This window comes from Balaenoptera ricei, chromosome 14 (genome assembly GCF_028023285.1).
Source record: "Balaenoptera ricei isolate mBalRic1 chromosome 14, mBalRic1.hap2, whole genome shotgun sequence".
NCBI classification, from domain to species: domain Eukaryota; kingdom Metazoa; phylum Chordata; class Mammalia; order Artiodactyla; family Balaenopteridae; genus Balaenoptera; species Balaenoptera ricei.
Window position 1 is genome coordinate 40466162 of NC_082652.1, and position 143711 is coordinate 40609872.

The window sequence follows — 143711 nt, forward strand, 5'->3', positions numbered from 1 at the left end:
ACTAAGCTCCCTCAGAGGCAGGCTCAAGAAGCCCTCCCAAGAGAAAGAATGAGCTTTCCCTAGACCCGGGGGCAGCCTTGCCCCACGCGAGCACGCGGCCCTGAGCAAGCCTCCCGGAACGGAGTGGTAGCCAGGCCCGGAACGTGTCAGCGAAGGTGCAGCTGGAATCCAGGGCGCCGACACCCTCCCTCGGCACCCGACAGGCTTCCGGGTCACGCCTCCGCCCTCCGCCCTCCGCCCGGTGGGCCGCACTGGGACCCCGCCCTCCCGGAAAGGGGAGGAATCGCGGAGAGCAGGCCGTGGTCTCGGCCGGTGGGGGGGGGGGGCGGTGGGGGCCCCGCCCGGGGCCCCGCCCCCACCCCGCGGCTAGGGGGCCGGCGCCGCGAGTCACGTGCCGGAGGGCTGGGGGCGTGGCACCAGGAAGCGGCCTCAGCGCCCGCGAGATCGCCGCCGCCGCCGCCGCCGCCGCCGCCGCCGCACGGCCGGACTCCCAGCGCCGGGCGCCGCTCGCTCAGCTCCACGCTGGCGGCCGCCCCCGGGCCCACCGCCGCCGCTGCGGCGCCCGCCATGGGCGAGGAGGACTACTACCTGGAGCTGTGCGAGCGGCCGGTGCACTTCGAGAAGGCGAACCCGGTCAACTGCGTCTTCTTCGATGAGGCCAACAAGCAGGTGCGGGCAGGCCCGCGCCCTCCTCCCCCGCGCGGCCCGGCGCGCCCTGCCCGCCGCCCCCGGTGGCCCCGGGTGTCCCGCGCGCTGGGGCCGGGAGCCCGGGGACCAGGCCTGGGGCCTCTCCTGCCGTGCGGGCGCGGGATCCGCGCCAGTCCCTTCCTGTGGGACCAGGCTCCGCTGCGGCCGGGGCTTTCACCCCCGAAGTGACAGCGGGGCGGACCCCAGCCCCCGCGCCGACGCCGCGCCCCTCGGCCAGTGTGGTCAGCTGGTAGCACTCCGGTGTTTCCTCGGCTCCTTTTGTTGTCTGTATTTGTCATTAGTTTCCTTTGCATTCAAAGATTTAGACGTTGAGATTTTCATTATTCTCGGAATTTTGTAAAGGGGCGGGGTGCGGGGGGCAGCGGGGCGGAGGAGCAGGGTGTGCGCAAGTGCCGCGGCGGCGCCTTTGCCGAAACGGATTAAAACTTGTAGCCTCGCTCGGCGGGCTGCTCTCGGAATGCGAGACTTTTTTGGTCTCTACTCTCTTGTTTCTGAAGATTCGTGTGGACGCCAAGGCTCTGCAGTTTGCTATGCGTCACGTTAGTTTAGTTGAACCAAGGGTAGGGTGTAGCAGAAATCATCGTTGCAGGTTGGTATGTGTCTAAAGCCTTTCAAAGTTCGGGCCGTTAAAACGTTGCTGCTTTTCCCTCTCAGGTTTTTGCTGTTCGATCCGGTGGAGCTACTGGAGTGGTAGTTAAAGGCCCAGATGACAGGAATCCCATCTCATTTAGGTAATGATTGTATTGACGTTTTCAGAATATTTCAGCATGTAAACAAAATGGTGTTTTTCTGTTTTCATTCAGAAGATTTTAAATTTTGTCCTTGTCTCCCCTAAGAGGGCTGAAGTGTGGGGCATATCCTAGTCTGTAGGAAAAGGGAAGCAGACACCTGCTGTGCAGTCTTGGTGGCACATCTTAGTACCTCCTGCAGAGTGAATGTGTGGAGGCCTTCCCTGTTATTTTGGGATCCAGATACTCCAGCTCAGGGCACCTACTTCCTGGCACTTGAAATTAGCCGGTCAGTGCGTTGATGTGCCTATTTCCGGCTTCTTGAGAGGAGGGCCTTCATTTCCTCTTTCGGCCCAGGGTCTTTGCAGAGCGTTTGGGAGGTGGAGGAGATTCCTAGGTCAGTGTTTCCCATCTAATAAAGTGCATTAAAATCTCAGCTTCCACTATACTTAAGGGGAATGAATAACAGCCTCTTTTACTTTAAGAGATATCTCAGTTTGGATGATAAAGTATCTGGTCACCTTAACTCTTTTGATTACAGAAGGTGAAAGTACAGTGTAGGCCCTCATTTTACATTTTACAATTGGCTTGTGTAAATAGGAAACAGTTTTTGAAGCAGAAAATGAATCCGCCTCTTTTTCTTTGATCATCATTTGTTTGGAAAACACTGATTGCAGCCCCTGTGCTGGGCACCAGGTGTGGGAAGGCTTTGAGTTAGCTTGGCTCCCTTCTGGAAAAGTCATACATTTAGTGTGGGAGGCAGGTGAGTGGACTCATACTGTTTACTGTGGTAGGTGCTGTAGTAGTGCTCTGTTCAGAATGTGGCCACAGAGAAGAGATGGACATTTGTCTTGGTATCGCCTGGGGAAGACCACTGCCCAGGCGGGGGAAGGCCTCAGAGTGGAGCGAGGCTTGAAAGAGAAGATTCTAGGTAGAGAAGAGAAGAGGCTTCCGGATGGAGAGAACAAGAAGGCATGCAGGCACCGTGTTGGGGGGGACTCCGAGTCTGTGTGACTGAAAATGAGGTTTCATGCAGGGAAGGGGTGGGTGGTGGTGGTGTGACCTCTGGCAGCAGTCAGCTATATTCTGCTGTGGATTTCGGGCTTTATCTTGTTCCTGAAGGTAAAGGTGGGGCGTGGCGTGATGAGATCGATGTTTGGAAAGGGCGCACTGTTGCAGCCTTGAAGCTTGATTATTGGGAGCCTGTCAGTCAGGGATCCCATTAAGAGACAATTGCTATAATCGGAGCAGGGCGGGGAAGACCAGCCTGAAGGCACTGTAGACCAGCAAACAATAGGCACTCAAAGGTTGCTTAAGAAGGTCTGGGGTAAAACTTGGCAGGTCTCTTGGGTGTGGAAAGTGAGGGTGAGGCCATGATCCAGATTAAGGGGCTCAGGAAGGCTTGATGGGGGGAGATACTGAACTTAACCCTCTTTTTAAAAAACATCTTATTTACTTTTAATAGCTTTATTGTGGTCTAATTATCATTAATTGTATATATTTGACATATGCCATTGATGAGTTTCGACACGTGTATCCATGAAACCATCACCAGTCAGGACAGTGAACATCCCCTTTCCTCTGAGAGTTTCCCCTGTGGTCCATTTCTTGACTTCCCATGTAACGTCCGATTGAGGCAGTTGTGAGACCCGAGGTGGAGCCCACCTGGCGGTGCAGCCCATTAGGTACTGGGTGGCAAAGAGTAGACTCCTTTCAAAAGCACTGCTGTACTTCAGTCAAAAATAAGTAAGTAAATAAATATTTCACAGCTGCCAGCATCTCAAAGAAAAAAGAAAGTGCTGCTGTGAGGGAGATGGAGAGGGAAGGCGGCTGTGTGGAGAAGGTTACTGCATGGGTCTAGACTTAGTTACGCCTAAAGGGAGGCTCAGGTGAAAGTGCAGTGTTCTCAACACCTCAGTCGCTTGTTACCTGCAATTCTGTCGATTTCTCCCGCCACACGTTGCCAGTTGGACTTTGTTGTTTGAAAAGCGGTCCTACTGATAGCGTCAGAAACATAGTTTTAATTTTAAACTAAGATTTGCTGCTTCATGAATTTTTTTTGTGTGTGTGTGGCTGCGTTGGGTCTTCGTTGCTACACGCGGGCTTTCTCTAGTTGCGGTGAGCGGGGGCTACTCTTCGTTGCGGTGCATGAGCTTCTCACTGCGGTGGCTTCTCTTGTTGTGGAGCACGGGCTCTAGGCGCATGGGCTTCAGTAGTTGTGGCTCGTGGGCTGTAGAGCACAGGCTTGGTAGCTGTGGCGCACGGGCTTAGTTGCTCCGCGGCACGTGGGATCTTCCTGGACCAGGGCTCGAACCCGTGTCCCCTGCATTGGCAGGCGGATTCTAAACCACTGCGCCACCAGGGAAGTCCCTTCCTGAATATTTAACTTGTCTTTTTTCTTTTCACAAAATGATAGATGCTAGAATGCAGTTTTGAAGTGTAACTCATAACCTGCTCTTTCTTCTTTTAAAGAATGGAGGACAAAGGAGAAGTGAAGTGCATTAAGTTTTCCTTAGAAAATAAGATCTTGGCTGTTCAGAGGACCTCAAAGACCGTGGTAAGACATATCTTTAAATACAGTATGAAGAAAAGGACATTAGAAGTACATTTGGAAGAGAATGAATTGCAAAGTTCCAGTGTGACAGGAACCATTTATTATTTTAATGTCATGGAAGCTGTAGTTATGCTGCATTGTATTTGAGCTTTCGGATTCTTGAAGGTGAGAAAGACATTTAAATGGGTAAATACTTATGGGTTAGTTTGTCATTTTTTACTTAATTTTTTTTTTTAAAGTAAGTTGGAACTTCAGGTATCTTTTGTATTGATTGACAGCCAGCACCATAGGTTATACGAAGCATATCTTTGGCGACTTTGTGAGTTAAGCTTACCCAAGTAACTCCATTTATTCACTTCTCTCATCTTTGAATGCTCAACCTAATAGGAGCAGATATTCAAAGCTGGAGCAGCCTGTCGGCATTTTAGTCTTCATAAATCTTCACCATCGCCATTCATGGAGTAGAGGAAAAGCCGTCGGGAAGGAGGCAGAATCCTGTTTCCTTCTGTCAGTATTAATTACTAAAATTTTTGGAAAGCCCCTAGTAAAATACAGCAATCCATTTCTCTGAAATCAACCATTTGAGGAGTGAATTTTCAAAATCGGTTTCTAAACCCTAACAGTATTTGGATTAACTCATTTAAAAAAATTGAATTGTCGACCTGCTGCTATTAAGGGGCCAGATTGTCCAAATCAGTCTTTTTATTTTAACCCTGTCTTTGGGTTTTGTCAGGTATTTTTTCTGATCACTTTTTAAATTTATTTGTCTTTTTCTCTTGTCTCATTGTATACCAAAGTAGGTCGGCAGTATGCTGCCCAATCCACATTTCTCCTCGTGTGTGTTTTTGTTTTCCAGGATTTTTCTAATTTTACCCCGGATAGTCCTCAGCTGGAGTACACTCAGGAGTGCAAGGTATGGGCCTGATCCTTTCCCAGCTGGTGAGCGTTAACTCCGGGGGTAGAGGCGCAGGGTAGCGTGGTAATTTAGAGCACGAACTTGGAAGCAGGTTGTGCTTGAATGCTGGGATCTGCCTCATGTTGGCTCTGACTTTGGACACTTCTTAAAGTTTTTAAAGCCTGTTTCTTCGTCTGTAAGATGGAGCTGGAAGAATTAAATGGATGCAGGATGCTGAACACCGAGCCACGTCAGCACTTGGTGGCTGTTGTCTTCCTGTTGCCCCTGCCCTTCTCTGCTGGGCGGCGATAGCAGCCTCTTTGGAGGTTTTTGGAAAAGGAGTTCTTTTTCCCTTTTTCCTGACGATGTTTTCTTTTCTCGACTTGTGCTCTTCGTGTCCTTCCTCTTCCCTCCGCCCTCCCTTCCTCCCCTCGGTGGAGATTCTAATCCGTTTTAACTAGATTTGCTGGCTATGCTGAACTAGGCTGGTGGGGGCTCAGCTCAGCGGGCATCGCGGCACCCGGGAAACCCGCAGAAGTGCAGGTGGATAGGGTATAGCTTTTTCATTTTTGTGACGGTTTTGCTGACTGGGGATCCAGGTGGGTCCCTCAGCAAGGAGGGGCCCGTCTGCAAACGCCTGAGCCCCTGGCAGCGCTCCAGGTCCTCTGTGTGCAGCAGAGCCCTGGCCCTGGCCCAGCTGCCCTTCGGCTCCCGGGCTGCTCATCACCACGTGACCTGGGACGGGGCTCAAGGCCTCCAGCCCCATTTGGGGCAAGAGCCACGGAGAATCTTTAGGCCTTTATACTTTTATAACGCCAGCCTTTATGATGTGTTTGACTCAGAGTGTCAGCTGGCCTTTGATTCCCAAAGTAGAGGTTGGTATCTGTGAGTGCTTGGCAGTTGCCTTTCCCTCTGTCGCGTTACGAGAAGGACTTCAGATTCAAGTGCTTCAGTGAGGCGTTACAGGTGAAAATCTGGGAACGGTGTATTTAAAAGAAAGTTTGATTTGTTCATAAGTAATCAAATCTCGGTAACTTTTATTAAAGAGCAATACAAACAACAAGGTATTTTAAGCTTTTGAACAGAATTATACATACATTTTTTTTTCTTTTAGTTAAAAAAAATCTTTTACGATTCTTTTCAGACCAAGAATGCCAACATACTAGGATTCTGCTGGACCAGTTCTACTGAAATTGTCTTCATCACAGATCAAGGAATCGAATTTTACCAGGTACTATATCACTTACGTGTGCTAGAGAAAGGTCTGTGATCATGTTTGGCCGCCTTTTGAATTCAGCACTAGGTAGATATTTTGAGATTCCAGAGCTTTAGTCTTTCGTTTGGGTTTTTATTCTTTTTTTCTAATTACAAGTAATACATGCTTTTTGTAAAACATTCAAACGTTACCAAGATATATGGAAGGTAAAAGTCCCCCACAGTCCCTAGAAGTAACCATTATGAACCATGTGATGCATGTTCCTCCATTTCATTCCTACACAGGTAGCAACATTTGTTTATTTTACAGAAATGGTTATATTGTATATAAACTTGTGGCTGGCTTTATTTATTTATTTATTTATTTATTTGCATAGCTGTCCCTTAGACATCTTTCCATATTTGTTCTGGCTGGTATTCTGTTGTGTGGACCTGCTACAGTTTAACCAATTCCTGTTGAACTTCATGCTTGTTTTCATTTTTTAGTGATTACAAACAATTCTACAGTGATTTCAAGCAGTGAAATGGTTTGTAACCATTGTTTTATATTCTTAGGTGAGGCAATTGTTGGAAGGGAAATAGCCTAGGTACAAACATCTAGAAAGCTGAACAGATATCACTATATTTCTTCTAGAAGTTGCACTCTCACTAGCAACGTAGGAATCTCCATTTTCCAAACCTTTAGCGGAACTGAATGTTATAAGTCTGTAGACATTTGCCAGTCTGAGAGGTGGAAAGCCATTTTAATTTGTATGTTTCATTACGAGTTAGGTAAGCATCTTTTGTGTATTGTACATTTGTGTTTCCTCTTGAACTGCCTCTTCCTCTTAAAAAGAATTTTTTTTAATTGTGATAAGAAGCACATAACATGAAATTTACCGTCGTAAGTGTACAGTTCATTAGCATTAAATATATTCACATTGTAGTGAAACAGATCTCTAGAAGTTTCATCTTGTAAAACTGAAACTCTGTACCTATTAAACAACAACTCCCCCATTTCCCCTTTCCCAGTCCGTGGTAACCACTGTTTTCCCCGTTTCTATGAATTTGTCTGCTTTAAGGACCTCTACCTCGTATAAGTGGAATCATACAATGTTTGTCTTTTTCTTGCTGTCTTATCTCACTTAGCATAATGTCCTCGAGGTTTATCCATGTTATAGCATGTGTCAGAATTTTCTTCCTTTTTAAGGCTGAATAATATTCCATTGTTATACATACACCACATTTTGTTTATCCATTCTTCCACTGATGGACACTTGGATTGCTTCCATTTTTTTTGGCTATTGTGAATAATGCTGCTATAAACACGAGTGTGTAAGTATCTCTTTGAAACCCTGCTTTCAGTTCTTTTGAGTATATACCCCTAAAATGGGATTGTTGGATCACATGGTAATTCTATTTTTAATTTTTGAGGGGTTACCATACTGTTTCCATACTGTTTCCAATGGCAGTTATGCCATTTTACATCCCCACCAACAGAGCACAGGGTTCCAGTTTCTACACACCACCAACACTAGTTGTTTTCTGTTTTACTGATAGCAGTCATCCTGCTGGTTCTGAGATGGTATCTCATTGTGGTTTTGATTTGCATTTCCCTGATTAGTGATGTTGAACAGCTTTTCATGACTTGTTGGCCATTTGCATGTGCTCTGGACAATGTCTATTCAAGTGCTTTGTTATTTGGATTATTTCTTTTTGTTGTTGAGTTGTAGGAGTTCTTCATATATTCTGGATATTAACCCTTTATCAGATAGATGATTTGCAAATGTTTTCTCCTGTTCCGTAGGTTGCCTTTTCACTCTACTGATAGTTTACTTTGCACCTTCCTCTTTATCTTTTAATATGTTCTGGCTGCCTGACCTATTGGGAAAGCTTCTGAGATCTCTAAGTGGAGCCAATGTGGAGAGTGTTAGTATTCTTTCAGGTGTTAACTTTGTTGCCCTAACGAAAGCAGTGTAATTTAGAATGTACGAATGGAGGAGATACACCTGTGTAACAGTGTGCAAAGTGAATGTTGTGGTGCTTTGCTGTAGGGCTGTAATCAGAACCTATTTTAAATGTGCCTTGATTATAAAATACTAGGTTTGCATGCGGAGTCTCAGGAACACGTCTGTTAGAAGAAGGGAGCCCCTCCCAGCCGCAAATTGAGCCTGCAGGCTGGGTGGTGCCTGACTTGGTACACGTGGCTCCAGGGGCGTGGGTTTGTTTTGACCGTTTCCATGACGAGTGAGGATGCTGCTCCTCCCTGCCCTTTGGTGGGTGGTGCCTGGGAATGAGGGGGCTCGGCCCTGGCCTGCAGTGAAGTGGGCTGCCTAGGCCGTCACTGGTGAGGCAGGTCCCCTCGCCTCTCCGAGCCTTATTTTCTCCCCTCAAATTGGCCTAATGATGCCCAGCTCTCAGCGTTGTGGAGAGAGTAAATGAGCTAAGATTTGGAAGCGCTAAGCACAGGGCTGGATAAGTGGTAGCTGTGATAAATAAAAATGATTATTTTTTTCTGTTTAACCTACTGGGTTTTTTCTTCTGCTTTTTATTATTTTCTTCATTTACTGTGTCAGTCTTCAGACTTTTTTTTTTTTTTTTTTAATTTATGGCTGCGTTGGGTCTTCATTGCTGCGCGTGGGCTTTCTCCAGTTGCGGCGAGCGGGGGCCACTCTTCATTGCTGTGTGCTGGTTTCTCATTGCAGTGGCCTCTCCTGCTGCAGAGCACAGCCTCTAGGCACACAAGCTTCAGTAGTTGTGGCACGCAGGCTCAGTAGTTGTGGCTCGTGGGCTCTAGAGCGCAGGCTCGGTAGTTGTAGCGCATGGGCTTAGTTGCTCCGTGGCATGTGGGATCTTCCCAGACCAGGGCTCGAACCTGTGTCCCCTGCATTGGCAGGCGGATTCCCAACCACTGTGCCACCAGGGAAGTCCCAGTCTTCAGATGTTTTACTGTTGTGTTTGTTTGTTTTGGCCAAGCCACGTGGCATGCAGGATCTTAGTTCCCCAACCAGGGATTGAACCCGTGTCCCCTGCAGTGGAGGCGTGGAATCCTAACCACTGAACGACCAGGGAATTCCCCATTTGCTGTATTTAAATGAAGGCTCTGTTTCTTGAACTTTGCATCAGGTGTTACCAGAGAAACGGAATCTGAAACTCCTGAAGAGCCAGAACATCAACGTGAACTGGTACATGTACTGTCCCGAGAGTGCTGTGATTCTGCTGTCCACCACGGTGCTTGGAAATGTGCTGCAGCCCTTCTATTTCCGGGTAAGAGTCAGCTTCCCTTTAAAAAAATTTCCCCTCCTACCTTGTTCCTCTAACATCCTAACTGATCCAGTAACTTCAAAGGGGCACATTCCTCCAACAAGAGCCTTGCCACTTCCGACCACTAGAGGGCACCCCGTACCATCCCATCACCGCCGAGAATGAGTCCTTCTGGGGACAGGCCCCTGGGACCCTGGAAAGAATGGAAAGACATAGTGCGTGTATATCCTCAATGATTTGATGTGGGGAGTGCTAAAACATCAGAGGGGGTTTAATAAGCTTTTCTTAAAACTTTTTTCTTCCCCAAACAGGCTGGCACTATGTCAAAGCTGCCCAAGTTTGAGATCGAATTACCAGCTGCACCTAAGTCAACTAAACTGAGCCTCTCAGAGAGAGACATTGCCATGGCGACGATGTATGTCTGTTCTTTGAGAGAATTCCTTCTCGTAATTGCTTTCAGGGATATCATGATAGAAGACGCATGTTGTAAGAACTCCAGGGCTGCCCGTGCTCCGGTAGCCTTGGAACACATGATAAGGACTCCGCCTTCTCTGCTTTGTACCCAGATCTTATGAACGTAGAAAGCCCGTCATCTTCTTGACATTCTTTTTTGATTTTATTGACTTTGTGATCTTAGGGAATTTTTCACCATTCTAGTCTGATAAAATGTGAACACTGAACCGATTTATTTCTTAGGTTTCTTAGTTTTAGAAATTTCTTTTCAGTCTGTGAGTCAAAGCTTATCACAGATTATTTTTTAGCTAAAATATACTTGTTCTAAAGAAAAACATAGTTTACATTTTTGATCTAACAAATATAGACCTGAATTACTTATGTAGGAAAGTATATTTTCATTTGGAAATGCAGATATCTCAAATTTTAAAACTTTATTATGAAAGTATCAAACACACAAAAATAGAAACTGATACAAAGAATCTCCTATATACCCATATTCAACAAATATAAACAGTTTGCTCCTAAATTACTTGTGATTCTTCTATGGCCTAAGACAGTGGTTTCCAAACAGTAAAATTTTTTAGCATTTAGAATGCTTTTTTTTTTTTTTAAGAAATCTGCGGCATCCTGGTTTAGAAAAAGATAAAATGAGAACAGTCCTTGCAAAGGCGGAGACCCTTCCCCCAGTCTCCTCCTTGTCCCTGAGGCAGCCCCAGCAAAGTGTGAACTCCTGGAATAAAAATGTACATGCAGGAACTGGTCACGGCAACATTTATCAGATGAGGCTTAAAAATCAAGAGTGATAATATTTTCCTGTGATTAAGGAATGTACTCATTATATAAAACTGGGAAATTACAGAAAGTTAAAAAGAAAATGGACTTAGCATATTACTCAAGGGCAGCTATTGACAACATGTATTTCGTTCCAGTAGTTTTGGACATTCTTCATAAGTCATTCTGCAGAAGTTTGTGTTTTTCTTTTGAAATATTGTGATCAAGCTATACTTAGTTTAGTTTTTTTTTAAATTTTTTTTATTTTTGGCTGCGTTGGGTTTTCGTTGCTGCACGTGGGCTTTCCCTAGTTGTGGTGAGCGGGCTTCTCATTGCGGTGGCTTCTCTTGTTGCGGAGCACGGGCTCTAGGTGCACAGGCTTCAGTAGTTGTGGCTCATGGGCTGTAGAGCACAGGCTCAGTAGTTGTGGCGCACAGGCTTAGTTGCTCCACGGCATGTGGGATCTTCCTGGACCAGGGCTCAAACCCGTGTTCCCTGAACTGGCAGGCAGATTCTTAACCACTGCACCACCAGGGAAGCCCAAGCTATATTTAGTTTTGCATCCCACCTTTTCACTTAACTTTATAATAGGCTTTTTTTTTTTTAAACTAACTGCACTGTCTTTGTAAATATTTCTGTTGGCTGCAAAATACCCCATTAAGTGAATATCTCTTAATTTACTTAACTATGGCCTTATCACTCTGCAGTTAGAATGGAGGGACGTCAAACAGCCAGCATGACTTACGTACGTCTCTTTGTTCTGTGATTAGATACGGACAGCTATATGTTCTCTTCCTGAGGCATCATTCTCGGACCTCCAATAGTACTGGAGCGGAGGTAGTCCTATATCACCTACCACGGTATATTTAATGCTTTCTTCCCTCTTCTCCGATTGTAAAATATGAATTAGAACTTGTCGATCTATGTTTTGACCTTTCTGTTGTCCTACAGAGAAGGCGCCTGTAAAAAGATGCACATATTGAAGTTAAACCGGACAGGGAAGTTCGCCCTGAACGTGGTGGACAACCTGGTGGTGGTTCATCATCAGGACACGGAGGTATGAGTTGGTGGCGGGGTGGGGGTGGGGGTCCTGCTTGAAGGAGCTGTGAAAATGGATACAATATTCTGAAAGAGACGAGAAAGTGCTTTTTATGCTCAAAGTTTTGATCTTCCAGGTGGAAATGGGTTTGGATTTCTAGATGGTTTAGGAAAACCCTACCAGTTGATTATCATAATTAAACACTGTTTCACAAAGTAACACATGTGAGGAGATTGGACTTTGGAACAATTGTTCGGTCGAATCATCTAAGCTGGGGATTCCCTGCCGAGCCCGCGTGTTGTGGGAGCACATGAGCCCTGTACTTCCTGTGTGAGTGTAGATGACGGTTTTGAGGCTCTGTGGCCACAGAGAGAGAGCTAGAATGATCCTGCTGCTTCCACCCCATCAGCTGGGTGTCTGGTGGGAGACAAGCCACTTCCCTCCTTGCCTCCTGGAGGCTGGTGACACCCGTATCGATAACTAATAAAGATGTTGCAAGTTAAAGTGAAAAAGATCTGTTCAAGTCACTGGAGCTCTTCAGAGGCAGCATGTCATAGATTCCAGGAATACTTCTGAGAGCCGTAGACATGTACAAGAGAGCTGGGATGTTCCAGCAGGTTCCTCCTCAAATAAGAGCCAGCGTGCAGGGGTGGAACGCAGGCACGGGACTCCTTCAGCTGATCCGAAACAGCAGATGTGAGGTCACGAGAGGGACGGGTGGAACGGTGGTTTGTCTGGGCTGGTATCACAGTCTTGCCTTTCTCCCCCGCAGACATCAGTGATATTTGATGTCAAGCTGAGGGGGGAGTTCGATGGCACCGCTACCCTCCATCACCCGGTGCTTCCAGCTCGATCCATTCAGCCCTGTCAGATCCCTGTGGCAGGTAAAAGGGAGTCTCCGTGTGTGCATGGAAGGGGGAGCAGATAAAGGGCTTCCCAGATCTGTTTGCTTTTGCAGGGGGTGATTTTGGGTTTTGTTTTGTTTTTTAAATGATACTTCTGCTGATTCTTTAAGCTAAAATTGTGTTCTTATGAAAGTGTTTTTTAATTTTTTGGTCCTGTGGGATCTTAGTTCTCTGACCAGGGATCAAACCTACGCCCCCTGCAGTGGAGACGCAGAGTCTTAACCGCTGGACCGCCAGGGAAGTCCCGTGAAAAGTGTTTTATAAGAGAGAAGAATCTTCCTTTGAAGAAAATAGAATGATTCTCTTCTTTGAGCTTTAAAATGGAGAGTTGTGATTACACATTGAAGCCCAAAGATTTTTTTAATGTTGAATAAGACCTTGACATTTCTGTTGGTCTGTGCTCTGTAGCCCTGAGGTTAAATTTGGCTGCTTATGGCTGTTATTTTAACCTGGGATCACTTTTTCTTATCTTTTTCACATTCTGCATCATAATTATAATAAATACTGCGTTTTCCCTTGACTGATGGTCACAGTAAGTACTTAGGCTGTGGTTCTGAGGTTATTCTGAACCACTCCTCCAACCTGAAGAGGTGGCAGTAGGAAGTCAGAGAAGAGACAGGGTCAGGATTTCAGAAAAAGGGAAAGAAACCATTTGGTTCCTTTTGCTTTTTCCCAATGTAATCGATTTTAAGGTAGAACTCAAATCATATTCTCTGCTTTTCAAGGAGACTGGAGTCTAGAGTAAGCTAGTTGAAGTTTCAGTGTGTAAACCGTAGAAGGATGGTACACATTTGGAACTCTGGGAGGAGTGTTTTCTTTTTTTTTTTTTATTTTTAAAATTTATTATTTATTTATTATTTTTATTTTTTTTTGGCTGTGTTGGGTCTTCGTTTCTGTGCGAGGGCTTTCTCCAGTTGCGGCGAACGGGGGCCACTCTTCATCGCGGTGCGCGGGCCTCTCACTATCGCGGCCTCTCTTGTTGCGGAGCACAGGCTCCAGACGCGCAGGCTCAGTAGTTGTGGCTCACGGGCCTAGTTGCTCCGCGGCATGTGGGATCTTCCCAGACCAGGGCTCGAACCCGTGTCCCCTGCATCGGCAGGCAGATTCTCAACCACTGCGCCACCAGGGAAGCCCCGAGGAGTGTTTTCTTAAAAGGAATCCCCATCAGATAGCTTTGGTGTGTCGGCCTCGCCTGCTGGCAGGATGTCCTTGTACCTGTCACAGGGAAGAATCAGATCAGGCTCTGGGTGATAGTTTAGCAAGAGCACTGCCTCCTGCCTGCCTGCCCAGTCTTGCCAGATCAGCCAGAAGCTGAGCAGAGTTTGAGAATAAGCTACAGTGGAACCTTGAACAGTGGAGTTAATCCACATATAATTTATGGTCAGCACTCCATAGACGAGGTTCTGCATACAAGGATTCAACCAACCACAGTGGTTTTTACTGTTGAAAAATATTCCTGGGCTTCCCAGGTGGCGCAGTGGTTGAGAATCCGCCTGCCAATGCAGGGGACACGGGTTCGAGCCCTGGTCCGGGAAGATCCCACATGCTGCGGGGCAACTAAGCCCGTGCACCACAACTACTGAGCCTGCGCTCTAGAGCCCGTGAGCCACAACTACTGGAGCCCACGTGCCATAACTGCTGAAGCCCGCGTGCCTAGAGCCCGTGCTCCAAAACAAGAGAAGCCACTGCAATGAGAAGCCTGCGCACTGCAACGAAGACCCAACACAGCCAAGAAAAAAAAAAAAAAATCCCTGTATAAGTGGATACATGCAGTTCTAACCCGCCTTGTTCGAGGGTCAGCTGTAGTTTGCACATTTGATTAGGTCTTTTGGCCCTCTCTGTTCTTTCCAGCTTCTTCCTTTTCCCAGGGTAGTGATGTTTAAAAGAGTAGATTGTGTCAAGTGATTGGCTTGTATCTGCTGCTCACTCAGCATGAAGGTAACTGCTGGCAAATTGGGGAAAAAACAACTCTAAACATTCCAGCCCTTCAGCTCTGTTCCAGTTGTTTAGGACCAGTAAGAAGGTAGTCAGGTTCTGATTGGCTGTTTATATAAAGCAAAGGCCAGGTGTGGCTAAAACAAGAGCCCAGAGATTAATAAGAATTCAAGAGTCCATGAATCTCTGGGCTTCTAGAGTGGGTTGGCAAAGCGTTTTTTGTGGTTAATGACTTTTTGTTTTTCCTGCTAGACTCCAAGCCCCTCACAGGTTTGTAGCATCTTTGTATCTTGCCCCCCTGAGCTGTCGCAGGTGTGCTGTCGCAGGTCAGGAAGAGCTTGTTGGACTATTTTGAAAGACGAGACCAGCAACTTGGGGAAGAGCCAGCCTCCCTTGTTTCCCCTTCTGGTTTTGGTCTGTTCGACCAGTGGCTCTCGAGCTGGCTACACATTAGGATCACCTGGGGGGCTTTCAAAACCAAAGCCACCTGGCTCTCACCTGAGTGCATTAAGTCAACGTGATGGGTAGCCAATCAAGGCCCACGTGTAGGACCCTCACTCGTAGGTTCCAAATGCAAGTGTTCTTTGCCTCAGCTTGTCTGGTCTGGCCCTGTCCTCTACTGGGGGGTCTGTGGAAAATTACCACCTTTTCCAACCTGCCGATTGAAACCTATTTTCCGATTGTACCTGAGTAGTTGGAACAGAACTAGGATAGTCATGTTCAGTTTGTAGGCTGCATTTCTCAAGGTCACAGCGGGCTTCCCCCACAGACATACACACTCGAGCAATGTCACTGGTAGTTGTGAGTCCCTGTCACGTGAGGGTTTTATGGGTGGGGGGGGGTCTGCTTCCCAGGTGAGATCTCTGCCTGGACCTACTCTGTGCAGTGGAGAATTGAGCTCATTATTTAGATAATTAAGCCACAAAACACTTTATTTGAAATAGTCTCAGTGAATTATCTGAGTATTTGATTCTGAATCACCCAGGTGAATTTCTCAGTTCTTTAATGTGCATGTGTGTAAAAAAGAAAACGCTGTGAATTGAACCTTGACCTGCTTTCTCCTTGGCGAGACATCTTCATGGATGGTTCTCGACTTCCCCCTTCCTCCTTATAGGTGTTATCAGTGGGACACGACAGTTCCCTTCTTCGTTATTTAACTACAGTCGAATGAATGTTTACTGAAGGAAGTATTAAGTGTTACCTTTACGTCCCAGTATCGGCAGCACCTTCTGGCTGCGTCACCAGCCCTCACACACACGCATCTTCTCTCTTTGTAGGTCCTGCTCCCGTGACCAGCCAGTCCCCCATCCCGTGTAAACTCTGTATCCTTTCCAAAGGCCTTGGCTGGGCACAACAGGGGAGCTGTCACCTCTCCTTACACTGGGGTCTAAGGGTGGTCCGAGCCCCCGGTCAGGCGTGAGTAATGTCGTGGGAAGCGCCTGTGGGGTTTCCTTCCCGTCGAGGGCCGGGCACCTGGGGCGGCCTCAGCAAGCAGGGTGGAAGGATGCTAATCGGGGCTGGGTTTGCCTTTTGTCTTCATCTCTTCCTGGTTTAGAATTTCCTATAACGTGTAGATTCTTCATCCTGGATTGTCTTTCAACCTGACATCATCATCAGTGCGAGCCAAGGTGGGTCGGGGTGGGGGTCACCCTGTTAGAAAGCTGTGCTTGCTGACGGTCTCCCGTCCGTCTTGAGGGGTGCCAGCCCTCGGAGGGTTGGGAAAGGGGTGACTCAGATCATTTCCAGTGAAGCCTTTGGTTCTTCTCTTCTGGAACCCCAGTTGAGAAGGGCTCTGCCCGCCTGCCCGGCAGTGTGGGTGTCAGGAGGTTCAGGGCTGGTGGATGGCTGAGTTACGGAGCTCCTTTGGGAGCCTCAGGAATTGCCTTTTGACTAATGAGCCAGAGCAGGAGAAACCGGAGCCCAGGACCGAAGTCCGTGCCCTGCAGACACCCGTTCTCCCTTCAAGGTCAAAGGGGATTGGCCAGGGGCGGGGAGGGGTCGCCCGTCTGTATGCAGTAGACACTCCGCGGGTACACGTGGAGTCACTCTGTGAGGAGTCAGCCGACACGCAGAGGTGCTTTGGCTGCCACTCCCACTGTTGTCAGACGTGTCCTGAACATCGCAGCCTGTGCTTTGGTGTGAGAAGCAGCCACTGGCTGTGCTTTGCACCACTTCCCCCCATGAATGTTGAGGGGAACCAGCTTTGGGGCTTTTGTTTTGGTTTGCGTCCCACTATTAAATTTGCTGCCTCTCAATCCAGGTTACCTCTGGAACCTCCAAGTGAAACTTCAGCCCATAGTAAACCTCTTGCCAGATAAAGGAAGGCTCATGGACTTCCTCCTCCAGAGAAGGGAATGCAAGACCGTCGTCCTGTCGGTGTGCTCGCAGAGTAAGTGGGGTCCTCACCCTGCGGTCTGATTCCTGACACTGCCTGTGCCGCCCACCGGAAGATGGGCCACATTTTTATCTTGTCTGCAGCCGGTAGGCTCAGTGACAAGTGGATTATTTAACCCCCTGGAAAGGCTGCTCAGTATGAAAATGACTTGTCTCTACATTCCCTGGGTAAAGACTAAATAAAGCAGACCTGAACATGGGCACACATGAGGGTAGAGGCTGCCCTCCCCAGCTTGAAAACAAACCTTTTTCAGAATCCAAGTCACTCACGACATTTATACCTACTTTGAGAATCTTCTGACGCCCTCCGTAGCTACGTTAGTAACCGGCAAGGGCTGGCGAGTGCCCTTGGGCCCCGGTCTCTACAGCGTTTCTCTGAATGCCCTGGTGACCCCCGGAAATGAGTCATTTCTCTCACAGTGTGTTTAAGTTCTAAAGTTGATGCAAGGTTGGCCGACATGTGTGAACCTTGACTCCTTCCAGTGTTGACAGAGTCAGACAGAGCAACGCTGCCTGTGATAGCCACTGTTTTTGATAAACTCAACCAGGAGTATAAGAAGTACCTGGACGCCGAGCAGAGTTACACGCTGGTAAGTTGTATGTACGTCATGAGGGCCTCCTCCCCACCCCACCCCGGGTATCTTGTCTGTGTAATTATAACGCAAGATTCTGACAGAGTGACACCACTGAGGTTTGCTGTGTGCCAGAGGGCAAGGTGGCCGGCCGTAGGGGAACGTAAATCCAGAGTCCCTGTGTCCCATGAGCTAGAGGCTGAACATCACTTAATGTCTTCACCTTCTTTTGTTGTTTTTTTATATATATATTTTTTTAATAGTAATCTTTTATTTATTTTTTAATTTTTATATTTATTTTTGGTTGTGTTGGGTCTTCGTTTCTGTGCGAGGGCTTTCTCTAGTTGTGGCAAGCGGGGGCCACTCTTCATCGCGGTGCGCGGGCCTCTCACTATCGCGGCCTCATTTGTTGCGGAGCACAGGCTCCAGACGCGCAGGCTCAGTAGTTGTGGCGCACGGGCTTAGTTGCTCCGCGGCATGTGGGATCTTCCCAGACCAGGGTCCGAACCCGTGTCCCCTGCGTTAGCAGGCAGATTCTCAACCTCTGTGCCACCAGGGAAGCCCCTTTTGTTGTTTTTTAAAAATATTATTTTTTTCTTTTGGCTGTGTTGGGTCTTCGTTGTTGCACATGGGCTTCCTCTAGTTGCAGCGAGCGGGGGTTACTCTTCATTGCGGTGCGCGGGCTTCTCATTGCGGTGGCTTCTCTTGTTGCAGAGCACGGGCTCTAGAGCGCAGGCTCAGTAGTTGCGGCCCAGAGCATGGGCTTAGCTGCTCCGCGGCATGTGGGATCTTCCCGGGCTAGGGATCGAACCTGTGTCCCCTGCATTGGCAGGCGGATTCTTAACCAGTGCACCACCAGGGAAGCCCTCTTTTGTTGTTTTTAATCAGTGTTTGATCTTACACGTAGATAGCTCCTTGGTCTGCCTTTATTTTATGGATAAGAAAATCAGTCTCAGTTTGGTTATTTTATATGTCTTTCTGCCAATCCAGAGCCTAGACTCAGTAAATCAGAAATATAATCATTTTGCCACTTGTTCTTCCTTCCCTTTGAGGATGTAATAGCTATAAAAAATAAGGCGTGTCCTGGCATTCAGTCAAGATCCCCTTAGGACTGTGATGACTGAGTATTAGCACTGTGCTTTTCCTATAGTAGGCTCAAGTGTTTGTTGTGAAGGGCTGGAAGAAATTAACATGCCTTATCAGGGTCTGCTGTACTGTTTCTTATTGTATCTTCTGAAGCTAGAAAGAAGTTCAGGACAAGTGGAATGAATGATTCCACTTCAAGAATCTGATTAGTCTGAAGGCTAAAAATGGAAGTGGTTTTAAACAATAACAAAAACCCCAGAACGCCCGTCCCCTTTAGCTACTCAGGGATAACCCAAATGCTAGATGGTCTGTGATTAATAAAATTAGGGAGTTATTTTAAGAGGTTAAAAAAGTGTCTCCCTGGCAGTCCAGTGGTTAAGACTCTGAGCTTCCACTGCAGGGGGCGCAGGTTCAATCCCTGGTCGGGGAACTAAGGTCCTTGCATGAGGCGCGGTGCAGCCAAAAATTAAAAAAAAAAAAAGTCTCGATAAAACTATGACTTAGGCTTTTTAGTTCATCCGTGAACACTGGTGTATCTCCTGACCTCCTAAACTCCTCCCCGGCCAGCACAGGAAAGAGTTTTGTCCAAGTAATGAAATAAGTGTCATCCTCTGCTCACGTCTTAGGCTCACAGCATCTAGGGGTTCAGTCTTTTTGGATTAACTGCGAACACGCCATTTCCCGGAAGACGACTGAGGTCCCGTTTGTGATGTATTGTGCAGGCACTGGAAGCGGGGCAGAGCCGGAGCGGCCCGCTCCTCAGGAGGCCGGCGCGCACCCAGGCCGTGGTCGACCAGTCTGACATGTACACCCACGTCCTGTCGGCGTTTACGGAGAAGAAGGTAGGGGAGGCTCGCCACCCCTTCTGGACTGAAGATTCCCAAAACAAAGATCTCATTTGAAGGGGATTGAGGAAAATGAGTAGAACTCAGAATGTGATTAGAGTAACCGGGTTATCTTGGGTGAGGACTGAATGCTCATGGTTTGGCTTCTAATGCTCAGGCCTAAAGATGATCCCCGACCCGGGAGGTTCTGGAGGGGTTTGTGCAAAAGCAGCCAAGTAGAACCCTGGAAGCAAGGGGGCAGATAAACAAGGAGCTGTTACACGGAGCCTCCTCTGCCACTCTGGTTCTAAACACTTTTCCCCTCTGTAGGAGATGCCTCAGAAATTCGTGGTAGCCGTGCTCATGGAATATATCCGCTCTCTGAACCAGTTTCAGATCACAGTACAGGTACCTTCAAGCCAGCGTCTGTGGTCCCATGTTAGAGGGGCAGGGGATTATTAAAGTAAAAGCACTGTCAGTACCTTAACTGAGATGACTCTCCGTACGCCACAAGAGTCTGCACACCTGCCTCAGACTCTGTGACCCTCCTCACGTGACCCCATGTTCTCAGGTGGAATGGTCAGTTTCAGGCCGGGTCGGGTTCTTTCGCCCGTTACTTAGAGCAGCCGTGGTCCTCGGCATACTGAGCCTCTAGTCTGTCGTAGTTGAGCGACGTGGACACCGTCTCTCCTTCTGTCTCTGTCTCAGCATTATTTGCACGAGCTTGTCATCAAGACGCTCGTCCAGCACAACCTCTTCTACACGCTGCACCAGTTCCTGCAGTACCATGTCCTCAGCGACTCGAAGCCTTTGGTAAGTACCACCCAATTTTTACTTTTGTGACTTAAAATTTGACCTTTCAACATACGGCAAGTCTAATCTGAAAATGTGTCTTCCAGGCTTGTCTGCTGCTCTCCCTGGAAAGTTTCTATCCTCCTGCTCATCAGCTGTCTCTGGATATGTTGAAGGTAACTCTGATACAGCAGAGTTTTAAACCCCACAGAAGGGTGTTCCTATTGCTTGCACTGACCTGGATTCTCTTTACCTTACTTCTAGCGACTTTCCACAGCAAATGATGAAATAGTAGAAGTTCTCCTTTCCAAACACCAAGTGTTAGCTGCCTTAAGGTTTATCCGGGGCATTGGTGGCCATGACAACATCTCTGCACGAAAATTTTTAGATGCTGCAAAGCAGACTGAAGACCGCATGCTTTTCTACACTATATTCCGGTTTTTTGAACAGCGAAACCAGCGTTTGCGAGGGAACCCTAGTTTCACACCAGGTGAGAACATAGCTGCAGGGAAAAGACCTGGGGCGACCACAGACTCGGACAGTAGCAGGAGAGCACTGGCAGCTGGGGGGGCGAGAAGCCTTTTGGTTTGGAGAACTCTCGGGTTAGTTCTTAAAAAACAAAATTTTGTACCAACCCGCGTAATCCTTAGCCTGTTGTAGTAAGAGTGGATTCAAGGTGCTGATGGAACTGGAGTTCTGCTCTGGAACTGCAGTGGGGTGTCGGGGTGGAAGGCAGGGTAGTCTGGGCCCAGCTCTGTCTGACATCTGGGCTTGGAATGGCCCTCGCTGAAGAATCAGGAACAAGACAGGAAATGGCTGCGGAGGGTTGTAAATGGCCTGGGGCTTGTTGATGTTTTAGTTTTAGGCAGAAAGCATTGGCTAATCACTCTTATCTCCAAAGTTTTGAAATCTAAAGCACCCTCTTCCTTAGGATGGGGAGGAACCTGTAACTCTTTCAGGGCTCCCAGCATTTACTGATCACCCTGCTTCTCCCCTGTCTCTCAGGGTAGAGGGCAGTTTGCTGGGGGCTGTAAAGGTTCTGTAATGGCACGAGCTGGGTAAATGGAAAGGACAACAACTCAAGAGCTTAGGAAAACAAAGTATTTTATGAAAGAAAAATAAGTTAAAACCCAGTATCCACATCTAGGAGCTGCAAAGTGTTCATTCTCGTTTTCCTCCTTTCGTGCCTTGTCTAACGGATTAAATCTGTATTTTCCTTTATAGGAGAACACTGTGAAGAACACGTTGCTTTTTTCAAACAGGTTTTTGGAGACCAAGCTCTAATGAGGCCTACGACGTTCTGAGGTCACTTGCTAGTTTTTTTTTATATATATATAAAATGTGTACAAAGTTAATTTATTGCGTTAATAAAGCTCTTTAAACTACAAGATGTTATAATAAAGTATATCTACGACATCCTCAAATGTTACTAAAAATATGGTATAGAACTTGTGTGATGGCTTACTCCTACAAAAGGAGAAACATTGCATTGATTGGCCTTTAGAAAGTGTCAGTGAGCAGATAGCAGCCTTCCCAGCGTCCCCTTCTGCCTGCCCGAGAACCAGGCTTCGTTCCTGGAGAACCGGAGGGCGCTCCAGCGTCTTGGGGCTGCCTCCAAGCTCAGTAATACTCCTTCAAGGCAGAGTCTGCATTCCTGAGTTTAAAAGCGCTATGGCCGAAGCTGCTGCTGTTAAATAGCCTGACATCTGCTCGCACTCAGGGTTCAACTGAGCCTTGACAATGCAGCTGCTGTCCAGTGGTGAACCGACCAACTGACCTGCAGAGTCTCCGAAGCCCGTGAGAGAGCTAGAAATTGAGAAGCTGCTCTCGCTCTGTACCTCTGTATCGCTCCTGAGCGGCCAGACTTCTGGCTTTACTTATCGATGGTCCTGTGAGGGATAAAAAGAATTAACTTTTGGATCATTTCTTTAGGAGAAAAGGAGATAGTTTCTACTGTAACACAACTTCCTGTCCCCCAGAGATTAAGGGGGGGAAAAAACCCCTCATTTTCTTAATCACAAAGCTATAAATCAAGCAAATTAGTACTGTTCTTTCAGCCACAGGTCATTTATAGAAGCTGAAGTGACCACAGAGGTAAAAAGATCCTAAGGAGAACTCCAAATTAGAGATGAACAGCAGAGGCAGTGTTCTGCTAGAACAGCTAATGGAAATGAAAGCTGTTCCAGGGCACCGCTGGGCTGTGGCTGGACTCGTGTCCTTCACCTCAGCAGGGAGGAGCCCTGGGCTGCTGACGCACAAACTCACTTCCAATCTGACGACGCGAGGCCTCCAGTTTTCTAATGAAGTAGTATGGACGAACATGAAACCCCAGGATTGGAGTTCTTCTCTTAGAAGTTTTTTTACTCAGTGTTATTTATCAAATGACCATCAGTATAAGTACATTCAAATACTTCAAAAGAATGTTTCAAGATATCCTTTTCCTTTAGTATCATGCTTCCTCCATCCCACTAGGTTAAAAATAAAAACTCTTACCTATGTAACTGAGCAAGACAGGGAGGAATATTAATCCATGAGTGGCTCCCAGTAAGACCATAGCTAAATACATCCTGAAGTAAAATATCTGGAAAATTTGAGATTTGGCAAAGGCCAAAACCATAATGCCTCCAAATTTTGTTAGTGTGATTCCACTGAATACCTAAGAGAAGAGAGATGGGGTTAGAAACAACTTTTATCAACCTGCCATAATTGAACACTTCCTCATAGAGGGATTTCTTAAAAGCCGAGGTCCAAAGTAATGGGGGACCGAACCCTAGCTTTCAGATTTACTGATAAGTAGCATTAGGCTCTGCCTAAATTGTTTTATTTGCTACTTATGAATCTGAAGGGGAAAAAAAAGGTGTAATAAGGGTAAAAGCTGTGTATCCTGCGTAGACCCCATGGTAGCCCTGCAAGTCAATCAATGCCATTTTTCCAACAGCATTATTGTTCAATTAAGGTATGTACTATTTTTTTAGACAATGCTATTTATCACACACTTTCTGTTGTTAACTCTGTAACAGTGTTGTGCGGTGGTAAAGTAACTGGTTGATAGTTCAGCCCTGTATCCTGGTTTAGCCTGAGAAGATTCTCCAAATGTGAACCACAAACTGCACACCGGGCTCCAAGCATGGCAGCTCCCCTGCTTTTCAACACACATGGCTGGCCTGGGTTTTAAACGGCTCTCAAATCAAACTTCTCTATTTTCCTGCTTCAGCCATACTGTCGTCTGCAAAGGAGTCTCCAGCAGTAACAGTTCTAAAGAATTTCAGGGTGGAGCTCTATGCAAGATACAGCTATTTCATGAATTGCCTGAAAACTTGTAATCCTTAGGAGCTGCTGCTAAGTAAAAGATACAAATTGGGCTTTCCCTACTTAATCTTAAAGTTCCTTCTCCTGAGAAACACTCAGTCACCAAGCTGGGTACTTCACGGTGAGGTATCTGCCCGAGTCATCTGCTCGGGCTGTACTTACAGAGCTGCCCATGTGGGAGAGCGCCTCTTCTGCCCGTTCCACGCGGCTTCCCTTCGTGCTCACCGTGAACGCTCTCGTGATATGGCTGCAGAACTCCACAGAGATGCCACAGCTCTGAAATAAAGTGCTTCCTTTACACCTGCCCTTCTCCAGTTAAAAACAGTAAAAGCAACCACCCCTTTCCCAGGATCTGTGGTTATCAGGGCACCTGGGAGATAAAGGAGCCTGGAGCACCCCCTCTAACTTACAAGACAAAGCTCCCATCACACCAACTTAAACTGTCCCAGGAAGCTTGTGGAACCCTCCAGGCACAGTTTCCTCCAGCAGATTTGCCTCTGTTAGGGGGAAGCAGCTGAAACCTCTCAAGGTCCCCCCAACCCCCAGCCAACCAGCACACTGTCATTTCTTTAGCTGGGCCTCACTACTGCTCCCCCTGAAGCCACGTTCCGTTCGTATCTGAAGAGCAGATGCACTGTGTCTGTTTTCTGTGAATACTTTCTCAAATGTGCACGTATTCAAGACTATTAAAAAGCACCTGGCAACCACATGGAAGGCAAAAGGTCTTGGTCAGAAAATTCCACTGAGAAGGGGCAGTTTTTCTAACTGAAAACTGAACGTCGTGCTGTCATCAGGCTACATACTTAGGCAAAACACCCTTCAGAATAATAATTTAAAGGCAGAATGCCTAAGCCAGACCGTGAGCTCACATTTCCGTTGCTATACGTACCACCCACGTCCAACTCCACCTGCCCCTGACCCCACCTGACCATGTGCGCCAAGAGCAGGAGCTGGCCTTGACCTCTCACCCCAAGAAACAATTCACAGCAGTGACATAAGGAGTGAGGGACAGACTGAGTGGACCAGGACTCACCATAACCAAGTTGACCAAAGAAACCGCATTCAAACTGATGCCCCAGAGCCACATGACACCGAACATGTTGACCAAGATCATAGCGATGGTGATGCACATGATCACCGCCGACCACAGCTCACAGCCCAGGAGAACCACCGTCACCAAAAAGATGGCGCCCAGGGACACGCCGAGGTTAAAGATACTGTCGTCAATCATGGTCAGGTACTGTTCGTAGAAGACGTAGAACACACTGGAGAGGGGGAGAAGGTTCTATTACAGCTTGTTTTTGCTTCTGGAATCTTTACTCCTCATCCAGCCACAACTGCAAAACGGAAACTACCTTGAGAGACATCCTCACATAAAACCTCCCTGTTTGTGCAAGACTCACCTCCAGCAGTTAAGCTGGACCTCCGACCACTGACACCCAAAGAAGGGCCTCCGAGATGTGTATTTTATATAAGGTTTTTGTTCATGTGCCCAATCCATTCTGCTTTATAGGCATTTATCTACAAAGAATATTCTGTGGTATTCTGGGAAAACAAGCCCTGGTCTATCCTGAGGGCTACCCCCAGCCAAACGGAGTCTTATGCAGGGCCTGAGAAGAAAATGTTTTTTCGGCAAAGTTAACCAGCTCCTCTAAGGAGTCGGGACACCCACTCCAAGAACTCCTTCCACAGGAAAACAGGCTGTCCTCCTGCCAGGAACAGGTCCAGACTCCCTTCAATGAGATTACAGGGGTTGGGGGGAAAATCACTTGTTTCTCTTACTTTTCTATATTTTCCAAATTCAGTATTTCATAAAATATTTTCTTTATGAGGAAAAAAAAGAAAAACAATAAATGAAAAAAGAGAAACCTCCATGACGGCACTGTCCCCAGCGATCAGTTGCCGGGCCCTCTCTGTGAAGCTGCTCCCCGGGCGCCGCGCCCCCTGCCCCCCGCCTGTTTTGCAGGGTGTGAGCTCCAGCCCTGAGACCTCAGTAGGTGCTGCAGATTCTGGCCCAGGTGCCGTTTCCTGAGACAGGCTTCACCTGTGCTCAGGACGGAGCCGGGTTCAGAAGGAAAGCCGAGTGTCGGCCCCCCAGCAAGGGAACCCCAGGGTGTGGGCGCTTCCCCAGGACACCCTCATTTACAAAATCCACACGTTACCTGTATGGGAACACACGGTGATCACTTCCTTCCAGGCCCATGGTTCTGGTGATTCTGCTGGCGATGAGGCGGGCCTTTTCCATGGCGTCGATGAAGTCAGCGGAGGTCTTGAGTACCGTGTGGTAGGTCATGAAGTACGTGGCTCCGACGCCCGTGCCGTTGCCGAGGATGTTAACTGCTGCGCTGTAAGCGGCGTGTCCCCTGGAAGAAGACAGTGGTATCAAAGGCCACACCTCGTGCCGTACCTGCAGAATCTGAGCATCAGGGCTGAGTGGTGTCACCTGACCCTGGGCTCAGGGATCAGACCAGCTGTCAATTTCAGGGACAGGGACGCCCCTGAAAAGGAATGATGAAGGTTTAGCTTTTCTTTCCCACTCTGGCTTTTCTTTGCGGCTTTGGTTTCTCTGACGCGAAGCTGCTACCGTTTCTGCAGCTGGCTCTGCTCACAGGCCAGTGTGCTTTTCTACAGAGTTTGCTCAGCAATGCTGTGTAACAGGAGGCGGGAACGGACAAGGGCCCTGGAGTCAGGCCGCCATGAGGTCGGCCTCGGCCCTGGAACCCTGGACAGAATTACTGAATTTGGGCTGCAGTGTCATCTGCACAGGGTGTACCACCACCTACTCATGGGGCTGTGTGGTGAGTCAGCGAAACAGTGTTGGTGAGGTGCCTGGCACGATCCTGGCACACAGGAGGCTCCCTGTCTGTTGCCCTACGAGTTGAATTCATTCTGACTTCTTTTATGCAGCCGAGCATTCAGTCTGCCGGGAGACCAAGCTACAGGGTTCATTTCTTCTTTATTTTTAGGGACAGTCCTCCCATGGTACCTAGTCTAGGTCTTAAAACACAGACATGAGATGTATGACTGACGGGACTCTGGTCACATTATGTATTCTTATGAAGAACAGGGATGTCCAGCGTTTACCTAATGTACACCTGGACACTCACCTTCCTACCAAAACATCCAAATCCCCCCAACTCCAGACTTCAGTCATCTTTGCTATTTCTGGGCCAGAGATCCTGTTTCCACGGTAGCTGGCTGCCTGGCTAGGTGGGGGAGTGAGACAGCCCATAACCTCATGTACAGACAGGCTGGCAGGAAGCACAGTGGGGCTAAAAGAATCTAAACCTTCGGGGACTTCCCTGGTGGCGCAGTGGTTAAGAATCTGCCTGCCAATGCGGGGGACACGGGTTCGAGCCCTGGTCCGGGAAGATCCCACATGCCGTGGAGTAACTAAGCCCGTGAGCCACAACTACTGAAGCCTGCGTGCCTAAAGCCCATGCACCGCAACAAGAGAAACCACCGCAATGAGAGGCCCAAGCACCACAACGAAGAGTAGCCCCCCCTTGCCGCAACTAGAGAAAGCCCGCACCCAGCAACAAAGACCCAATGCAGCCAAAAAAAAAAAAAAAAAAAAAAAAAGAATCTAAACCTTCATCCTGGGTGACGTCACCAGAGCAGAGCTGCAGTGCCCCATATGCCCCAGACACAACTGGACAGATGCTTTCACATCCTGAATCGCCCTCATCCCTCCCCACAATCTGCCCTGCCAGTGGTCTGCACAGGACTGTGTCCTTCATGCCGCCAGGAGGGGAGCATGAAACAAAATGCTCAGGCCAGGAGGGAATCGGGTCAGAATGAGGAGGAGTTTTGTTTGTGTTTTTTTTAAACATCTTTACTGGAGTATAATTGCTTTACAATTATAAAGTTAGTTTCTGCTGTATAACAAAGTGAATCAGCTATACGTTTACATATATCCCCATATCCCCTCCCTCTTGCGTCTCCCTCCCACCCTCCCTATCCCACCCCTCTAGTGGGACATAAAGCACCAAGCTGATCTCCCTGTGCTATGCGGCTGCTTCCCACTAGCTAGCTATTTTCCATTTGGTAGTGTATATATGTCAATGGCACTCTCTCACTTCGTCCCAGCTTACCCTTCCCCCTCCCCGGGTCCTCAAGTCCATTCTCTACGTCTACGTCTTTATTCCTATCCTGCCCCTAAGTTCTCCAGAACCATTTTTTTTTAAGATGAGTAGGAGTTTTCTTTAAAGGCGTTTTGGTTTCTCTGAGGGACAGGGTGGGGAGTGGCAGAGAAGAGGACCTTCCCGCCCACCATTCCCACCCCAGCCCTCCCCAGCTTCCCAGTGCAAGTTAAAGGGGAAGCGGGCACACAGCTGAATGGTTCAGTGTCACTTACCCTTTGCCACACTTGGGGTTCGGGTTATCGGAGAGGAACATGGGCAGGAACCTCATGAAGTCTGCGCCCTGAGGCCTCTGCTTGCCCTCTGGAGTCAGAGGCCGGCAGTGGACGCAGGCAGGGTCAACCACTGTGCAAACAGGTTGGGGGAGCCAAGGTGAGAAGGATGGGTCTCCAGATTAAAACATTTAAAAATAATGATAAAGAAGTGACAGGAATTCTTTTCCTGAATCCTTCTGTTTATCCAAAAGCTTCAAACACATGGTTTTCACAGTCTAATAAACTTGAGGTCCCATATGTATCTAACACAGGCTGTACAAATTTTCTTCCCCAAAGCAGGCTTCCTGCTCTAAGGACAACCTCAGTATGTTATTACTAGAGCCCAGGACGTCCATGTTTTTATCAAGAAAATCCTAGGACAGACTCAACACTTTTACAAAACCATACGGCAACAGTGATAAACAAAGAAAAGCACTCCCATGAGAAGCTATGGCCAGATACCAATCAAGAGAGACCATCAGCATTGTTGGGAAAAGATGACAAACCTGAAAACCAAAGTCCCCTGACCTGGGCCTTGTTCAGCCTGCAGCCCCGTGGGGGGCTGGAAAGGGGACAACAAGGTATCTCCAGAGTGAACAACGGAGGAAGGAGATGATGACAAGGGGAATGAGATGCAGCAATGGCAGACAAACAGATGGACATAGAGGTGAAATGCAAATGATTTTTAAATTATAATGTTAAAGTTCTTCAGAAAAAAGGGAAAGATCTGGAAAAGGATCAAGTACCCGACGCGTTGCAGAACCGATCCGTGCTGTTGTAGACTCTACAGCAAGACGACTGTGGCTTGACCCAGTCAAAATAATCGTCAATCCAGGACGAGGGAGCAAAGCCTATCCGGGTACTAGAGAAAGGAGAGAAAGGGTTACTGATGCCCCCACAAGGAGGAAGTCTTCAGTTTCGGTCCTTTTCTTGAAATCCAAAACGTCCTTTTCTAGACCTTTTAATGCCACCCAGTCAGAAGACAAACCACATCAGTGCTTAATGGGAAAAGCTTCAGAATATGAGGTGGTAAATTTGCCCTTTAAAAGGTTTTGCTCAGGTAAAGCTAGATTCAACCCACATTTTGCAAGATAGATTTTCCAGGAAAAGCTATCTTTAGAGAGAGGTTTCAGGCCGAGGTCCCGGGCCAGGAGCCCGTCCGCGGCTGGGGTACTGACTAGTTGTCCAGCTGGGCGGCGGTGAAGATCTGCTGCACCAGCGAGTCGTTGTTGCAGCCCAGGCCCCCACACACCATGTTCTGCCCTTTCAGAGAAGCGTAGTCGTGCCCTCCCTCCACGACAAAGTACACGGGCGGGCCCGCGTGCAGGAAGCGATTGAGGGACTGGAAATAATCCGTCACGTAGGAGTCCTGAGAGAGAGAGCGGACAACAGGACACAGTGTGAATGTCCTGTGCAAGCGAGAGGGGGGCTCCCGGCCGAGACGCCTCGAGCCCAGGTTCCTGACTCCCTCCACAGCCAGTGCCCCCTCCCCACCCTGGGCCCAGGGGCTTTTCCAGTTGGTCCCACCATCAGGAGGACACCTCACGAGGTCAAGACCAGCTGCTCGCATTCTGCAGCCATGCCCAAGGCCTGTGAGCTCAGAAGGCCCAGGCCTCACGGGCAGAGCTCTGGCGAGGTTCCTGCAATGCGGGAGAGCCTACCAGCATCCGCGTTTAGAAGCGGACATCGGCTGAAACACCCGCGTGAGTATTTTGAAAAATGTATTCACCATGGGCTAAATGAGTTAGGATAAAAAAAGAAAGCGTCTTACATCTGGCATTGACAGAGACTGATCCAAGCCGATTTCTACTTTGTTCAGGACTGCGATACTGAATGACAGAACACCCACAAATACCGCTACCTGGAATGAGGAGTTACAGGGTTAGAGTTATCATGATTAAGAACGTAAATCATTTATTTATATTTATTTATGGCTGCCCTGGGTCTTAGCTGTGACATGCGGACTTCTTAGTTGCGGCATGCATGCAGGATTTAGCTCCCCGACCAGGGATTGAACCTAGGCCCCCTGCACTGAGTCCTACCCACTGGACCACCAGGGAACTCCCTAAATCAAATCTTAAACACACAAAACAGGACTTTTCTAAACGAAAAGCAAGTTTAAATGACACGCTAAGAAAACAAGGAGTCTGGGGCAGTAGCCGAGGTCACGGTCTCAAGAGTCAAGCCACCTGGGTTCAAATCCTGGCTCTGCCACTTATAAGCTGAGTGACCCTGGTGAAGTCACTTAACCTCTCTTAGCTTCTATTTCCTCCTCAATAAAACAGGAAAAATAAGACTTGTAACATCAGATAATTTGTGGATTAAATGAGAAAATTCTAGGGATAATCCAGAATTTAGCGTAGTACCCGGTTCTGAGCACAATACCAGATATTAAGTGTTCAATAAATGTTAGGTGTTACCATTACTTTTACTGGAATGAATTTACATTCTTTTAGTGGAGATGTGATAAGTTATAGCTGTTGGCTATATCCAGTGTGTAAACTGTACTACAGAACGCTCTTGCATGGTTGCTGGGGATGAGGGACAGTGCGGGGGAGGGAGGTGGGTGACACTGAAGGTGCAGGACGAGGGTGATGGAACAGATCTGTATCTTGGTGCTTACACGAATCTGCACATGTGATAAACTGACACAGAACTGGACACATACACTGTGCCAATGTCGAACTCTTGGTTTTGTTATTGAACTATGTAAGTATGTAAGACCTTGGGAGGAAACTGGCAAAGGGCAGCTGGGTCCTTCTCTGCGCTACCTCTGTGACTTTCTATGAATCTGTAATTATTTAAAAACAAACCAACCAACTTAAAACAGAAACTCTTGCTTATACTGCCTGCTAAAAATATTTTATATATTTGTACATATTTGCTTTTGCATTCTTGTGTGTGTGTGTGTGTGTGTGTGTATATATATATATATATATATATATATATATATATATATATATATATATATATATATATATATATATATATACATACACACACACACTTAACAGCTGTCAGAATCCTTCCCAAGCACTCTGATTTCTTAGAAGGCATGTGACAACTTTGGGGAGAAAAACCACAGACAGGCTCCTACCACAATGGGCCGCATCCAGTCCTTAAGCAGAAGTGGAGCATAGGCGTTTCTGAAGAAGTGAAATAAGCAGCTCTCCGAGGCCTGGATGCCTGCTCTGTCTGCCGCGTCCCCGACACAGCAGAGGATGTCCAGCCGGTTCTTCTGAGGGGAGGAAGAGGAACAGAGGTCACCCTCCAGCCACCTCATCTAGATTCTAGACTCAAATGAAACAGGCTGCACGCCCGATGACAACTTACCTCTTGCCGCTTAATGTCTAATCCCAAGAGACTCACAAAACAGGTAATCTGGAGGAGGAAGTCGATGAGGACCGCCATCCCCGCAAAGAGGGAGAAGGTGTGCACAGCTGGCATCACGGACAGGCCTCCTGCGGGGAGAAGGGGGCAGCCACGTCCTTCCCAGCTGAGGGCTCAGCAGGCCTCACCGGCACGTGCACGTGTGAACACGCGGCACCAGAGCAGGCCAATCCCACAAGAATCCCCCCAATCCTCCCACCCAAAGGCACTCTGCGCAGTCTGCGGGTGTCACACCAGAACCACCTGGGGAGGTTAAAATGCACGTTCCAGGGACCGGGCCCCATCCTACTTTATCAAGACGATGGGAATTCAACCCCAATTCTACTGTTCAGAATTCTATGATCCCAACTCTATAATTTAACAAGATCTCCAAGCAAATGCATGCACTTTCACATTTGAGATCCATTAACACAGGCCATTTCTTACAGTACCTGCTACGCTTCAGTCCACAAGAGGGATGGTATTTCCCATCTGCTATTATATCATCCAATCAGTCTCTCGGTTAAGTTACAAATGAGGATGCTCCAAGTGTCCTCCAGGCTAAGACTCAGAAGCTGAAAACTGGCTGCCCATGGGCCAGATATATATAAACCCACTTTAGAATTTAAAAACAGTTTTTAAAAAATAAGTAGCCAATATTTAACAATGAGATTCACAGTGTCGCTTGAGGGAAAAAAAATTTAGATTCACAGCGTCGCTTGAGAAAAAAATTGGACCTGGCAGCACTGGGCCGGCAACACGTAACTGCCTCTTGCAGGTGGGACCCCAGAATCTGGTGCCACGGTCCCCGCTGCTCCTCCTGTCCCCCCAAAGTCACCCCAACCTTAAGGCCCAGGGTCAGCTGCTATCACCAACACACTTGCACTGGTTTTTATTATAACAGAAAAAGGGGAAGTAACTGTTTTGCATCTGTATCCATCAAAAGAAACCACAAGGGCTGCAAGTTTGTTCCACAGTGCACTGCTTCGTGGAAATGGGGGATGATATATGCTAATGACGTGTCTGTGTCCAAAGACCACACCTACGATGTCCCTCCCATGGCCCCTTGTAAGAGGACCTGGTGGCCCCTGCAGGCATTTCCATTGGGACCCACAGATTGTGTGTCTTCCCTGGACTTACTGGGCGATTCTAATCAGCGTCCTCTGCAGAGGATGTGATCAGTTTTCTCTTACTACATGCCAGACATGGGGGTGGGGAGTGCCCTGCTAGTTAAGACTACCGATTTCTCCACATGAAAGAATACACAAGTGCTGGGTTTTGTGCCAGCTTATTCTGGCTCCTTGTATGGAGGGAAGATTAAAGAACTTCTGCTCATTGACGAGGCTGCTTCCCAGTGAACTGTGTGTGCAGAGGTGGGGAGACTGCCTTTCGGAACAGTGGCAAACACCTTGCGAGCTAACGCCTGTGATTTTGGAGTTGCTGCCGAGAGTGCTGTGTCGGGAAGGACTCTGTGGCCGTCCTTCAAGAGCGCTATTTTCAAACCCCAGCACTCGCCATGGGTGCCCTAAAGGGGGAGGGGCAGGAGTCCTAGGTATCTGATCCCCAACATCAACACCGTCCTGAAACAATGTGAGAAGGAAGGCACTTGCTGGAAATTCCCTGGTGGTCCAGTGGTTAGGACGCCGTGTTTCCACTGCGGGGGGCACAGGTCGGGGCGGGGGGCCGATCCCTGGTGGGGGAACTAGGATCCTGCATGCCGCGTGGTGTGGCCAAAATTTTAAGAAATTAAAAATTAAAAATAAATAAATAATGTAGTTAAAAAAAAGACACTTGCTAATGACACCCGAGATACCGCCACCAATTTTTCTCGTGGTCCACTCTGATACTTTCCAATCACAGAATAAAACTTAAAAAAGAATGCAAAGGGTCATATACTGATACACCCAGGCTCAGCAAACCTCAGGGTTGGCAGATTCAAAGAGTAATTACCTAAGAAAAATGCTACCGTCTCTGAAAAGGACGACAGGAAAATACTTGGAGCCACTTCTCCCAGCACCCGGCCCACCTGCTGGTCCAGCGTCTCCCCTTGGAGACGTTCATCTCTCTTAAAAATAAAAAAAAAAGTTAAACATGCGACATTAAAGTTTCTCAATTACAATGCCACCTCTTTGCTTCTTTGGTGCCTTGTGTTAAGCTGATGGTAAAAAATAATGATTAGTAGCATCTACTTGTTGTTTGTAAACTTTATACAATAAAGTGGTGAGGACCCCAAACTTCTCATGTTGATTCATTCGGGATATTTCTGAAGCCCGGAGCCAGGTAACAGGTGAGAATCTAAAGGAAGGATTGAATCAAATTATCAGGAAAATACATGCAATGCAGGCTGCAGGTGGCTGGACTTTTAAATAACACTCCTGCATGCCACTGGGTCTCTGCCCAGGTAAGCGCTACAGGACAAGGGACCCTGGGAGAACCAACGGATTGACGTCATTTTTTACATCAGTGGGTCCTGTGTCGACCTTTTGCCTTTTAGTGGCACCTCTGACAAATCCCTCATTCTTCTACACTATATTGAGAATCATTTTCTAAATTTATTTATTTATTTATGGCTGTGTTGGGTTTTCGTTTCTGTGCGTGGGCTTTCTCTAGTTGCGGCGAGCGGGGGCTACTCTTCATCGTGGTGCGCGGGCTTCTCATTGTCCTGGCTTCTCTTGTTGCGGAGCACAGGCTCTAGACACACAGGCTCAGTAGTTGTGCCTCACGGGCTTAGTTGCTCCATGGCATGTGGGATCTTCCCAGACCAGGGCTTGAACCCATGTCCCCTGCATTGGCAGGCAGATTCTTAACCACTGCGCCACCAGAGAAGCCTGAGAATCATTTTAATAGCTGTTGTGCCCAAAATATTTTCCACAAGCGTGGAAAATAGCCCTTTTTTGCACACATGTTGCACATATTTTAAAACCAAATTCTCACTTTATATCTATGCCACCAACCAAAGAGAATGTTGGTCTCAATCTTCTTGGTCTCAAAATGTCCAGAACAAGTCACAGGCACCAATAAGCAACACAGAGGAACGGAAACGAAGTCTCCACGTGTCACACTCAAATACTCCGCATGGCGCTGAACAGCCGTATGTGGAGCCTGGTACTCGGTCAGACTCTGTGAGACTCTGAAACGCACCTGGTAGGTCTGGACCAGAATGAAGATGTTGTCCACTCCCACAGCCAGCACCAGGAACGGGATGACTTCTATCACAATGAGGGTGAAGGGGATCCCAATGTAGCTGAAGATGCCCAAGGAGCACGCCACTGAGCTCAGCACGATCAGGATGCCCGCGATGCCCAGGGAGATTTTCGAATCCACCTGGAGACGCCACAGAGACATAAATCCTCATTTAGGGTGCTTTTTGTCCTGTTCCTAAAAGGTCTTCATTTTCACCTCTTTACCTGGATATTGCCCATCTAGATTTAAAAGTACAGTTCCTGGTTTGAGAGAAGATATGAAAAGGTGTCTAGGTCTTCCCTAGCAACATATATATACATATTTTTTCAAATGTCTCCTGCCAACATACAATGCATTTATTTATTTATTTTTTTATATATATGCTAGGTATTTTTTTTTTAATTTTTTAATTTATTTATGGCTGTGTTGGGTCTTCGTTTCTGCGCGAGGGCCCCCTCCAGTTGCGGCAAGCGGGGGCCACTCCTCATCGCGGTGCGCGGGCCTCTCACTATCGCGGCCTCTCCCGCCGCGGAGCACAGGCTCCAGACGCGTAGGCTCAGTAATTGTGGCTCACGGGCCCATCTGCTCCGCAGCATGTGGGATCCTCCCAGACCAGGGCTCGAACCCGTGTCCCCTGCATTGGCAGGCAGATTCTCAACCACTGCGCCACCAGGGAAGCCCCCTAGCAACATATTTTATCAGCCTACATTCTTAGGTGATGGCAAGTTAGAAAAAAAACTGGATTATGTGAAATAAACTTTAAGTTGAAGATAAGAAATTGGAACTGAAGAAAACAGATGCAGGAAGCAGAAAATGTGACAAACAAGTAAAACACAGGACAATTTAAGGCAGTTTTGAATATAATGAATTAGGATTAAGCGGAGGCAAAAACATGCCATCACGCTGTGTACTGCCATTTCCCTCTAACACACACACACACACACACACACACACACATACACACACACATGCACACACACACCTACACACCCCACTTACCAGAAACCTGCTACAGCTTTTGATATGCCCCAAGGCTATGGAAATATATAAAAACATGATGCCATAGCTGATTAGAATAGTGAAGATATCACTGTTACTTTCACGATCTAGTTCATCTTCAATACTTCGTTCAGCCTTAAAAGAAATGGTCAGATTTGGATTCTTGTAGTTTTTCACAAAATTAATAAACCTAAAAGGGTAAGCAAAATTTTGTATTTTTAGTTAAAACTTAGTGACAACTAAGTAAGGAACTTCTTCGTAACTTCTACGACACAAAAGCCACACTTAACCCTTATACCTCATTAGGACCTTCTACACTGTCAAGTAGAAGGTAGGACACTTCCAGATTATGAAGTTCCAGACATGCTGAGTTTTCCAGTATTTAAAACAGGTTTAGAACAAGTTTAAAAACTGCTTCATGGTCTCACTTCTTTTTTTACTAAAAAAGATTTCTAAATGAAGTATATTATACTACAGACATATGCTCATGGAACAAAAATTTTAAAAGTTGATCTACAGATTCAATGCAATCCCTATCAGAATCCCAGCTGCCTTCTTTGTAGAAAGACAAGCTGTTCTAAAATTCACATGGAATTGCAAGGGGCCCAGAATAGCCCAAATCTTCTTTTTCAAGAAGAACAAAGTAGGAAGATTCACACTTCCCAATTTCAAACTTACTACAAACCAAGAGTAATCAAGACAGTGTGGTTACCAGCACAAGGCAAGGACAGGCATACAGATCAAAGGATCAGAACTAAGAGTCCAGAAATATGCCATGTATCTGTCTTCACCTAATTTTCAATAAAGGTGGCAAGACTATTAATGGGGGAAAGAATATCTTTTCAACAAATGGTCTGGGGCAACTGGATAGCCATATACAAATAAATGCAGTTGGACCCTTACCTCACACCATGTATAAAGATTAACTCAATGGATAAAAGACCTTTCAAATGTAAGAGCTAAAACTATAAAACTCTCAGAAGAACACAAAGGGGTAAATTTCCAGGTCCTTGGGTTAGGCAATGGTTTCTTGGCTATGACACCAGAAGTATGAATAACAAAAGAGAAGATAGATAAATTGGACTTTACCAAAATTAAAAACTTCTGTGTTTCAGAGGATACCATCAAGAAAGGCAAAAACACAGACTGGAGAATGGGAGAAAATATTTGGAAATCATACATCTGATAAGGGACTTGTAGAATGAATATATAGCAATTCTTATAGTTCGATAATAAAAATACAAATAACCCAGTCGAAAAATGGGCAAAGGATACGAATAAACATTTTTCCAAAAAAGTTATACAGATCGGTGCATGAAAAGATGCTCAAATTCATTAGTCATCTCGGAAATGCAAATCAAAACTGCAATGAGGGAATTCCCTAGTGGTCCAGTGCTTAGGACGTGGTGCTTTCACTGCCGTGGCCCAGTTCAAGCCCTGGTTGGGGAACTAAGATCCCGCAAGCTGTGCAGTGTGGCCGAAAAAACAAAACAAAAAAACTGCAATGAGATACCACTTCATACCCACTAGGATAGCTGGAATCAAAAAGTCAAATAATAACAAGTGTTGGCGAGGTGTGGAGAATCTGAAACCTCCATACACTGCTGGTGGGAATGTAAAATGGTGCAGTCACTTTTTTTTTTTGGCTGTGCCACACAGCATGTGGGATCTTAGTTCCCCAACCTGTGGAAGCAAAGCCTTAACCACTGGACCACCAGGGAAGTCCCATCGGTGCAGTCGCTTTGGAAAAAAGTCTGCCAGTTCCTCAGAGTTGCCGTATGACCCAGCAATTCTACTCCTAGATATATACCAACCAAGAGAAATGAAAACACGTTCACACAAAAACTTGTATACGAATGTTTGTAGTATTATTCCTTACAGCCGAAAGGTAGAAACAGCTCAAATGTTCATCAACTGATGAATGGATAAACAAAATGTGGTATATCCATAGGATGGGATATTCTTCAGCCATAAAAAGGAATCAAGTACTGACACATGCTACAACTCGGATGAACCTTGAAAACATTATTCTAACTGAAAGAAGCCAGACCCAAAAGTCCACGTACATGATTCCATTCATATAAAAGTCTGGAATAGGAGAATCTAGAGACAGAGAGTAGATTGGTGGCTGTGTAGGGCTGGGTGTTAGGAGGGTGACCACTAAAGGAGATGGGATTTCTTTCTGTGGTAAAGAAAATGTTCTAAAATTGACCATGGTGATGTTTGCACACAACTGTGAATATACTAAAAGCTACTGAACTGTATGTACACTTTAAATGGGTGAACTGTATGGTATATGAATTATATCCCAACAAAGCTGTTCAGAGTCCGTCCTCCTCGGTCCCCTCTTCCCATTCTCTAGAGGTTACACCACAGCTAACCGGTTCCCAGGTCATTTGTTTGATATCTTTTCTAGGCATGGATGGCATGCATAGCATATATTTGTCCAAACACGCTGACTGCAGTTTTTATTTACTATCTTGAACCATTTATTTATCTCACCATCTTTAATGACGAAATAATATTCTACTGTACTTCTCCCTACTAATATACACTCAGCTTGCTCCCAGGTTTTGCTGTTAGAATATAATGCAAGGAACATTTCTGCATAGATACTTTTGCATTCTTGTTGCAGGGATATGTATTAAAAGAATGTTTATAGGTAAATTTATTTATAGATTTTTTTTTTCATAGCACCACCAGTACCAAGTGAAAAAAATGGCATAACTTAGATCTACTGTTGGTTAATTTAGTTGAACTAAGTGTAAATGCTTTCTGCTATGGTCCACCTTCCCACAGAAAGAACAGCTTGTTTAGATCCCGTGAGCAACTCACTCTTTTTCCCAGGCCTGGGCCCTCTGGAGCTTCTCTGTATCGTTACAGTAATTATTGACAGGAAAGGTAATCACCAGGGCTGTGGCGTTATTGTAGTTTTGATCTAGAAAGGAAAAAGGTGACATCAAAAAGCAGATTACAAGCGTGCAGAAAACTAGGTCAATACGAGGGGATAATCACAAGCCAGTTAGGTGCCTGGTTTCTCATGGGGCTGAAGCCTATACACACCTGAGCTCGAGGAACACAACAGGAGATCTGGTGCCTGTGTAGTTCAGCTAGTGAAGAAAAAGGACCGTCGTGTGGAAGTAGGCACAGCTGTCATTCGTATCATCATTACTACACGGCACGTGCATGGTGACAATTTCAAACAGAGCGGAAAGGTGTTCAGGGAAAAGCCTCTCTCCTCCCTCAGTCCCCGCCTGTGTCTCAGCTCTCCTCCCCACACCATGGCGCTGTGACTCCTTCCAGCCACGGTCCACGTGCATAAGCACAGTCTCCCCTTCCCTCCTTGTTTACACAAGCAGTGACACACTCTTCTGCAAATGCTGCTTTTAAAGTCATATCCTGAGAATGCTCTGTTTTAGTACACAGAGAGCGTCCTTATTCTTTTTTCTGCTGTATGATATTTCATAGTATAATTTAACCAATCTCCAGTTGATGGCTATCTTTGCAAATTTTTCAGGTATTACATACAGAATTACTACAAAGAATAACCTGATATTTCCAAGATGTAAAATGTAATTCGTAGAATCAATTCTTATAAGTACAATCACAGAATCGAAAAATATGTGCATTTCTAATTTTGATAGATTCCCCCCAACTGCCCTCCAAAGAGGCCATCCTGTTTTTCATTTCTTTCTTCAACAAAATATTTACTGAGACCTACTTTGTGCCAGACATTATCTTAGAGACTATGGATACATCAGTGAGCAAAGGAGATAAAAATCTCGGTCTTCCTGGAGCTTATATTCTAGTAACCATTTATACTTCCACCAACAATGTGGTTTCCCCACATTCATCCACAAAAGATTTTATCAAACACTTAGATCTTTGCTAATCTCATATGTAAAATATTGAAGTGAGAGGCATTTCACTAATTTGGAGTGAGGTTCAGCATTTTCCCCATATAACTGAAAGCCACTTGTATTTCTTCTTTTGTTAACACTCATATGGCTCTGCCCACTTTTCTTTTGGGTGGCTGACCTCTTCTCTTTTCCCCAAGAGCTCTCCACATATTAAGGAAATGCTGTCTGTTATGTATACTAACTTCTTTTTTTCTCCAGTTTGCTGTTTGTTTGTTTTTTAAACTTTATGTTTGTTCTCTACACAGGAATTTTAAATTCTCATGCAGTCAAATTCATCAGTGTTTCCTTCTGTGGCTTCTGCATTGTGTGTCCTGCTTAGAAATGCCTTCTCCATTTAAAAATTATTTTAAAAAATTCATCCTGCATTCTCTTCTAGTACTTTAGTAGTTTCACTTCTTATATTGTAATCTTTGTTCCATCGGAATTTACTCTGGTGGAAGGAATAAGGTAGAGAACAAATTTAATTTCGATGGCTGTGGCGACCCAGCTGGTGACACCATCTTTTCCCCACTGACTGGAAACCACATTGTGTTACATAAGGCAGAGTAAAATTTAAATACAGCTCACAACTTCTCCCTTCCCACTAGATGAGGAGAAGAACATCTGGCTTCTTCATTAGGCCGGAGAAAAACCTGTTAGGCTGCCTGTAATTAGGCTTCAGATGCCAAAGCTGTCACATGATTCATTACCCCATCATACCTAATATAATCTGCTCCAAGGTGCTGCAGGAACCAGCAGAGCAAACCAACTGCCTCTCCCACTATAAAAGTGTTTGAATTCTTAGCCAACTGGTTTAGAAGGAAAAAAATCTATCCACTTTGTTTCTTTTCCCCCATCTCACATATTATCTCTCCCCCATTACAGATGTTCTTAACCAGAGGGCTACAGACTCCGCAGGGGCTCTCTCAGCGAGTTTCAAGGGTTCCATGAACTCCCTGAAACTGAGCAATGTATTACGTGGATGTACACAATGGCATTACTCTGGGAAAACGTCCTTGGCTGTCGACAGCTTTCCCAAGAGTAACCTAAAAATGGCTAACACCACTTCCTTCAGATGCACAATAAAACCCAAAGCCAAAGGAGATATTATATTTGGGACCCAATATACTGGGTAAATAATAAGAGTGCTCGATTGATGAAATCTTCGTAATTACCACTTGACTGTTAATGACAGAACCAAGACTACTTTATCTAGCAGGAAAAGTAAAAGCTTCTCTCACCATCATAGCCTCCTAACACAAGCCACGGGAACACTGGTCCACCAAAGGTCCCCAGGCAAGGATCGTGCAGCAAACTGGTGTCATTCAGGGAGGCGGGAGCCCTGCCAAGAATTCAGAAAACACCCAATTAGAACAACCTTAAGACGTCACTGAGACCTAAACGTTTACACAGCAGTCATGAGGCGGATTAAGAATGTGGGCCTGAGGTTGGTTCCTTGGATGAATAATAACAGTTCAGTAGTTGCTTTTGGGGCTAGAAAGGAAGAGGGAAGCAGTGGAAAAAAGGGGTAGGCGCCATGCTAATAAGCAGTTTGGATTTTTATCCTGTAGGCACTGGGGAACAATCAGATTTGGGGAAAAGGGAGGTCATGAGCTGTTTGACAAAGATAACTCGGGTGGCAAAGCGGAAGGAGGTCTGGAAGTAGGAAAGAAAGAAGCAGGGAGACCAGGCCGGGGACGCCAGCAGTGCAGGACAGACAGACAGACAACCGGTGACAGGGAACCAGCATTTTAGCACAGACGTCAGGCGGACTCTGGGCACACGTGAAGGTCCTTGTATATAATGTGAACCACCGCCCTTCAGCGCCGAGGGACAAGGGACGGGCTCAGGTCCTGGAGGTCAGGTCACTGCTGGGGGCGAACAGCAGGGCCGCGGGGCTGCACAGAAGCTGCGTCCTGTCAGCCCACACACGTGGGGCTCTGCCGCCACACTGCGGGCTTGAGGGCTCACGCTGGGGTTAAAACCCACAAGAGTTACGTGAGGAAGAGTCCGGGCATCCCGTAAGCGGTAGGCGTTGATGCCATCATGTGATGCGGGGGAAGCAGGAGGTCTGTGCGTGGTTCTGGGCCAGCCGGGCTCCTGCAGGGCCTGCGTGCCCCCAGGGGGAATAGCCCAGGGAAAGGTGGAGGGCGAGGAGGGAGCTGAGAGCTGGGGACGCACAAGCGGAACCACAGACAACACACACCCCTGCCGCGCAGGAGAGGAGCTGCTCACGGTGGTGTTTCCACACCTGTGTGAACCACGCTCCCCTCGGGCAAAACAGAGAGAAAATAACATTTTTCTTTAAATATTAAAGTTAAATAATACTGAACCTTTTTTTCCAATTGCCCGTGGCTGCCCTGTACCACCTGTCCTTCGGAGAACACGGCTTTGGGTACATGGGCTACACTTATTGTTTCACGGGCTTGTGTTTATAGATGTGACATCCTGAAGAGAGTAAACACAGCCCAGCCACCTAGAGTCAGTCATATTCCAGTAACAAAAACAGATGGAACCTAAGGTCACCAAACCAGGCCAGAAGCCAGAGCAGTTGGCTGTCAAGATGTGGTTAATTGAGCAGCACGTTCCAAGGTGACAAGGAATAATTTCTCTGCTTCCATAATGAAGAAACAGCCACAGTGGTGGGCCGATTGGCTGAACAACTGTCTCTGGGCCAGATCAGGCCAAGGTACATGGCATCAGGGACGGCAGACGCAAGCCGCAAGCCGCTCCTCCTGCCGCGGGACAGGCCTAAAGATCACCTCACAGGTCACCAAGCACGGTTTCTCTGTGTCTAATTCAAACCATACACGCACCCTGCCCAGCCAGTCGAGCCTCCGAGGGGAAGCAGCTTCAGTGCCCTCCGATCTAACTGCACTCTAATCCAGCCCCCGCTCCTCGAGGGGATGCTGCACGTTTTAAAAACTCAGTATCATGAAATAAATTTATATTTGAAAGACAAGAAAAAGCACTCCAGGCTTCTATTTTTGCACTATTTAACCAGCTCAGGAATGCCTGGGGCGGTGTGGTAGATGCAACTATGTGTTATCAATCCAGGCGGGAGTCAGGGGCTGAGCGGAACCTGCCGTTCCTCAATGACACACCACGAACGCCCCGCCCCAGGGCCTTTGAACCTGCTGCCCGTCTACGTGGAACACTTCCCCCACCCCCCAACCCCAACTCTCCCAGGCCTCCGTCTTCCCTTCTGCTGAGCAGGTCTCCGCTGCACCGAGAGCGGCATACCCCCTGCACTCCCCGCCCTCACCCAGCTTCCTTTCCCCACGGCATCGCCTCGACCTGGCACCATCTCAACCCGGCGTCAGGGCCAGCGGCTACTGTTCACCCTCTGCCTCCCTTCATTAGAACGAAGGCTTCGCCGGGAGGATCCAGCCGTTTATCCCTGCTGGGGCTCCAGTACCTACAACGGCATGTGGTCACAGCAGGGGCTCCAATGTTGGAGGAATGAAGGAAGGACTGTCCCCGCCACGTACCTAACGCAGTACAGGAAGTGTGTGTGGTAATCCGCGTACACAAAGAAGTAGTCTCCTACTTTGTGGTCCAGCACGGAATGGCTGTTCTGGAAGTAATTTAACACGCTCATGATGGTGCAGTGCTTGTTATATGGTGAGAGGGGGGCCAAGCAGATGTCCTGGAGTGTCACAGTCTCGTTGTTGTAAGATGCAGTGATGTTCTCGATGGCTGTTTGTAAGTCAAGAACCTGAAGGATGATTTTTAAAATAAACAAACCCAGAAATGTTATCAGTTTTCCCTCAGAGGTTGACTAACCATTATCACCTGGAGGGGTCAGAAGGTTAAAGAGTATTTGGGGAAAATCCTTCCTAAGACAGGGAAGGCTGAGACACACGATGGTAAAAAAAAAAAGAAAAAAAAATTTTTTTTTTTTAAACGTATTTTTGGTGACTTCCCTGGCGGTCCAGTGGGTAAGACTTCACTTTCCAATGCAGGGGGTGAGGGTTCAATCCCTGGTTGGGGAGCTAAGATCCCACATGCCTCACAGCCAAAAAACCAAAACAAAACAGAAGCAATACTGTAACAAATTCAATAAAGACTTTAAAAATGGTCCCCGTCAAAAAAAAAAACAATTAAAAAAAACAAACAAACAAACATATTTTTGCTGAGGAACAGCAAACTGGGATGGAGACCCCACCTAGAGGCACCCAGAGAGAGGAGGGGGCACCATGACAGGTCAGATCCCAGCGCAGGACACACGAACATCTGCCCTCCCACCCTTCTCCACAGGGACCCACGAGGCCACAGAGGGGAGCCTGGGGTCATCTGCCTGATCTTCCTGACACTCCCTGCCCTCACCAACAAATACCACCCTGCTCCATACTACGGTTATTTATGTATATTCTCGTACTTTCTAATAGACAATATATTCCAGGAGGTAAATGACAACATTTGCACCTTTTGCAACAAGCTGGGAAAAAGCAACAGACAGTCATTGGGTGGAAAAAAGATCCTACTAAAGTCTTGAGACTATTTTGATGTTTTTTCAAGCTATCAAGACTTTCTGTAGGGCAAGAGCAATGTTTAAAGGAAAAACCATGCAACTGTGCAACTGTTCATTAAAAAATAAGTGGATGCAGTTTATTTACAGATAAGCGTGATAAGGGAGAACGGGCAGGTTTAAAAGCCTTTGTAAGAGCACGGGATGGATCTCATTCCAAATGCACCTCCCATCAAATGCAGGCAGGGAGCCCACATTCAGGCAACACTAAGTTCATTCCTGCAGGTGGGACCAGCAGTGATCCAGCAGCTCCTTCCTAGGTCCCCAGGACAGCATAAGAGGCTTTTTATCCCTTTGGGTCCTGGTGTATTACTTTTTAATTATCACGGGAAAAAAAAATCCATAAGTTCCTAAGGTGAATTATAAATATATTCTGTTTCAAAAGAGAAGCGCTCATCTCAATTTCAAGCAAGACCTACTGTATGAAATAAATACCAAAGCGGTCTACAGTAAATTTGTCATTAAATTCAACAGCTATCACTTTTTTGAAAAGTAGGTGAAAAGCGCCTTTACTTTTATCATTAAGGTTTACAAGATAAACCACCACACTCAGCCCCAAACCCACATCAAGTAAACTGCTCAAAAACTGACAAAGTGCCATGTCCCCCGGAATTGATTTCTGCAAAGAGCAGATTACCTGGTGCAAAATGTCTAGGGCAAGTGGAGGCCCAAAGGGCACATCGGCTCCAGCGGGGACGGGACTGTACGTGTGCGGCTGTGTGAGGGGGGCTTGGATGATAAGCTGCTCGGTGCGGAAGAAAGGTCCGAAGTGTGTGTCGAAGTACTCCTTCTCCTGGCGCGCCTGGCTGCCGGGCGCAGACCACAGGTCCACCGGGTCTGTCGTGACCTGCACAAACACCAGGCCCGAAGAACAGGCGGCGATGAAGGCCACGGAGAAGAACACGATGCAGCCGGGGTGTCGGACGCAGAACGAGCCCCACTGTGAGAAGAGCCGCTGTAGACGGGCCTCGAAGGTGGCACCCAGAGAGTCACAGCAGGACGGCCCCCCTGGGAGAGCGGGAGAGGAAGAGAGGGTGGAGGTTAAGAGCCAAGCCATTCCTGAAAGTCGGAACGGGGAGCGCATCAGCTACAACTGCCCATAGTGGGACTCGCGCCCACACAGGACACACCAGGACGTGCACAGGACGATCCCCACCGCCCCCCCCCCACCCCAGCTACTTGTCTGCTCTGGAAGCAGCCCTGCTCACCTGCCCACACCTATCCCCACCCCTAGAGGAATGGTGCTCACACACAAGCCTCGGAAAAGCAAAGTGCTCTCAGCACTCTGTCCAGAGCAGTTCCCTCCAACCTTTCCTGCTACCCCGGCTCTCAGCCCGCCACGCTGGTGCCTCCACAGCTCTCATCCCAGGCCAGGATCATTCTACTGCTATTATTAACTGCGTGGCTCTGATCTGCCACCCTGACCAGGTTGTTAGTGCCACAAAGGCAAGGACCCTGTCTCCATCACAGCCGTGTCCTTGGCACGAGCCCAGGGCCTCTCCTGGAACAGGCATATCAACGTTTGTTAAGGAAATGAACACTCTTGTGCCAACATGGTCCCAACCCTTTTAGTTAAGTACCAACGTGCCTACCTTTGTCACTGGCATTTACAGAGAAAGCAATATTGCCATCAATGGGGGTGTACTCGGAGACAAAATACCGTTTTCTGGAAAATAAAAGCATGCAAGTTGTGTTCGTGGACCTCGGCACAGTGAGGCTGTTCTTCTGATATTCCCACACGAGCTTCCCCGTTGAAAGCTCACTTCCTCATCCTGTTTGCTTCCTCCCTAATTGGTGCCTGCCTTCCCTTAAGTTCTCTTGCTCTGGGTCTCTCCGCTCGTCAGTCTCAGGGGAAAATTTATGAGAGTATTAAAAAAACAAATTAATAAAGGATAATGTCACCTTGTAGCCCTCATTTACATTTAAAAGTTTTAGCTTCTTTAAAAACACAGTAAACACTATATTGCAGGAGCAATGAGCGCATCTAGTGCCTAGATCTTGGTTTCTAAACACCATTCTCCAATGAAAGGAACCAGGACTCCTTGCAGAAGAGGATGCTTCTAGGGCTGGAGCAGGGAAAATAAGAGAACATCTTGTGATTCCAGAAAATAAGAACAAGCTTGAGAATTGGAGGGGGTGGGGGGTGGGGGGGGCATGCTTAAAAAAACATAGGAGCCACCAGAAGATGCTCCCAGTGGTCAAAACTGGGAAAATTTGAGCAATAAGATAAATGATGATACTGAACAGAGACCACAGAATTTTTTTTAAAAGTCCATGATGTAAACATAACTGAATAAATAAATAAGTAGAGGAGAAGGGGTAACTCTGTACAGAGCAAGCCCAGTTAGTAAGTGGAGAAGGAACGAGGCAAATACAAAGTCACCAGCAGGCAAACACCACAGGAAATAAGTGTTGAAGACAAGATCCACGGATGGATGCTAAAATCAGTGGGCCACAGTTTGAGGAGAAACAAGGTAGTAACATAAGTCTCAACATACCTCCTCTAAGATATTTATCAACTCCAAAGGGAGAAACAGTAACTTCACTATTACCCTAGTGGAGAAACCCAGCAGACACCTTCTTAACCAAGCGATCGAGGCTAACCTCACCAGTGATGAGACATATTGACATCATAAGCCCTTGATATGATACATTGAGAAAGACAAGTCACTTCTGTGATATTGTCAAAAACACCTAACCTCAACCTAATCACAAGAAAATATCAGATAAAGCCAAACTGGGGCACATTTTACAAAATAACTGACCAACACTCATCAAAAGTGTCAAGGCCATAAGAGAAAAGGAAAGATGAAAAACTGTCACAGATTGGAGGAGGTGAATAAAACAAAAAGTGAACGTGACATGGGATCCTGAAACAGAAAAAGGGTGTTAAGAGAAAAAACTGGTGAAACTTGAAAAAAGACTGTGGTTTAGCCAACAACAGTATACCAATGTTATTTTCATGGTTTTGATTAAATTATATCCCATGGGTGATGTGCGTTGTAACACTAGAGGAAGCCGGTAGAGGATATAAATAAACTCTATTATTTTTGTACCCTTTTGGTGAGTCTAAAATTATTTCAAAATAAAAAGTTTTAAAAAAATGTGTTGTCCTAAGTCAAGACGCAGATATCTAAAAGGACTACAGTATTGCATTTGAAAGGATCTGAATCAGATTTGGCTCATGAGACTTTCTGTTAAAGAATGGCTGCTTTAAATCACACGCCATTTTGAATAAATCAATGAAACTGACTTCAAATGTTTCAACGGCTAAATAGGCTTTTGACTATTGACTAGTTGCAGGACATAAGCAATTCATGGAATGGTATTCATGCAGATATTTGTTTCCTATTCTAATGAACCAAAGTCTACCGAGCAAAAGCTAGAAGTGCCACTTGGGTAATTTTGCTCTTCTTGTCCTGGAGGGAAAACAAAACGGATTACCTGTAGCACCACACGGCAAAGAATGCACCAAAAAACACGAGCAGGAATGCCATGTAGGTGCTCCACATGATGACGTACATGGCGTCCAGACCCAGGATTCTCCAGGGAACAGGAAGGGCTGGGGGCTGGGGCTTGGGCCCACAGACGATCAAGCAGTCCTGGCAGCTGCAGGGCCCCATGACCTCATCCACGGACTCGTCACAGCCCTTGGTGGCATTGTTCATGGGCTCCATCCCATGGGCTGGAAGATCTGTGGGAAGGATTGTGTTGAGTGAGAATCTCTGTTAAAAAAAAGCAAACACTACAAGGCTTGTATTAAATTATATTTAAACCCAATGATAAGCACACTGAAAGAAGTAACACAAATGGAAGAATAAAAAGGACTGGAGGTTTCTGGGTGATCAAGTTATGTTTTGCTGCTTAGTCCTGTAAAATTTTAAGTTAACCTCAATAACTCTGGGCATAGGGTTTGTCACCGAGATCCAAGTCTACCACATTCCATGGTAAACCTTCAATCAAGCTTTACCTCCACTGAGGAGCTAGTCTAATGCTATGGCAGAGCTTTTGAAAAAACTTTTTTTAAAAAACAGCTTATTCCTTCAATTCTGTAGCAACACCTGAAGGCAATTCTTCTATCTCCACTCCCATGCCCAGCCCCTAACCAACCAGGGGCAGGATAAATGCTCTAGTTACCTCTCACGCTGGAGGAAACTCTAGGACCTAGTGATCTGAATTTATCTTCCTACTGCAGGTTAAGGTTCCTGGGCTTTAAAAAAAATCCTAAGTACAATACACTAAACGTGGAGGTCTTCATCCCCACCTGAAAAGATGGGCGTGATGGTGAAAGGCGCCTGGCCGTTGTCCTTGTTGAACATGTACTCGATCCAGTTGGTGGCGTTGCAGGCTTCGGCCTCCTTCCCGCACAGCAGCCCCAGGGCTTTCTCGTTACTCGAGGGGGCCTCCACGTCCTTGCAGGCATTGTACATGGCTGGCAGGGGAGTAAGGGAAAAGACTGAAGCCGCGCTGCTGTAATTCACCAGATGAGATCTTACCGGAGGCCTCTCACGTGTGACCCTGGAAATCCAGACACACTGCAAGCGGGAGCCGCGGGCTGGGACTCGGGACAGTAAACACTAAGGGCGGGAACGGAGGTCACCTCTGAAACCGGCTTGTCACCCTACAAGTAACATCAGGCCAGATTCCAAGCAACTTAAAAGTTAAAGACAGGAAAGGCTTACGTCATCCCAGTATCACCCCCAGTGCATGCGACAGCATCCTGAAGGCCGAGCAAGGAGAAGCTAAGGACCTCAGTGCCTGTTCAGCCAGCAAAGCTGGTTCCAGGAAACTACAGCTGGAGAATGATGGCACTTCCAGGGTAAAAATTGGTTTCAGGACAGACTTCACATGTGAATGACCCTAATACCACTCTTTTTGGGTTTTATTTTAGTATGCATAAAGACAACACACAAAATAAGAATGTCAATGACATTTTGCACATAAGGAAGCAGTGGTAATGGGTCCTATCTTAATATTCAATTACCAGTCCCTGCTTGTTAGAAACTTACCAGGACCTTCTTCCCCTAAACTTTAAGGAGATACTTATAAATTCATTGTGTTTTACCCTCACTCCTGAAAGACAATTTAGCTAGAGCGACAGTAGCTTCTTTAGAACTATGATAATTCCATTGCCTTCGGGCCTCTATCATTGCTGGTTAGAAAATCTCCAACTGTCATTCTTTTGAAGTGATTTCTATCTTTTCTCTACTTGCTTTGAAGTGATTTCTATCTTTTCTCTACTTGATATTTGTCTTTGGAATTTTATAGTTTTTATAAGCTATATTTAGGTATGGATTCCTTTTTTAAATAGCTTTATTGAGATAATTCACATACCATACAATTCACCAATCTAAAGTTAAAATCTAATGGCTTTCAGCATATTCATAGATATGTGCAATCACCACCACAGTCAATTTTAAAACACTTTCATCACCTTAAAAAAAGAAACCTGGTGGGGCTTCCCTGGTGGCGCAGTGGTTGGGAGTCTGCCTGCCAGTGCAGGGGACACGGGTTCGAGCCCTGGTCTGGGAAGATCCCACATGCCGCGGAGCAACTGGGCCCGTGAGCCACAACTACTGAGCCTGTGCTCTGCAACAAGAGAGGCCGCGATAGTGAGAGGCCCGCGCACCGCGATGAAGAGTGGCCCCCGCTTGCCACAGCTAGAGAAAGCCCTCGCACAGAAACGAAGACCCAACACAGCCATAAATAAAGAAATAAATAAAGAACTGATTGAAGGACTTTAAAAAAGAAAAAAAAAAAAGAAACCTGGTATCTTTAACTAATGCTCCCTTATCTCCCTATCCCCTCAAGCCCTAAGCAACCATTCATCTACTTTTGTCTCTATAGATTTGCCTATTTTGGACATTTCATATAAATGTAATCATATAATATATAGTCATTTGACTGGCTTCTACCACTTAGCATGATGTTTTCAAGGTCCATCCATGTTGCAGCATGGATCCATATTTCATTCCGTTTTACGGTCAAATAATATTGCATCGTATGGATGTACCACATTTTGTTTATCTATGCATCAGTTGATGGATATCTTCGTTGTTTCCACCTATTATGAACATATGTTTTCATTTCTCTTGTGAGTGGAACTGCTGGCTCATACGGTAACTCTATGTTTAATTGTTTCAGGAACTGCCAGACTGTTTCCCAAAGTGACTGCACCATTTTACATCCCCACTAGCAGTGTATAAAGGTTCTAATTTCTCTACATCCCCGCCAACATTTGTTATCTTTCTGATTCTAGTCACCCTAGTAGGTGTAAAGCGGTACCTCACTGTGGTTTTGATTTGCATTTCCTTGATGACTAATGATCTCAAGAACCTTTTCATGAGCTTACTGACCATTTGTATAACATCTTGGAGAAATGTTTACTCAGATCGTTTGCCCATTTTTAAATTGGGTTATCTACTTATTGAGTTGTTAGAAGTCTTTGTATATTCTAGATACAAATCCTTTATTAAATACATGATTTGCAAATATTGTTTTCACCTCTTTTTGATGGTGTTCTTCGAAGCACAAGTTTTTTATTTTGATCAAGTCCAAGATATCTATTTCTTCCTTTTGTTTGCTCATGTTTTTGCTGTCTTATCTAAGAATTCATTGCCAAATCTGAGGTCATGAAGATTTATCCCGATTTTTTTTTTTTTTAAACTTTTAATCCTGATGTTTTCTTCTAAGAGTTTTGTAATTTTAGCTCTTACATTTAGGTCTTTGATCCATTTTAAGTTTTTAAATGCAATTTTTAAAGGTTACACTCCATTTACAGTTATTGCAAACTATTGGCTATATTCCTCATGTTGTACAGTACATCTTTGAGTCTATCTTATACCCAATATTTTGTACCTCCCACTCCCCCCAGGTTTACATGCCACCCCTCCACCCCTCGCCACTGGTAACCACTAGTTTGTTCTCTATATCTGAGTCTCCTTTTTTGTTATATTCACTAGTTTGTTGTATTTTTTAGATCCCACACATATGTGAGATCATACAGTATTTAATTTTGTCTGTCTGACTTATTTCACTTAGCATAATGCATCCATCCATGTTGCTGCAAACATTTTAAGTTAATTTTTGTATATGGTGTGAGGTAAGGGTACAACTTTGTTCTTTTGCATGTGGCTATCCAGTTGTCCAAGACCACTTGTTGCAGACTATTCTTTCCCCCATTGAATGGTCTTGACACCCTTGTCAAAAATCAGATGACCAAAGATGTATGGGATTATTGTCAATTCTGCCTCATTTCTTTGTATGTCTATCCTTATACCAGTACCATACCATCTTGTTTTCCACTGGTTGGTAGTAAATTTTGAAACTGGGAAGTGTGATTCCTTCTATTTTGTTCTTCTTTTTTAGGATTGTTTTGGCTATTCTGGGTCCCCTGTAATTTCATGTGAATTTAAAAATCAGCCTGTCCATTTCTACAAAGAAGTCAGTTGGGATTCTGATAGGGATTGCACTGGCTCTGTAGATCAATTTGGGGTGTACTGCCATCTTATAACAATATTAAGTCTTTGATCCATGAACACAAGATGCCTTTCCATTTATAAAGATCCTCTTTAATTTCTTTTAATAATGTTCTTTAGCTTTTAGAGTATGTTTCACACTTTTTTTGTTAAATTTATTCCTAAGTATTTTATTCTTTTTGATACTATTGTAAATGGAATTTTTTTTTTAAATTTTCACTTTCAGAATGTCCATTTCAAGTGTATAGAAATACAACTGATTTATATATATATTCTCTTTTTTTTTTTTTTTTTTTGGCCACGCCATGCAGTATGCGGGATCTTAGTTCTGCGACCAGGGATGAAACCCACGCCCCCTGCAGTAGAAACAAGGAGTCTTAACCACTGGACTGCCAGGTAAGCCCCTATTCTACTTCTTCTTAATTTATCTGGTTTAAGGATTCATTTTCTTTTCCTAAGTCTGAAGATTCATCTCTCATCCATTCTGGAAAATCCCCAGCCATTATCCTTTTGCTTACTGTCTCTCCCCAGCTCTCTTACCCCCATATGTCACTTTTAATGATTTCCAGAACTTTATATCTCGATGCTGTTTTCTGAGTAATTCCCTCATATCTTCCAGCTAACCATTTGGTTTTCAGGTTTTAATTTTATCAAATATTTCAAGGATACGGAAAATATGGAGAATATGATTCTCATGTACTTGCCACCCACCTCTACCGATCTTACTATTTTACAACATTTGCCTCAACATTAACAAAAACGCATTATAGATATAGCTGAAGCTCCCTCACTATCCCTTCCTATGGGCATCCCTCCTTCCCCAAGGTAATCACAATCCTGAGTTTGATGTTTATTTTTCCCATGCACGTTTGTGTACTTTTATGACATATTGTATCCATAAATATGTAGTACTGTTTAATATAAACATACTACATATGTTCTGTTACTTACTTTCAGTCAGTATTTTTAAGTGTCATTCACGTGACTGACACAATCCTAATTCATCCATTTTAACATAACAGACTATGACTATGCTCCAGTACACTGATCTGTTCTCCTCTTAATTAGCATTTAGTGTCTCCAATGTTTTTTTAAAATGGTCTTTATTTTTTAGAGCAGTTTTAGGTTCACAGTAAAATTGAGCAGAGAGCACAGAGGGTTCCCATATAACCACTGCCTCTACACAAGCACAACCTCCCCACTATCAGCAGCACCAGAGTTGTGCATCTGTTACAAATGATGAATCTACATTGACATCATATTCGCCCAAAGTCCACAGTTTATGTTACGGTTGACTCTAGGTACTGTACATTCTTTAGAGTTTTGGCAAACATATAATGACACACATCCACCATTATAGTATCAACTATTAGTTTTACTGCCCTAATAATCCCTGTGCTCCACCTATTCGTCTCTCTCTGCCCCCAACCCCTGGCAACCACTGATCTTTTTACGGTCTCCATAGTTTTGCCTTTTCCAAAGTGTCACAGAGTTGGAATCACACAGTATGTAGTCTTTTCAGGTTGGCTTCTTTCACTTAGTAACATGCATTTAAGGTTCCTCCATGTCTCTCCATGGCTTGATAGCTTGTTTCTTTTCAGTGCTGAATAATATTCTGTTGTCTGGAGGTACCACGGTTTCTCCATTCACCTACTGCAAGACATTATTGGTTGCTTCCAAGTTTGGCAGTTACGCATAAAGCTGCTACCAACATCCACGTATGGGTTTTCATGTGGATATGCATTTTCAACTCTCTTGAGTGAAAACCAAGGAGCATGATTACTAGAATGTGTGGTAAGAATGTTTTTCAGTATACATATAACTGATTCACTTTGTTATACAGCAGAAACTAACACAACACTGTAAAGCAATTATACTCCAATAAAGATGTTAAAAAAAGAATATTTTTCATTTTCTAAGAAGTTGCCAAATTCTGTTCCAAAGTGGCTGTACCATTTTGCATTCCCAGCAGCAATGAATGAGAGTTCCCATGGCTCCACATCCTCGCTAGCATTTGGGGGTGTCAGGGTTTTGGATTTTGGCCATTCTAATAGGTGTGTAGTGGTATCTCGTTGTTTTTTGTTTTTTTTTGTGGCTGCATTGGGTCTTCGTTGCTGTGTGCAGGCTTTCTCTAGTTGCGGCGAACGGGGGCTACTCTTCGTTGCGGTGCGCAGGCTTTCTTGTTGCAGAGCACAGGCTCTAGGTGTGCCAGCTTCAGTAGTTGCAGCACATGGCTCAGCAGCTGCAGCACACGGGCCCTAGAGCATGTGGGTTTTAGCAGTTGTGGCACGCAGGCTCTAGAGCACAGGCTCGGTAATTGCGGCACATGGGCTTAGTTGCCCCAAGGCATGTGGGATCTTCCCGGACCAGGGATTGAACCCCTGTCTCCCGCATTGGCAGGCGGATTCTTAACCACTGTGCCACCAGGGAAGTCCCTCCTTGTTGTTTTAATTTAGAATTCCCTAATGACATATGATGTTGAACATCTTTTCATATGCTTATCTGCTATTCATGTATCCTCTTAGGTAAGGTGTCTGTTCGGGTCTTTTGTCCACTTTTCAATCAGGTTGGTTGTTCACTTCCTTAGCGTTGAGTTTTAAGAAGTCTTCCTATATTTTGGGTAACAGTCCTTCATGAGATTATGTCTTTTGCAAATATTTCCTCCCCGTCTGTGCTTGTCTTATTCTCTTGATGTCTCCAATTTTTCATGATCACAGAAATGCTACAATGAACGTTTTTATATGGTTCTCCCTCCTTACATGCATTAAGAGTTTCTCTAAGGTAGGCACCTCTAAGTGGAATTTCTGCAGTGATGGTATATTTATCTTCAAGTTTACCAGGTATTGCAAAACTATTTTTCAAATGGTTTTCAAACACTCACACCAAGTTACAGTTACCAGTGGAGTAGTATATTAGCATTCCTCTGCCTCTACATCCTCACCAATATTTCTAATTGACCAATTTTTAAATCTGTGCCAATCTGATATGTGAAATGGTAGCTCACTGTTTTAATCTGCATTTCACTGATTGCTACAGATGCTAATTATCTGTATTGATAAATCCTTTCACTTCTGGTTTCTGCTTCTCCTCTCTTGTCTAGAATCCTTTCTTACCTTAAAGTCATAAAGACATTCTATATTTACTTCTAAAAATTTCCAAGACTAGGATTTTCACTTTGTTAATCAAAAATAAAAATTAGATGAATAATTAATTTCTCACTCCATTTATCAACTAGCCCACTCTTTCCCTTAATGATTTGTAACAACACACCTGTTATATATCCACTGTCCACATGGATGGTTCTGTTTCTACACAGAATGATCTCTCTTCATCCTGTCAGGCTGTCTTTTACGTCACATCTTTTGGTACATTTGTTCCTAGGTATCCTACTTTTTGTTGCTGTTGTGAATGGGATCTTTTTTCTAGTAAGTTTTTTTGTTACGTTTTTAACTGATCATTATAATTAAATTTATATGTTGCTCTTATAGTCAACAACTTTGATGAATTATTTTCTTATTTTATTTATTGTTTTTGGGCACATTCTTTATTCAGCTGCATCTAATCTTTTATCTTTTAATCCACTTAAATGACTATTTCTTTTTTTTTTTTTTTAATTTTTGGCTGCATTGGATCATCATTGCAGAACGCGGGCTTTTCTCTAGTTGTGGCGAGCGGGGGCTACTCTTCGTTGCAGTGCATGGGCTTCTCATTGCAGTGGCTTCTCTTGTTGCGGAGCACAGGCTCTAGGCACGCAGGCTTCAGTAATTGTGGCACACAGGCTCAGCAGTTGTGGCGCGCAGCTCTAGAGCGCAGGCCCAGTAGTTGTGGTGCACGGGCTGAGTTGCTCTGTGGCATAAGGGATCTTCCCGGACCAGGGCTCGAACCCGTGTCCCCTGCATTGGCAGGCAGATTCTTAACCACTGCCTGCCTGTTATATATCTTAACCACTGCGCCACCAGGGAAGCCCTATAGTTCTATTTCTAATCTGTTCATTCTTTTCCCTTAGTGTCCTATTCTTTTAGAATTCTTTCATTTCAGTCATTTTCAACAAACATGACATGGTCTTTTTCAGATTGTTCTATGATTTCTAGTTGCTGGGTTACCCTTTCTCCTACGTGTTACACCTGCTTACTTTCCCTTCTCGTGATCTGTTTCTTCATAGTCAAAAATCTCTCCTCTGCCAACTAGTTCTACCTTCCACCCCATCTCCTCAGTCTTGCAGTAATTCATGAAGTTATGCCTTTCATGTCCACTAGAACCAAAGTTCCAATGGTTTCTAAAATGTATAGAAATAAGCTTGCACATACTAAAAATTTCCATGTGGGAACTTATACTTAGGAAGGAGTTAAAGCAAATACTTTAAGGAGATTGTATAAAAGGTTGTAGCTCAAGTCCCAGGATACAAGCAAAGCAACAACTCACATTTCAAGGCCAATGGAACTAAAAACTGTCATTTTCACAGAGCTGACAGGACAACAAAAAGGGACAATTTGATCCACTGTCCTGATACCAAATATAAAAGAGGAATAACTTGAAAGTTTACTTACCATTGGCAAAACTCTCTCCAACATAGTATTGTAATTCTTTTACGTTTGTTTTTGTCTGGTTTGTAACAGGATCAACATAATCTTCCGTTGCTGTAACGTTCAGAAACTGACTTTGTCGAGGGCTACATGTCAGCTCACAAAACAGGTTCACTAGGTTATAAAAACAGGATGGACATCTAAAAGGAAAAGTAAAACTACTTTGTATGATTTCACGGATAATAGGGCCAGCAAAAAGATGATTTAAAATAGACAAAGAATGTTTAAAATTTATTGTAAAACGGCAAATGGATTACCATGAGGACATATTAAACCCAGCAATTCCAAACCTAAAACCTCATGTTAAAATAAAGACACCTCTTTAGAAACTGCCCTAATTACTACATTTGTGCTGCCCAGATGTAATTTCAAAAAGAGACAAACGCTCTCTGAATTCTGCACTTTATAGTATCAGACATGTTTTCTCTGTCTTGAAGTTAGAAGGACTTAGAAGCATCATGGTGACAATTCTGATTGAGAAGAAAAAAGGGAAAAAATGAGATTTACACATTAGAGTTTTCATCTTATAACCTACGGAAGGGCTCTCTTCTGATCCCCAGATAACCCTAGGCTCTCTCTAAACACAAGAGGATTTCCCCGTGACATGAGAAGATAAAAAGAACAGCAGTGGTGTCCTCTGGCTGCATGCATTTCAGAAGCACCCGGGTTTTCATAAGAACCACAACTGTCTGCTGTCTTCCAGGTTCAAAGTTTAAGCTTCTAATGTTGACCAGTTATGTGGCAGAAGACCTCTCTCTCCTCTTTGGTTCACCGTTATCTGCAAAAGCTATTGCTTCATCAGACTTGCACTCTTGCAACAAAACCAATCAAGATTGCTCTCTATTCTGAACCCATCCAGACGACCACATGCGACACAGAACAAGGAAGGTGTGGTCCCAGCCTTCAAAGCCTCTGGTCTAGTGAAGGAGCAGACACCCACGCTGACTTGCTTTCAGGAGTTCCATGCTTTACTGTGACAAACAGGAACGACAATTACACCATTCAAACAGAATTCGCTCTTGGGGTGCACAGTTTTCTACTACTTTCCATAAATTACAAACCTCTTTCCATGTTACTCCATTTAATCTCTGCAATCATCAGTTGGGACAGCTGCATAGTATTCCATATTACCATCTCACTGTTTGCTATCATAAATAAAGCTTTGTTACCTCTGACAACACGGGGGAAACTTGGTTATCTTTTGATGTTTACGCCCATAATACCTCACGTAGAGCAGGTGCTAGATAAATGTATTTTGGCTAAATGACAGCTCCAGTCTGGCTACAGCAACATCCACTAGGCTTCCTTCCACAAGATAAGCGGGCCTGATTAGAGTCTCAACTTTCTGATCTATTATATTGTTTGCTGTCCTCAGAGAACAATTTACAGATGGTTTTCCACTCTATATTGCCGACTGAAAATCTGAGAAGCAAGGTTTCCTAGTGGACCTGTGCCCTGTCACCTGCAGTGACACCTGCACAGAGAAGCACATGTCCTTCCCATCCGCCTTTATCAGGGTGCTCAATGTGCTGTTCTAAAGACCACCACCAGTTCGTTCTTCTGCACATTCGAGAACTGCTGGGTAAGCTTAGAGAACATGTATTACGAAGCCCTTTTCACTGCCCCGGTCACACAGAACACACTGGATGGCAAACTAATTTTGACAAAGCCAGCCGACTCTGCCAAAACAAGCTTTGAGCAGTTACCAAAGGCTCTACCGAGGCCTGGGTCACCATAGGAAGAGAGAATCACACACAAAGCAGGGGAGGGAGGCAATGCAGAGGACTGCACGGAGGAGGGTCTCAGGTCAGAGAAATGGGCAGGACCCCCTCTCCTCCCCACAGCGCGAAGAGGCTCAAGTCTGAAAGGACCCAGACCCCAGTGCAGGTCCCCTTTGGGATGAAGACATCTCAGAGGAAAACCAAGTAGCAATTCTGAATGTAAAGAGAGAGAGAACTGAGTCTGATAATTATTACTTTATCAGAAGTTACTGTTTATTTCTGAGAAGTCATAAGATAGCGTTCTTAAAACAAGAACTAACTTTTAAACCCATTTTTTCTGCATGTCTGGCGGTCAACCCACCTGGACAGAAACTGCAGAGGCAGCTGCAGGTTGTCTTTCAGTGTCCGAAGCTGCTGAACATCACAGCAAAGACTGACGTTGCCGAAGAAGAACCCTGGACAGAGTTCCTTTCGGGTGAGAAAGCATGGACATCAGAGGAGCACAGTTAAATAAGGACAAGCATTCCTCAAATATAAGACCATTTTATTCATATCGCCCTTTTTAGGTACACAAGGGTGAGACACCTATATGCAAAGTGCTTGCAGAATTCTTTTAAAAGGCTATCAGATTTACTGTTTACAACTAGGGATTCACAAAAGTAGAGGCAGTAGAGGCATTTTAATTTTTTTTTTCCTAACTGGGAAGCTCACTTTCCTCCCTTGACAATCATTTTACCTCTTTTTAGGTTATTTGGTTAAGTTTAACCAGAATGCTATTTACTCTTTCCATCAGTCACTCCAGGAAATGTCGAATGCTTTTAATAATTCTGATGAAAGGAGTAAGTCCAGATGACCTGCTACCGTGTCAACTGCAGCCTCTAAGACCAGTCTTTCCACCTGGATTGTTCCAGTTCTTTTCTAATATCCCTGTGTATCAGGGATGGTGAAAGAGACAACAGGAAACAGATTCCTGGTAGCAGCCAAAGTTCATAGGCTCTTGGTGGAAACCGGAGGAATCACTAAAGTGAACAGAGGACAAGGGAGTCACAGCCACTTAGCAGCCTCGTCCACTCAAGTCCTGAAATCTAGGAACAAAAAGAGTTAACTTTGAGTGTATTTTGAAGAAGCTGCTAAAGCAACATCTGAGGTACCAAGATCAGTCCCTAAGTAGTAACCTGATAATGGGAAACTTTATGAGCAAGGTATAGTCAGCCCCCAAAAATTAAGCCTCTGGAGTTATGTTATCTTCTTTGTGCTACAGATAAGAGTTTGGGATAAGAAAAGCCCATTCATTTCATCTCTATCCCCACCCCACGGTAATATTTAAGGTATAATTGCAGAGGATCTCTGATTAGCATTTTGTGTTCCCAACGCCCGAGACAACTAACTCACCTGCACCAGGTCATAGCCATCCTCTGGCAACGGCTTTGGTGGCTCAGAATATCTGCAATTGTACCTCTTATCTCCAGATGCAATTCCACACTCTCCATACCAAACACAGGACTGTGAAAATACCTACAAAAGTCAACCCAAAACTCGCTTCATTAGGGCCTCAGGGATAACACAAAGTTCCACAGCAAAGGGCACCCACTCAAGCCCCATTCACAGAAGCTTCCAAGGTTACCTGCAAAGCCAAGTAACAGCAAGAGGCACTGGTTAGTTTAACATTTTGACAAATATTAATTAAAATAGACCAAAATGGACTTGTCAAGTCAGTCAGCGAAGGAGGTAATAGAAATTCCTTATTTACATGATTTCTACTTCCTGCTAGTTTATTTATTAATAAGAGGAAGCTACAGTTCCACATAAGAGTCACTAACAATCAGTGAGGAAGAAAGCAAGATAGTATGTGAGTCTGTGATTACTAAGGCTCTATTTTTGCACATCTGTATAAGGAACTGTGTCAGGTCTAAATAATGAAAGATCGTTTGCATATCTGTTAAGGTTAATTAATATCAGCACACCATGAGTAACATGAAGAAAAGACCGTAAGGAGGACGAGCAAGAATGAATACCTTGTCCTCGAGATTTAAGTAAAAGGCAAGAAATGTGCTCCCTTTAAGGAAAATCACCTCAGAATCTTAAAAATATAAAACCTCTTGTGTAAAGATTTCTCAAGAGCCACTCCTATTCCCCACGTGAGAGTCACACGGCAGTGGGGTTGGGGGGAGGAGGGCACCACGTGACTCATACCATCAGCAAGGCCACCGAGCTCCACCAAGCTGGCCAGGGTCAGTGACCTTGCAATCAGCTATCATGTAGGGAAACAGGGACTGTCGAGAAGCAACCATGGATCCCAAGATACCTGGTGGAAAAGCCATTTTAAAAAAATCGGCATAGAAGCAAGAGAGTGAATTCCCTCCAGGGGCAGTGGCACGTGGGCCACACACCGCAAGGAGTTAAGCTGGGCTGTGTTGGTCGCCGGCATCAAGACACAAATTCCACAACAGGCCCTGAAAACGTGAAAGGAAAAACAGGCAGGAGGTTGAGGGGTGTTGAGGGGAAATCTAAGGGTCCAAATGACTTGTCTCTGAATTCATTCTTCAGATATTTTAAAACAGAAATTATGACTTACCCCATCTTGTTTCATTAAAAGTCATATGTTTAGGCCACAAGGAAGGGAGATTATACAAATGAGGAAGCAACAAGCATTTAACAACACCATATCCCAAACCTTTGGCAAGAAGTTGCAAAATTCCATCATTTCTATATAAAAAGATAATTATGTCCTAATTATGTCCATAAACCTAGCGAATCTAGAGAAAGTACTGCTCTTTCCAAAACTCTGGGTTTCCCACTAAAAGGTCATTATCCATCTACTGAAGTTTGAAAAGGCAAATAAGCTAAGGAGGGGTGACAACTGCTTATACTGACCTGTAATTTACATACAAGGGACCCGTCCCTTGGACTCCCCCTCAGAGAATTCTCAACAGACCAACAGGGCAAGCAGGTCCCAGCCAGGGGGCATTCTGGCACGTCACCCACAGGAGTGGCAGGAATCCAGTCATAAAATCGCAACTCTGGCATGACTAACAGGACGGGCATCTGGAGTCTAAGTTCCCCTTCCTCAGCACTTAGCACTCTATGGGAAAATAAAGATGACCCAATGTTGTTTGGTCCCTATTTACAAGATCATCCTTTATAATCTACACCACTTGTTTCAAAGCAAAGTTGTTTCCACCCACCAAGTAGAAGAGATGGGGCGGGGGGATGGGGAGGAAGGGCTGAGGGTTGAGCTTGAGGGGCGGGAGATCAGGAGCCCTGGGTTCCTCAATAAATGTTGAGCCCGGCTGCACCTGGAGCAGGTAACCTGGCTGAGCAGAGCAGGAGTCTCCCACCTGTGAACTGCACTCATAACCCCGCTTACGTCACAGCTCTGGTGTGAACGCTGAATGCGGGAATAAAGGAGGAAGTGCTTAGGAAACTAGAAAGCACTACCACTCAAACGTAAGGAATTATTCATAATGTCTTCCAACTGTTTTCTTTGGGGCCAGGAAAAAACTGGGCTTGAGTCACTGCTCTTAGGTTTGCTTTCCCAAGTCATCTACCTAAAGAAGCATGAACCGGCGGGTCCCAAAGGTACTCACAGGCCACTCGCTGTGTGCCAGGCACTGTTTTAACTGTTCTTACATATTAACCCAATGAATCCTTACAACAAATGCACGAGGGAAGTTTTTTTTTTTTGGCCACACCACGCGGCATGCGGGATCCTAGTTCCCCGACCAGGGATGGAACCCACACCCCCTGCAGTGGAAGCGCAGAGTCTTAACCACTGGACTGCCAGGGAAGTCCTGGGAGGTGCTATTATGCCCAATTTACAGATGAGAAAACAGAGGCAGAGAAGCTAAATAACTTGTCCAATAGCAGCAGAGCCAGGATTCAAACCAGAACATTCTAGTTCCAGAAACAGACTCTCAATAAGATATAATCAACCCTATAATTAAGGTCCTCCCTCAAGGGGGTCCATCACCCATCCCTTGTGCAGGCCTGTGCACTCACTCACACGGCTGCACAGGTGGGGAGGCCTCTTCCCCACCTCGAGTCTCTCTCCCCACCTCCCCTCGGCTCACCTACAGCTGAAACCCGAGCATCTCCTTCAACCGCAGGCCCGGCTGGTGCCAAGCCCCCCTGGAGACCTCCACCACCTGGCCTCCTCCTCATCCACGTGTTCAACCTCATCTCTGTGTTGGTCCCTTCACCTGCTCCTGCCCATGAAGGCTGCTCCATTTCACCCTCCCGCTCAGTCAGACCACCCCCAACTCCTCTCCAGCTGCACCTCCAACCACCTGCTGCACAGCCCAGGTGCTCAAAAGGAAACCAGTCTTTCCTCCATCGCCAGACCCTCTTCATCAGGGGTTCAAGCCCAGGTACCTTTCCCACCAACCTCCCGGGAAGCCTCGCCGGTGCAGCCTCCCTCACCCCTTCCCCCCCGACCCCTTCCCTGCGAGCCCACAGCCATCCTCTGTCCACCTCATCACCTCCCACCATGTGGTCTGCTCCCATGGGGGTACACCACGCCCACGGCGCCCAGGCACTGGATAAGGGTGCCCCTGTCACCTCAATCCCGCAGCAGATCTGTGAGGCTGGCACTAAAGTAACACCATTTCACATATGAGGAAACTGAGGGTTCCACAGGTAAAGCGACCCATCTGAGGCCACATCTGAGAAACAGCAGAGCCAGACCCTGCCCAAGGCCTGGCTGGTTTGGAAGCTGGAGCTCTTACTCCTTATGCTGCACGAGGGTCACTCCTCAGTGGACCACTGACTAGGCCGAGCTCAACTATGCAGCCCGTCAAGAACCTATCTGACATCCGAACAACTGGGGTTTCCAGGATCCAAAGCGCCACAGCACAGCGGTCGGACTTTATCAACGAAGACAACGGCTCACCTCAAGATCCCTGGAAGATTTCCTGGAACATCAGGGCAGCACAAGCCGACACCAAGACCAAGGGAACGTCAAGCAATCAAGGGCTCGGGTACAGGCCACGTACTTCCTTCCTCAGGGAAGCAAGGTGTCTGGGTGAAAGCTGCCTTTACTCTGATACAAGAACACCTGGTGCTGACTTCACACCAATGATACTCACCTGGGGAAGGAAGTATCCTGCCCGATACTGAAATAAACCCACCAAGCTGGAGGTCTGCCAGAGCCCAAAGGGCACCAGACTGCATGTGAGCTCAGCTCCAGAGATGGACGGTGGTGGTAGTTGCACAACATGTGATGTACCTAATGTCCCTGAACTGTACTTTAACTTAAAACGGTCGATTTTATGTGTATTTTATCACAAAACATAAGCTCGGATGCCCTTCACCACGTAAGAGAAAAGCCCAGTGGCAAGGACTGCAGAGAGCACATTCTTGGTTATACTGAGATTAAGCAGAGAAGAGTGACTGTCAGTTGAAACACCATGGGTCTGAGTGTCATGCGACACAGCCAGAGTCTCTAATAACAGGTGTTGCCAAAGCTCCACCTGGGGTCGGGGGGGGGGACAAGTCCAAAGAATGATAATTCTCCACAGTTCATCTCATGGGCACCAACCAGTCTTACAGAGCTATTCATGACCACAAGAACTATCTTATTTAAGCATTTAAACATTTAACCGACTCCTAAAATGTTAAATGAGTGTAGACTTTATTTTCCTTAATTACAGAGTACCCACCCATCACAAATATTCAAATATCACAGGTGTATATGAGATAATATTGAAAGCTCCCCCTTACTTCTCCACTGCCACCCCATTCCTCAGATTTAACCAATGCTAACTTATTAGATCTAGGCCTTCCGGGCTTTCAATTCCCTCCCACAGGCAAACCTGTAGAGATGTATCCACGCAAACACACACAAATGCAGTAACTTTTACATGATCTCTACTACCCTCTGTGACTGGCTGTTGACTCTACCTGAACTGCCTGTAACTGTATGTATCGGGGTCCCCAAGGCCAGACTCCAGCCCTTGTCTGCTGTCCCTTGTTTTCTCCACACATTTCAGTCCCCGCCCCCCATCTTGGAACGGCCTCCCTTTTTACAAGCCTCACCCAAGACTCACTGCCTCCACTAAATTGAACTCTGACCCCTATCACCTGGATCTGGTCATGGCGCTCCCCCGTCGGGTGAGCTGTCTTGGGGCATAGGCAGGTTGGCCCCAGGCAGCACCTGGCTGGTGCTCATGGGCATCCATCCTCACTGCTTGAGTCAGCAGGTGTCCTGCACCCAGAGCTCAGGCGAACCATTTCTCTATGACTTACATTCCACAAGCTCCCCTGGGGATCCACCAGGACGCGGTGGATAAACTTTTCCTTAGAGGGCCAAATATTAAATATGGTAGGTTTGTAGGCCCTAAGGTCTCTGTGCTACATACTCAACCTTGTCTGCTGTAGCTCAAAAGTAACCACAGACAATGGGTAAAAGATGGGCGTGGGTGTATCCCAAGAAAACTATACAGGCTCTAGCCAGGTCATAATTTGCTGGCTCCTGCTCTAAGATCAAGGAGAATTTATACTTATGAGTATCACAAAGTTGTGCATGAGGGCAGAGGTTGCAAGAGTATTTTCTTGCCTTTGTCTCGACTGCCCTGTAAGACCACAGAACCCTAAAGGGCAGAGCCCAGGTGTTACACTTCCTTTGAAATTTTCTATAGTATCTCATCCAGTGTTCACTGATTCAGAAACTATCAAAACGTACAAGATGAGTTAAAGGAGCTTGACTGGATTATGTAAGAAGTTGCTTTGGCTTTAACCCAGAATTTAGTGGTCACAAGCCTAGACCATCTCTGCTTTTAAAGGTTAGGCCATATGGTTATTTCACAACATGCTCTAGAGTTTAATTATTGGATATATGACTGCACAGGGAAGCATCTTTCAATAATAATAGGAATAGTTCAGGAAAGTTAAAAAAAAAAAATGCCCCTTCTGCTCTATGTCAGCAACTCTAGCAGCTGTTAAACAGACTCTAATTGGGAGCTCCCCGAAAGCACATCTTATCACATGGAGAAGCTCTGAACCTCAGCAACAGAATTGTATACTCCAGGCTGAATATTAACTCATGTTCAAATGCTTAATGAACATCAACCACGTGCCAGGCACAAAGTTGAGTGATTTCTCCCTCATTGCCTCATTTATTTCTCAGACACCCCATGGAGTAGTATCACAGAATTTTATAGGTAAGGAAACTGGAGCTCAGAGAGGATTCTCTGAGATCACATGGCTCATAAGTGACAAAACCAGTAATGAGAAACAAGATTTTGAACACCAAGTTAAGCATTCTCCTTCCTATTCACCCCCATGCCCACCCCGCCAGCTGCTGCACTGTTCAAACTTCAGCTCAGTTTGTACACGGACGTATCCTTAGATTGTGACAATGTGCTAGGGATGGGCTGTCCCCTCCACTATCATCCTACACAGGTGTCCCTCTTTCCACACAGCCTTGTTCACCTGCAGGACTAATGACTACCATTTACATACAACTCTAGGCAGCTGTCAAGTCCTGACTCACTTTCTCAGGACCAGTGACTGTCTTCAGCCCCAGGCCTGTACCTGGCCATCCCATGCAGATGCAGTGCAGGGCCTGGTCCCCTCACCTCTGCTGCTGTCCTGGATAAGTAAAGCTCACGATGGAACCTGGAGACACACCCAGCTGCAGCTCTGGAAAGGGGTGGAGCTGAGGGGCTGGCCTGGCCAGTCAGGATAACCCAGGAGGCGGTGGCCCAGAGAATCCTGTCCAGAGATTAAGCTGCCTGCTGTGTCCTTTGGGGTCGGGTATGCAGACCAAACAAATATGACAGGACATTTGGGGTGGAGGCTGGTCTGCTCTTTTATTGACGGAATTCTCTGGAACACTGTTTTATAGCCAACCTGGGGTAAACATATCCACATAACAAAGGATAATTTGTGTGAGCACCAGGCACGCCTTTAGATGGGTGTTTTAGATATATTTTTCGAGTTAGATGGGCTCAGCCAACCTTCACTTTACAGATAACCCCTCCAGCTTGCAGTTTAACTGACTTGCCCAAGGTCACACTATGAGTTAGTCTTAGACATTTCTGAGCTCCCACACTCACGAGTTTGAAAAATAATCCAAAAGCCACAAGGCTAAATCAAAACCATGGAAGTGGATGGGGGTGTATACTGTCCGCAGGTTTTTTCCTAAGGAATGTTCACACAACGTGACAATTGAACCAAGGGTCAGGCCAGTAGGCTAAATCCACCCCTGATCTATCACGGGCTTTTGGAGAAGCCACACTGGAGCCAGGAACATGCTTTGAATGTTACCGGCCAAGTAGAACATCTACTAAACACCCATTCAACAGAGCTTGCTAAATATGAATAACCTGGCAGCAATATTCTGAATTTCAATAAAGTAGAGCCTGGAAGTCAGAAGACAGTGGCTCAAGCCCCAGTCTGCCATTTACCAACTATGACCTTGAGACAAACTTCAGCCTTAATATTCACATCTGTAAAACAGGAAAAACAGCATCACACCTATCTTATGGAGTCTTGGGAGGTTAAAACAAGACCAGAGGTGTCATCGCAATGGAGTACTATGCAAAAATTAGGTAATTCCTTTTTCCTTAGTCTCTTGTAATCCAAGATGCCATTTAAAAATATTGAGATAATTTACATACTACAAATTCACCGTTGAAGTGTACAGTTTAATGGTTTTTAGTAACAATTGGGTAACTTTCCCCCCTATTTTCTCCAGTTTTCCTTTCATCCGCCTGGTAAGCATTAATTCACCCTCCAACACTCAGCTCAAAAATGGACTCCCCATCACATTCTGTCCCTTTATTAGAGCACACTTTTCTTTGCATTGTAATTTTTTTATGTATCCACTCTTCCTCCCATCAACTATGAACAAGACAGGGATAGTAACTACTAACTTTTACATAGCACTTTACAGTTTACAGACAGACCACTCTCTGGCTAGGTGATTCTTTCGATCTACTATTGTATCCTACACTGCACTCACTTCACATTTATGAAATTACTGAATGACAGTCATTTGAGTTCCTCTGTGGCCCAATTCTAAAGATTCCCTCTCAAATTCCCCAAGAGCACACTTGCATCAGAGAAAGCAGGGGTTTTTTGGGTTTGTGTGTGTGTGTGTGTGTGTGTGTGTGTTTTAAAGTTTTCTTGCCAAAGCAAATATTCTAAAGACTGAAAATAACAAGCATGTTCCAAGCAAAGGAAAGCCTGTCGGGCCACCGTTGATCTTTGCAATCACCCAGACAACAAATGCAAATCCAATTCTGATCTCTACTAGCCTCTGAATGCCTCCCCGATCTTATCCCCTCACCCAAATCCATGAAGGCCCAATGATTTGTTGATTCAGGCCATGCTGGAGATGGTAAAATATAGTTCTTGCCCTCAAGGAGCCTGCAGCACGGTAGTTCAATTCAAACAATATTTCTCTGTCTTTCCACAAGCACCCTGAGAAGTAGGCGAAGTTGTTAACCCCATTTTACAGAGGAGGAGACTGCCTTTGCCCAAGATCACTCCTGGTAAGAGGAAGAGTCAAGACCCACACCAGGTCTTTTAACTCCAAGTCTTGTGCCAGGCCGTAAACGCTGCTGCTGCTGCAGCAGTTTAAACAAAGATTGAGAACTTCAGAGGGAAGGCATTCTAGTTGGGGGAACAGAATAACAATGCCACAGATGAAGATACTTTTGAACTGGGCCTTGGAAGATGGGCAGAGTTTTGACAGCAAGTAGTTTATTTGGCTGGAGAGCTGGTGCCCTTCACAGGTCTGTGGGTGAAAGAGCAGACGAGGCACCTTAGATCAGGCTAGAGATGGCCCACTCCAGGCTTCCGCACAGGTAATGTGTCATCTGTAAAACACCCCTGAAAAGCATCCCTTTTAGGAGGAGTGGAGGGAGGGGAAGGGTTACCCAGGAAAGAGGATTCTTTGTTCTGGGTAATATGACAAACACTGAAGGAATACAAAGACCTATTCAGCAAGGCGTTTTCTTTCTGCCCACTTGCTAATAATAAAAAGCCTCATTTTCCCTTGATTACTTATGTTAGTAAAATAACTGATCACAGCATCAATCAAGGAATGGGAGAGACTGGGGAAGATTACCCACATTCGCTCCAATTTCAGAAAGTTATTCTTCAATGCTCTCAGGCTGAAAGATTAACCCATTCCCGATCTCCTCAGGAAAAGCAGTTTTAATGACTTAATTCCTACCCAGGCCTCATTATGGTGCAAGTCTCTCAAGAAAAAGCTTATAAATATTACAGTCAGGAGAGATGTGTACTGCTTCTCAAAACTGCACACATTATTTGGATGAACACAAGGTTTAAAAACCACGCAGTCTTAGTAATGTGATTTCATCATCTGTAAAACTTAAAAGTTAAGGAAAGCAAAAATCCCCCACCCCCCAAAGGTTATTTCAGACTTTATGAAGGACAGTTAGTCTGCAATTCCGTGACAGAACTTTACTGGTGCTCAGATTGAACCCAGATGAGCTGCTTATCACTGGTGAGAATTCTAAAAGCGAGAACCGCCCGCCCCCCCATCACATTTCAGGTGTGAGGAAATGCAGGTACTGAAAGCCTCTGCAGACATTAGGGAGCTAATCTTAAAAATATCAACAGGAGGGTCTCTAGTTCATATTTGCAAACCTTCTCAAGGCTTCCAGGCGTTTTGCAAGAAACTTGTGACCAACCTCTGACCTATCCCAAAAGTCCTAGGAGGAGAGGCACTCATTTACCATCAGCCCTGGCTGCTACCTTGAGGTAAAAGGATTTCAGAGATAAATTAAAGCTACTTAACCATGTGAAGCCTGCCTGTTAGATCCTAACCTAAAACTCTCGGGAAATTGAATAGCTGTATTTTCAAAGCAAATAACTGCTGCTATTTCTTGAGTTTTTACTACAGTGATGCGGTCTCTCCAAACATCATTATGCATGGAGGGACCTCAGTAATCATACGAGGTATTGCTTATCTTCAGAAAAAGTTAGGCTTGAAAGAGTAATGAGCCCAAAGCCACAGAGCTAGCAGGCCGTCTACCGGTTGACCCCATTCCAGAGCACCTCCCCGAAACCTGCTTTCCTCTGCCTCCCCTCCCCACCAGGTGTGTGCTCTTCCACAAGCCCACACCCCTGGCGACGGCCACACGCACATACAGGAGGCCCTTCCGGGGTCAGCCACACCTACCCCCCCTGCTGAGAACTACGCAGACGTCTCAGGAGAGCTTTTTCTGGTGCAGGAAACCCCTTGATCTGTCTTCCCCTGGGACTCACTGCCCCCTCATCACTGACACACCTATGAGTGGGCACGAGAACCTGGGATTCCCATCAGGATCTGGTTCAATCAGCACTAAATCCTTAGACATCCCTCCCGACACCCACAGTTTTAAAGGATAAAACTGTAGACACACAAATAGCAGCGAGGCGCTCATGCCCAGGGCTTCTACCAAACCAGGGGAAAGCGGACCCAGGGAGTTCCAGGCCCCATCCTCTCCACGGCTGGTATTGCGAAATCCAATTAACCCGTGCACCTGTCGGCCTCAGCGTCTCGAGATGTAAAGGGAGTGGGTAAGAGGTAACTTGCACTCTTTAGAAGACCAGACCGCCTTCTGTAAAGTACTTAGGGCTGTTCCAATTTGGGGCCTGACGGATTGCTAACTTTATCTCCCCTCCCTCCTTCACCCTTGGGGGAGGAGGAGAAGAAATAAAGTGGTCAGATCTTCTAAACACATTTACAAAGAATTCGCGTGCATCTGGCAGAATTAAGGGGGGAAAAGGCAGGTTAAATAATACGAACCCTATTCCTCTCCGCCCATTTTCTTCCTCCTCTCTTCACCCCACACCCTTAATCCAGAAACGAGGTGACCACAGGTGAAAGGAGCTCCAAACAGGTCAAACAAGCAGCCCCCAGTTGTCACCGTCTTCCAGACCACAGGGAAAACTGCGTGGCCGGAGAAAGACACCGGAGAGCTGGGGGGGACCTCCAGGGGCTCCATCGCTAGACCAACTTCCCCGGGACCCGCTGGGCCCGCGGCTGGTCCTCTCTGGGGCCGAGGGCGCCTGAGCCGCTGCACAGCCCGCCGCCCTTCCCGCCTCGCGGCCTCACCACGTCCCCCACAGCCTGCCCGGGTCGCCGGCGGCCGCTCACCTGCGCCGGGCAGAGCAGCAGCAGGAGGAAGCCGAGGGCCGGGCCGCACGCGCTCATGCTGCCGTGGCGCCGGGCTGCAGACGTCGGTGACGGTCGGCTGGCAGGCTCCACTCGGCTGGCAGGCTCCGCTCGGCGTCCGAGTCTGTCTGGGTCCGGCACCAGCTGAAGAAGAGAACAACCGCCCCTTGCGGCTGATTGCGCGCGCAGGTCAGGAAGGACGAAGGCATCGTCGGCTCCTCCCACTTCTGGGTGGGGCCGCTGCCGGCACGACCTGGACCCGCCCCAGACCTGTCCTGGGGCGAGGCCGACCCGGGGTGGGGAGTGGGACAGGGGCGGGGCTAGTCGGGACCCGACCGCCGGATCCCACAGCGCCCTCCCTAGTACCAGCCCGGCACTTCTCCGCCTTGCGGCGCCTGGGGGCGCAGCCCCGGCCCAGGGACTCGCAGACCCGGGCCCCTGAACATTTGGAATCCGGCCCGGGAAGGATACTTCTGGAGCTGTCCCAACGGCGTGTGGTTTTGATGCTTTAACTCCTTTCTCCCCTTTTTGTCTTTCCTCGATTGGAGACGGTGGGCGAGGTTTTAGCACATGGGATTGTGTGCGGACTATCCTCCCAATTAAGACGCCACTTCTCAGCGGGTCCAATTAGCCCCCTAAGCAAGTTCTCCTTCCAAACCCAGTCACCCAAAAGGAATCCATGCCTGGGCACTTCTAGCAAAGCGGGGGGCGGTGCCATGCAGTGGCCTGACAGTGTTGTGATCCGAGAGCTCCACGGGCGGTGCGTGGCTGTGGACGATACCTCAGAGCTACCCAATCTCTGTTTTCTGTCCTCTCAGCCCACTTTTGGAAAAGCGCTAGAACCGCACCATCTGCTGGCGGAGCCAAGCGTGGCAGGGAACATGCGGACGTCAGAAGAGCCCGCCACCAGCCCGGGGGGAGGTTTGACCCAGAGGTGGGACCAGAGTCCGTTAAGTTCTAGGTGAAGTGAAGTAACACAGAGATAAAGAAGAAGCATCTACTTTTTTAAGCCTTACACTTATTATAATCTTTTTACACTTATTTTTGTTATCTGTATTTCTGGTAACATTTTCCCTCAGATTTAATTATTAAAACCACTCAGGGCTTCCCTGGTGGCGCAGTGGTTAGGAATCCGCCTGCCAATGCAGGGGACACGGGTTCATGCCCCGGTCCGGGAAGATCCCACATGCCGCGGAGCAACTAGGCCCGTGAGCCACAACTACTGAGCCTGCGCGTCTGGAGCCTGTGCTCCGCAACGGGAGAGGCCGCGATAGTGAGAGGCCCGCGCACCGCGATGAAGGGTGGCCCCCGCTCGCCGCAACTGGAGAAAGCCCTTGCACAGAAACGAAGACCCAACACAGCCAAAAATAAAATAAAATTAAAAAAAAAAAAAAACCACTCAAAAGCATCAGTCATTTCCATTTTGAAGGTAAGGAAATGCAGGTATGGATCTCTTCTCCGCACAGTGGAAGCCAGTTTACAATGAAAAGACTAAATATCCATCTGTAGCGATGAACAAACCCAGTGAAGGTAGGACCATGATGCAGGTGACATTCCCATCCCTACTCTACAAAGCCGCTGATTCAGTTACTGATTTGCCTCCCCACCTCCTCAGCTCTGAAATGTCCACCTGTCTGGCTGGGGACTGAAATTATAGGGATTCTCTCTGGACCTTCAGCCATGACGACCCCCTGGCCTCATGCACTGGCTTGCTCTCAGGTGCCTGGTGCTCTCGCTGATGATAAGGTAGTATGCTTCATGCAGAGATACTCAAATTGTTGTCACTGAACCAGCTGGCAGCACCACCACCTGGGAATTTGTTAGAAATGCAAATTATGGGCCCCACCCTGGACCCACTGAATCAGAAATCCTAGGGGATGAAGCTGCCCTTTTTAGTTTAACAAGCCCTCCTGGTGGTTCCAATTCACATTCCAATTCAAGAACTACCTCTGTAATGTATTCCCTGGATCCTGGTGGGTTAGTAACCCTTCCAATTTTAGCAAAGTCCTTATGGGGGAAACAAACAAACAACCTTTACTAAATAATTGACTTGAATAAAGGTAATTTTAAGCACCACATGAAACATTTCTGGGATGGGCAGAAATTTTGATACCCAACAAATTATGTCTACTGTTCACCAAAATAGTAACTAAAAGATCTTTTAGCTATATATATTTTTTCTGGTTCTGTTTTTTGTACAGCTTTGACAATATCCAAAAGGCTAGAATATATTTTAAAAATAAACTATCATATTTTGAAGAGAAATTTGTTTTGCTGATAAAAGTAATCCATGCTCGTGGTGGAAACTTTGAAAATACACAAAAGTTTACAGACAAGAATAAAAAAGTCATATGTAATTCCACCATTATGGATAATCTATGTCACATCATGGTGTATTTTCTTCTTCTCTGAAAATTGTTTTCACTCATGTGAAGAAAAAAAAATGTTGCCTGCCATCCCAATTCTACAAGGATTAAGCCTTTAACCACTGCAGTTGCTAATGTGTGCACCCTGAGGGGAATTCAGGATGGAGAAAAACAAAGTATTCTGTGCATCAGATATACTGACCACTAGGTAGCTAAGATACGTAGCTAAGGAAAAATTTCAGACCCTAGATTCTTTCATCTTCCCCTACTTAGAAAAGCACTAAAATCATTAACTTGAAATGTCCGTTCTTTGTGATTAGCAGTGATCTTTTTATGCTTGATTACAAGTTTTTTTCCAAGCAGAAAAGTTCACATACATCCTAGTTCCTCCCTTACCTCTTTGGAACAGTTTCTCAGAGCTCTCTGAGAGGCTGTCTCCCAGGCTATGGTCCTCAGTAAGGTCCCCAAATAAAACTTGACTCACAACTTGTACATTATGTGTTTTTTAAAAAAATATAGATTTATTTATTTTTGGCTGTGTTGGGTCTTCGTTGCTGCCCACGGGCTTTCTTTAGTTGCGGTGAGCGGGGTGGGGGGGCGCGGGGGGTGCTACTCTTCATTGCAGTGCGCGGGCTTCTCATTGCAGTGACTTCTCCTGTTGCAGAGCACGGGCTCTAGGCACGCGGGCTTCTGTAGTTGTGGCTCGAGGGCTCTAGAGCGCAGGCTCAGTAGTTGTGGCTCAAGGGCTCTAGAGCGCAGGCTCAGTAGTTGTGGCTCACGGGCTTAGTTGCTCCTTGGCATGTGGGATCTTCCTGGACTCGAACCCGTGTCCCCTGCATTGGCAGGTGGATTCTTTACCACTGTGTCACCAGGGAAGTCCTACATTGTGCGTTTTTATTTCGGTTGACACATGGTTGAGGTCCTAAGAGAGACTTTTTGTTTAAATAATACTCAATACCACTATCATTATAAACACCACTCAGCACTGATTGCATAAAAATAAAGGACAAAACAAGAGGGTCAATGAAAATTATTACATGTATGCATCTTTATAAATGTGCAGAAACATCCTCCAGAAAACATCTATGTATTCGAAAACATGTATGTGAATAATATATGCATGGGCTTTTTAAACAAGTGGGAACATACGGTATACAGTTTACAGCTTGCTTTTTTACATTTACATTTTTTACATTTAGCAATATGCTTTTCCACCTCAATACTTTTACTAGCTTTATGGATTTCATTGTGTGTATATGACATTTCTGAAGGCCACTGTAGGTCTCAGAGCTGTGCCTAAGTCAGTGAAATAGAGTTCACCACCAAAAAGTATTTCAAAATGACTTAAGCCTCAAAATTGCATTTCTGAAACATGGGAAGGGTTTGTATATCTCTAGTAATATTGTATAAATTCACTTTTCTTTTTCTTATGCCTCCACACATTCCTGAGCTTGTCTGAATTCCACAAAGCTTTGCATCTTTCTGTGCCCTCTGCTTTCCTCATGGTATTGCATCACAGAAGTCTAAAAGCTATTGAACATTTTCCTTAGGGAGAGAGATGAGAACGTTGACCCAAAACAAATTTCTTTTTACCTAGCAGAGGGAAGGGGAAGGCTAGAAATAGTCTGTTAATAGTTTTTGATCCATTACATAATTTATTTAATCAATCTCCTGTTTTATGTTTGGTTTGTCACTTTTGTTACAGGAAACAATGATGCAGTGAACAGCCTTGTACCTAAATCTTTACAATCATATACAAATAGAACTGTTGGAAAAATGCATATATTGTTGGATCAAAGGAAATGTGTATTTTAGTTTTGATTATTGCCAAATTGCCCTCCAAAGAGATTGCAATTTACACCTTTGCCAACAACATATGGAAGTACTTGATTCTACCTCTTTGCCAACACTTATCTTTGCCATTCTGTTAGGTGAAAAATAGTATCTGTGATTTCAATTATTTTGTTTCTTATCTTAAAAAATATTATGATGCTTTAGTTTGTATTTTATTAATTATAAGTGAGATTAAGAATCTTTTCATACACTTATAAATTTTATTTCTTTTTCTGTATTCATTTTCTGTCAGTTTTTTTTCATATTGATTTGTAAAAACTATTTTTAAAAAATTTTATTATTATTATTTTTTAACATCTTTATTGGAGTACAATTGCTTTACAATGGTGTGTTAGTTTCTGCTTTATAACAAAATGAATCAGTTATACATACACATATGTTCCCATATCTCTTCCCTCTTGCGTCTCCCTCCCTCCCACCCTCCCCATCCCACCCCTCCAGGTGGTCACAAAGCACGGAGCTGATCTTCCTGTGCTATGCGGTTGCTTCCCACTAGTGATCTATTTTACGTTTGGTAGTGTATATATGTCCATGCCACTCTCTAACTTTGTCCCAGCTTACCCTTCCCCCTCCCCACATCCTCAAGTCCATTCTCTAGTAGGTCTGTGTCTTTATTACCGTCTTGCCACTAGGTTCTTCATGACCTTTTTTTTTTTTTCCCTTAGATTCCATATATATGTGTTAGCATACTGTATTTGTTTTTCTCTTTCTGACCTACTTCACTCTGTATGACAGACTCTAACTCCATCCACCTCATTACAAATAACTCAATTTCGTTTCTTTTTAGTTGTAAAAACTATTTAAGAAAATTCATCTGTTGGTCTAGCAAATGCAGTGCAGAAACTTTTACTAATTTACTAGTTTACAGTGTTATAAAAAATTATTCCATGTTTTCCTTTAGAGTTTTAATGATTTCATGAAGATAATGATCCATCTGAAATTATTTTGCTGCAAGGAGTGATGTAAAGATCTGGCTCTCCACCTCCCCGCAGAGCCTCAGCAATCAGATGGACACCTGCTCTTCTTAAAGTCATCACTGGTTTTTGTGTTGCCAAATCGATGACAACGCCTTTGTTCTCATCTCACTTGCCCTCTTAGTAACATTCAGCAGATAATCACATGTTCTTCATAAAACATAGTCTTCTTTAACCCTCATTCTCCTGGGTTACCTCATTGGCTAAGCAACCACTGCATCTCATTTTCTAGACTAGGGATGTGATTTGAGCAGGATATTCATGTTAATAAAATTTTATTCCAATAAAATAACTTTGAGTTCTTCTAATATAGAAGTTTTGTTTTGTTTTTTTTTTTTTTGCTGCTGCTGCTGCTAACTTGGAACCTTCAAAGTAGGCAGTGATTCAAGTGGGCAAAGAAAAAAGAATGCCTAACCTCTGCACAGATTGCAAGCTTGCCTAGTTTCTAACTTGAAGGCTGAAATTCAATACTAGGAAATGAAGACAGAGCTGGGCCTTTGGGGTACTAGGATGGAACTGACTTAATCTGGTGATACCTGAGACCATTCCTGTTGGACTCGGCATGTCTTCACTTTGCTCTTTTTTTTTTTTTTTTCCCCACTTTTCCCTCCTTGTATTAGTCAGCTTAGGCTGCCGTAACAAAATACCATGGTCTGGGTGGCTTAAACATCTGGAATTTATATCCCACGGTTATGGAGACAGAGAAGTCTAAGATCAAGCTGCCAGTGAGTTCTATTTCTGGTGAGCCCCCGCTTGCTGGCTTGCAGACGGCTGGCTTCTCATTGTGTGCTCACATGGTCTTTCTTTGGTGAACGTGTGTGGAGAGAGAAATCTCTCTCTTCCTCTTTGTAGAAAGTCACGGAATCCTATCGGGTTAAGGCCACACCCTTATGACCTTATTTAACCTTCATTACCTCCTAAAAGCCCTGTCTCTAAATAGTTACATTGGGGGTTAGGGGGACATATAAATTTGGGGGAAGACACTGTTCAGTCCATAGCACACCTCCTGTGCTCAGGGCTGGGTTATGACTTTTGTTGGCTCTAAGTACCTTTGCCTTTGGGGGCCTCTCCCTCCTTAAAAAAAAAACACTTAAAATTATATTTTACAACTGCATTTGGTATAAAGATGGATATAATCCAAGCTGATTTCATTATTATATATTTATTATTATTATATTTTTATTTTTCTTCTGATTTTAAAATAAATTGATGTTAAAACATTTTATGAGACCTTGAAAGTGTCAGGGGCCCTAGGCACTAGGCCTACTGGGCTTCATGGAGAAGTTGGCCCCACTTTTGTAGACATTGTAAATTTTGCTAACAGACAGCCCCCAAAAAGATCCAGGAAGAGCAGCTAGAGCTGACTCTAAAAGCACCACCTGTAGACAGTTGGAGGATGGATGACCAGTTCAACACAGGGAACAGGAGAAGGTGACCAGCTCACACCTGTCTCCTTCTGTCTGGCTACACATTGCAAACACATTTTGGTGAAATATAGGAGACCCTGAGTTCATGCTTCTGCCAAACCTCTAGGGAGTTTCAGGTTGAGTGTTTTTGGCAGCCTCTTTTTGGTAATAGACTTTTTTCTTTTTTATTCATATATAACCCATATATAAAGTATATAAAACTTGCCTGTACAGTTCAATGAGTTCTTACATATAATATACTTATATTATCTATTACTTGATAACCAATTATCCCAAAATGTAGTAGATTACAGGAAGAAACATTTACTATATCAGAGTTTCTGTCAGCCAGGGATTAGTGTGGTTCTGGGTGGTTTTGGTTTGTGAGGTTGTGGTCAAGATGTCAGCTGGGCTACATCATCTGAATGCTTGACTGGGGCTGGAATATTTGCTTCCAAGATGCTACTGGCGGGAGGCCTCAGTTCCTCTCCATGTGGGCTTCTCCACAGGGCTGCTTGTGTGTTCTCAAGACTTGCAGCTGGCTTCCTCCAGAGCGAGTGATCCAAGAGAGAGCAAGACAGAGCCTCAACTCAGTGGCATGCCATCACTTTTGCCATATTCTGCTGATCACACCGAACAGTCCTGATACAATGTAGGAGGGGGACTATACAGGGACAAGAATTCCAGAGGAGGGGAGCATTGGGGGTCTTCTTGGAGGCTAGTTACCTCAGATCCATGTAGCCACCAACCAGAGGAAGCCTATAGAACATTTTCAGGACCCAGAAGGCTCCCTCATGCCTTTTCCCAGTCAATATCATCCCCTCCTCCATCCAAAAGATCGCCACGATTCTGATTTCTATCACCATAAATTGCTTTTGCTGTTTCTGAACTTCATGCAAATGGAGTCATATTCTTTTGTGTCTGGTTTCTTTCACTCAACATTATGTCTGTGAGATTCGTCCACATCACTTATAGCAATAGTTCATCTTTTTTTATTGCTCAGTAACATTCCATTATATAAAAATATCATGGCAGACATTTGGGTTGTTTCCAGTTTGGGCCATTATAGAGTTGCTATGAACATTCTTGTACAGGTCATTTCTTTGAAATAAACACTCAATTCTTTTGGGTTCTGCAATAGAGTTTTAAAACTCCATACTTAAGCAAGCCAAATTTTACAGACATCTTCATTTAAAATAGCTTACAGACACAACTCATGACTTCAGTGTCAGTGGTTTATGAGGGTTCAGGAATGGGGTATTTTTGGTCAGACTTATGGTAAAGTATTACTCACCATACTAAGGATACTTGAATTGGTGATTAATCCAGTCATGGGTTGTGGTGTAGCTTACACTTGCACAGGATGCTATTAGCATGGGGATACCTTGAAACATGGCTGTCAGTGGTTTTCACTTGGCATTCCCTAATCTGGAGGATTCAGTCACATAATACAGTTTCCTTCGTCTGGGGTGGCTTTTGGTCTTATCTTTCCTAAAATAGGGAGTCTAACTTGTAAACGGAAGACTTTTCTAAGGCTATTCTTAAAAGTTCAACTGCGAGAAATAGGAACAATAACAGCATTTCCTTCATTAAAAATTAGAGGGTTAAATTCTAGTGAGGGAGAGAAGAAGAGATCAGCGATGGGAGAAGTCATTCTTTCTGTTGCCAGAGATAAAGCTGACAAGGCATCTAATAAAAACTGAAGATCTTGGGAATTCCCTGGCAGTCCAGTGATTAGGACTCAGCGATTCCACTGCCTGGTTGGGGAGCTAAGATCCCACAAACCTTGCAGCGTGGCCAAAAAACAAACAAACAAACAAAAAAAACACAAAAGCCTGAAGATCTTTAACTTCCTTCAATTATTAAAACGTGACTTCACTCATATTTTTAAATTATCTTAAAATATTGCCAAAAAATAAGGGTAAGTCACCAGGAAAAGATTCTAAGACTTTCCAGGCCCACTAATGCATAAATTATTTAACTGAGGACTAAGCACGGTCAGAGAGCTTAGAGAAAACACCTCAGCTGGTATTCCTGGCTTCTCTCATTGTGTTTGGTAAGTTAAACAGAGTAAAGAGACAGGCCAGTCTCTCAGTCAGACGAATGTGAAATAAATTATTCTAAATTTGCCCAGAGAGCATAGAACATATTTTTTGTCTTATTTCGTTTTGACTTTGGTTTTTGATTTTCTCCATATTTTGAAGCACAGGTAAGTACATGGGTGTGAGCTGATGAGGGAAAATGGCATGAAAAATCATCACATGGTGTGAGTCTGTACGTAGCTGGGTCTCAGCATGGTTCTACATGCTCATTTTTTAGCACCTTCTCACACTGAGATAGAACTCACTAATTAAGACCAACTGACCAGCGTAGATAAGTGTACTTTCTTGCACTTTACCAAGAAGGTAGTAAAACATTAACTCTCAGGCACCACATAGATCCTGCACAAAGTTCCTTGTTGGTGACAAGCAGAGGTAATACATTCTGATGGCTGCCAACAATTCCTAGAAAGTGTTAGGAGTGGTTTCAAAAAACAATTGTACCAACAGTACTAGAATCATTTCAAGTCAACCATTTAATTTATCATTAGCTGCAGGTCCTGACCAGACCCCATGCTTTTCCTCTCCAACACAGGGCCAGAGTTCTTTGAAGACTGAACAAGCTCACCAAGGGCAAGGTTGTGCAGCAAAGGAGGTCTGGAATTTGCTGGCCCTAGTGTTTCATGGCCACACTTCTTCATGGGGTTTGTTGCCTGCTCTCCTCTTCCTGAGACTTTCTCCTCCCTTGATCCACGTTTCACCTCCCACTCCTGTCCATTTCATCTCTTCTCCTTTGCTGATTCCCTTCTTCCTTCCAATTTCCTTCTCAGCTATTTCCTCTCACCAGAGTCTTTCTGGGGACCTCATTTGTCCCATGACTTTGACCATCACTTCTACGTAGATGATGCCCAGATCAGGAAGAGTCTTGTCCTAAACGTTAAGCTGCTATTTCCAACTGCCTTCTGGAGTCTATTTCACACATTCTTCAAACTGAACGTGTCCAAACTCCCTCTCTCTCTGTCTCCACCCCAACTCTGCTGTTCTTTATTTCCTAGAGAAAATTTCACCATCCTCCATGTAAACCTTGTATGTGGGAAAGAGTTAGCACAGCAGACCTGAGACTGCTGTCTATAGAAAGTCTTGCTTACAAGGTTGGCTGCTGGCTGGCAGCTGGACTCTTGACTGGCAAATAGTTCCCTGCACTGATAGAAAACTTTCCCTAAGTGATAATGGCTCACTGTGCCTCTGCTGTTTACACAAACAATGTGGTTATTCTAAATGCCTGATTTCCTTCTGGAAGTCTGGAATTCTGGTAAACGCTAAGGCAGAGGGTGCCTATGTGACCAGCTCCCAGTTAAAAGCCTGAGTGAGTCTCTAATGAGCTTCCCCAGCAGATAACACTTCGAAATGTTGTCACAAGTCTTTCCTAGAGGAGAGGACTCTTGGAAGCTTTAACCTGGTTTCCTCTATATCTCCATTTCATTTCCCTTTCCCTTTTCTAATTTTGCTATTTATCAATTTCGCTGTAATCTTAGCCATGAATATGACCATACAATGAGCCTCTTGAGTCTTCCTAGCAAATCACCAAACCTGGGAGTGGTCTTAGGGTCCCCTGACACACCTTAGTATAATTTCTAACTCTTCTTTCTTTTCCTCACCCTTTCTGTTCAATTAATCACAAATTATCATTAGCTCTACCTCTAAACATTAAAAACAAAAAAAGTCCCATATTCTCCACCCTCACTGCCTTGATGCCGTAACCGTGACTCCATCTGGGCACCGCTCTCCCCCCTTTCCCCCACTAAAAAAAGCAAAACCCAAAGATCAGAGGGTTTAGCATTGGCCTCAAAGCATTGGGAGGTTATTTCTTGTTAAAAAAAAGAACTCAGCTGAGTAAATTTGAAGACCTATTTGGCTTTATTCAAGGATTCATGGGAATTCCCTGGTGGTCCAGTGATTAGGACTCTGTGCTTCCACTGCAGGGGGCATGGGTTCGATCCCTGGTTGGTTTACTAAGATCCCTCAAGCCGCACGGGGCAGCCAAAAAAAAAATCAAGGATTCATGAATTGGGCAACATCCCACCTAGCAAGTAGAAAGGAGCTTTAGGAGCTGCACAGAATGGAAGGTTTTCAAAGGTAGAAAGGGAGTGGGACAAGGAAGTCATAAAAAGGAAAAATGTTACAGTATTTCAGGCAAAGTCACCTTCCTTTGGGGGAAGGGCGGGGATCTATCATGCAGTTTACCTCACAGGTGCTGATGTGGTAATTCCAGATTGACGGCTTAAAGTTCACACTCCTAGGAGTAGCTGAAATTGAAATTAAACCTTGGTTTGCTGTTCTGGGGGCAACTGACTCCATTTTGGGCCTGTTGTTTCTTTTTAAAAACACTCTTGGTGGTCCAGTGGATAAGACTCCTCGCTCCCAATGCAGGGGGCCTGGGTTCAATCCCTGGTCAGGGAACTAGATCTTGCATGCATGCTGCAACTAAGAAGCCCGCATGCCTCAACTAAGACCCGGCGCAGCCAAAGTAAATAAATAAATAAAATAAATCTTAAAATAAATAAATAAATTTAAAAAACACTCTCAAAGCCCATATCCTCAGCTGCAAGATGATGGTGATAATAGTGCCTGTTCCATAGGGTTGTTGTCAGGGGTAAATAAGAAAATGCATGTAAACTTCATGAGATTATCTATGTAAAATGCCGAGCACATTACAATCCTTTAACAAATGTTAGCTGCTCTTTCTATTGTTAGTACTAATAATCTGTAGACTCCACTTGTGAGGCTCAGCCAGTTCCAGCACCAAAACCACTTCATAATGAAATTAGGACCTCAGCTTCTCACCCCTATAATCTGCAGCGCAGGCCCACCCCGAAATGCAGGCATCGCCGTCGGTTTCCAAGTAGCCTGGCATTTGTGGGGGGGTCCTCTTTTCCTCTGAGCAGGTGCCCCAGTGTGGGGTAATGATGAGACATAACTCTTCTGTGGTTGTGAAAGAGGAGGGAGGGGGCAGGGCACAACATTTAAGGGGACTTCCTTAGTGGTCCAGCGGTTGGGACTCCGCGCTTGCAGTGCACATGCCACGGGGCACGGTAAAAAAAATGAATGAATGAATGAATGAATAAATAAATAAATAAATAAGTAAAATAAAATAGCCTATTCCCAAGCTCTCTTAAAATAAAACAAAGTAAAATAAAAGAATAACATAGCTGTTGAGAATACGACAAAAGCTGGTTAGAACCGATTCGGTCCAAGATAGCGGAAGATTCGAGCTGAACCTCGTCATATGCTCATTGTAATACATCAGCATGTTAAATGACATACTGACAGGCACCCTGACAGTTCTGAGGCTTCTGATAAAAGGTCAAAGAGTGGGCGGTGGCCCAATTCCTGGAAATTCCTGCCCCTTCCCCCAAATAGTTGAAATAATCTTCCCACTCCTTAGCCTGTGAAATTACCCAGCACGTAAAAACTAACCACCCCTTATTTCGGGGCCTCTTGTCTTCTGAGATGGCCCACACTCTGTATGTGGCATGCGTTTCTCCCAGGGCTGTTCTTGCCTTTTGAGACAGACCGCATTCTGTCTATGGAATGTGTATCTCTCTAAATAAATCCACTTCTTGCCTACCACTTTGCCTCTCCCTGAATTCCTTCTGTGCTGAGACATAAAGAACCTGAGCGTCATTAAGTCCACGTGACCATTAGACCACGTGTGCAATCTTAATTAAACGATAGGATTCAAGTCCCAATCTGGGTTTTGGCTGGGTTTGAGTCCCATCTGAGTTGTGTGGTTTCAGTTGCAGAGGGTGGATGGAACAGGGGAGGACCCCAGAACGGCCATGGGGTGCTCCAGATTCCTAATGTTACCGTTGCAAATACTTGTTTCCTAAATATGAAGTTGTGCAAAAATCCTCAACTATTGCAGAAGAAAGAGCCAATGCAAAGGACTGAAGAACCAGGAGCATCATAGATAATACAAATGGATATTAAGACGTTCTCACACGCACACACACACATAAAGATCAATATGTGAGGTGATGGATGTGTTAACTACCTGGCTGGGGAAATACTTTCACGACGTCTACAAATATCAAATCGTCACGATGTACAGCTTAGAGTTTCATTTTCAGTACCTTTCAGTACCTTCAGGTACCTTTCAGTACCTTTCATGACTATCCCAGGAATTTTTGTTTGAATAAAAAACCTTTGGGGATCATTACAAAAGTTCTCCATGGTAGAAGTAATGAAATCATAGGTCCATAAAGCTTAACAATCCTATTCAGTTTCCAAATATCAATATATTTATCAACAGAGCGGAATTATTTACTCTAGAATTCCATACGATTAAAAATCACACTGAAAGAACTTCTGATTAAAAACAAATAGGAAAAAATCAGCAAAGGCAAATTGGGTAGTACGTTAACTTTATTTTGAATTATAACATGGAATTTGTCATCAAACAAATGAATGTAATGAAAAACTTTGGGGTTCAATTAAGCAAACGATTTGCATAGGAAATGCTACCTCTAAGTTTTAAGATGCAGAGCACTGAATTGTGAATTAGATTAACATAAAATAAGAATCATCTACCTGTGTGCAAAATAAATGCAATTTAACTTTATTTTAAAAAGTTAAAAAATGCAATTTAATTTTAAATAACAGAACTTTTGTTCAGTCTTTGGTGAGGGATTAATACAATCTTCTTCCCTGTTATGGATAATATTGTCATCTCATCTCATTTAGACTAAATGTGATCCTTCTAAGCTAGAGACCTCTTACCTACAGTTAAGAAGACCTCCTTTCAATATTGTTAAAGCTACTGAATTCATTCTTTATGCCCCTAATATTGGTCAAGAACATTATCCATTTTAAAGGATCTAACAAATAGGCCAAGGACAACATGCTCTAGTGAAAAACATTAAGTTTGTCAACATTAACTTTGTCATTTCATCCCATTTTGTCTTTTGGAACTTTGTTATCAGTACCCATTATACTGTTTTGATTTATGTCAGTGATGAGCAACCTTTTTTTTTTTTTTTGGTTAGGGAAAAAAATAAAGCATTTCAGGCCACATTATTTTCCTCTTCAAAATGAATATAGCTTTATGAAATTCCCATAAAAGAAGATGTATTTGTACAACTTTGCTGAATAAAAGAAAGCCAGCGAGGAGATGGGCACTGCTTTTTAACTACTAAAATGTTTATATCTGGATGTTTTAGCAATACAGACAGCTTTCTAATTTTTTAATCCAGAAATTAGATTGCAGGCTCATTGCCTAGCTGGTCAGGTTGTAGGCCTCTCTGGGGGCCCTGTGGGTTGCTCATTACTGGCTTTGCTTGTGACATGGATTAAAATAAGCTGATTTTTGTTGATTGATTGTTTTACTCATCATAACAAACTTTAAGAGAATATCTTCTAATTTCAAAATTATAATTCATCTACTGACATAAAGATAATACTTTTAGTACCACTGTAAGTTGGTTAAAAAAAAAAAAAATGGTTTAGAACATTTCCCTCCATCTTAACATAGAACATTGGCTGGAAACCAGAGCAGAACATGAACAAGAAAACTAAAGATGTGTTTAAATAACAAAATGCCATCGGTGTTTATTATGGTAGATTATAGAAAGAAGGTTTAATTTTTGTGTGTGCAATTAGGCACTGACTGAGGCATTTAGACACCATTGATTATAAAGTGCATTGAGTATAAATTTTGACCCCCCTCAAAGGAATAATTCAACAAAACCCAGGTTTCTTTCTTGGAATCAATCAGCCCAAAAACACGCATAGATGAACACTTATTAAATACTAGTAACAGTCTTTTATTACTTATACTTCTGCAATAGTAATAGCAACATATTATATCACATTTTATCCAAGGACTCCAAAGTCATTGTATCGAGCAATTGGTGTTGGAAGCTCAAGATTCCACATCATATTAAGTCTACTTAGTTACAGCACAGGAAATAGATTCCCAGCAATAGACCCAAAGTAATGGTTCAAAGAGACAAGCCTACATTTCTTGTGGTTTGTAATTTTCTGAATCTCCAAATTTGCCACTTGTATCCTATCATACCTACAACATTGACTCCAGGTAAAAATGAACAATTTTTCTTTTTTTTATAGTTCAACAGTCCATCTTTGAAAAGCACATGGTGGAATGTCACAAGTGGCTTTTCAATAATATACCTTTATACATCATTGATTCATAGAGGGGAACATTTTACACTGGAATGACATACATATATATGTAAAATACGATGGAGCCATATCTTTGAGCACACATACATTTAACATAAAAGCAAAAGTGCACCAATTCAATGAAGGTCAGACTTTCAGTAAAGGAACAAAGCTTTCTGTTTCTATTTTTAAGACAGAGGGTTTAACTCTGTCTTAGAGTTTAACTGAAAGACCCAAGTTGATGTAGTTTAAAACGAGTTTCTGTGGAATCCACTAACGTGCCAGGCCCCCTGGAGTGGGGCTACAGGTCAGTGTGAGAAGCCCACTACATGAGAGGAAGGGGTCCCTGAGTTGCTCTGCTCTTGACTCAGGGCACAAAGCACACCTCTTCTTGGTCAGGGACCCAGCATGGGCATTCTGGGCGTTTTCATTCTTCTAGGAATTTCCAACACTATTTGAAAAGCAATTTCTTTTTGGACAATATGATTAAGGTTTCTATCTTTCAGTCGAATATGAAACTAAGTTAGCTCTTCCTGTGTCCTTCTTTACTTCGGAGGAGATGCAATATACGTTCATTTTTGGTTAGTTCTGCCGGAAGTTCATTGGCCTGAAAGAAGATAAGATAGGCATGAGTGAATTCCCACAGTTGGTGTGGTTTCAGGGACTCCAAAGAGGGGCCCCTGACCCACACTTGCTCCTCCACTGATGAAAAACCCCACTGGACTCAGTCTTTTGTATCAAGGCATTAAAGGTTTTCTTTAAATATATTTAAATATAAATATCACCAGTTACTTTCTTATCTCATTGTTAGTTATTTTTCTTTTTAAAATTTTTTGGAGTATAGTTGATTTACAGTGTTGTGTTAGTTTCAGGGGTACAGCACAGTGATTCAGATACACACACACACACACACACAAACACATATACATATATTCTTTTTCATGTTCTTTTCCATTATGGTTTATTACAAGATATTGAATATGGTTCCCCATGCTCTACAGTAGGATCTTATTGTTTATTTATTTTATAGTTTATAGTAGTAAACTATATACTTATATCTGCTAATATCTGTAGTTTATACCTGCTAATCCCAAACTCCTAATTTATCCTTCCCACCGTTTCCCCTTTAGTAACCATAAGTTTGTTTTCTATGTCTGTGAGTCTGTTTCTGTTTTATTAGTAAGTTCATTTGTATCATATTTTAGATTTGACATGTAAGTGATGTCATATGATATTTGTCTTTTAGAGTTATTTTTCTATCTAGCCATATCCCTTACTAGGCTATAATCTCCAGGAGGCCAGGGTCCATATCTTATTAATCACTGTATCCTCATTTCCAGCACAATGCCTAGCTTATCGAGTATGTTGTCAATAAATAGATTTGATAACTTATTAGTTTATTATATAAGGCAGTCTGTCTGCTAGGGACTTGAGACTCATCTTTTGATGAGAAGGCAGAGTTAGGAAACATCCAGAGCATAAGACACATGGGGAAGAACAGCTTCAGTGGCCCGACACTCCACCTGATCCAGCCTCACTCTATGTCCTTTCCTTCCACAGTGCTGCTGAGACACATTCTGTAAGTGTTTACTTTGTGAGCGAGTCCCTATCTTAAGAAATAGACATTATAGGGCAATGGTTCCCGAACTTTTTAGTCTCAGGACTTTTGTACACTCTTAAAAATTATTGAGGACCCCAAAGAGCTTTTGTTTCTAACTAATTAAAAATGAAAACTGAAAAAAATTTAAGTATATTTATTAATTCATTAAAAATAATAAACCCGGGGCTTCCCTGGTGGCGCAGTGGTTGAGAATCCGCCTGCCAATGCAGGGGACATGGGTTCGAGCCCTGGTCTGGGAAGATCCCACGTGCCGCGGAGCAACTAAGCCCGTGTGCCACGACTACTGAGCCTGCGCATCTGGAGCCTGTGCTCCACAACAAGAGAGGCCGCGATAGTGTGAGGCCCGCGCACCGCAATGAAGAGTGGCCCCCCGCTTGCCGCAACTAGAGAAAGCCCTCGCACAGAAACGAAGACCCAACACAGCCAAAAATAAATAAATAAATTTAAAAAATAAAATAAAATAAACCCATTACAGGTTAACATAAATAACATATTTATGAAAAAGAACTAAATTTTCAAAAACAAAAAAGTTAGAAGTGTAGCACTGTTAACAGTTTTGCATATTTCTTTACTGTGTAGCTTAAAAGAAGACAATTGGATTCTTATATCTGCTTCTGTATCCAATCAATTATCTTAAATCTAAATTGCCATGTGGAATTTGAAACCACATCAATGAATTTTTCTACTCTGTTGCATTAAAATCCATAGGTCTATCTATCTGCAGGTGGATTTTTTACCTATGCATGTTTGTAACATCATGTACCGGCCATTTAGAAAACAGTAGCTCACGGAGTTATGCAGATCTTCCAAATGTTGACACATTTCATTATACAATCCTCAAAGCTCACATCATTCATTAATATTATCACTGATTCATCAGAAAAGCTACAGGTATCGGGAAGCTGTCAGGCTCATGTGATGGATACAAGTCCGTTCTTTCAAGTAAAAGTGGAGCTCCCCTCAGAAAGTGGCTGGCTCCCTTTGCAATTCAAACAATTGCTCAAGTGCTTTCCCTGAGACAACCATGTGCTTCGGCCTACAGCAGAAGTGCTTGGTGCAAACTTCGAATTTTGTTACAGAGTAAAAAGACATACAGCAAGGGTCAAGGTTTCATAAAATTAAAATTGTTTACTGCTTCATCAAAGACATTCTTAGGTAAAACTGGTATTTTTATAAAATAATCTACAACGTGTAAAATAACTTAGAGGTTTGTAAAATCGTTTGCCACTACAGTTTGTGACCCTGCTTTGATGTGTGTTAAGGTGCCAACAGTTTCATCCGCCATTGCCTTTGCACCATTACGGCAAATGTCAGCACAGTGAAAAAGGGCAAATAGTGTCTCTATATTATTAAGAATATTGTTTTGACCTATTAGAACCCTTGAAAGGGTTTTGAGGACACCCCAAGGGTCCACGGACCACACTTTGAGAACAGTTGTTACAGATGAATAAAAGGATGTTCTTGGGAATTCAGGGGAGGCAATTAAAGGGTAGAAAGGCAACCAAATCAGGGAGAGAACTTGGATGTAGTTTCTTTTTTCCCTGCAGTTAAACGTGGAACCCCGGCTGCTCTATCTGAAACCCTGATCTTAGGTGAAGCTCCTGCAATCCCTACCTTCTAGGCTGGCTCCTGCTCCCTGACCCCCACCTACTGGCTGGGACCTCACTTGCTGGGAATGATGAGTTTGCCACAGTGGCCTGCGGTGCAGCATGTCCCGCAGCTGCACCCCTGCCCACCCAAAGGACCCTTGATGCTGGTGCTGGACTGACTCTAACAAGAGGTGCTATTCGATGCTGCTTTAGACCAGAGACCCCTCTGTGGGGTTAATTCTAGTATTAGCTTAGTTCCTGCAGGAGCAGATGTTGTACAGGCCTAATGCCTGGGGCTGAGAATAATGCCCCTGGAGAACGGACCTGAGCGCCATCCAGTCTCAGAGTACCCTCAGGAAGAACTAACTGTTTTGCATCGGTTACTGGTCCTTGGTGACAGGCTGGCAGGTAGCCAGAGGATCCTCTACAGTCAGGAAGAGGAGTGGATCTAAGAAGCTGCACCTCTGTCTACAAGCTTGTTAAGTTACAGTGTGGTGACCATCTCCATGAATGTCCATATCCATTACCATTAAAATAAGCTTTATACTCTCAAACTGTGTTGTTTCAGTCAATCACATCACTGTTCTGTGTGTCAGCCATATAGTTTTAAAAACCTGGTCTCACTCCTCCTCTCCCAGGAGGGTCCCCACCGAATTCTCAAGTTGCCCAGGTTACGATGGCTAGCGCCCAGGCTAGCCCCTAAAGGCCATCTTATTCATTATGGATCAGGACCATAGGTCCATACTCACGACCCACAGCATCACACCACTCTCTGTCCCCACTGCTCCTGGGAGAAGATGTGTTCTGAGTCCTCAGTTGGGGGTATCAGGAACATGGGATCCCCACACCCATGGGGATAGCTACAGGGTGGGGAGAGGTACTGGGCCATTGGGTACCGTCTCCTCTGGCATCTGCCCCAGCGCAGAAGTCCTGGAGCCCCTAGAGCAGAAGGGTGCTTCTGTACTAGCTGAAAAGTGACTCTCTCCAGGAAGCCTTCGATAGCATTCTTCACTTCCTGCTGACAGCCCTTGTCACTGTGTGTTGCAATTGCTTGTTTAATTATCTTTATTCCCCAGTAAACTCTGAGCCCCATGAAGACAGACACTATGTGAATCTCTTTCACTATTATCTCCCCAGAGACAATGTTCACAGCACAGTGCATGGCATCTAGCAGGCACTCAATAAGTGTTTGTTGGATGAATGAATAAAGGTCAAGGATACCCCCTCAAGAGTCCTGAGTGGCTGCTGGAATCCCAACACCCTTGCTTCTGCAGCTGCCTCTGAAGAGCTTGGCTTCTACGGGCTGCCTGGCGTGCAGGCCGGCAGCTTCCTGGCAGCTACTCCCGGCTCTCCAAGGGCTTCTGCAGGATGAAACTCCAACACAGGCAGCTACACAGACACTCCAAAGACCAGCATTTTGGTCACTGGAAATTCCCCATAACCATTATTGCTGAGATTCCACGAGACACACAAGGAATTGCATCTTTCAGTTTCTATGTAAAGAAACTGCCTTAATTCAGTACCGGGTGGCTTAGCAACGAAGACTGATCTTTTTAGGACATCTGTGTCCAAGGTGCAAAGAGAAGAGAGCAATTGTGATTTCAGCGGGCTTATCACACAGCCAGACCAGCTAATGGAAGACAAACCCGTGTATCTCAGGAAGAAATAAACAGAAGTGTTGTCTTCAAGCAGTTCAATGGTAGGGACAGGGGAAGTAATAATTCCACGTGCTAAGTGGAATGAGAAAAAGCGGCTCTTGGCATGTTGTCTAATTGCACTTCTTAATGGTTTCTTTTAAAAATATCATGAAATGTTATCTGATTTTGGTTTTATTATTAATCAAATCTAACACAGTAATAGATGCTTATAAAAATTCAAACACTATATAAGTATAAAGTGAAAGTTGCTTTTCATACTCTCCCCTGTTTATAAGTCCCCACCATACTTCCTCCTTCAAAAGTCAGTAGTTTCAGTGTGCTTCCTCTAGACCTTTCCTAGGCTACTCTCCCACCCCCAGTCTCTACATGTGACTGCTTATGCAGATGTTGAGTAGGAGGAAATACAATGACAGTCATTTTTTACTGGGCATCCTCCCATCTCCAAGTTTGGCTTAATTGAAAACTAAGAAAAATTTTGAGCTATAAAAAAATATGGGTTGGTTTTGCTCAACTATACTTCAATTAAAAAAAATATGGGTTGGTTTTGGAACTGTGGGGCAAAGTCCTGTTAACAATATAAAAAGCAACATCTTCCCCATGAGGTCACCAAATAGAGCACAGGCAATTCTCAAGGTACCAGTATCCAACTCACGGAGGATGGTGATTAAACTACCGGAACGCTGACATTTTTAGGACACTTCTCTGATGAGAGAATACTTATAACCTTACTCCCCACAACTACTGCCCCCTACCCCCGCCCCACTGTTACCTGAAAATCATTGATAATATAGGGGTTTTAGTATACTCCTCTGGGTCCAAATGTACTGCTCACTCATAACCTATAATGACAACATTTTATGCCCTTACTATGCCCAAGGATGAGGATAGTGACTGGAGCCAGAGATGCTGTCTTGGCTTCAGCAGACGCTGCCTTATCTCTTTGCACAGGCGCCCGATGGAGGGAAAAGATGACTAAGACGGTACCTTGTTTCTCAGGGCTGGGTCTGCCCCTGCTTCCAGGAGCAGCGCGACTGCCTTAATATTTCCGCTGAGCACGGCCACGTGGAGTGCCGAGGTCCCGTTCTAGGAGAAAAGGACAGTGTGTGTCAGGAGAGAGCTCACAGGCATCAGCACACGGCTTGGCTTTCCTCACGGACCAGCCTGCCTGATGAGACTGTAATGCTAGAGCCTTGCTCATCCTTATCTTCCCTTTTCCAAGTCACATCGGCACCTAGTACAGTGTCCTCAGGGACACCGTGTACAGTCAGTATAAATATTGCCAATAACCTTTTGCAAGTGAAATAAGGCATCTGCCCAGCGTGTACATGACTTCATGCTCACTTGGTCTGTTGTAGAGGCATCAGAACTTGCTGTGGGAAAAACAACAATGCTACGTCAAACATTTTTTTTCCTTAAGGTCTTTGTGCTTTTGGTGAGCACACTTCTGCAAGGCTGGAGGAACAGCCTGCTCACCTACGGGCCGAGTTGTCAACCCAACTGTACACGCTCCACACGCGCAGGTGGGCAGGAGAGCGACTGGGAGCTACACGGCTTAAGAGTAAGAGTAGGTGCGTTGAGGACCACCTCCGACCCCAGCCTTGAGTTGAAGCATTTCTGGGTACTGAGCGGTCTAGTGGATAGGTTGCTGACATTTTATGGAATTTACTGCAAATAGTTATTGACATAAGGAAGCAGCTATGTGCAGCATGTAGCTGGATTCTGGAAGGGGAAAAGAGAATATAACAAACCCAATATAAGAACGATGGGCAGTCACAAGACATCTGTTCTAGAAGGTAAATATGTCTGTGAATAGTATCTAAATGCAAGCTTAGTTTTCAAATTAACTACTTCATATATATACGTAAAACACTTTCTGATCTTGTAGGCACGTTAAATTTCATACCCAGAGAAAAACTCCAGCAAAGTAGCCGTTTTCCCTGTTTGCTTTACCATGTTTGCCATGTGCGGCAATACAGTAATCTGGTAATATTTCACTTATCAAAATCTTAACCGACTTATCAGTGTTGCCAAAGTGCAGTGTGGCTAAGAATAAAAAACCAAGCCAATGGGCTTCCCTGGTGGCGCAGCGGTTGAGAATCTGCCTGCTAATGCAGGGGACACAGGTTCAAGCCCTGGTCTGGGAAGATCCCACATGCCACGGAGCAGCTGGGCCCGTGAGCCACAACTACTGAGCCTGCGCGTCTGGAGCCTGTGCCCCGTAACTGGAGGGGCCGCGATAGTGAAAGGCCCGCGCACCGCGATGAAGAGAGGTCCCCGCACAGTGATGAAGAGTGGCCTCCGCTTGTCGCAACTAGAGAAAGCCCTCGCACGAACCGAAGACCCAACACAGCCAAAAATAAATAAATAAATGAAAAACCAGGCCAAAAAAGAGCCGTCTGCAACACGACTAGATATTACGAAGTCCATTTCTGAAGCTAGTTTCTTTTATTCATAGAGAATTCATTTTCACAGACTTTATTCTTACTTTCCAAACAATTTTTACGAGTACAAAGTACAGCTTTTTTGACTCGCAAGCTCATGGAAGATTAGAATTAGCTCACTGGGGCAAGAGAGAAAGGCACACCAACAGCAGCTCCGTATCAGCTGACAGCAACAACGGAGCCTAAACACACAAAGATCAGACAGAAGGCATCCGAAGGGCAAGTAGACTTCAGATACATCAATAAATCCAAAAAAGTGCTAAACTACTGTCCCAAGTTTAGGACAGGTTTGGTATCCTCTATTTAACAAAACACTAGAGCATATACCAGGAGTCAGCAAACTACAGCCCGCAGCACAAATCTAGCTCCCCCCTCCCCCTGCCCCACTTGTTTTTCTACATCCTGATGAGCTCAGCATTTTAAAAATTTAAAAAAGAAGACTATTGTGTGACACGTAAAAATATAAAATTTTAGAAATACAACATCCATAAATAAATCTGATTGGATGCGGCCACAATTGGCTGTTGCCGTATTTTCTATGACTGCTTGCTTTCTGCAATGGCTGAGTGGAGCGGTTCCAACACAGACTGTATGGCCCACAAAGCCTAAAATATTTGCTACCTGGTCCTTTATTGAAAAAGACTGCCAATCTCTGGTAGATACTCTAGTTGAGAAATATTTTAATCCAAAATGATTACAACTTAAAAAAGGAGTTTTGGGGCTCTGTTTTCTGGAAGACGCAGCTCTCCAGAATGACACATTCTCTGACGTGTCCAGATGTTTGAGGCTTATTTCATTCCACCTAAGGTAACAATGTGGTTCTTTGCCCCAGATAATGAAGAGAAGGAATGTGAGTTCCTATCCCTCATGTTTTCTGGGACACAAATCACGTGTTTCATTTGTGGAGGATTTCACAAATCTTCCAATGATATATCAATATGGGTGATTTCCAATTTAGCAATTTCAGTACAATTGTTTAATTTTTTTTTCCCCCTAGAAAACTAGGTACCTACAGACTCCGGTTCACTCTTTTTATTACCTTCCCATTTCTACCAGTGCCCAGGAATCTCTAACATGGACAAGTTGTAGGCATGTTCTCTCAGGAATACAACTAACCATGCAAATGGTACCCAGATTCTACTGCAGTCCCCAGTGTGGACTTCTTAAATTTCTAACCTCTCTCTTTTACAGGGTGGTAAAATTTTCTCCGTAGGTCTTACCTTCAAAATACCGAGGGTGGGTGAGAATTTCAGCAACTCTTTTATAACATCATTATACCCTTTGTTGGCTGCTTTCAGTAATGCTGTTGTACCATCCTTTACAGAGAGAGAAAAAGAAAAGTTGATTATTAACATATGTGTGTGTTGGATAATAATAAAATGTTGGTTGAGAACTGGGAATGTGCTTGTCAGAAGGAGGCAAAATGTGTAAACTAAAGCACAGGCCTGCAATGTCTCTTAATCTAAAATCATTTTAGAGCATATTAAACAGTTAATTCTACATGAAAGGACACCAGACAAAATATGTGACTTATTACATTATCTTCGATCCCTGCCATCTGGGAATTCATGGTCTTCTAGTCCCTTAGAATATTGGGTACAGGAACAAGGGGAATTTCAGGAGGATATTTTTAGAACATAGATGGACTAAAGAGGCATTCTCTGCAGTTCATGACTTAGAAATTAATTGTTGAACTGTTTTTTTTTAAAGTTTTTTTCACTGTGCGGCTTGTGGGATCTTAGTTTCCTGCCAAGGATTGAACCTGCACCCTCGGCAGTAAAAGTGCGGAGTCCTAACCTCTGGACCGCCAGGGAATTCCCAGTTGAACTGTTTTTAATGATTTAAATAATTGTTGAACTGTATCTACTGTTTTAAAATTTTAAATTGCTTTTCTTTTTGCCTTCCCGTGTATACAGCCTTGCTCTAGTCTCTCCTGGGTACCTGCCTGCCTGTGGTAGTGGTGATGGGGGGAGAGTAGGAAGGGGATAGATTGAAATCTGTTAAAAAAGAATGCAAAGACAAGTTCAAAAATTAATATTAAGCTCTGTCATCCTTTTCTGGCCTGAGAAGAGATTTTTCCAATTCCCCCTTTCTCCTACTTTCACGCATCAATTTCTGTATTTGGAGGATTTTGCTCACAGAGTTCTCCTGTAGTAAAGGAAACACCCCAGGCTGCTCTAAAGGTTTAGCTGGAATCAGGAGGAAGATGAGAATAGAGGGTTTTTCCTTTCTGACTTCAGAGATTGTGGGAAAGAAAAAAGAGAGAGTGGGAGAGAGGACAGAGAAGTGGTCAGGAATGTGTCTTTTGGTTTTCCCCTTTGTGGGCTCAGACTTGGAGAGTGGACGGGGTCACACAGGCAAGGGTAATATTAAGGGCAAAAAGGCCAGATACTGTAAAAAAAAAAAAAAAAAAAAAAAAAATGAAGTCACCCCAACAGAGGCGAAGTGGAGGCCGATGGGGGATGTGGTGTGGGGGTCTGCAGCTCGGGGAGCCGGGGCACTGAGGACCCCAAACCACAGACCCCTCGAGCCAGCTGCACTGTGGCCTGGAGGCCAACAGGAGGCGCAGCGCCAGGCAGACCAGCAGCCGCTGGGGGACACATCCCCAAGGGCAGCCGAGGCCTGAGACTCCTACCTGGTCCTCCCGGGTCATCCAGAGGTCAGCCCAGGGGGAGGAGGATCTCAGGGAATTCAACATTTTCCCCTTAGAGGGACTGAGCAGCAGTTGCTAGGTTTCAACGGATTCAGACCTTTCCCTTGTTTTCCTGCTGAAGAGCAGGAGGAGGTTGGGAGACAACCCCGGTGAGGAAGAGACAGAATAAAGCTGCGTCTCCTCCGCACGTTTCGGCTGAGTTAAACTCGGAGGTGAAGGCTTCAGTGGAAGGCGTCCCCATCCGAGCCCGCGCGCGCGGCGGTCCTCGCACTCACGTGGCGGGCGGCGTCGCGGTCGGCTCCGCGCAGCAGCATGACCCGTACCACCTCGCTGTGGCCCATCTGCGACGCGATCCACAGCGGCGCCGTGCCGTCCTGCGGGGAGAGGACACAGCATCCACGGACCGGCGGGTTACGCCCCCGGGAGGGCTCCCAACGGCCCACGACGAGGGTGATTCTAACCCACGTAAGTACGCTGGCATTTGGCAGTGCCCGGACTACTTGGGTTCAGATCTTGGCTTATAAAAGCCATTGCACGGCAGGACCTTTCACGGCCGAGAGTGCCGCGGGGCTCCAGGGGACACGCGTGGGAAGCGGCTGTGTTGCAGGTATACCAAGCAGAACCAAATTCGACAAACCCGGGGAGAGGCCAGCCTGTCCTGATTTTTGCCCAGACTCTGGCTGTTTGCTTTACGGGTGGGTTCTCACAACACACCCTGCTTCGTGGGCCCCCTCATTCCTACAGGAGAGGGGGCGACTTCCTCTGAGGCCGGTCTGAGGGTCAGAAAGCTAAAGACATTGCTCCCACTCTGCTCTTGCGTCCAGAATCCCCCCAAGCCATGTCATTCTCAGGCACCATAATTTTATGCAGGATGTGATACTGTGTCTTCTGGGGGCTGCTGCACAGTGCCCAGCTACAGCAGATTGATAGTTTTGGTAAAACTTGCTGTGTATTATGTGCCCAGTGACCCTTTTTCTGTGAACACTGGGCCATGAAGCTGAGGTATGTTGCTCCAGAGAAGAAGAGGTGAAACATCCAAGGGACAGAGAAGGAGTTGACAGGAAGGAGGGTGGTTCCTGCTGGACAGAAAGGAAACTAGAAAACTCTTCTAGTGCAGAAGGGAGGCACTAGAGAGCGATGGGGGAGGCAGGGTCATGAGTGTCTATGTTTTCCTCCTGCTCTGGGTTGAATCTGGGTTGGGTAAGCTAGGGTGCTAGAAACACCCAGATAAATTAGAGTGAATTCCAGATACGAAAAAAGGATTTTCTCCTGTACTTGGAATGAAACGCAGGAACACTGCAAGCCCCCTAAGGAGCTCTGCGCTTGGCTGGTACCTCACAGGTAGAAGAGAAACGGCCGTGGGAGCCGGCTGGACCCATGTTGGACACGCCCCCAATACCCCAGGCCCACATCCCCCCAAGAGTCCCTGCCTGCCTGCCTGCGGGAAATCAGAAGTGCTGGCTAAACAGCGGCCTGGAGTAAGCCGGGGTTGGGGAGATAAGGCCACGGGACGTCAGGGACATAGATGACGGCAGGGCCTGCATATGGTGGACCAGCTGCACCTTCGGGGACCAATGCAGGATGCTCAGGGACCAGGGAGGCTGACAAGCCAGCACAAGGAGCAGACACGAGCATCCCCACCCCAACTCCAATGCCAGGGTGATAGTCTGACCTCTGAGAACTTGGGTCACCTGGAGAGAAGGTCAGGAAGAGGGAGAACCCAGAACTGACTAACCTTAACCTCAAACGCAATTAAGGCAATGGGACCCAAAGAGACTGCCTTAGTCAGATAAGACTGAATTATTCATCAGTGGGACTGCGGGCTGAAGAGCAAGATGATTCAGGTACAGAAGCTAAAGTTTCACTTTCTGCTGGAGGATATCATTTCAGCTCCAGTGTACCACCTGCAGCAGGCACAGGGTCACTGCCCACTGCTGTCCTGGCAACGGGACAGAGGACCAAGACTTTTGGGTGGGGTGATGGCAAATCAGGAGCCTAGAATGATCTGGGGGAAATCCAGCTGGCTACAGCCCAAGGGCTGTGGGCAGGGCCCCGGGAGACCAGACAGAGAGTCTGGGCTCCACAGAGGATTTTCCTGGGCTCAGGTGCGGATGCACTTTCCCCTCCTGCCCGCTCTGGGTTCATCTGTTCTTTGTCATCGCCGCCAGAGGGCAGGCGAGGAAAGGCAGCCAGCAGGCTGTTCCCTGTGCTTTCCAAGGGTTTGGTTGTTTTTAGTTAAATTCTATTAATTGACACTAACATGTGGGAAAGTGCTGAGAGGTGCTATTTAGCAACAACTATTAATATCATAACAGTAATGTTTCGATATTTTATCAAATGTTATCACCTTAATTGCAATAGTCACAGTAGGTGGAAAAAGAAGTCACCACTTCCTGGTTGTGAGAACTTAGGGAAATCCCTCTGCCTCATTGTCCCTTTCTGCGAAAACATTAGCCTCACAGAGATATTTGAGAAGGAGAAAACATACAGAAATGTGCTAAGCACGAGGAGTGGCCAACAGATGCTTAGAAAATGGATCTGAATATTATTTATCATGAAAAACAGTGAGTAATTTAATTTGTACTTTTGTCTACAAAGCATTCCATGTGCTTTATTTAATTTGATTCTCCCAGTTACCCTGTGAGATAACTGATAGAGCAGGTAGGAACGATTGGGAAAATGAGATTTGGGGGAAGCCTGTGTATTTCCTTGCTGGTGCTTACTTCTCCAAAGCTGAGTTTTGAACCCAGGAAGTTGAATGTGAATTAGAGAACTCTTGTCAGATCCAATTACTTATCAGTTGTTTATCTAGTTTGTGAAGAGGAGAGGTTTTCCTCTTCCGTACACCTCAATTTCTGCTTTGTCATATATTTTCCTTCTATTACAATAGTCAGAATCTTCATTGTGAAGATGGCTTCATAATAAAAATGAGGGCAATTAAGTCGATCTAGCTTCTTTTTTGTAGAGCTTTGGAGAGAATCGGAGTAGGAAAAACATCTGAAAATATTTATGTAAGTTTTAAAATACTTCTTGACAAAAATATACAGTTTTAAAGTATATTAAATCAAAGAAATTGTCATGAAGTAGAAGTTACAATCTCAGCCGCACTTTTTTTTTAAAGAAATAGAACATTTAGCTTGAAGAAGATGGGATTCACCGGGGTTATGACAGCTGTTGTTTACTATCTGTGTGCATGACAAGCGGAAAAAAATTTAGACTGATTTTGCATACCAAGTGGTACACTGGCTCAATGTAAGAAAGGAATGATAAGGAGGGCTGGTTAAAGACTGAATGAGCTGATGAGGTAGTAATGAGTTCCCCACGCCTGGAGAGGTTTGACAGTGGCTGATTACCAATCAGCTTCTAGTACCTGATGGATGGTTAAATAGGGGACTTTTGCAGTTTCTTCCAGCTCTGTTATTCCCTCATTCCATTTGAGATAATATTTTCAAGTCTCCTCTAATATATTTTTATAGAGAGGTCACAGCATGAGATGGAGTATATGATGTGACTTGTATTAGAGACTAAATTTTATTTGGTCTTATTTAGGCTCCTAAAGATGATTTAGAGAAAAGAATATAAACCATAAAGCCATTCTCTCCCATGGCAATAAGTATATTAAGTGGCACTAGCTCTTTGCTTCTACTGCCTTCCAGTACCTATACTTAGGCTACTTCACCTGCAGGCTCGAGCCAGACAGCAAGTGCTGAGGACCAATTCTATTCTAAGTTGGGGGTTCAAGAGATTATAAGGAACCTCATCAGTAACACAGGGGGTTCAATATGGAGACACCTTTGCTACCGGCCCTGGAGCCCATTTCTCAGTACTGGGTCCCTCTACTCTGTGTCCTTGGTCCAGCAAATGAATCTGTAAAAGATGTCACTAGATGCCTGCGTTGCCCACACCCTGAACCATTCTCCCAGCCACAAGTGATGAGACTGAGGATGGGCAGGCCAGCCAGGCCACTGTGGCCTGGAGGGCAGGGATGAGCTGCGACAGTGACATGGCTACGCCAAGAGCCTGGGGGTCTGACCTGTAAACTTGGGGACCGCATACAAGATACGAAGGCAGAGGAAGCTGATCAAAATGGAAAGGAGTAGGGAGAGAGAAAGAGAGGAAAGAAGGGACTTTGAGATGACAGAGACAACTTGGCTTACGAGGGAAAGAGAGCAGCCTTGATTTCTGACGGGTTTTCTATTCCAGGAAGGCCTGGATGGAATAGAAATGATAATACCATACCTAACATTTACTAGGTACTCGGTTTATACTGGCCACTGCATGAAGAGTTTTGCAGGGATTATTTATTTTTTTTAATTCTCACAGTATTCCTATAGCAAAGGTACCATTGTTATCATGGTTTTACAGTTGAAAAAAAATGAGATTCAGGGAGAGAAAGCGATTTGTTCAAGGTCATACAGTTCATAAGCAAAACTGGGCCTGTGTTTCTTTTTCTTATCCATATCCCTGTAACTACCAAGTTGCTCACTTCCCCCATCCGCAGTCGCAGCCCCGAGACCTGGCTCTGGCTTCCTAGCTGGCTCTTAGAATCCTCCTGTCCTGCTCAGGAGCCCGCGCTGTATCAGAGCCTTTTTCCAGTTCCCAGTCGCTGATCACCATGCCCTGCGGCCTTCCAGGACTTATGGGCACTCTGCCCAGGCCACGGGGTGCCCTCTGGCGGTCAACACGGCTTTTCTGAGAGTAGAGGGCATGCAAGCAGCAGGGTCTCCCTACTGTGGTCTGCTCCCTTCTCGGAACCCTCAGGATACTGCACCCATCTGCTGACTCTGTGTTGCCCATTGCCCACCACTGGGTTGCCCTCCAAGCTTACAACCTGGGAGAAAGGATACTGTCTGGGTCCCAGCATCTCTGCATACGAGTCCAAACCAAGGCTTCTGATAGAGAAGGTACTTTATGAGATGGCGTTTCGGTCAGGCTTCAAAGAAACGCTGATCAGCATATTAAGAGGACTAGACAGAGATGAGTGATGACAGGCCAACCTCAGCCCCAGGTAAACAGAGCCCGACCTTCGCCACTCCATAAAAGCATCATGTTAATGGGCTGCGTGAGTTGAGTTGGGAAAAGTATACGTCAAAGCATTTTGTTGGTAGGAAAACAGACTAATTAGCCATCTCAGCTAGTGATTAAAAAGGTTTGAGTCATATCAACTCTAATTGGTGAGGACACATAGAAAGAACTGAAAATGAAGTTTTAAATGACTGTGGATTTCAATTATGTCTGTGACTCTTGACCTCTTTATTCAGGACAGCTTAGAAGGGATATTTTTCACGTTTCAAAACAGTAATTTAGTCTTTCCAGATATAAAAAATTAAAAAGAAAGAAGAAAAAAAAAGAAATTAGTCATTCCAAAATCTGCCTATGGCTTGCTTTATGCATATGATTCCTTCTAGAAGAGTACTAAGAAGGTTTTCAGTTAGTTCTTCAGTGATAGAATTACAAGGAAAAGTCATTCCTACTACTGTTCAGGTTCCCTGAAGCTCAGATCAAATGTTAGCTGAATAATTTCAATGCAGCTTCATTCACATCCTGGCACAGTGTACCATAAAATGTCAGGAATCCTTGGAATGGCGAAGCAAAAATTAGAAATCAGATTTATCTAAAAATATTAAGAAATTAAACCAGGCAAATATCCTTGTCCTTATTTTGTAAATTCAAGAATTTTCTGACAATGATTCAGTGTGTCAGCTGAGATTTCAGAATAAAACATTGGCTTCCAAATGTCCTACCTATATAACCGTCTACCATGTACAGGCCATTTTAATGGAAACTTTTAATTAGACTTTTTTTTTTAACCTCTTCATAACTTGTGACAAAGGTAGCAGGGGTTGATATCACTTTTGCTGTATTTCTGACACTTCTTGTTTTCTTGGAATGGAATTAAACTTGCAAAGTTTACTCTTTTACAGAAGACAGAACTTGGACTAGTCTGACCTGGCTAGATCACCTTTAACTATAAGCTTGTGGTAGTAAAAAGATTATGGTGTGAGGGTACAAAGGGGTTACTGCACTCTATGAAAAGGAAAAATTTCATCGCTTTTCCCCCCTAAAGCAATTCTTATTTTATAAAATACCTCTCCCTAAATAACAATCTTTTCAGATCTGGACACTCACAATTCCAAACAGTTGCATTAGATGCAGTTGTTGGAAAGGCACGTCACTTGCTCCTTGACCCAAGGGTGGGCTCCTCCCGTTCCCAGGCTGGGTTGCCCACTTTGCCCAGGTTATCCTCACTCCTGAGGGATGAAATACAGCTGCGGTGTGTTGCGGCTACCACGGCACTGCTGGCTTACTCTTTAACTTCTTGGCTTTAATGCCATCACATGACTCAATTTAGGGTTAAATGGACATAATTCAGGCAACATTTGAAATATGATCTCTCATGTCAACTTGGTGTTTTACAAACAGCACCTTAGGCGTACAAATAATGCATCTTTACAACCAGAGTTTTTGAAGTGCCAGATGTACAGAGAGACTTGACCATCTTGATAATCTCTCATTTCTAAATTCACAGTGGTACCCTCAATAATGGCCTCCAAATCAAACTTAAGCAATCTAAAATAAATTCCTTTCATTAATTTTCAAAAATGAAACTTCTGATTCAGAATCAATCAATGATTTCAAAATAAGGACCAACAAGAAAATACTAAATTCCAATTCCCAAATGTCAACACTGGCAGGTATGGAAGTGCTATTTTTTTCTAAAAGCATCCTTTCCCAGGAGTATTACTGGGGCCATCCAAACCTAAGAACATCTTTAAAATTCTCAAATTATGATCTTATATTCATAGCAGTGTCTGTCACATGACACGTGCTCAAGAAATACAGATTGAACATTGAATAAAACAATTATCAAAATTTGGGAACTTGAAGATATTATCAGGATCATTTTGTCCAGCCTTCTAATTTTCAGATAACATAACAGAGGTCCAGAGAGGTTCATTTACTTGTTCAAAACCCCACAGCTAGTTAGTGGTAGAGTTGGATCTAAAACTCAGGATTCCTGACCTCCAATCCACTTTGCCCAAAGGCTTTCTTTTCTCAGGTTCCTTATGCACTTGGATTTCTAAAGTCTGAAGAAGCCTGTGGCCAAGAACTCAGGCCGACCTTAAGGTTCCTATAGCTATTCACTAACGAGCATACAGGTCTTCCCATATCAGGCCACATGACAGTGGGAATCTGCCTGCATGTCATTTATTGGTAAGTTATCAGCTTGACTTTTCCCTAGAAAACTACCTTTAAAGTAATGTTACCTTAATATGAAATGTTTCGTTAAAAACAAATGGATTAGTGCAGAAATAGTTATGAGAGGCTAATTATAATGCCTTCCATTTGGATGGTTCTTTACCATTCATAAATGTGGCCTGTATTACCTTGTAGTCCTGTTCCTTTAAGTATCAGTTAATTGATTTGCCAGATAACATCTTCTTTTGGTAAATGAAGTCTCAATGGTGTTGTAATCGTGAGAGATGAAGATGCAGAACCCAGTAATGATTCCAAGAATATGGACTCCTCTTTGGCTCAGCACAAGAAGTGGTGGGTAAGAGATAAGGCAGCAAATCAGCAGAGGGACTGAGCAAGGGCAAGGCTACCTGACCTGTCTCTATTTACCTATGTCCCAGGCTAGCCTACTCTCCTGACCCCAGTACAGCCATCATTTATTTGAACAGGAGGTGGCAGAGTATGTACTTGACCTCCGACGCCAAACATCCTGAATAGTGGTGTCAGCCTGATTTCATAGGCTTTCGGGTGAGCCCAAAGCAAAGAAGGGGGAAAACCCTAATCAAAGATGAACTTTTACCCAGAGGTGAAAGGGTTTAAAGACGCCCAGGGCTGACTGGTTATCTTAGGCAGGTGCTGCCGCAGGACCGCAGGCCCGCCCCACCTACCGCCCGATGCAGTACGCGCAAACATTACCTGCCTGGGCTGGTTGACTTTTGCTCCTGAGGACAACAGTAATCGAATCACATCCAAATAACCACCTTGGGCAGCTAGGAAGAGTGCGGTGGCTCCATCCTGACAGAGAGCAAATTGAAAGTGTTAACAAGTCATCTTTCACATTTATTATAAAAGAAATTAGATTTTTATTTCCTCCCCTCCCCTCCTTTTAACATGTGTGGCGTTTTCTTCATTGAAGAACAGTTCTAAAACATCACACTAAGTCAGGCTGAAAGGTAAGGTTTAAAATAGACAGTTGTATAAGGATGAGTTATGACATATGTAATTGACTGTTCACTCTGTAAAATCTTGGTCATACAGCTTATGATACATCTAGTTGGAAAACTCAGGTTTTCCAAATAATCATCATTTTCCTCTGTCTGCATAGGTTTCTCATTAGCTGCCTTCTGCTTTTGCTGCATGATCTCAGAGTCTACCCTCTTGTACTTAGACTTAAAAAACATACACATTGGGGCTTCCCTGGTGGCGCAGTGGTTGAGAATCTGCCTGCCAATGCAGGGGACACGGGTTCGAGCCCTGGTCTGGGAAGATCCCACATGCCACGGAGCAACTAGGCCCGTGAGCCACAACTACTGAGCCTGCGCGTCTGGAGCCTGTGCTCCGCAACAAGAGAGGCCGCGATAGTGAGAGGCCCGCGCACCGCGATGAAGAGTGGCCCCCGCTCGCCGCAACTAGAGAAAGCCCTCGCACAGAAACGAAGACCCAACACACAAAAATAAATAAATAAATAAATAAAAAAGAAAGAAATGTCTGTTTAAAAAAAAAAAAAAATACACATTTAACACAATTTTCCATTGCAGTCCTTTTGTCACTAAGCGCTAAGTGTTCATTAAAAAACAAAAAACAAAATAAAATCTGTTAATAAAAAACAAAAAAGAAATCCCTCAAATCTATTTTGTGTGCTTTAATGAATTGGGAATGAAAAGTATCCTTTTAATTAGATATTCCCTACTCCTTTCTCTTTCGTGCTCCCTTATCCATGTTCTCCCAACATGCAGTTCCTCTAAGCTTTAAAACACAAGATGCTTCCAAAATTCCCACCCTGGTAAGAATGTCCATGAATTCTCTCCGTGCCAGCCCAGCAGGCGCCAACGATACCTATACAGACGACTAAGCAGTCGTGCATAAAAAGCCCAAAGCAAGTGCTTGTTTCCAATTTTCTTTAGTTTTCTTTTTAACGGGGCCTGTACATCTTCTGGGCGTTTCTTTTTTCTTGAAGACGTATCATCGGTTAATTTCAGCAAGTACATGGGTCAGTCGAGAGCACGCCTCCTGTCCAGGTGCTTACTTCACACAGCATTCACAGGACAGAGTGAGCCTCATTACTTTCAGACCTAAGTGGAAAACTAGTTAACCCAGCTAATTACCACCCCTCATGTTAGGAACACTAACCACAGGATCAAAGCACCTTCCCTACAAGTCCAACCAGGCAGAGGGTGCTGAATTTCCAGTGGGTGTCAGCTGAGCCGCCAGACTGCCCTCAACGCAATCATTAAAAAAGTAATCAGCCTGTACAGATTCTTTCTTTGTTTTTGGCCGAGCCACTCGGCATGTGGGGTCCTAGTTCCCTGACCAGGGATCAAACCCTCACCCGTGCAGTGGAAGCTCGGAGTCTTAACCACTGGACCGCCAGGGAAGTCTCAGCCTGTACAGATTTTTAAGCAAATGTTTGATATGGGGATACAATTTTCAGCTGTTCCTTACTGTGTTGCCACAGAAAGTCTTCCCTGCCCTTAGCAGCTGATAACTCTTAGGAATTTTCCAAAACGGATCTCCATGCATTGGATTTTTTTTTTACTGTGCGTTACACATTTCTGTTCCTAGAAGTTTTCAAGAATCATTGACACTCCCTGCCCCCTGCCCTGTATTTCAACTGTTTTTAATGGAAACATTTATATTTGGACTGTTTAGGTAAGGGTAAAAGTCTTAATACAAAATGGAAGTTCTGGTGCATGAAATTTCTAGGTTATCTTACAACAGAGAGGAATTTACCATGGGAATGGGATCTCCCCAAACTCTACATTTCTAAAATTAAGTGTTGCTTCAAGGAGCCTTATGGAAGAATGTTATCTAACAGTACAAAATCTATACCCACAGTCAATTTGGACTGCTGACTATTAATGGTAATGTTACGAAAATCATAACCCATTTTCCTTTTCCAAAGACAGGGGCTCTTCCTATTCAACCTGCACATACATATACTCATACACACTCTCAGATACAACTTCACTATATACAGTTGAAGAAATACAGAGCTGCAGACCCCTGTTTCTCAGATGTGGCCACATGTCAGAACCACCTGTTGCCCAAGCTGCCATCAGAGACTCCAGCTTAGTTGGTCAGGAGTGGGCCCAGGAAGTGGAATTTTTTTTAATGCTCCCTGGTTCTAATGGACAGCCAGAGTTGAGAATCACTCCTTCAGACCACAGTCAAGTAGTTTAGTCATTGAACCAGGAATGCTACAGGTTCAAAGAGTGGTAACAGATTTTGAAGTGCAGAGCCTAAGGTTAGTTTCTATGGATTTCAAAGAGGCTGGTGATTTGTCAGAGGTATCTGTGTAAACTCTGGAAAGGGTGTTCAAATGGAAAAGTTCACACCTGCACATCTCATTACACGTCTATGAAAGTATAGCACCCCTGGGCATAGGACTCATGTCTAGTGGTACAATAGCCTAAAATATGGTTCCTAGACAACTGGAAGCAAGAATTCTTCCACTCCTCACCATGAGACTGTCAAGTCACTTCATCTCCCCATATTTTAGTTTTTCCTCCAAAACCAGAATAACATTTGCCATAAATTCTACGGAATTAGAGTGACCATTAAAAATGCTTGGGTAATGTGCTAATTGCCAGTTAGCTGCAAACAGACCCACACTGGCAGTGGATGCCTTTCAGGGTCAATGGCGTGCATGTATTTCAGAGGTCTTCATTCACCCATCCTCACTTCTCTTCCAAATAACTTGATTTCTCCTTTTTTGTGTTCTTCCTCCCAAATAACTCTACAACAGGAGGACTTGTTTTGGTTTTCAGCAAGTCCATACACTGGGCTTGTCATGTTACAAATAAGTATGTATCCCATTATTTTTGACGCTCTTAATTACATAGGTACATGAAATATATCATATGTGCAAGAGATTTAAAAGGGCAGAGCAAAGATGGGTAAATAAGATTATGGGTTTCTACATAGAAAAAGCTCACATGGTTAACTCTATCTTTTTCCTTTGATGTCTCAGATGTCACTTTTTTTTTTTTTTACCCATATTCAAACTGTTCTTTATTCTGCCTAACATGCATTGATACAATTGTAAGCTGAAGGTCACCAAGGAATACTTTATTGGTTCTTCTGTTCCTTTCAGATCCATGAGATGATCAGACAAGAAATTCTGGAGCAAGTCCTCAACAGGGTTGTTACAAGAGGACCCTCCCCCATCACTCATTTCATAGGTATTGAACTTTGGAAGGGTGGATAAAGTTGTCAGGAACATTTTTATTTAAATGTCATAATACTTTTGGTCCTGGAAAAAAAATTTAATGATATAGTAGATTGACATCTTTAATGACATCTTTGATTATGATGCCGGTAAAACATAAATGCATTTATATTGTCTATGGTTGTCGAGAAGGAAAGGAGCATATAACTAATGAGTGAAACTTCTATCTTGCATCAACTTTCTCTCTTTCTTGTTTTAATACTTCTCAGGTGAGTGCTGTCCTTCTACTATCACTCATTGACCTCCCGTTCTCTTAACCCTTGACATTCTGACTTCAGTACTGGTCTCTTTGGTGACCTCTGAATGTTTTGCTCTTTTAATACATATATCCTAATGCCTAAATCCACTGGTCTTACCTTAATCACCAACTTTCTTAATTTCTCTATCATTCTACACTGTTTACAACTCCCCTGAAGTTCTCTGATAACTGTAGTAATTTGTATCAGATGCCACTTCTGGCATAGACTGCAATGCTATGTGTGATGAGGGAATGAGCAAGTGTCCCCCGAGAGCCCCCTTGAAACACACTCACATAAAGTTGGTCGTGGATGTTGGCTCCGTGCTTCAGCAAGGTCTCCACCACCTTCATGTGCCCATACTGACTGGCGGCCAGCAGGGCAGTGCCCCCGTCCTGCGGTCATAAGAAGTATAAACGCGTTAAAAACAGTGAGAGCACAAATTTCACGAGCAGATGCTCTTCACATGGTGAGAACTTTGGAAAAGAATTTCCCATACATAATAACAAACTCACTTTTCCTCTTTTATCTCTTTTTCTTTATAATCATGACAGAGTTCATCTTAAAGACATCATTATGTTGTATACTGGGGTGACTTGCTTGAGATATATTATAGCTATTTGCTAAGTTATTACAATTAATTTAGAAATTTCTCATGTCAAACGCAGAATCATCTCTTTGCCTCTCAATAAAGGAAACAGAACAGAAAGTCTGTACCAATCAATTGTGTGTTGGAATCACCACAATCATTTCCTGTGGTTTCACACCAGAGACCCAACTGGCAAACATTGGCTTCTCCCTGTGGGTCCACCCAGTTGTAGGTCTCTGAGATTAAGGTGTTTTTAGGGAGTAGCCCTCTTGGGCCCCTGCCTTCACGGGACGAGATCTGCATGCACTGAAAGCGGGGATAACTGCAGCCTAATCCATGTGCTTCTCACTCTCCTACTTTGCATTTTCCTTTGAACATGTGCCAATTTGTCCAGACCTCTTTTAAGATGTGGGTGCTAGGACTCAACAGAGCACTGCAAAGTAGATGCGGCCCGATGGGACATTCCTTGGTTCCATCTCCTCTACTTTTATCTCTGCGCCTAAATTAGAATTAGCTTTTACGCCAACCACACCAAATACTGACTCATTGAGTTTGTGGTCAACTGAAACCCTTTCTCTTTTTTTTTTTTTTTTGGCTGCGTTGGGTCTTCATTGCTGCGTGTGGGCTTTCTCCAGTTGCGGGGAGCGGGGCTACTCTTCGTTGCGGTGCACGGGCTTCTCACTGCGGTGGCTTCTCTTGTTGTGGAGCACAGGCTCTAGGTGCACAGGCTTCAGTAGCTGCGGCACGCGGGCTCAGTACTTGTGGCTCGTGGGCTCTAGAGCGCAGGCTCAGTAGTTGTGGCGCACAGGCTTAGTTGCTCTGCGGCATGTGGAATCTTCCCGGACCAGAGCTCGAACTGGTGTCTCCTGCATTGGCAGGCGGATTCTTAACCACAGCGCCACCAGGGAAGTCCGTGAAGCCCTTAATGGTTTTTCTCAGGTGCTGGGCTGAAGCTTTCTCTTTTCCCATCTAGGATTGTTGTGTTGTTTGTTTGGCTCTGTGAATGGGTATGTGGACATTTGAGCTAACTGTAAACAATCCAAGAACGTGGAATCTGGTCCTAAAATACGAGTCATAAATAAAAGATAGTGTGGTTTCTAAATTTGGGCATAGAGTGTTTATTCAAAGTGGCTACCCTCGCAGCCCCACCCTCAGATTCAGTAGGTCTGGAGTGAGGCCCAGAAAGAGGCATTTGACCAGCCATGTGAGGTGACAGGGAGGTGCAGGAGGCAGGTGGGCCTCCCTTGGAGAAACACTGCTGCACGTGGTCCTGCACTCACAGGCAGGCAAGGTGCTGGGGGAAGCACATGGCTGAGTAAGGCTTCAGCAAGGGCCCGGCTGTGTGGTGGGAAGAGCTGCGTTTTGAAGGGTGGGGAATGGAGGAGAGAGACTGGAGGGCTGAGGCTGGTGGGTGTGGGTGGAGGTGGAGGTGGGTGGGCATTAAGAAGTTGCTTATTAAGCTATTAGCAGCAACGAGCACCGTGTCCAAGTTTTGTTGTGTCAATCTTCCCAGCTCTTTGCCTAATGGGTTTAGACAATAGATAAAACATGATGATGGTCATAGAAGAGCTGATACCTTTTATTTAAAAAAACACATTTTTGGGGACATAGGTTCAATTACAATGAGAACAGTTGTTGACACAAAGTCAGTTTTGATGACAGGATCATATTAAAACTCAAAGCCTCCTGACACTGTCTTCTTCCCATGGAAAACTCTTGGCGACCTGCAGTTGACCTAATGGAAACATGTGGAACTGCTCGCCCTAGGCCCCATGTTCCATGGATTTCTGGGACAGCACAAACTGGCTCATGTACAAAGGCCAGCATTAACTTGTTAGCCAAGAAGAATGAAGCAGCCATGTGGTCACACACGATCATTTGACGTAGTTCAGAGTTGAGTCAGGTTTGTAGAACTTTACTTTTTATTTTTAGTTGTATCACTTTTTTTTATTAATTAATTAATTAATTAATTAATTAATTTTTGGTTGTGTTGGGTCTTCGTTTCTGCGCGAGGGCTTTCTCTAGTTGCGGTGAGCGGGGGCCACTCTTCATCGCGGTGCGCGGGCCTTTCACTGTTGTGGCCTCTCTTGTTGCAGAGCTCCAGATGCGCAGGCTCAGTAGTTGTGGCTCACGGGCCCAGTTGTTCCGCAGCATGTGGGATCCTCCCATACCAGGGCTCAAACCCGTGTCCCCTGCATTGGCAGGCAGATTCTCAACCACTGCGGCACCAGGGAAGCCCTATCACTTTTATAATTAAAAATAAAATAATATTTAATATAAAATATGTGTACACATGTATTTTGGATTACTGTATATTATATTCAGCATGTCTGGAGGCATGTACACAGTCCAACAGTAGGTTTTAGAAAAGACAGAAACCCTTTCTGAAATTCAGATCTACTTAATAGTGTTTTAACAGGAAAAAAAACTCCACTGGAAACTCCCTTGATATCAAAATATCACATACAATGAATTAAGAAAACCTAAAAGTTTCCAACTAGGGCAAATTTTCAGGAATTTTTTATGACTGAAGTAATTTTTTATGACAGAAATAAGTTTTCAATTACAATGTGCTGGCAGTTCAAATTCTTCTACTACAAAACATTATCATGAAAAGTCATGCTGTGAACACAAAATTTATCTTTCTGCAGCCTCAGTTTTCTTATCCACATGTCAAACATGAAGAATGAATGACTTCTTCAAAGCAAGAACCACAATTCCTTGCCCAACTATATAAACTGTAATCATATGTTATATATTTCAGTGAGGACATTTCAGAAAGTAAACTGCCTGCCAAACCCTGCTTAGAAATCTCTCAGATTCACTAGGATTGGCTTAATACTTCCAACAATTCCTATCATAGCACTGGGATTAACCTTGAAGCAGAAAAAAGCATATGAAAACAGGGCAAGTTATAAAGCACCTGCTACTGTATCCATCCGGATAACAAAATTCAGTGTCCCAGAGTAGAAAGTTACCAGCACAAGAAAGAATCTAAGCAATTCCTCCCACCCTGAGTTCTCCAATTGTGAGCCCAAAGTAAAAATGTCATGTTTTGAATTGGATTCCTAGGACTACCCCTGAATCATTACAATTTAACCTTGTGAAACCCACCTTCTTAGGCTTGAAAATCTTGTAAAAAGCAAAGCAAAAATTCATACTATAGATGAAGAGAAATGAAAACTCATGACTGCTGAAATTCTTCAACAAGGTATAAAATCAAGAAAATTCTCTTACTTTGGTCCTAAATTCAGTGGATGCTCCAAATTCAAAGAGAAATCTCACAACATCATTATGTCCTTGTTGAGCAGCAAAGAACAGGGCAGTTGTACCTGACTGAGAGAGAGAGACAGGCTGGTTTTAAAAGATATTTGGTTACATTACATTTGATTTATATGCTTGCAAACAAAACAAAACAAAATCCTTGTATATAAACTTCCAGCCTAGGATGGGGCTATATTTGAACAGACTGTATTCCTTGTTCAGGTAAGTGACCAGTGTGGAGGCTGCTGGGTTCCAGAAATGTTAAGATGTAACAAGGTCTGGATGAGGAAACTGGGCTAGAATAGGAAGACTCTCATCTTTTTTTTTTGGCTGCCCTGTGCACATGCAGGATCTTACTTCCCCGACCAGGGATCAAACCCATGACCGCTGCAGTGGAAGCGTGGACTCCTAAGCACTGGACTGCCAGGGAAATCCCTCACCTTCTTAATAGACATGAATTTTAGAGACTACCAAAGTGTGCAAATGCTATGCGTCTAGAGAGCCAACTAAAGAAAACAATGGCAGGTACATCTTCAGGAGACAAATATTCTGATATTGCAAAATGGATTACAGATGAACCGAGGAAGAAGTCTGCTCTAAGCGTCAGTTCCACAGCACTGCCGGGCACTCTCTTCCAGCTTCCAAAACACGCGGGGTGAGGTCAGGGCCTCTCTTTGGCTATTCTTCCAGACTGACCTGGCTCAGGGAATTCTGGGGGTCACCAGGGACCTACACGTCATCGTTATTTGCACCACACAGGTTACCTCTAAACCCAACACACTTAAGTCCTCAAGGGCCACTGTGTTCAATGCACAATAGTTTTCATCTCCAAGAACATTAATTGAGCAGTTGGAACCAAACAGATAAATATAAAGACCATATATATATATATATATATATATATATACATATATATATACCATATATATGTATATATATGTGTCCATGCCACTCTCTCACTTTGTCCCAGCTTACCCGTCCCCCTCCCTGTATCCTCAAGTTCATTCTCTAGTAGGTCTGTGTCTTTATTCCCGTCTTGCCCCTAGGTTCTTCATGACCACTATTTTTTTTTTTTTTTAGATTCCATATATATGTGTTAGCATACTGTATTTGTTTTTCTCTTTCTGACTTACTTCACTCTGTATGACAGACTCTAGGTCCATCCACCTCACTACAAATAACTCAATTTCGTTTCTCTTTATGGCTGAGTAATATTCCATTGTATATATGTGCCACATCTTCTTTATCCATTCATCTGTCAATGGACACTTAGGTTGCTTCCATGTCCTGGCTATTGTAAATAGAGCTGCATTATTCTTACTCACATGCAAAACCTGACTTACCTCTCTCTGGAGATTGATGTCAGCTCCCTGCAGGATGAGCTCCCTCACACAGCCTATGTGGCCAGCATAGGAGGCGACCATGAGGAGCGTTGTGCCGTGCTGGGTGGGGGAGAGACAGATGAGCAGTTAGGCCATGTGACACCAGAGAGGTGGCCAGGAGAAGATGCCGCAGACGTCAGCTCCTCCCAGGACACGTCCGAGCTGAGTGCAACATCTCCCGCAGTAAATAAAAGTGTCTCGTGAATAATCTTATAATGCAGACCAAACAGGAAAAAGCAAAGTGACAAATTGCTGAGGCTGGAATTTTCAATTTAAACATTCACTTACTTCCATTACCTTCAGACACACAGTCCAAGTGAACCATGGTTACTGCATTTTGAGGCAGCAGTGATGTAATGGCCTCGCTTTATGATTCCTGAGCCAAAACAGTTATTAATGCAAAAAAGCGGGTTAAGTGGTACTAGTTGGTTTTCTGAGTTTAGAATTCTTTATTTTCAAACTGATTCAGGTAAAGATGCAACGAGAGAGACTACAGAAGTGAGAGTTAAGAGCCCCGGGGTCCATCTCTGTCATCAACCAGCAGCGTAACCTGGGGCACACCGCTCACAATTCTTGGGGCTCATTTACTTCATCTTTAAAGTGAGGAGCTTGGGGCTTCCCTGGTGGCGCAGTGGTTAAGAATCCACCTGCCGGCGCAGGAGACATGGGTTTGAGCCCTGGCCCGGGAGGATCTCACATGCCGTGGAGCAACTAAGCCCGTGCACCACAACTGCTGAGCCTGCGCTCTAGAGCTCGCGAGCCACAACTACTGAGCCCACGTGCCACAACTACTGAAGCCCATGCATCTAGAGCCTGTGCTCCGCAACGAGAAGCCACTGCAATGAGAAGCCCGCGCACTGCAACGAAGAGTAGCCTCCGCTCGCCGCAACTAGAGAAAGCCCGCGCACAGCAACAAAGACCCAACGCAGCCAAAAATAAAAAAATAAAAAAAATAAAAAATAAAATGAGGAGCTGGATGATATGATTGCCAAGGTCTCTGCCAGCTTTAAGATTCAAGGACTTGAGATGTACCACCTGATATTCCAATTCAAGTGGACTTTTGTGGTTTAATTTACATTTGTTTTCAAGGGCTCGAAACTGTAATCTGAACTACCTCTCCTGTGTGGTCAGCAGCCTGCTTCTGTGGAGAGGATACGAGAGAGACAGACGGCTCTGCCTGTGAGGAAGCCTCACTAGGTACGGGGTGGTGATTCTTAGAAGCCTCGTGCTATATATTCAATACATCTGTGGGATTTTGTAGGAAGGCAGTATAGTTGAGTGGTCACTGACAGTATGATTCTGGGCTGGTTATCGGAGATTTCAAAGGCTCATTCACCTCATCTGTAATGCGGAATAGTAAAAGTATCTGCCTGATTAAATTAAATGGGAAAAAGCAGTAATTCAGGCAATGTGCTTAGCTTAGTAATGTTAAATATTCAGTAAGAGTTAGATGTTAAAATAATATTATGATGCCTCAGTAAATGTTAGATTATTATTTGGTTTTTGTTGACTTGTGTGAAAGACAATCCTAGTTTGGGGAAAGTCTTGTTTGCTATAAGTAAAAGTACAGGTAGAATCAAGAAGAGCTAGTGGCTTCACAGAAGTGCTTTATGATATTCTTCTACCCCATGTGACCACATTTGGTATTTGAATGTAAGACCTTCATGTCGGCGGTACCACCCATCATTCAGGGGGACTTCTTCCTCCATGTTTTTCAAGATTAGAGTAGCAAACTTGGAGTTACTAACTTCCTCTTGAATGTGAGAACATTTTTATTCAGCATTCAGACAGAAGATTCCTTGATTTAAAGCCAGTCTGAACAGGCAAGCTATGAATGTATCCTTTACGTGAGAGGTGAGAAAATTTTTTCATCATGGGTCACACTGGTCTCAAACTACAAATCAATCATGAGCTACAGGAACCACAGAACACTTAACTTGGATATTTAAAAATAAAAATAAAAAACATCAGGCTCATCTATTTTACAGTAAGGGAAGATGAATGAAACAAATAACCAAAATGCTCCTTTATACATTGTATTTCACTTCTACATCATGGTCGACTGAGGAAAAGTCAGAGGTTGGGACAAAGGAGAAACAGAATACAAAGCCCGCGCGCCTAGAGCCTGTGCTCCGCGACAAGAGAAGCCACCGCAATGAGAAGCCTGCGCGCCGCAACGAAGAGTAGCCCGCACTCACCGGAACCAGAGAAAGCCCGTGTGCAGCAACAAAGACCCAACGCAGCCAAAAATATAAATAAATAAAAGAGGAGGGATCTGTGGATGTATTAAGCTACACAAAGCTGGAAGTCAGGAGAAGGTCATAGGGGGTGTCTGAAAAGGGGTGACTTTAAGAAAAAGGAGTAAAGTGGTCATCAACATGGTCAGTGGGTGAGGCCACAATGAAAACGGGCATCCCCACTCCAGTTCTGTCCAGCGTGGCACTGCTGCCCAGCAAGACCCAAGTAAGACCCGACGACCAGTTCACAGATGCCCAAGACCCCATATCAGTTTGGGTCCTGGCAAAGAACAGATGGTACATTCAAACTGGGATAACTGGACCAAAGTTTAATAAAGAGCCTATTTATAAGGCTATGCTCTGGATGTAGGGAAACTACAAAGAACAGTACTGGGAGCGAGTAACGGCGGAGCTGCACTGCTAGCCCAGGCCCGAAGGCGCGAGGGACAGGTGGTGGCTCCCAGGACGGAGAGGGTGAGAGTCCTGCTGCCAGACAGGATGGGGGGGTCTAGACTCCCCAACATCCCCGTCCTCCCTCCCTCTGATTCCTGCCAACGCTCCCACTGGCCAAACCCTACTAGAGGCCAGAGGGAAGCCAGTCCCCTGGGGCAGGCCAGACAGCTCCAACTCTGGGACACAGAGCAAGCTGGAGAAAGTTACAAGTGGGTCTGGAGGTGCACCCCAAGCTGTCCTGCACTGATGCCCGGGTCGGGGGCAAAGTGGAGCAAACTTTGATACCTCGCTTGGGCTGGTGGCTGACATCACCTACCGAATTTGCGCAATAAAAGCTGGAAATGGGGGCTTCCCTGGTGGCGCAGTGGTTGAGAATCTGCCTGCCAATGCAGGGGACACGGGTTCGAGCCCTGGTCTGGGAAGATCCCACATGCCACGGAGCAACTAGGCCCGTGAGCCACAATTACTGAGCCTGCGCGTCTGGAGCCTGTGCTCCGCAACAAGAGAGGCCATGATAATGAGAGGCCTGCGCACCGCGATGAAGAGTGGCCCCCGCTTGCCGCAACTAGAGAAAGCCCTCACACAGAAACGAAGACCCAACACAGCCATACATAAATAAATAAATAAAAATTAAACTTTAAAAAGAATATCACCAAACATTCCGAGAAGCAACTGGCCCTGAATCTGATCAGGGACCACTTCTAAAAAAAAAAAAAAGCTGGAAATGGCACAGCCTGTTATCAGGAAAACAAGAAGGTTCCCGTGAAAACATTTCTGTTTAATCCCTAAAATCAGAACATCTCCTCTCTCCTCATCTGTGGTCCTCTTAGTCCCCGGAGATGCGACGTCCTGCTGAGAACAGAGAAATTGCTGCCTCTAGCCGGGGAGGGAAGGGCTCTCGCCGTGATGCCTGAACGTAGGCGGGAGGACCTGTTTTTAGTTCCCCTTCATTGCCGATGAGGGTATTGGTGTTTGCAAAGGTAAGGAAGGGATAAGAGGCTGGGTGGAGGCTTCCATCTCTCAGTAGAAAAAAACCCAACTCCCACATCCGCGGCAGCCCCCTTCCGTTCTGAATCATCTCCCCCTGTTCTTCTTGGACTTGGCCGATTCTGATTCCCAGTGACGTGTCTCTTCCCCTATCGTGGCCCCTCCTGTTTTATGCAGGTAATGGCTTTCCCAGTATGTTTTGAAGTTCCCCGTGGTACTTCGGACTTTTTGAAAAGGATGAAGCAAGCAAACACATGAAAAAGCGGACAAGCACTGCGAAGGAAGGGTATTCAGCAGGCGCTCTCATGCCAGCGGGGGACGGCGAGCTCCCAGCATGCGTGTACCGAATGGACCGGTCCGTACACTGTCCCTGCAGTCCACGTCCACTCGGCCACTGTTCAGCAGCAGCCGGAGCAGAGCCAAGTTGCCCCTCCTCGCTGCCCAGAACGCCGCGTTGGCAAGTGGGGTTTCCTTCTGCAGAAGCAAAACAAAACAGGATCTTAAAATCGACCTTCATTAACACGACCACTTCTACGCAAGTACGCACTACCATTCAAAAGGGAGACCTTCCAGATGTGTCTGATCATTTGACAGAGCGCTCCTCTGGCAACAGGTGATTGTCGTGTACTTGGTTATGGGATGCAGATACCAGAGCCATGGGGCTGTGATGAAGAGCCGTGTTGTTGATTACACAGCACTATTAATACCCTATTTCCCACCAATGTCCTCACTTTCCTGCCTCTGTGTCTTTGTTCACAGTTTCCTTTTTGTTTGAAATGAATTTTCCCCCATCCTTCACGGCCAAGGTTCTGCTTAAATGTTATTTCCTCCCTGAAGTGTTCCCAAATCTCTCTTTGCCTCTAAGCAGAGGAAAATCTCTCCCAATTCTGAGTTTACAGGTGCCTTTTCTGTGCCCTCAATACTTTCTACCTGATTCCAGCTGCCTGGGTAAATGCCTCACTTTCCCTCCACCAAGTTTTCTCTGTTTCAGCTGGAACTTGCCAGAGGTTTCTGCTGAGAACAAGGAACTCTGGGCAGAAAATGTCGCTGTGAGTCCTCGGGTGGATCCTTCACTCCACTCCTGGGTTATTTTAAAGTTGCTAAGTTAACGTTGGAACAACTACGGAAGGAACAGAGCTGGAGAACAGTTCTTCTGAATCAGAGCTGCAGAGTTGACTGTAGTACCACCACCTTCTCTAAAACAGATCAATTTGAATTTGCAGAGAACAGTCCCTGGTGGGGGTGAGGGACAGACAGAACCACACAGCTCAGGGTTTCCACCCCAGCCCTGGGCAACGGACTTGGCCCCGCTGAGGCCTGGATTCCTCTTGCCCAGATGGAGATCACATTACCTGCCTTGAAGTTTATGGTAAAAATTAAATGATGCAGGTTAATTGGCTGATACGGTGCCCAGCACATCATACATGCTTACAAATACTAGTTTCTTTCCTTCTGTCCACTTTCTTTACAAAGTTAGAATCAACAGGCAAAACTGAACTCAGTATTGGTACTAATAAAGAATTCTGCTGGTCTCAGGAAATTTTCTAGTATTCAAATTGTTTAACAAAAACACTTTTTGGGGTGGGCTTAAAGCACGTATCTGACTCAGAGGGTCTTTTATGCAATATGTCTTCTAAGTATATGTATAAGGTATTACATACAATACCTAACTCACCAATGCTAAGTTAAAAAGAGAACACCGACAATTTCAGCTGCTCCACAGAGCCGTCACAAGTGAAAGTCCAGTGGCAGCAGAGTGGTGGCAGCACCTGTGGGTGTGAGGATTTAATTTCAGGAGCTCTTCAGCACATACACAACTTAGTGTTCTTGTGCATTCTTGGACAAGAGCGTGGCAAAGTGGGGAGTGATAAGCAGATTACAAACATACTTGGAATGCTTCCCTGGCTCAGTTAGGAGGAAAAAGATCACCTTAAATTCCAAGTGAACAATTTGCTTCCCCTGAAGGTGTAAGTTTTACTGTCCCAGGAGTTTTCACACCCAGTGTCTGTGGTTTTTGCACCAGGTTGGGTCCGATGTTACAGTTGTTAGTAAGTGGGTGAAGCAATGGCAAGGCTGGTTTGACTTGTATAATAAATCACAAAACAATGCCCCTTTAATAGAGAGATTGCACAAGGCCAAGATGAAGTTTGGGAGGGTGAGTCAGGAAGACAATTTAATATGCACCATGGAACAGCTCTGTTGGCTTTTCTGGAAACATGAAACCTTGAGAGTCATAAACTGTAAATCATTTTCAGTGATTTTGTTGTTTCCCTTTAACCCCAAATACCTTTCAAAAAACCATTTGCACACCACAAACTTCTATTGTCATAACAAGCTCTCCAGCCAGGAACCTCTCCTGCCTTTAGGATGGCCTCGGGAATTCCTCTCCTGCACGGGCTAGACATCCTGGTTTCCTACAAGGTTCTAGAAACTGAGCTTTGGGAAAAGGTGTAAATCCTTCATTTTCCCTCAAGAGCTTGATATAGTGGGAGGTGGAGGCATGATAGAGTAGTTGATTTGGGGTGAGAGAGAGCTGAGTTCAAGTCCTGGCCCGGCTACTTCCCGGTTCTGGGACCTTGGGCAGGTTATTTAATTTCTCTCTGCCCCAGGAAAGTGAGAATGATATTAATAGTGGTAGTATAGTCAGTATCCTCGGGGGATTGGTTCCAGGACCTCCTGCGGATACTGAACTCTGTGGACGCTCAAGTCTCTGATATAAATCGGCACAGTATTTGCATATAACCTATGTATCTCCTCCTACATACTTTAAATCATCTCGAGATTATTTGTGATACCTTACACATGTAAATGCTATGTAAATAGTTGCCAGTGCTGGTCAAATTCAAGTTCTGCTTTTTGGAACTTTCTGGAATTTTTTTTCTGAATACTTTTGATCTGTGGTTGAATAGGCAGATGTGGAACCTGCAGACACGGAGGGTCAACTGTACCTCTGTCATGGGCTGTTAGAGGATAAATGAAGTAATATGTGCAAATGCGCTTTGACAGCAAACGCTCAAGAGACGCGAGCTCTAGATGCACAGTCCTCACAGCCCTTTAAAAGACTTGTCCAGGAGAATTCATTTGCTTGGTCGCTGGCATGTGCTCGGGACAGTGGCACTGGCCAGGGGCTAGGACTAGAGGTACCAGTCAACCTTGATCTCTGCTCCAATGGCTTTATGGGCCAGCAGGAAACGAGCATCCTAGGCATGCAGGGTGCTGATGCAGTGACATGGGGGCATCCTGGGAACCGTCACTAGCTCGCAAGGGCTGGAGTGAAGGACGTGGGGGGAGAGAGGGCAGGAGATGCTGTAGGGCAGGTAGTCAGGGCCACATCTTGAAGGACTTGCCGTGCTATGTGATGGAGCTTGGACTTCATCCGGTGGGTACTAGGGAGTCAAGGAAGGGCTTTAAGGTGAGGAGAGACCACCAGTTTTGCATTTTAGAAGGTCCCCGTGGCAGCCTCAGGAAGAATGGACTGAGGACTGGAGCCAGACTGAGACTGGTGTCTACAAGGTTAGGAGACACTGTACAGACAGGGAAGAGATGGTGAGCTGAGGCTACGATCGTGGGGACGGCAGGATGAGACAGACGGGAGAAATTTCAAGGAGCTGAACTGAGTAGTCTCGGTCTGTGACTGTCTGTGCAGGAGCGGAGGGAGAGGGAGCCTGGCGGATGTGGTGCCACTCAGGGAAGTCGGAAGCTCCGGTGGAAAGGCAGATTATGGGAAAAAGTGATGAGTTCAGCTTTGCACACATTTGCACACGCCGAGTTTCAGATGCCTATGGGGCATCTAGGTGGAAATGTCTAGCAAAGCAATGCGTAAGTTCTCCTATCACACCGCGGCCAACCCATTTTACTGGAGTGCAGGAATCCTGAGCTAATACTTACCAAGTGCTTATTCCGTACCAGTGGCACATCCTCTGCAGACTAGCTCATTTAATGCTCATCACAGCTCGGGGAAGTGGGTACATTATTATCGCACTGCTCAGATGACGTAAGTGAGAAGCGAGAAGCAACAAGGCAGGCTTCAGCCCCAGGCAGTCTGGTGCTTGAGGCTGGGCTTTCAGCTGTCCTACCATCCTGCCTCCTGCGGAATTCTCCTCCTGAGACAGCAAGGAATAGGCAGTGTGGACCCCAGTGACCTCCTTCCTACCCTCATTCCAAGTCCTCTTCTGCCAAGATGAAAAGTTCCCTGACCTTCCTTCTCTTTGGGGTCTACAGACCACATTGCCTAGTTAACTTCCAAACCTCCTCTGGGTACAATCTGCACATAATCATAAAATGCTGTTTACAAAGGGCAGCCCTTTAAGCCTTTAAAGGAGATGATGCACGTGAAAATGCTTCACACAAATCTTAAGGCACTTCACCAATCGTGTGATTGCTATTTAACCTCTTCCTTGGTTTTTCGGGTCTCTGCAAGCAGGCTGTTGGCTGTGACATTGTCATCACGGCAGTGACAACCTACGTTGGGTTCTTGCTCTGTATCAGGCAGTGTGCTGAGTACTCTCACTGTTCTAACGCTTTTAATTCCCAGAACAACCCCATGAGGTAGGTGTTACTGTTCCCATTTTTAAGACGAGGAAACTGAGGCACAGAAGTGACTTACGTAAGGTCATCCAGCTAGGAAGTAACAGGATTCAAACCCAAGTCTGTTTGGGTCCAGAGTCAGAGATCCTATATCTTATCCGCTGTGAGAAAACCTGAGTATAACCTTCCACATATGCCATCTTCCCTTCTCTTTTTTCCCCCTATTTACTGCCAGAATTTTGGCTCACACAGTGGTCATTAGCACACTACCAGAAATTAAATACAGGAAGGAAGGGGAGAGAAACACAGAAGGGAAGTTGTTACTTGTACAGAACTGGAATTCTGATTAAAAGCTAAGAGGGGGTAGAGATCTAAACTATTGGTTTAAAAAAGGGTTGAGAATAATGTGGATTTCATTTGTATAATTAATCTAATCAAGAGAACATTAGCTTTGTTCAACGATGAATTTCTCTGATGTTCGAAGCTGCATTAAACAAGGGGATAAGGAAGGTTGAGAGACCACGGGCAGAAGGAGGTTTTTGATATGTCACCGTTCCACTTTGTGCTAAACGGCTGAAATTTACAGAATTGCTTAATAAACATTAACTGAGAATTAACCCTGCGTTGTAAGTATCATTACACTTCTATAAGTGATAGGAAACCGAAGAGGAAAAAGTAAGTGATTTATTCACCCAGGCATTCTGCCTAAGAGGTAGGCCTGTATAACACTGGCGTTTCCAAACTCAGAACTCAAGACCACGTTTAAAGTCTGTTTAACACATATATGTTCCAAATAGGCCAATCGATAGAGGTAGAAAGTAGTTTAGCAGTTTTCTGAAACGAGGATGTTTGGAGGAATACAGTGACTGCTAAGAGGTATATAGTTTCTTTTTGGGGTGATTAAAATATTCTAAAATTGATTGTTGTGCTAATGGCTGCACAACTCTGTGAATATGCTAAAAACCACTGAAATGAACACTTTAGCTGGGTGAATTATATGGTATGTGATCTGTATTTCAATATAGCTGTTAAAAAAAATACATGGCTTTGTTAATTTATTCTCCTGTGGCTCATCCAAAAAATTTCAGCTGATTGATGAACTGGAGTTGATTTTGAGATAATTTACATACCTTCAGAACATGGATGGAACGTACAAGTTCCTGTACGTCTGGCCAAGACATGAGCAATTTCCATCACCAAGATGAAGCCTGGTATTGAGATGCTTTATCCTCTTGGGTAAGATAGGCTCAACAAAGACCTAGGTATTATTCTTTATCTAGTGATGATTCCCCTGGGATGGTGACCTCCCTCATTGGGTTAGGGTCTAACCCCCAAATTGTGCCAGACTTTTGGCAACCTCAGCCCTGGAGAAATAACTGTTATAAAGACAAAAGTTAATGTACTGAAATCCACGAGCTTCATTCCACAGAAAGACTCAGACCTGCACTTTGAGTTTGCTTTTACTTTAAAAACAATTCCAACAAACATGTATCTCTTTTCCCAACCAGAACAAATTGGGAGTTGCCAAGGGTGAAACAGGAAGTTTACTGGAGAGGCAAAGCGCTACCAGCAAGAAGGGACTGCTGACAGCATAATGGACAAAGGATAAAAAAGGGTGTCCACGTGGTTCAGAAGCAAATAGCCCTACAAGTTGTGACTCAGTCATCGAGAAGAAGCGAAATTGTGGTTTCCAGCGCTCTGTTGATCCTCCCACAGACTCAACCAACAATGCTGGGTCTTTTCAATGCAGGCCTTGGAGATCCAGGGCCTCGGGCCTACAAGCCTTTCGGCTGCCGATGAAAATGAAACAGTTAATCTATGGCTCCAAAATCAAAGTTAATGAAAACTTCATTCAGTATGTACGAAATGTAACATGTTGTCAACTTTACTAATCGCTAAAATTAGTATTCATAAAATATCGCTGACACATGAATATAATCTGCAGGTCTGATTTTCTCACTATACAAGAACTACTGAATTGCAGAAAAAATCCTGGACAAATGTAAATTCAATGTTATTTGTTGCTAAATAATTTTAAAAGCAATAGTATACAAATCCTTCCAAAAATGTACAATAAAAGGGCTTGTGGGATCTTAGTTCCCCAAACAGGGATCGAACCTGGGCCCCTGGCAGTGAAAGTGCTGAGTCCAAACCACTGGACTGCCAGGGAATTCCCAAAAGTTGCTATTCTCATTGTGGGCTGAGGGTACATTTTAATATGTTTGGTATGATGTGAGCTGGGGCTAGTGCAGGGTTAGTCACTGTCCTGTGACTCTGCTCCCCTCCCCGACTCCCCCTCAAGCCTTCCCTCTGTGCCTTTTGGAACTCCTCCATTTGCTGGAAAATCAACTGTCTTTCTCCTTCACTTAGCACCGAGCTTCCTCTGCCTCCCTGGTGGAGGCTGGGCCTGCTCCCACCCCAGCCCTAGGGTGGGGAATGGAGCAGGGCCCTCCTCACCTGGCTTCCAGACACTGCCCCTCTCACCAGGTGTACACATCTCTGCTGCTTCAAGACTCAGGCCATCCCACCTTCTCATCCCCTGCCTCACCTCAAGGTAGTTGTCGCTTCCTGACATTTTCTTCGCTGAAAATGAACATTTTCTTCGCTGAAAATGTTGGCACCTTCCTTTCTGCCCACCCCAAATTCTGACCGCATCCTGGCCTTCCCTTTACAAAACATCAATATCTCTGCCCCTCCCACCTCCTGAGAACTTCAGCACTCAGCTCAATCATCCCCTCCATGCGCAAGCCTTCTCAGCACTCCCTGTTGTCATCTTAAAATACTTTTTTATTGAGATATAGTGAACATACTATAAAATTCATCCTTTTAAAGCATATAATTCAGTGGTTTTTAGTTTAATCTCAAGGTTTCACAACCATCACCACTATTCCAGAACATTTTCATCAACCAGGAGAAACCTCATACCTATTAACAATCACTCCCCATCACCCCCTTCTTCCCCCAGTCCCTGGCAACCACTAAGCTACTTTCTGTCTCTATGGATTTGCCTATTCTGGACATTTTGTATAAATGGAATCATATAATACATGGCCTTCTGTGTCTGGCTTTTTGCACTTAACATAACGTTTTCAAGGTCCATGCATGTAGCTACGTATGAGTGCTTCATTCCTTTTGTTGGTTGTATGATATTCCATTGTATGGATATACCATGTTATGGACTGAATGATTGTGTCCTCCCCCCTCCAAGTTACTATGTTGAATTCCTAACCCTCATTGTGATGATATTTGGAGGTGGGGCATTTGGAGATAATTAGGTTTAGATTAGGTCCTGAGGGTGGAGCCCCCATTGTGGGGTTAGTGCCCTTACAAGAAAAGGAAGACATTAGAGCTCCTTCTCTCCCCTTTCTGAGGAGATAGCCAGAAGGTGGCTGTTTGCAAGCCAGGAAGAGGGTTCTCACCAGACACTGAACCTGCCAGCAGCTTGATTGTGGACTTCCCAGCCTCCAGCACCGTGAGATATAAATTCCTGACATATGTTTTCATTTCTTGTGCATATACACCTAGAAGCAGAATTGTTGGGTCTTATGGTAGCTCTATGTTTAACTCTTTGAAGGATGACTAGACTGTTTTCTATTATGGCTGCATCATTTTATATTCCTACCAGTAATGTATGAGGGTTCCAATTTCTCCACATCCTTGTCAACACTTGTCATTGTCTGTCTTGTTGACTGTAATCATCCTAATGGGTGTGAAGTGGTATCTCATTGTGGTTTTGATTTGCATTTCCCTAATGGCTAATGGTGTCAAATATCCTTTCAGTGGCTTATTGGCCATTTGTATATCTCCTTGGGAGAAACGTCTATTCAGATCCTTTGACCATTTTAAAATTGGGTTGTCTTGTTTATTGTTGAGATGTCTATTATCATTTAAAGATGCTCAAGTCTCTACCATTTTAAAGAAAACAAACCCTTGGCCAAGTCTGGATTCCTGCTGCAGCCACTGTTTCCCGCAGAATTTTTTGAGAGTTCTCTCCACTTGTGGTTTCCACCCACTCTCTTTTCAAGCTATTACAATCTGGCTTCTGAACTCAACACTGCATTAAAACTGCTCTCAGCAAGGTCACCAGAGCCTGTTTTGTTACTAAATTCAAGGGACACTTTTCAATTCTAAGCTTGTTCGATTTCTCTGTGGTATTTAACTCTGCATTCCTCTCTGCCTTTATGGAAAGACTACAGATTTTTGGCTTAATGATAGCACATGCTTCTGATTTTTCTCATACATTTCTGTCTGCTCCTCCATTTTCTCAATGGGTTTCCTTTATTCTGCTCATTCTTAAAGTCTTGAGCTTCTTTAAGATTTTGTCCTCAGTCCTGTTTTTTTTTTTTAAATAAATTTTATTTATTTATTTTTGGCTGCACTGGGTCTTGGTTGCTGCGCGTTGGCTTTCTCTAGTTGTGGCGAGTGGGGGCTACTCTTCGTCGCGGTGCGCGGGCTTCTCATTGCAGTGGCTTCTCTTGTTGCGGAGCACGGGCTCTAGGCTCGTGGGCTTCAGTAGTTGTGGCACGCGGCCTCTAGAGCACAGGCTCTGTAGTTGTGGCACGCGGGCTTAGCTGCTCCGTGGCATGTGCGATCTTCCCGGATCAGGGATCGAACCTGTGTACCCTGCATTGGCAGGTGGATTCTTAACCACTGCGCCACCAGGGAATCCCAGTCCTCTTATTTTCTACCTTTACATGATCTCACTGGGCAGTCACATTCATCCCCAAGGGTTCAATGACCACTTAACACTGCTCACTCTTAAATCTCATCTCTATCTCCTGCCTAGACTACTCTCCTGGGCTCCCAGTTTGTACATCTGTCTAACCAACATCTCTACTTGGACTCCTATCCATCCTTAAACTTGACATGTCCCACCCCAAACATTTTATCTTTACTTCTCTGGCCTTCCCTAACTCAGTGAATCACATCAATTACCGAATTCTGCTGATTAAAAAAAATTTTGTCACTCACATTTGTCTGCTTCCTCCCATCCTCAAAACCTGTGCCCTAGTCTGGTACCATTTAATAAGATGACCCCAACATCGCCCTGACTGGTCTCCCAGCTCCATCCTCTTCTCCAAACTGTAGCCAGAGATCTTTCTAACATGCAAATCTCACCGTGTCATTCCTCTGCTCACACGAGCTACTGTAAGAGGTGGGATTACACTGGCTTTGGAGCCAGACACACCAGGGTTTCAATCTGAACACCATTCACACACTGGCTGCACGGCTGTGGGAGGAGTTATTTAACTTCTCCATGTTTTAGTTTTCTTATTTGGAAAGAAAAAGTGGGGGGCACCAAAGTACCATCTCGTGGGTCCTCCTGAGGATTCAGAAGATGCACCATGATGCCCTTGGTTCAGAGTCGGGCACATTTTATGAGCTCAATACATTTTAACTACTATTTTTATTAAAACCTTCAATAGAGGCATATCAATGAACCTCATTTTCATCCTAAAATGTGGGCGTTAAATGAATGACTTTAATAACCTCTTTGGACACTGAAGTCTGGTAATCAATCGTAGGTCCACTCTGCGCTGGTCACTCAGCTTCAGGGTCAAAAAAGTCCTGTGGGGAGGAGGCAGCAGTGGTGCGGCTGGCGTTCGGGAACGCGGACGCAGGATCGGGCATCGGTGCCGCAGCCCCGGTCCCTGCGAGGGGCGGCCGCAGAGGAGCGCAGACCCAGGGCTTCTTCCCCGCCCCCGCCTGACTGTTACCCCGGCGACAGTCCCCGCCGCCCCTGCGCCCCGCGGCGGGGCTCACCGCACCTGCAGCCAGAAGTACTGAAAACCTTTCGGGCAAAAACCGCACTCCTAGACCACAAACCACAGGAGCCATCCAGGCCCGGTCGCTCCCTCCCGGCCCCCGCCAGGCCCCCCGGGGCGGCGGCCACCCCACCCTGCGGGCCCGCGGCGGCTCCGGGCGGACGGTGGGGTGCGGGCCCCGCCGCCGCAGGTCTGCCGCCCGCCCGGCGCTCCCTCCCGGAGCCCGCGGCGCTCACCTTTAACGACATCCTGCACATGTCCGCGGCCGCCCCGCCGGGACCGGTGCGCTTCCGGCCCGGACGCCCGGCCCAGCCCTCCCCCGCTCTCCCGCCGCCTTCCGCAGAGGGGCGGCCTTCCAGGCGCCGCGCGCTGTCGCCGCCGCAGACGGGGCCGGGGTGGGGGTGGGGGTGGCGGGGGGAGAGAAGAGCGGAAGGGGAAAGGCGGGGGGGGGGGTCACACGCGACCGCCCTCCGCTTACCTACCACACACACACTCCCAACTCCGCACGCACTGTGCACACTACACACACACAGGTTCACACACACACCACTGCACGCTCACAACCTCACATCACTCGTCACACATCCAGGCTCACTCCTTCCCACTCCAAACTGTGCACCTCACACTGCGCACACTTTCCAGGTTCCACACACACGACCCTAGCCCCACGTTTTAAACCTACTTGATAACTCCGTGACAAAGTTGATTTAAGCTAACTGCATTCATTCACAGGAGAAATAAGCATATTAATGATTCAAAAGTTGGATAAAAATGTTTTCTATTGTAGTACAATGTGCTAACATCTTTATATGTCATGTGCTATGAAAAATTTTCGTATGCACTAAAAAGTTAATTTAAAATAAAATTTTGGTTCAGGAGGAAAAAAAAAAACACACACACACCCCTCACACACCCACCTTCTCTCTCATGCACACACTCCATGCACATCCACATTCCTCACACACACACACTGCAGTCTCCACACAGACTCTACATTCCACACACACAGGTTCACACGCAATACATAATTCCACACTCACATCCATGTATACACACTACACACACATCCAAACACAAATCCACACACACCCACGTCCTCCAAAAGGGCATGGTCTTCATCAGATGGCTCTTAACCTTCATTACAGCACAAATATGATGATGAGGGAAATGAAACAGAAGAAAAATATTCACCCATCATCCCACCACTCTTTCAAATAACTATTTTCATTTTTGTTTCTGACCTTCTAGGTTTTCTTTTCTTTTTCTTCTTTTTCTTTTATAAGAATCTGGGATTTTTCCTCCTGGGGAAAGAGCTGGGAAACAAGCCTTTTGATTGAAGGAATGATAAGTGGTGTTTTCCTTTTTGAAGGTGAAGGGCACAGTTTGAAATAGACACATATTCCTCTATCTTTTTACCACACCGATCACCTCCTCCTCTTGGCCTTATCTGCACACCTGCAGTATCACAGAAGCTGTCCACTCCCTCGAACGTACTGCTTGCTAATTGCCCAGGGTTGGTCTGAGGGGAGTAAAAGTGGGAGAGTCATATTTTTTTAAATTAAAAAATATATTATTTTAAAAGTATAAACAGCAATAATATCCTTTCTAGAAAATTTGAACTCTAAAGTAAAAGTGAACGTCTCACACCCTCACACTACAGGAATCCACTCATCCTCCCCCTCACCTCTGTTTGAGCCTCCTTCTTTTTTCCAATGAATCTGTAATGATTTTTTAATTTAAAAGTTAAAAAAATATAACCACAAATTAAAGTTCATAAAGAACATAAAAATGTTTATCTTGTATGGATAAATTGTATTACTTTGTGTTTAAAACAATTTTAAGGAAAGAAGTTCCAAAATTTGATAGGAATTTCTAATTTTTAAAATCAAGAAAGACTCAGGGACTTCCCTGGCGGTCCAGCGTTTAAGACTCCGCCCTTGCACCGCAGGGGGCGCGGTTTCGATTCCTGGTCGGGAAACTAAGATACCACATGCTGCATGGTGCTGCCAAAAAGTAAAAAAAAAAAAAAAAAAAGACTCCAAACTTTTCCCTGCCCTGGGTGTCTATGGATGAGATAGTTTTGAAGTTGCTACATGACATTATTATATAAAATCAAGCATCGGAAGTTTTGCTTTATTAATAGTTTTGATAAACAAAAAGAGGAAGGGAAAGAATTAATATTTTGAGTGATAGGTACCAGGAGGTTCCCTTGTAAGAATGCTCTGAGGTGTGTATTATGCTCAGTCCACAACTGGAAAAAACTGTTTCTGAAAGATGAAGTAATTTGCTAATGAGTGGTCAGGCTAGACCTTTAATTAGGTCTTTCTGTGGGCTTCTCTGGTGGCGCAGTGGTTAAGAATCTGCCTGCCAATGCAGGGAACACGGGTTCGAGCCCCGGTCCGGGAGGATCCCACATGCCTCAGAGCAACTGGGCCCGTGAGCCACAACTCTTGAGCCTGCACTGCAGAGCCCGCGATCCACAACTACTGAGCCTGTGTGCCACAACTGCTGAAACCCGCGCACCTGGAGCCCGTGTTCGGCTGCGGGAGAAGCCACCGCAATGAGAGGCCCGTGTGCCGCAGCCAAGAGTGGCCCCGGCTGGCCGCAACTTCGTTGCGTGCAGCAACGAAGACCCAACGCAGCCAATAATAAATAAATAAATAAATAAAAGTCTTTCTGGTTTCAAAGCCTGTTTCCTTTCCACTCAAGAGTTGTTTTGGGCATTGTCTCTGGCGAGGCTGCTGATGGGATTCTTGTCAAAGGAAAGAAAGTGGCTGAATAAAAAGTTTAAATGGTAAAAAAAAAAAAAAAAAAAAAGAATGTGCATATACACCATCCCATACACGTGGCTCAGCTTGTCTTCATGAAAAAGCCCCCAAACAGAGCAAAACTCTCATGACCACAGCCAGGCATCTCCTTCTAAAGTCTTCTACTCTGGAACTTATTAGGAACCCACCAGGCCTAACACAGGAAATTCAATCCCTGTAGCCCCACCCTCCATATTCAAATACTTTCTCACTCCCCCAAAAGGAGGGCTCCACACTTGTCCTAGGCGTCTCCTTGTTATAATCCTCCCTCCCATCCCCATGGCTCGCTCGTGTCTTCCCTCTTCCGTCTGCCGTAACCCCAATCTTGACCTAGTGGAGTTACTCCCAGCTCACGTCCCTTCCCGCACCCTGCCCCTCGGCCATCTCTCTCCCAACTTTGTTGAGTTCTTGCTGTAATTCCACTCTGCACCACATGCGTTAGCCCGAGGTATCTCTCTAGACTTTGCTTCTGTTACTTTTGACTCCTCCAGCGGAGTCTAAATTCTTCAAAGCCAGACTCTGAGTCTTACAATATGTCTTTTATTTTTTTCAGGGGTTAGTTTATGGCTGGAGATATGGTAGGTGGTCGAAATGTATTCATTGTTGATTGAATAGAAGATTCAGGAATTGTGTTCTCCACATCTACATGGTCAGAAAGCCCGCCACTCCTTTGCAGACACCCATGACACATAAGCACAGCCATCTGAGTTCATTTCAAATGAGGCCATGTTTGTTATCACCGCGGTTTATACCAGCACAGGCTGTAATGTGTTTGTTCTCGATTTTGCACTCTCAGTTTACGCCCTAGCAGGACTTGCTCTAGTAGGTCAGGCTGGTCTACTGAGCCCTCTTGCTCCTCTTTTTGTCATCAGGCCCCTTCACCCCAATTAAGAGTCTACCCTGGACAATTTGCCTGTCTACATCCCCTGTCTACATTCCCACCCCACATCTCCAGCTGGTTAACTCAGTCTCTCCTTTTGGAATTTACACCAGACAAGGCTTCATGCATCTGGGAGTGTAGCAGACAGAGCGTTGAACAATCTGCCCAACACCCATTGCCCCCTTCTTTCCTGATCAAGACACCAATTTTGCTCAGGCATCTACTGTACTGCACCTTGGGATATGCTTCAGGGACCCCAGCCCTATTTTCTGTCCAAAACTTTCTAATCTAAGCTAGTGACAGTGCTTGGTTTGGGTGTGGGCATGTGGCATATTTTGGTCTCTGCGACATGAGAGGAGGTGTGCTGGGGGCTTCTGAGAAAGATTTCCTTGCTTCTAAGAGAGATACACAGGAGAAGAAAGTCTTTTCTTCCTTGTGATGCTGTCCTGAATGGATGTGATGCCCGGAATTTCTGCAACCACCTCGTGACCATGAGGGGAGCTATCTTCTGAGGGTGGCAGAGCAAAGAGATGGTGTCACTAAGGTCTGTGTTGACCAACTGGGGCTGCCCTGTCCCAGGACTTCTTGCTGTTTAAGCTATTTTCCATTGAAAGTATTCTGATCCTGGGTGAAAATGAAAGCAAGGGGTGGGGGGCAAAGGGTCAGGAACTTAACCCATGTTGATTAATGTCCATTATGTGCTGGCATTTTAAATGTGTCATTAAATTTTACTCTCATTCCAGCTTTATATGAAAGCATTCTTGATGATGAAACTGAGACTCAGAGTGGGTGAGAACTTGTTTATAATCACAGGGACGAAAAGTAAGAAAGTGGTATTTGAACCCAGGCAAATTTGAGAGTAAAACTCCTGCTCTCTCCACTATGCTACCTTTCCAGGTCTGTACATAACAATGATATATATATATAAAAAAAATAATGGTATAGAAAAATGATATATAACAAAGACCCTTAATACAACTTCCTAGAGTTATCACTTGCTAACTATGTCCCTGATCTTTTAAAAAGCATATAATAACATAATTGGAATCATGTGTATTCTGCTTTTTTACAAACATGCTGAAGAGGACATTTTCCTCGGGCATAAAAATTCTTTGAAAATCTTGCTTTTAATGGCTGCATTTAAAATTGAGGTATACTGTAATTGATTTAGCCTTTATCCTATTACAAGACCTTTCATTGCTTTTAGTTTTGCTATTAAAAATAATCCTAGAGTAATTATTTCATACCTAAATTTTATCCACACCTCTCATTATTTCATACTAAGATAAATTTCTAGAATTCCAGAGCCAAAACATATGAACATTGTAAAGGCTGTTAATTCATAACTACCAATTGCTTTACAGAAATTCTCTGGCAGTTTTATACCTCCATCCAGGCTGATTAAATTATTATTTTGGATTTTTCTGAATGCTGACTGTGTAGGCAAACATTATATGCGCTAAGCTTTCTACTTATTTGTTTGCTATTTATACCCCTGCCAGACATTATTTAAATTCTCTTAAACAATTGCATAGAATAAAACAGGGTGAAAATAAAATAAGAAATAAAAAAAAAATGGGACAAAGAGAAACTGAAAACAGGAAAGATAACACAAAGTCAGGAATAAGGGAGAACACAAAAGGGGAGGCAGGAGGGACACACTTGGCTTTTCAACAACCAACACAGAGCTGGGACACCATCATTTTTATGGTTCATGAGTGTCCCTAAGATCAAAACCCTCCAGTTGCACGTGAAAGGGTCAACTATTACAGGCAGAACTAAGACTGTACAGAGCAAAACACACAGCTTCCTCAGCATTATCGTTATGGTAAGTGCATTGGTAAATTCCACAGAGCTGATTTGGGGCTATTCCTTCATGCAGGCTGACAACCTAACATCGGAGGAATTCAGGAGAACTCAAAATAGTGCAGCTTAGGCCCAGCATCTGCTGGGCTGGCTTCCAGGAGGATGGGAGGGGGGACCACTGACCCTTAAATGGTCCTCTATAAATACTGTTCTTCTCAAGTCAGTGAATGGCTCAGTTTGAGGTTCATTTTCCAGCTGGTACCTGGAGCGCAGTTGGCTTAGGCATGAAGTTAAATCATGTAAACATGGAAATGAGAACTCCTTTCTAATAATAGCTCAGAAACCTGACATGAACTTAAACGGGAGACTACCCACCCAGCCAGGGAGTAGATAAAGCCCCGGAAGAACCCAAGATGGAGGCTACTGAGCCCTGGTAAAGACAGAGTGCTTGACCATGGACGTCAAGTAGCCATATGGCCAGAACTTTCCATCATGAGCTAGGTTCTGCCATAAGCTTGGGTGGAGCCAGCAATAATCCATCATAAGGTGGAAGTGGTACATCTGAGGTTGAGTCTGAGCAGGATCAGAGGGCACAGGCAAACCTGTACGATTGTACCTCTCTCAGCTTACACTTGCTGATCTATGGGGAAGCCCTTTGGCCAACCAGATGGAGCAGGAAGGAGCTGAAGCCTGGGTCTTGGCCTGCCTGGTAGGATGGGGGATGTATATGAGTATAAGTTAATATGGATAGTGGCTGCACTGTAGTCCCATTCAGAGGTGGCTTGAAAAACAGAACTGCAGGTGGAGGACACGGTCATCCACTTTGCATGGAAAGAGAAGTGGCCCAAGGTGAGTCTATCTATGACTCATGGCAGAGGAGAATGGCTGGACTTGCGGTCATGTCCTAGGAAGAAGAAGTGTTGAAGGATTGGGGAGAAGGAGCTCTGGAGGAGTCCTGTGGGTGACTCATGGGAGTGGGCAGAAAGTAAGAAGAGATTTGTAATACATATTAATGCTCAACAGAGAGCATTCACCACAAGAAAGGCACTAAATGACCAAACAGAAAAAATAACTTACCAGTTGACATCAACCAGCCTCTATCATTGGCCTCCCCAGTGCTGGCATGATGGGCTTGTGAGTGATGCAGCTGTGGTGGCAGGGATGAAGGTCATTGAATGGGCCCAAGGGTATGGGCTCCCACTTACCAAGCCTGATCTAGCTACTGTGGCCACTACATGGCCAATAATAGGCCTCAATACTGAGTCTCCAGTATGCCGTCATCCCTTGAGGAGATCGCCTGGTCATTCGCTGGCAAATTGACTATATTGGACATGTTTCATCCTAGAAAGCCAATGATTTCTTTTGATAAGAATAGACACATTCTAGGTATGGGTTTGCCATTACTCCTGCCTGTGGGGTGTCAGCCAACCACCACTATCTGGGAGCTTATGGAGTGTTTGTTGGACTAGTAGACTAGCACAGGATCCAGAATAATGTTATGTTAAACCAAGAGACCCACTTTACAGCAAAGGAGGTACCGTCATGGGCTGAAGCCCATGGCATTCACATTACCCAAAGCTGACACACATTTCAGTGTTGGGGGTGGCTTGTTGAAGCATAACTGAAGGACCAATTTGGAGATGGTATTTTACAAGCATAGGGTACCATTTTCCAGGACACAATATACAGTTTAAATTGAAGAGCTGTCTATGGCGCTGTGTCCCATAGAAAGAATATGAGGGTCTGCAGACCGGGGGGTGGGGAGCGGGCGTGGCCCCACTTACCATCACTCCCAATGATCCACTTGTGTTTCCTGTCTCTGCAACTCTAGGCTCTGCCGGTTTCCAAGTTCTGGTTTCCAAAAAGGGGAAGACTTCTACCAATGGGCATAGTAATAATTCTACTGAACTATAACCTATGGCCACGGCTTGGGCACTTTAGGTTCTTTGTGTCCAGGGGCAGCAGGTGAGAAGGGGAGTCACCATCTTGGCAGGTGTAATTGACCACGGTCATCAGGAGGAGGGAGGGCTGGAGTTACACAGTGGGGCAAGGGGAATACTTATGGAATTCAGATGCTCTACCTGGGTGTCTCTTGACCATTTTTTGAGGGTAAATGGACAAAAGATGAAACTCCAGCCTGAGAAGTCTTCAGGATGGGCAGACATGCTGGCTGAAGATGAGGGGAATCTGGAACAGATGTTCGAGGAGTGAGAGGAGGAGCGTTAGCTGCCGTCCTGAGACCAGCTGCAGCAGCGGGGGCTGTGATGTATCCCACCAGCTTTCCTCTTCCATGTTTCCTCCCAGGAAGAGGGGCCCCCCAGAATCCTAAAGGAGCTGCTCTGAGCACTCGTATGAAGTGGTTCTGAGTGTACAAGGTTGGGGGGCCTGTCTGGGTCATGTGTCTCCCTAACTGGATTCTGCTGCAGAAGGACTTGTCACCCCAGTTACTCAAGTGCTGTCAGCAGATAACTCTCAGCTGCTAGCCCTCTGGGACTGCCTCAGCTACAGAGAGCCACCTTGCTAAGGTCATGCTTTCTTCCCTGGGCCCACATCTAATGACATTGACATGGGAGTATAAAGACCCAGCCTTCTTGCCCCCACTCAGCGCTACTCTGACCCAGTGGACTAAGTGCTGGGGTCGGAATGCCAACCCAGGAGCCTTCATCCCTTGGTCAGATGTCCAGATTTTGCTTGAAGTGTTTGATTTTTATTTTATGTCTAGCATTATCGTGTAACTCTCTCAGCTGCCTCGTTTCCAACATTTGTTTAAAGAGAGTCTGGGTTAGTAACTGGAAAGTACTCTATTACTGGGCTGGTAATCTGGCCCTTGGTAATAAAAGCATCTATTATGGGTGGGCCCAGAGGAGGTGCATCTTAAGTGAAGCTGCCTTCAGCATTCCGCTGAGGCTTTGCAGTACCATGCAAGGGCTGTATTTTTTAATGTTTGGAGGACCCTGAATGCTGATCAGCTGAAATCTCAGTCCTTAAATTTTATTACCAAGTTGTTAAACCCATAGGGGCAAAAGTGCAGCAGAAATGTGCACACAGGTTAAATTATTTCCAAAGTTGGGACTGGTTTCACTTAATCTTTATTATTTATTTATTTACTTATTTTAAAAATAAATTTATTGATTTATTTATTTTTTAAATAAATTTATTTATTTATTTATTTTTGGCTGCGTTGGGTCTTCATTGCTGCGCACTGGCTTTCTCTAGTTGTGGCGAGCAGGGGCTACTCTTCGTCGTGGTGCACGTGCTTCTCATTGTGGTGGCTTCCCTTGTTGTGGAGTGTGGACTCTAGGAGCATGGGCTTTAGTAGTTGTGGCATGTGGGCTGAGTAGTTGTGTCTCTTGGGCTCTAGAGCGCAGGCTCAGTAGTTGTGGCACACGGGCTTAGTTGCTCCGCAGCATGTGGGATCTTCCCGGACCAGAGCTCGAACCTGTGTCCCCTGCGTTGGCAGGCAGATTCTTAACCACTGTGCCACCAGGAAAGTCCCTCACTTAATCTTTAATTGAACCAAAACCATTTAAGAGAAGCCAAAAAGGCTGAGTTCAATCCTTAGGGAAGATGGACTACAAGACTCCCTTGCTGTGGAAATTCTCTCACAGTCTCACATGGGAGCAAGAGTGGACTTCAAGTTTAACTTTGTTTGTGGAGATAACAGACTGACTTTTGGAGCCCTTGTTTGGCAATTATATAGTAATGTACCAAACTGTGTCTTAAAATTGTGCAAGTTTCGAGTATGGCAGGAGCTTCATCCTTTCAGTGAAGTTTCCTTAGTTGGCTTCTCACAGCTTAGAGGTAAGTCTAGGGTTACGCTGCAAGGCAGCGTAAGGTTACAGGAACTTCACTGAGACTGAAAATTAGACGGTGAGCCACATTAAATCAGAAACCATATTTGCCTCATTCTCTTTGTAGCTCCAATGCCAAGTCCAGGCCCTGGCACATAGTAGGTGCTCACTGAGTATTTTTGAAGGAATTCTCTCAGATTACCTGAGGATCCACGAGCTTCTCAGATACGGAATCAAAGCTTCTGATGCTCTTTTCTCTAATGAGATTTGGAGTCTGTGTTTGTGAGGTTCTTCTCTTACTCAGGAATCTAAGGCATGTAGCTACTAGCCTGTAAGGGAGGCCATTGGGCAGGCAAAAAAAAAAAAAAGTCCTATTTTTGAACTAAGGGGCTGTGACTCCATCTTTGTGTGTCTGTGTGTGTTTAAATGAACTGATACTCCATGTATGTGTATGTGTGCTGTGTGTGTGTGAGTGGGCGTGTGCTCTGGAATTTTGAGTTGAATGAGGGATCTTGTGCTGGTACGGGACACTCCCATCACCACCACACGCCCCTCCCCGCAAGGTGCAGCTCAAACAAACTTAGGCCACAGCCCCTCACTGGCCACTGCTGGCTTCGATGCCTTTTATGCAGGTGTAGGATTCTCACTTCCCCCAGAAAGTGGGATGGGGCTGAAGAAGGAACCCTAAACAAAAAGTGGTAGGGTGTGTGTAGGGAAATCCAAAGGATTTCATTGGAAAGAGAAATGTCAGCAGAAGTTCCCGGGAGAGCCACGATCAAACATGGTTTCTAGACAAAACGGGTCTTGTAATATCTGCCTTCAGTCTTGTGCCAGCATTCTGACCTGGAGGTGATGTACCAATCCCAGGATGGGACCAAGGCCTTGACTTGTTGCATAGCAAGTCCTGTCAGAGCTGGGGCTCAGCAGGTGGCCTGAGGGCCAGGCCACTCTGGCTCAATCCCGGGGCTAGTTGGGCTCACTGAGGGGGCAGGGATCCAGAAGCTCCCAACAGAAAGTGAAGAAGCCTGGGGACCAGTGCCGTGGCCTGGGGAATCTGGGGGCAGACAGTGGGTGGTCGGCAAGGCAGACCAGTTGACCAGAGGATCCTAAGGCTGTGAGAGCTTCCACAGGACTCCTGACAGCCCTCTAGGACGCTGGGGCTCTGGCGAGGTAAAAAGGGCAGCAGCAGAGGTGGTCGGCAGGTAGAAGCAGAAATGCGATCGCTAAGGACTGATGCTTAATGGCAAGAGCAAAGAAAGCTTCCAGGTTCTGAGAAATCAGGATCCTAGGCAGGCCCTGGGACAGATATGCAGACACAATCGGTCAAAACTTGTTTCTGGAACTGGGCGTAAAATAGCAATAGCTGGCTTAATTCGAGGCAGGCTATGTGCTGTCATTGCTTTTGACCCTTGAGAAGGATGACTTCATTCAATAGTCACAAATCTCTCACCATGGGTAACATTTTTCAGATGAAGGAACTGAGACTTACAGAGCCTAAATAACTTGCCCAAAGTCATGAGGTCACAGAAGCTAGTAGATGGGGGAGCTGGGACTTAAACCCAAGTCTAGAACTCTGCAGTTTGTGGGCTTAACTACTACACTGCACTGCATGGTGAAAGCTTGGTCGGGGAGCAGGGGCAAGGTGAAGGGCGAATGACAGTGAACTCCAACTGGGGCCGGTCCAGCGCTGCCGCAGACGCGTTCACACACGTTATATCATTTACTCTTTACAGTGCCCTTGTCCTCATTAAAAACAAATTTTTCCAATGAGTGATCTGAAGCACGTAGAGACTAAGTGGCTTGCCTAAAATCACACAGGAAGGAGGCAATAACCCAATTAACGGGACTGGGGCAAAGGTCAGAGCAAAACCAGCAGCAAGGCTGACCTGAAGCTGATGTACTGTGGGGAAGGAAGAGACCTACACATCAAGAACGCAATACCTGCTGTGCATTCACACCTTCTTAATCCGGAATCTGAGTTAGTAAAGATCCCCTAGGATAGGGAGTGATTTTAAAGACACACAACTTCAAGGAGTCTGACTTCCTGTACTATGGGTAAGGAGTGGCTTTCACCTAATATAACCCAATGATGCATTTATTCTTCATAAGGAATGTCATGGATTTAGTCCTTACATCGAGCTCAACACCTTACACCATCTCCCTGCTCAAAGACGGCTGAATCAGTCAGTGCTATTATGGAGTAAGTGAAAGCTAATTTTAACTTTAGCATATGTGTCCTTTCTTTTGAGTTCTCTAAACTTGGCTATCATTAATTAGTCATACCGAGCCAAGAGAATTAGGCAGGTTATTTCATGCCCTTTTAAAAAAAGGTTGTAAGACTCTGACTAAAAGAGTACATTTGTTGTATGTACTGTTTAGTGAATGGTAAAGATTTAACACAATATTAGAGCATCATAGGATTAGAAACTACCCATCAGGTAACCATCAATCAATCAACAAATGTTTCTTAACTGCCCAATCTGTGTCCCACAGTGTTCTAGGCCTGAGGCTGGAAGGTCACTTGGAGAGATCATTTAGACTAGTGCTTTTTAAACCATCCGTGAAGAAAGACCATTAAAAAAAATTCCAATCCATCGTTGACCAATATTTTGTAATACACAATAAAACTGGGTTATGAGAAAAATGATCACATGTCATGGCAATATGAAATTGCTAAAAACGTTTATAAACACTCTCAGTTTTTGTACTTTTTCTCATTGCAATAACAGTTCATAGACTGGAAGTGGTCCACAGACCACACTTTGATCAGCAATGATTTAAACAAGGCATGACCATTCTGAAACCATCCAACAACTGAAAAATGAGCTTTTTCTTTTTCTTCCAGTTTTAGAATTCTTTTTGCTTATCATGTTAGTGGACTTTCCAATGCTTGATGAACTTATTAAAGAAACTATTATTCAAGGTAAACCACACTTTTACCAACTGAGAGATAAGGGAGAAATAGTTCCTTTGGAGCCCAACCTATGAAAGGTACATAAAGAATGAAAGAAGGAAATATAAAATATAAACCCAAGCTGAGGGGAAACAGGGAGGCCGAGGTCTCACAAATGGTAAGAAGCCTGCTTTCACAGAAAAACTATGACTCACAAGATAGTTGCTAAAGGAGTATCTGACTGCGTGGAATTCACATAGATACAGAATGAAGAAATCTATTTTTATAGAATTGTCCTTTCTGGCACAATTTTGATGCCGTGGCAGAAATCATATTCACAAGAACTTTTTTTTTTTTACTTGGAATGAAGTTAACAGAGCATTTTGGCAAGAGCAAAAAACAGGGCATAAAATTCATGAGATCAAATTTTTCTTTTCCCTAGATACTTACCCAGGGGCAAAAGCCAGGGAAAGAAAATAAGAAGAGATAAACTTAAACTTAATTTGTCTTAAAGACATCAACTACATAGAAAAAATTCTAAATGCAAAAGTCAAATTCTAAAATCTCAGTTTCCCAGAAGTGTCTAGAAATAAAAACTTTCTCACTCTAATTGGAAAGAGTATTCATATTTCACTTTTAATGCTAACTCAAGGCACTTAAGAATAGAACCTGCAAGTAGTAGGTGATACTGATCAGCTCATATTGATGAATAAGAAGAGACAAATTTCTGACTATTGTGGTTGTCTACTGTTGTGTAAGAGACCATAAGCCAGTGGCTTAAAACAACAACTCTTCATTTGTTCATGATTCAGCAACCTGGTCTGGAATCAGCTAGACAGTTCTGCTGGTCTCACCTAGGATCTCTCATGCAGGTGGCTTGATCTGATGGCTTGAAAAGGTCTTTTAAGACCAAGCTGGCTTTGCTTACATGCTTTGCATGGTCTCACATATTCCGGAATCTCTCTCTACATACCTTCTTTCTCCAGCAGTATGGTTGGACTTCCTTACAGCATGCAGTCTATGTTCCAAGAGGGAGAATTCTAAGATGACAAGCACTTGTCAAATCTCTGCTTGCATCAAACTTGCTAATACCTCATTTGCTAAAGCAAGTCACTGGACCAAACTCAGACTCAATGTGGGAAGGAACAACACAAGGGCAGGAGTTCTGAGAGGCGTGGTTCACTGGGGGCCACTGGCGTAACAGTTAATTATAAAACAAAAAATTTTTAACTAAATTATGTTTAAAAGTTATATAAATACAAATTCTGTTTTTCTGAATAAGGCAGAATTACGTTACTTGGAAAATCCAGCTGATGTTCTAGAGATTGTAAAATGGCATCAGTATTTGGGAACACTCTTAATGGCATGAAGGACTATAAAAACTCACCAGATTACACCAACCAAGCCAACCGATCAATAGTAAATATTTACTGAGCACCTATTAAGTTATTATCACTATGCAAGGTGGTATGGAAGACACATTTTTCTTGCATTCAGGGTACCTACGATGGAGTTGAATACAAATAATATTTAATGCTGGAAACAGTGTAAGACAATATAACCATGTGCTAAATTGTGCAATATAGACTACAAAGCAGTAAAGAATTTCAGACTTTTAGTCATCTCCTTTCAACATAGGAGATACGGTCTCAGAGTTGGAACAATCCATTACTAATCCAAGTCTGTGCATGTAGACTTGACTACAACAACTGTTTAGCTCTACTAGTACTCCTCTCTGGGGTGGAGGACACTGGTTTTATGAATGCAGAGAACAAGGGCACTCAGACACTTAAAGAAAGGTGGTTATACATTCTCAAGGCTGAGTCCTTGTCCTTTCAGAAGGCAGGTGCCTTGCAAGTCAATTTGTCAGCATCTTCCTGGTTCTCCTTTTTGTTAGTAACCTACAGTCTGGCCACAGGGCTACGTTCAAGTGCACTGGGAGGGGATAACAGCTGGAGAGTTATGCCCAATGGTGGAGAATGTGACGGCATTTGGAGCAGCTGAAGAGCAGGGAAGAAAGAACACTGATACTCCTCTAGGCACCTACTTCTGTTCCAGACCCTCTGCTAGACCCTGGGGATACAAAGTGAATTAAACCTGGTGCCTGTCCCCAAAGAGCTCCCTGTCTCATAAGTAGGCAGATCTAAATGCTCCATAGAGGTGTGGATAGTACGCTGTGTGGGCACAGTGACAGGAGTGGCCAACTCTGAGAGTAAAGGGAGAGTCCTGGGTAAGGCTATGGAAAGTCTGCTGAGTAAGGTGATGCTTGAGGTGAAGTTTCAAGAGCAAATTGGAGTATACTTGACACCTAGGTGGAGAAGGACATTCCTGACAGAAGATATAGCCATGTGCAGAGTCATGGAGACTCACTGAGGGACAGGAAATCGTTCAATAAGGCTGAAGACTATGGTTCAATGCAGGCAAGTAATAAGGAGATAGGGCAGAATGGAAGCCTAGGACCAGCTTATGGACCAACTTACAAACCAACCTACTAAGGAGTTTAGACTTTATCCTAAGCAATGAGAAACATTAAACGTGTTAAGCAGGGTAGAGACATGATCAAATTTACAATGTAGTAACAGCACTGCCCAAAGGAAATTTCTGCAGTGATGAAAATGTTCTATAATCTTCTCTGTTTAATATGGTAACCACTAACCACATGCGGTTATTGAGCACTTGAAATGCAGCCAGTGTACTGAGGAACTAAATTTTTAATTTTTAAACTTAAATTTAGATAGCCACATGGAGCCCTTGGCTACCATATTGGACATGTCAACTTCAGAAAAATCCCTCTGGCAGCAGTGTGGAGGATGGATTGGATGTGGACAAGACTGGACGGAGTTGGAAGACTGTAACAACTCAGGTGGGAAAAATGTGGTCTTGAATTAAGGCTGGGGCCATGGAAATGCAGTTGAGGCAACCAAGTTGAGAACTATTTAGGAAATGAAATGGACAGAATTTGGTATCTTATTTGACAGGAGGGAGCAGCCCTGATCATGAGAAGAAGATGGGTACTCAAGAGTAGGGACAAATAAGTACACTTAGGGGGATGAGGCCAAATCCAGAGTATGTGGAGCAGTAGGAAGTTGGGCAACACCTTGATCTGGCACATAATGCTGGTCTTCCACTGTTATGCAAAATAGACTGTAAGAGAGAGAGACTGGAGGCAGCGAGAACAGCAGGGTAGCTGCTCTTGGCGTGGTTGAGGGTGGTCTGGATGAAGGTAGAGATAGCAGGAGGGGAGATAAATAAGTGAATTCAGGTGAATGGTAACCAATGTCATGTAAACATAAGGGATCATGGGAAAAGAATAATCAATGAGAAAGCCATGTTTTCCAGTCTGATAGAGGAAAGAAAAGGGAAAAGTGAATTAATGATTGTTAAGCATCTATTAATTAGCGCTATGGTATATACGTTCACAAAAATTTTTCTCTGGGATACTAGACAAACTGGTGTTATCATTGATGGAAATGGATCGGCCAAGAAGGGGGCATGTTGGTAGGTCCCACTGCATATATTTTGAAAATGAGGTATATCCTAAGTGGAAGATCTTTTTCTGCGTATGTTTGTTGAGGAGGTGAGAAAAGACAGTTAAGGATGTCTAAACAGTAGGATTAAAAAAATTAGGAACAGTTTTAAGATATTTCTTTGATAGTGGGTAGTTTCAAGGTAATAGATCTGATACTATTTTATTTGCTGGCCCACATAAATGGAAATAGCTAAAAGGACTTTGGCCTTCAGAGTTAATAGGAAAATACTTTAAAGAATGCTAAGCATAATAGAGTGCAAGCAACAGGCAACAACTAAACCAAACAGGTGTTTAATGTTATTGGTCCAGCTAAACCCAAGTGAACCCAGTTCAATATTCCAACATAATTTTAAAATAAAACAATAAGCCTACTTAGTTTGTGAGATGAGAAAAATGGAGTCATGACCCATGTGATAACATAGTTGTAAGGCCTTGGTTAGCTTCTTATTTACCATTGAACATTTCATTAGGAGGGTCTTCTTTCTGCTCCTGCATATGTAAAAATATTACAACAATAATAATTAAGATGTATTAGTTAAGGTAACACTACTTTAACTTCAGAAAAACCCCCAAATCTTGGTGACTTAATTTAATGAAAGTCTGTTTCTCATTTATAAGAGTGCAGTGCGGGTGTGTAGGAGGCAGACTCCCACATGGGACCCGGGCTCCTTCCATCCTGTGGTCCTCCATCTCCAAGGGCTTTGGAGCCCTGGGCTTCCGGGCAGGAAAAGAGGTAAAGCATGAAGGATCATGCAAGAGGTTTTTATGGACCACTTCTCACTTTTTCATTGGTTCAGAATCAGTCAAGGACCACACCTAGATGCAAGTCGGGTGGGAAATGTATCCCTGGGGCCACCAGCCACTTCTCAGAACAACTCTACCCTATGGAAGGGGAGAACCGATCCTTGGTGGGCAGCTAGTCATTTTATCCCCCCAGACTAGATTATGTTGAGAGTCCCCATGACTCTTTGGTATTTCTTTTCCTCACCTCTTAGTATTATTTACATACCATTGACTCTGTCCCTCTCTCATCTCCTCCCACCTCCTCAGAGCCACGCATGAAGTTCACTCATATTTTCCAGTTGATTTATAGGCCTGGCTGTCTAACCAGCTACTCTCAGAATCATCCATGAAGAACGCAGTGTCTGAGATAAGGAAATAGCTTGTGAGTCCCATAAACATCATTCAGTACTCTACTATAAATCTAGAGTAAAAAAGGAGAGAAATGAGCAAGTTGAATCTACATGGACTTCTTAACAAGTAAGTATTGTATCATATGATATCATCTATATGTGGAATCTAAAAAAATGATACAAATGAACTTATTTATAAAACAAATAGACTCACAGACATAGAAAACAAACTTATGATTACCAAAGGGGATAGCGGGTAGTGGGGGAGAGATAAATTAGGAGATTGGGAATAACATATATACACTATTTTATATAAAATAGGTTAACAACAAGGACCTACACATTCACCTACCTGTGTATAACACAGGGAATTATACTCAATGTCTTGTAATAAGCTATAATGGAAAAGAATCTGTAAAAGAATATATATGTATAACTGAATCACACTGCTGTATACTTGAAACTAACAAAACATTGTAAATTAACTATACTTCAATTAAAAAAAAGTATTGAAGCTAGCACCCCAATTTGTTCTGTGAACTGCTCAGCATTAAGAGGGTTATTAAAGAGATGAGAGATTTCAGTGATTATATGGTTACAAAATTACCTATTAACCCTGGGTTCTAGGGCTCAAGTGAAATTAATTCGATCTTGGTAAATTTTGACAGGTATTTACCAACCTGCTGCTCTGTATAAGGTACTCCTATAGAGATCTCAAAGGATACCAAGAAAAAAATCTTTGGGCCAGCCTCTGACCACAAGAGTTTTCATCTTTTATTGTGAAATAACCTTCTATTGGATGTTTTGGGCAAATTCTTACCAAAATACATGTCTCTGAAGTTAGGTGTTTTTTTTCTTCTTAATTTAATTTTTATTTTATATTGGAGTATAGTTGATTTACAATGTTGTGTTAGTTTCAGGTGTACAGCAAAGTGATTCAGTTATACATATATCCATTCTTTTTCAGATTCTTTTCCCATTTAGGTTATAATCAACAAGGACCTACTGTATAACACAGGGAACTCTACTCGATATTCTGAGATTCTGTCTACATGGCAAAAACTCTTGCTGGTCTTCTCTGGGTACCATCATTGGGCTGAGATAGCTCCAATCATTTTTTTTATTTAATCCTTGTTGAAGTGAGGTATTTTGGACATGGAAACAAAGGGCAGTATGGCTGAACATTGCCAGTAGTGTTGCCTCCTGTGGTCACAGAGATCATTCAACTGGGTTCAAATCCTTAAACTTAGGGTGGCCCAAAAGGAGAAAATGTGAAAATGACTCAAGAGGATAATTTAGAGGCTGCTTTCTAATTTTCACTCAAAATCTCTGCCAGATAAGTTACTTAACCTTCATGTCAAGAGAATGAAGGCTCCATTTCTTAAATCTCCACTTAGCCTGAGCCAGATGATTTAATTGCTCACTACCTTATTTTCACTCATCCACAGAATGAGAATAATAATAATGAGAAT

General features: G+C 44.7%; 3 protein-coding genes across 11 annotated transcripts; 1 reads left to right on the forward strand and 2 right to left on the reverse strand.

The window, feature by feature from the left end:
• The first annotated feature begins 478 nt into the window (after positions 1-478).
• Positions 479-21505, forward strand: RMC1 (regulator of MON1-CCZ1). Its single transcript, XM_059895305.1, has 20 exons — positions 479-669; positions 1363-1439; positions 3909-3993; positions 4847-4903; positions 6030-6116; positions 9206-9346; positions 9655-9758; positions 11341-11430; positions 11522-11627; positions 12382-12493; positions 15727-15771; positions 16024-16077; positions 16710-16838; positions 17327-17433; positions 19224-19343; positions 19656-19733; positions 20034-20138; positions 20225-20293; positions 20382-20607; positions 21342-21505. The coding sequence occupies exons 1-20, from the start codon at positions 568-570 to the stop codon at positions 21419-21421; spliced, it is 1974 nt and encodes a 657-aa protein (XP_059751288.1). The 5' UTR covers positions 479-567; the 3' UTR covers positions 21422-21505.
• NPC1 (NPC intracellular cholesterol transporter 1) lies at positions 13393-69887 on the reverse strand. 2 transcript variants are annotated; one of them, XM_059895304.1, is made up of 26 exons: positions 69698-69887; positions 58978-59100; positions 57947-58053; positions 55829-56004; positions 48068-48235; positions 47248-47497; positions 45396-45469; positions 44441-44811; positions 42764-42990; positions 40514-40614; positions 38209-38311; positions 35374-35563; positions 34333-34515; positions 33142-33256; positions 31156-31283; positions 30920-31060; positions 29594-29683; positions 29001-29191; positions 28569-28684; positions 27784-27913; positions 25589-25789; positions 24460-24691; positions 23589-23702; positions 22611-22773; positions 21895-22006; positions 13393-13729 (listed from the first exon to the last, which is right to left on the reverse strand). In XM_059895304.1, exons 1-25 carry the CDS (start codon positions 69752-69754, stop codon positions 21924-21926), a joined length of 3834 nt encoding a protein of 1277 aa, XP_059751287.1. In that variant the 5' UTR covers positions 69755-69887; the 3' UTR covers positions 13393-13729; positions 21895-21923. The 2 variants fall into 2 exon arrangements, with proteins under 2 accessions (XP_059751287.1, XP_059751286.1); XM_059895303.1 differs by lacking the exon at positions 13393-13729 and having other exon boundaries at positions 21205-22006.
• Positions 69888-83912: 14025 nt separating this feature from the next.
• Positions 83913-125716, reverse strand: ANKRD29 (ankyrin repeat domain 29). Of its 8 annotated transcripts, none has more exons than XM_059894857.1 (10): positions 125637-125716; positions 115453-115582; positions 111393-111491; positions 110023-110121; positions 106493-106591; positions 102429-102527; positions 94772-94870; positions 93064-93159; positions 90387-90485; positions 83913-85141 (listed from the first exon to the last, which is right to left on the reverse strand). In XM_059894857.1, exons 3-10 carry the CDS (start codon positions 111471-111473, stop codon positions 85058-85060), a joined length of 756 nt encoding a protein of 251 aa, XP_059750840.1. In that variant the 5' UTR covers positions 111474-111491; positions 115453-115582; positions 125637-125716; the 3' UTR covers positions 83913-85057. The 8 variants fall into 8 exon arrangements, with proteins under 8 accessions (XP_059750840.1, XP_059750836.1, XP_059750837.1 ...); XM_059894853.1 differs by having other exon boundaries at positions 115472-115582; positions 125637-125710; XM_059894854.1 differs by lacking the exon at positions 94772-94870 and having other exon boundaries at positions 115472-115582; positions 125637-125710.
• Positions 125717-143711: the final 17995 nt, after the last annotated feature.

Coding starts and splice junctions, on each gene's coding strand:
- RMC1 (XM_059895305.1), top strand. CDS start 568: ATGGGCGAGGAGGACTACTACCTGGAGCTGTGCGAGCGGCCGGTGCAC. Junction 11,431..11,521: donor GTCCTATATCACCTACCACG/GTATATTTAATG, acceptor GTTGTCCTACAG/AGAAGGCGCCTGTAAAAAGA. Junction 16,078..16,709: donor CATCATCAGTGCGAGCCAAG/GTGGGTCGGGGT, acceptor CTCTCAATCCAG/GTTACCTCTGGAACCTCCAA.
- ANKRD29 (XM_059894853.1), bottom strand. CDS start 125,657: ATGTGCAGGATGTCGTTAAAG. Junction 102,528..106,492: donor ACATCCACGACCAACTTTAT/GTGAGTGTGTTT, acceptor GCTCTCTGTCAG/GATGGAGCCACCGCACTCTT. Junction 93,160..94,771: donor ACCGCGACGCCGCCCGCCAC/GTGAGTGCGAGG, acceptor CTCTCTGTAAAG/GATGGTACAACAGCATTACT.
- NPC1 (XM_059895304.1), bottom strand. CDS start 69,754: ATGAGCGCGTGCGGCCCGGCCCTCGGCTTCCTCCTGCTGCTGCTCTGC. Junction 31,284..33,141: donor GACGGTAGCATTTTTCTTAG/GTAATTACTCTT, acceptor TTCTCCCCGCAG/GAGGCCTGTCCGTGATGCCA. Junction 22,007..22,610: donor TGTCTTGCTCAGTTACATAG/GTAAGAGTTTTT, acceptor TATCCCTCACAG/GACCATCGATAAGTAAAGCC.